At 35.5% G+C, this 112,324-nt stretch overlaps 11 protein-coding genes, 2 non-coding genes and 1 pseudogene across 29 annotated transcripts; 7 read left to right on the plus strand and 7 right to left on the minus strand.

Annotated features, from left to right (window-relative positions):
* Positions 1-11,993: 11,993 nt before the first annotated feature.
* On the minus strand, positions 11,994-12,144 carry LOC125191470. The gene has a single exon (XR_007171152.1). It is a non-coding gene; the product is annotated as a U4 spliceosomal RNA (small nuclear RNA).
* Positions 12,145-12,404: 260 nt separating this feature from the next.
* On the minus strand, positions 12,405-13,768 carry LOC125186160 (stemmadenine O-acetyltransferase-like). Its single transcript, XM_048082497.1, has one exon. The coding sequence runs from the start codon at positions 13,755-13,757 to the stop codon at positions 12,519-12,521; it is 1,239 nt and encodes a 412-aa protein (XP_047938454.1). The 5' UTR covers positions 13,758-13,768; the 3' UTR covers positions 12,405-12,518.
* A 2,633-nt stretch (positions 13,769-16,401) lies between these two features.
* LOC125187203 lies at positions 16,402-21,958 on the plus strand. Its single transcript, XM_048083748.1, has 8 exons — positions 16,402-17,282; positions 18,361-18,528; positions 18,808-18,906; positions 19,056-19,157; positions 19,253-19,369; positions 20,503-20,640; positions 20,778-21,125; positions 21,505-21,958. Exons 1-8 carry the CDS (start codon positions 16,644-16,646, stop codon positions 21,763-21,765), a joined length of 1,872 nt encoding a protein of 623 aa, XP_047939705.1. The 5' UTR covers positions 16,402-16,643; the 3' UTR covers positions 21,766-21,958.
* Positions 21,959-22,698: 740 nt separating this feature from the next.
* Positions 22,699-26,926, plus strand: LOC125188993 (pentatricopeptide repeat-containing protein At3g06920-like). Of its 8 annotated transcripts, XM_048086150.1 has the most exons (4): positions 22,702-22,768; positions 22,802-22,902; positions 23,079-26,143; positions 26,288-26,926. In XM_048086150.1, the coding sequence occupies exons 2-3, from the start codon at positions 22,878-22,880 to the stop codon at positions 25,781-25,783; spliced, it is 2,730 nt and encodes a 909-aa protein (XP_047942107.1). In that variant the 5' UTR covers positions 22,702-22,768; positions 22,802-22,877; the 3' UTR covers positions 25,784-26,143; positions 26,288-26,926. The 8 variants fall into 8 exon arrangements, with proteins under 8 accessions (XP_047942106.1, XP_047942107.1, XP_047942102.1 ...); XM_048086149.1 differs by having other exon boundaries at positions 22,699-22,902; XM_048086145.1 differs by lacking the exons at positions 22,702-22,768; positions 22,802-22,902 and having other exon boundaries at positions 23,051-26,143; positions 26,288-26,389; positions 26,539-26,926.
* Positions 26,927-29,423: 2,497 nt separating this feature from the next.
* LOC125187585 lies at positions 29,424-30,421 on the minus strand. The gene has a single exon (XM_048084211.1). The coding sequence runs from the start codon at positions 30,333-30,335 to the stop codon at positions 29,583-29,585; it is 753 nt and encodes a 250-aa protein (XP_047940168.1). The 5' UTR covers positions 30,336-30,421; the 3' UTR covers positions 29,424-29,582.
* A 9,844-nt stretch (positions 30,422-40,265) lies between these two features.
* LOC125187925 (transcription factor GTE10-like) lies at positions 40,266-48,516 on the minus strand. 5 transcript variants are annotated; one of them, XM_048084593.1, is made up of 11 exons: positions 48,424-48,516; positions 46,508-47,926; positions 46,371-46,419; positions 46,124-46,282; positions 42,417-42,475; positions 42,132-42,192; positions 41,981-42,046; positions 41,787-41,902; positions 41,244-41,304; positions 41,007-41,137; positions 40,266-40,920 (listed from the first exon to the last, which is right to left on the minus strand). In XM_048084593.1, exons 2-11 carry the CDS (start codon positions 47,849-47,851, stop codon positions 40,645-40,647), a joined length of 2,322 nt encoding a protein of 773 aa, XP_047940550.1. In that variant the 5' UTR covers positions 47,852-47,926; positions 48,424-48,516; the 3' UTR covers positions 40,266-40,644. The 5 variants fall into 5 exon arrangements, with proteins under 5 accessions (XP_047940550.1, XP_047940552.1, XP_047940551.1 ...); XM_048084595.1 differs by lacking the exon at positions 48,424-48,516 and adding an exon at positions 48,286-48,302; XM_048084594.1 differs by lacking the exon at positions 48,424-48,516 and adding an exon at positions 48,219-48,286.
* Positions 48,517-51,426: 2,910 nt separating this feature from the next.
* LOC125188249 (serine protease SPPA, chloroplastic-like) lies at positions 51,427-64,322 on the minus strand. Of its 3 annotated transcripts, XM_048085016.1 has the most exons (13): positions 63,799-64,322; positions 63,476-63,659; positions 61,788-61,925; positions 61,073-61,243; positions 60,900-61,003; positions 59,986-60,053; positions 59,359-59,525; positions 56,631-56,700; positions 55,428-55,582; positions 54,019-54,124; positions 53,026-53,113; positions 52,757-52,900; positions 51,427-51,868 (listed from the first exon to the last, which is right to left on the minus strand). In XM_048085016.1, exons 1-13 carry the CDS (start codon positions 64,189-64,191, stop codon positions 51,641-51,643), a joined length of 2,016 nt encoding a protein of 671 aa, XP_047940973.1. In that variant the 5' UTR covers positions 64,192-64,322; the 3' UTR covers positions 51,427-51,640. The 3 variants fall into 3 exon arrangements, with proteins under 3 accessions (XP_047940973.1, XP_047940972.1, XP_047940974.1); XM_048085015.1 differs by having other exon boundaries at positions 60,900-61,243; XM_048085017.1 differs by lacking the exon at positions 51,427-51,868 and having other exon boundaries at positions 52,767-52,900; positions 53,021-53,113.
* Positions 64,323-67,259: 2,937 nt separating this feature from the next.
* LOC125190526 (probable aspartyl aminopeptidase) lies at positions 67,260-71,949 on the plus strand. Its single transcript, XM_048087846.1, has 11 exons — positions 67,260-67,402; positions 67,903-68,038; positions 68,283-68,361; positions 68,454-68,650; positions 68,738-68,807; positions 69,830-69,946; positions 70,092-70,247; positions 70,538-70,711; positions 71,097-71,171; positions 71,256-71,396; positions 71,543-71,949. The coding sequence occupies exons 1-11, from the start codon at positions 67,333-67,335 to the stop codon at positions 71,762-71,764; spliced, it is 1,437 nt and encodes a 478-aa protein (XP_047943803.1). The 5' UTR covers positions 67,260-67,332; the 3' UTR covers positions 71,765-71,949.
* A 432-nt stretch (positions 71,950-72,381) lies between these two features.
* LOC125191481 lies at positions 72,382-72,492 on the plus strand (annotated as a pseudogene).
* A 487-nt stretch (positions 72,493-72,979) lies between these two features.
* LOC125191480 lies at positions 72,980-73,096 on the plus strand. Its single transcript, XR_007171159.1, has one exon. It is a non-coding gene; the product is annotated as a U5 spliceosomal RNA (small nuclear RNA).
* A 242-nt stretch (positions 73,097-73,338) lies between these two features.
* LOC125186074 (adenylate kinase 4-like) lies at positions 73,339-78,642 on the minus strand. 3 transcript variants are annotated; one of them, XM_048082390.1, is made up of 6 exons: positions 78,374-78,636; positions 77,007-77,152; positions 76,808-76,927; positions 76,559-76,726; positions 76,221-76,310; positions 73,339-73,612 (listed from the first exon to the last, which is right to left on the minus strand). In XM_048082390.1, the coding sequence occupies exons 1-6, from the start codon at positions 78,480-78,482 to the stop codon at positions 73,514-73,516; spliced, it is 732 nt and encodes a 243-aa protein (XP_047938347.1). In that variant the 5' UTR covers positions 78,483-78,636; the 3' UTR covers positions 73,339-73,513. The 3 variants fall into 3 exon arrangements, with proteins under 3 accessions (XP_047938347.1, XP_047938346.1, XP_047938348.1); XM_048082389.1 differs by lacking the exon at positions 73,339-73,612 and adding an exon at positions 74,594-75,114 and having other exon boundaries at positions 78,374-78,642; XM_048082391.1 differs by lacking the exon at positions 73,339-73,612 and adding an exon at positions 75,130-75,597 and having other exon boundaries at positions 78,374-78,639.
* Positions 78,643-82,084: 3,442 nt separating this feature from the next.
* On the minus strand, positions 82,085-82,669 carry LOC125189309. Its single transcript, XM_048086598.1, has one exon. It carries the CDS (start codon positions 82,667-82,669, stop codon positions 82,085-82,087), a length of 585 nt encoding a protein of 194 aa, XP_047942555.1.
* A 5,257-nt stretch (positions 82,670-87,926) lies between these two features.
* On the plus strand, positions 87,927-99,959 carry LOC125188062. Of its 2 annotated transcripts, XM_048084802.1 has the most exons (28): positions 87,927-88,080; positions 88,201-88,375; positions 88,491-88,603; positions 88,763-88,879; positions 89,237-89,383; positions 89,471-89,830; positions 89,923-90,071; positions 90,260-90,381; positions 90,483-90,574; positions 90,918-91,158; positions 91,294-91,351; positions 92,381-92,541; positions 92,626-92,696; positions 92,796-92,969; positions 93,086-93,157; positions 93,638-93,739; positions 93,820-93,909; positions 96,630-96,705; positions 96,840-96,942; positions 97,032-97,101; positions 97,223-97,402; positions 97,941-98,063; positions 98,171-98,254; positions 98,358-98,542; positions 98,655-98,793; positions 98,871-98,930; positions 99,282-99,386; positions 99,478-99,959. In XM_048084802.1, exons 1-28 carry the CDS (start codon positions 87,973-87,975, stop codon positions 99,589-99,591), a joined length of 3,591 nt encoding a protein of 1,196 aa, XP_047940759.1. In that variant the 5' UTR covers positions 87,927-87,972; the 3' UTR covers positions 99,592-99,959. The 2 variants fall into 2 exon arrangements, with proteins under 2 accessions (XP_047940759.1, XP_047940760.1); XM_048084803.1 differs by lacking the exon at positions 92,796-92,969.
* A 3,887-nt stretch (positions 99,960-103,846) lies between these two features.
* Positions 103,847-104,465, plus strand: LOC125191113 (protein indeterminate-domain 14-like). Its single transcript, XM_048088577.1, has one exon. The coding sequence runs from the start codon at positions 103,874-103,876 to the stop codon at positions 104,267-104,269; it is 396 nt and encodes a 131-aa protein (XP_047944534.1). The 5' UTR covers positions 103,847-103,873; the 3' UTR covers positions 104,270-104,465.
* Positions 104,466-112,324: the final 7,859 nt, after the last annotated feature.

Below are 112,324 nucleotides of genomic sequence, written 5' to 3' on the forward strand. Positions count from 1 at the left end.
AAATTAAGAAGGAAATAAATTGAAATATTAAAGTATATGATTAGAATCTGATTAAATGAAAATTAAGTGTTATAGGTTGGAAATGGAGATATTAGAAGAAATATATTAAGAAGTGTAAAACTTGTATATCAGGTTTCCGGTTATTGTTTCAACGACGAAAATGGACAAATTAATTAAAATAATTAATGAGAGGTATTGTAGCAATTTAATTCAGTATTATAAGTATACTTTGAATAAGATTGAGAAAGAAATCAGGATTTATACGATGTTCGTGTAGAAAATTCGATAGAAGGGCATTTTGGTCTTTCCACATGAATGGAAATAGGATTTGATATAAATGTTTGAATTGGATTTAATCCCATGTTTTTCAATGATCTGTTCTGAATTGTTGGGCTGTGTAGAACAGTGAAAATTCTGGTTTAACAATTTTTAAAACACCTTTTTATGAGTCTAGTATTGCCCTGAATATTTTGGAGAAATTTGGAATTTATTTAATACATCAATTAATTGTTATAAAAATACATCTACAAGTTGTCATAATTTTCATAATGGAACCAGATTTTATGTGTTTCATCTGAATTATTCAGAGTAATTAAGCTAGAGGTAATTTTGATGAAGCAATTTCTAAATTGACTATAAGGTGTCTAGATGTTGTATGTAATTTATAAAGAATTTAAAAGTATTTTTAGTATTTATGATAATTAATTTGAAAATGTTGCCAGAAACTGTTCGGTTTTGATAGTTCGGGGAAGAATGTTGATATCTCTCAAATAAGCAGGAATTTTCGAGTGGATCTTGTTGCTTTGTAAACTAGGCTTCCAAGGGTATTTGAAAGTACTAGGTTACGCCTCTAAAGCCTTTTAAATTAATATATAACGTTAACGAGAAAACAGTCCAATGTAGTTGTTATATTAGAAGTTAATTGGTGAATCTTGGAATCACTTTCATCTAGGATGTTAGATGAGGATAAAGGGAAGAGTTAGCTTATAGAAGTATTATTTCTCGATAAATTAATTTGTGTTATAATGCTATAAGGTATCTACACCGATATGTTAGCAAAGGAAAGGAAAAAGGGTCGGCAAAAGAAGAAATATCGAATAGAAAGGTTTGGAAATAAACATCATCCAAGTAGCATGCTCAACTCTTAAGTTGCCTAATTCTCTTACTTGTTTTTATGTGATTATTATGTGACCTATTGTCTAAGTAAATTATGATTAATTAGGTGATAAAAGATTTATGAAATAAAATATAAGATTGTGATGAATTGTTGCATGAGTTGGTAATGAAATATGAAAAAATGAAGAATATGATTGTGACTATAGATAAACGTGGAAATGAGCATTAAGGTAAATATGATAAATGATATATGTTGATGAGATTACATGGGATGATGTCTGATCTATCTATCTATCCTTGATGAGGTCTGATTTGTCTGTCTGTGTTGATGTGTTATGTTGTATATAAGTATTGACACGAAAATAAGTATGTTTGACTGTGTTTACGCCCGTGCTTGAATGTATTCTGTTGGTACAATTTGCATGCCATAGGACAGCAGCGCTGCATTATCTGTGATCACTCGTCTTCTGGATAACCGAAGCGAGGATCGTCTCTGTCTCTGAAATCTGATCTCTGTCTCTGAAATCTGATCTCTGTCTCTGATTTATCTGGCATCTGTGATCTCTGATCTCTGTCTCTGTCTACCCCTAAATGGGTGGTCTGTGCGGAGTCCTCTCGAGGACAAATTCCGCTCTGCATCTGATTCTGTTTCTGATCTGGTCCGTGTACCCTAGTCTGTCACTAAGCACTTAATGGGGCTATATGTGTTTGATTATGTGAAAATTTTTGTGATCTATATACGTGTTTGTGTGTGAATAATAATAAGTGATATGCATTTTGCTTTGTACTATATGACTATATCCTATTGGTTTACAAAGTGATTTATGATTATAAATCTGGTAAATTCCATGAGATAGAGGATGATGACTGTTGATATGTTCTTAGATTTATGTTACTCATTGTTGGTTTCTTGGCATGTGATGGTTATAGGGGAGATGCTATCTAAATTATGTTAGAAATTAATAAAATGATAATAATATGATAGAGGTGGTAATAATTGGAAACTAAAACAATAATAAGAATTGTTAGAATTGTAAGTTGTACTCCCTCCGTCTCATTGAAGATGACCCACTTTCCTTTTTAGTTTGTCCCAACTAAGATGACCCATTACTTAAAATGAAAACACCTTTAACTCTACTTTATTCCCTCTCTCTTACTTTACTCTTTCCTCTCAACACACAAAATAAATTTGCATAAAATCTCGTGCCACCCAAGAAATGGGTCATCTTCCTTGGGACGGAGAGAGTATGATTTATTACTTGAAGAGAATTTTGGCTAAAGTGTTGAGTGTGCTACAGGTTAGTCGGCATTGGAGAGTACAAGTCGACCTTCTTCATGTCTGTCTCAACGCTGCATCCTTGGCGGGTCACTGAGCTCTATCAGTAATAGACGTTTCGAATTGTTAGTTGTGGCATGTTAGCACTAAATATTATGCTAAGTTACTTCCGCTGTAATTATAAATATTGATTAATGATTTAAATATTTGGTTTTGAATTCAGAAAATGAAAATTTTAAATTGTCATACTTTACGGTACCGGAATTGTGACATCACCTACTCGGCCGGCGGACGATCGAGTGGGGGGTGTTACATGGGGAATAAGAAGAGGGGAATAAGAAGAGGGGAATAGAAAGGGGATAATAATGACGAATATTCACTCAGAAATAAAGGTAAACAACTTCAAACTAACTCTTAATCACCAGAACTTGAATAGACATCTTACTTTTCAATAAATAATTATCAGAGTATAGGAGAACAGTCGATGTTATCTAGAACCTTAGTACGCAGCGAAAATGAACACGGTCACATGTATGGAGACATGCATCTCTGGGAGCCTCTACTTAAAATAAAAAGAAAATCATGACTCTGCTCAGCATTCTCCACCATCACTGCTCAACCTGCACATACAGAAATATATGCAGGGCTTAGTACAAAAATACTCAGTGAACACATTGCCAAAATATACACACATACGTTGAAAATATTGTCATGCCATCACATAATACCGTGAGACATTCGTCCACAAATTCCTTCGCTATGGATATTACAAGGCAGTGCATAAACACTCTACTACAAATTAAAAATGAAAAGATAATACCAATCCCTAAGGGATAAAATTAGCATCCAATTTCATAGAATTAGATTCAAATTAAAATAAGAGAAATTAAATACTTACAAAATTAGAAAACAAGTATAACATATTTATCGGGGATAAACTTTATTATCATATAGCCATAAATTTATCCTTATGGATAGTGATTTTCTCCGGATTTAGAATTTTCCACGTTAAATTATTGTGAAAGGATCGTTTTTTATTTCCTTTTAACATAGCATTAAAAAATTGTCTGTGACTATTTTACTTGTAATTATGTTTGACTATCATTAGTCACATGCTCTTGTTGCAACTATTGGTTAATTTATTTGGTTTTGACAGAGTCATATAGTATATGTTAACACATTGCCTGCATCTTAATTGCACCCTAGTTTCATGGCAGCTGCATACTTCACCTCAAATGAAGATTGAAATTGTATGCAAAGAATCGATTAAGCCTTCTATCCCTACACCCACTCATCTATCTCTTTCATTGAGAGAATCAGTGGCGGAACCAGGAAGTTTAATAAGTCGGGGTCGAAAATTTTAAAATTTACTCCCTCCGTCCCACTTAAAATAACACACTTTTCTTTTTAGTTTGTCTCAAATAAGATGACACATTTCTATTTTTGGATCTTTCTTTCTCCAAGTAATACACTCGACCATTTTTTCACTCCTCAATTAAATATTCAATTCTCTTTCTCTCTACATTAATACCTACGGTCACATTTTCTCTATCCAATTAAACACATTAAGCAACAACTCCTAAAATCTAGTACCGATTAAAAAATGTGTCATCTTAGTCGGGACGGAGGGAATACTAATAATAGTAAAATATTATATATAACAAACGTTACAATTTTAAAATGCATTAGATAATGATTTTTACAGACGAATATGTCATCTCTTGAAATTGTAGAAAATTATTTTCGCTATCAATTTCATATACTCAATTGACCAATAACAAATCTATTTTAATAAGTTTAACAAATACTTAGTAAATTTAAGAATGTTTGGAATTAAGCTAGTTTTCATTATTTGGATTTTGTGATGATTTGATTTTAATGATTAAGGGTGGAATTAAATTATGATGAAAGTATTTTATAAGAATAAATTAAACAAATTAGAGATACATTGTTAAACTAATAAATTAAACTTATTAGAGATTTTTCTGAATTGGACTACAGATAGGTTAGGGAGAACAAAATAAATTAAATACTCCTGCGATTTGCTCAACTAGAGGACTATAAAAATTGGGTAAATATAGATATTTATCTCTATTTTTTCTAATTTCTACCATTTGACACGTCAAATGTTTTACCGTGTTTAGAGATATATTGAATTAAAAAACAGATCTTGTCTACTTCACTGTTCATCTTTCTTCTCCACGCCGTCCCCTTTTCTTCTTTCCATAATTCCTCTATCTATTTGAATACACATTTACAACTATTTCTCTTCTTCTCTTCTCCTCTTCCGTTGCCCAAATCTTGTGTTCTCTTTCCTAATTAAATTTCCAATTTTAGAAAATCAAGCGGCAGGATTCGCTCGTTCTTGGGGCGGAGACCGGTCGGAGGTCGGGTACGGGCTATGTAATGGGGATTCAAGGTCTGGGGCCGGCCAAGCCCACGTTGGCGCGGGGGCTTGTCCCCATGTAGTTCCGCCGCTGGAGAGAATCCCTACAGTTTACAGCCCATTAATTATTTGCTACTCCCTCTGTCCCTGAATTTTTGTCACATTTTTCCATTTCTGTCTGTTTTACGAAATTTGTCACATTTCACTTTTTACCGGTTTTATAGTGGACCCTACATTACACATTTCAAGGTGATCTTCAATTCCTGCATTTTGCTTCAGCTTCTGTTTGATATCATCCAAACTGTTTCTCCTTCGTCATATTTTAACCATAGATTATACTAATACGGAGTATTAAATTAAACTGTGAAGTAGGAGTATCTTTCTAGCCTCTAGTACACAATATTTCTGATTTCCTTCATGTAAATGCTGTAACATTTGTTCGATATTTCCTTTTCAACGCCACATTTGTGCATTATGCACGTCTCCAGCACTCTGCTGGTATGATTTAAAATAAGCATATATATCAAGAGTGTAGATCATGTGCTGTAAACGTGGCGTCGATAAGGAAAATTGGATAAGATAAATGGGTCTCTGTTTTCGAAGTTTTTCCTTTCCAGGAAAAGAAGGCTCAGTTGATTTTAATTTAGCTCTCTGAAATTTATCTTCTTTGAAAAATAGGTGGTATAGAAAACTGATCATAATTCATATACTAGTCTTTCTGTTGAAGGCAACTTTAGACTCAAATTAATTCTTTTTCAATAAGTGTAAAAGTCAATCCAATTTTGTGTGAGATACATATAGCGACGGAAATCCCTCCGCAGTTGAAGAAACAAATCATCACTCTTAGCATGATCACCTTCTCGTCTTCTCCTGGTGATATCTGGAGTTTCTGAGCTCTTCCATGTTGGATTTTGTATGATTGTTGATAGTGAGGAGATCGTCGAGGCTCGTGTTCATTCCTCACTATCAGAAATCATACAGAATCCAAACATGGAAGAACTCAAGAAACTCTAGACATCACCAGGAGAAGCCGAGATCGTTGCAGTTGATGGATGAGTTATCTTGAATCCTCCCTGCCAAGGGGTAGAAATGAGTTAGGATATTGGAGAGAGATTATTTGAGATTCAGTGGCGGCTGAGATTTTGGAGCTCTAGTTGATGATGCTTGTAGAAGAAAATGAGGGGAACATAAATGGGAGGTTGAATTTGGTCTAGGAATGAGAGTTTTAGGTTACTGACATGGGTTGGAGTTGGAGATGAAGGCTTAATCATTTCGTTTGAGATTATCTCCACCTCTAAACCCATAATTCCTTTGCAGATTCTAGGATTTGATATTTTTGTATGATATGTAACCATGCATATTTATAGGTAAAAGTTGTGCCATTAGTGTGTTGACAGTTGTTAATTTGCTTATTATATGTGCCCAAATTAGTTTAAATCATACTACTCTATAGTCTATAATTATAAGTATCTTCTCATTCCTATTATTGCATCTGACATCTACATGCCTCGCCCTTGTATGAATTGGTAATTCGGAAGAAAATTAGTTAATTAAGAAAAAGCAGCTAGCAATCAATTTGTTTCATTTATAAACAAATCCTATTCTCTCATAATGGTGAGTGTCAATTTTTGTTCCCCCATATACAATCCCATTCCCATGGCATTTAAAATAAGCGTATACTCTCATACAAAAAGAATTGAAACCCAATCCTATGGTTCCTTCACATTCCGGTCCGACAGTTCCGCTAAGGGGGAGAGCCTAACACACTTCCTACCAAAAGCCCACCTTCCAAGGCCTCACACATGTGTCTGAGAGGTGTTGCAACTACACGACAGTAGTAGGATTTGATCCTTGGCCATTTATACAATACTCTATAGTGTGTGTTGGGTGTGACATAATACACTCTCTTCGTCTCAAAAAAATATGCACTTCGCGTTCGGCACGAGTTTTTGCGGAGTTACATACCGAAAAAAAAAAAAAAAAAAAGAAGAAAAAAAACGATTTCTTTGCAACTTAGACAACATATTAGGTTAGCGGGTATAAAACTTGGCACGCTCTTGACTAAGCATCGAGTCGAAATTAGCCGGGAGTGCTTCTGCAGGAGTGCATCCCAACAAAATTGGTAAAGTAAGAGAGAAATAGAGAGAAAAAGTAATTAAAGTATTGTTAGTAGAAAATGAGTCTCACCTTAATAAAGATAAAAGAGTTTTCAAAATTAGAAATAGCATATTCTTGTGGGACGGATGGATAATATTTTTTGCATTGTTTACGTCTCACAAATATTTGCGCACCGTTGCACGTTATGATTTACTACTAGAAAATATTGGGCACGTATATAATAAAAGTCTGTGTTGGTGTGCCATATTTATATATAAATAAGTAGAGTAAGATCATTACTTATATAAGTAAATTATAGTACTATGAAGTATTAAGATCATGTGCTGTTAACGTGCCGTCGAATTTCATTTTTGACCAAATTTAACTTAGTCTTTTCTTTTCTTTTTTTCTTTATTTAGTTTTGCCTTAATTCCTCCTATCTAAGTAAATTATAGTAGTAATATTTTTTGCATTGTTTACGTCTCACGTATACTTCCTATATTTGTGCACCGCTGCACGTTATAATTTAGAATATATTGGGAAGGGGGAGTATTACATTGCTAACTCAATGCTTAATTGTTAACTATAATTCAATAATAATCATTAGATATTTAAATTAAAGGTCTAGATCATCTATCACAAAATGTCAATACGATCAACAAAAACCGTCAATAAGGCTATAGGATTAATTCCAATAAAAATCAATAGGGGTATTAATGTCAAGTTAGTTATAACTAACTTTTAAAAAAAATCCCAAAACTTTAAATTCATATAACATATATCAAATTAAAGATAATGTTATAAGGATTCCAACGATATACTACATGCATATGTTCCGACGTCAAAATTTGAAAAAAAAATCTAGAATTTTCATATTTTTCGTACACAGGTTAATGTCAATGCAGCTAAGATCGATCATTACTTATATAGGTAAATTATAGTAGTAATGTGAAGTATTAAGATCATGTGCTGTTAACGTGCCGTTGAATTCTATTTTTGACCAAATTTAACTTAGTCTTTTTCTCTTCTTTTCTTTTAATTTAGTTTTGTTATATAGTAGTACTATGAAGTATTAAGATCATGTGCTGTTAACGTGCCGTTGAATTCTATTTTTGACCAAATTTAACTTAGTCTTTTCTTTTCTTTTTTTTCAATTTAGTTCGTCTTAATTCCTCTGATCTAAGGTAGCTATATTTCATTAAAAGCTTGTTCGATTTGAAAGATTATATTTCATAATTGAATATGTATTATAATATTAGTTTTGTGAGATTAAATCTCACAACTTAATTCTAGATAAATAATCATATGATAAATATGTAATCAAATGATAACTAGCTTAATGTGATAACTTTGATAACTAATCAACACATTTTATTAACGAAATCAATATAATAATATTAGTACGTCAACACAAATTTAGATTGCCATTTATATTATAATGTAAAAAGACAAAGTATATCAATCTAAATCTATGTTGACTCATGTCATTGTGTCGACATTTTTAATATAATATGTTGATTAGTTATCAAATTATCACATTAAGTTAGTTATCATCCTAACACGATTCTCATATGATAATTAGTCATAAGTCATAACCAAACCTTTTTCTAACTAAAATTTATTATTTTTAATTATTTTTATTATTCTAATTTTATTAACATTACTAACTTATTAACTTATTAACAGATAAGGCTGACAATTTTTACATGACGATAATTTACACAAACATGAAACTCCCATAAAATTAATGGAATGAGATCCTGATAAAAATCTGAGAATTTCAGGTTAAATTAGAGTTTGGCCTGGATTATGTCAAGGTTAAGTTAGAGATTGGACTCATTGAATTACGTCAATATTGGGTTTACGGTTGACCTTTATCAACCAAATATACCGGCCATTATAGTACTACTATTATATGCTATTGCTATGCATGTCTCACTAACTTGTAGAATGATTCAAACTATAATACTTCCTCCATTTCTTTATAATTGTGGCAAAAAATTTCGACACGAAGTTTAAGAAGAGATATTGAGTGTGTTAAATAAATAGATAAAAAAGTAAAAGAGGGAAAAAATAGAGAGAATAAATTAACAGAGAGTAAAGTAAGAAAGAGAAAAATGTTGCTATATATGGAAATGACTCAACTATGAGAGAACTTTTAAAAATAGGAAAATAACTCAACTATAAGGAAACGGGCGGAGGGAATAAGAGTGTGTGCAATGTATGGCATATTTATATATCGTAATAAGGAATATAATAAGTGTGTGCTAGGTATTGCATATTAATTTATATATAGTGGAGTAGTAAATTATGATGTTGTAAATGTGGCACTGAAAAAGAAAATTCGATGAAATATCAAAATATTTACACGAAAAATGGGTCGCTGTATTCGCAGTTCTCTCTTTCCAGGAAAAGAAGGATCATTTGATTTAAATTTTGTTCTGAATTTATCTTCTTTGTGAAATAGGTGCAAGTCATTCTCTCATAACCATGTGCTGCAACAAAAATTTTAATATTCGGATATGTGAAAGTATTTTTAAAATATAAAAACTACAAATATGCATGTGGTAAATTATATATAGACTAAATTTGAAATTCTCTCATAATCATGTGTGCTGGCATGCTGCATCAAAATTTTTAATATTCGGATACCAGGAATTTTATTGTGAAATACATATATATAGGAGGTGTAGAAAATTGACCTAATATCCTGTGTTTGATTGGCATTTAGACTCAAGTTTTTTCCCAAAAAGTGTGGAGATCATTCCACAATATTACATTTACTTTCAGGACATTCAGAATGAAGGGGTAACATTTCAACCACAATCCCAATTTTCAATTATCAAGTTAATATTTTTCATTTTAATCTCAACACTTGCAAATTGCAATGCAGCCAACCTTATTTTAGTCCAATGTTCAGCTAATTTGTAATACTTGCTCTGTCCCACTATAAGTTCCCACTATAAGTGAGGCGTTTTTTTTCGACCGTTGTTTTGCGAAGATGATAATAAATAGTTAAAGTGGAAAGAAAGTAAAATAAGAGAAAGAATAATATAAAAGAGAGTCTTATACATTATCTTTTTTCTTACTTACTTTACTTTCTCCTCTTTCGAACTACTATTTATTATCATTTCGCAAAATAATAAGATCACGTGCTGTAAACGTGGCCTTTCGATGAAATATCGCAAATATACAAGAAGAAAATGGGTCTTTGATTTCCAAGTTTTTCTTTCCCCGAGAAGAAGGCTCAGTTGACTTTAATTTAGCTCTCAAATTTATCTTCTTTATGAAGGAGGTATAGAAAATTGATCATATAGCCTTTATTGTAGAAGGGAATTTTAGACTCAAATATATTTCAAAGTGTGTAAAAATAAATCCATGATAGTGTTATACCGAGTATTTAAATTTCATTATCAGTTTTAAATTAAAATATTATTTGTGGACAAGTTAAAATTCCTTAACCTCCATCTGCCGAATATTCGTTTTTATAAATTTCATGAATCTCGTTTTTCGAATTTCACTACTTTAAACACATAATTAATCACATTAAAATTTTAAATTATTAATTTCTCACTTTTCAGACCATCTCCTGCACGTATTTTGCGTACAGTAATTCACTATAACTGTTACACAAATCAAAGAATATTGCATATCCACATACTTTTATATTTATTCAATAACGTCTTAAACCAAAACATATAAAAGTTTAGATAAACAATTTCAAATCTCTTTGTTTTGAGAACCTAATAATCGGAAATTATAATTTGTCGTTAGAGACTGGCCTATATTTCTCTTCACAAAAAAAATTGAAAACACTATATATGCAAATACTTACATGTCACCACTTTCACAATATCCAGTAACTATTCATACAAAGGAAGCCTACTTACAATAAAAATAACTAATCACAAAATGTTATTTTTTGTTGATTACCTTCTCCACTCAAGCTTCCTTGAACTCCACGATGAAGGATTGCTACAGCCAAGCAATTATGGCCATTTACACACCCAAAAACCATCATAATAAGCTCACCATTTGCGAACAAAATTTCTCCTCCAACATATCAAAGAAGATGAAATGTCCTTATTGTTGGTTTGTTTGAAAATTCTTGTCACAGTCACAATATATGCAACTATTATGATTTTGGGTGCAAAGCTTTGGATAGACAGAAACTTATATTAATGTGATAAGAAATTTGCGGAACACAGTATGGTATTTGCACCTATGAAACATATACTTATAGTCATGAACTTAAATAGGATATATCAATTCTATTTATGTAACGGTACAAAATGAATATAATTAAATGCAAGTTAGTTTCTAAAATTAAATGTTAATTTTTTTATAGAAATGAAACATTTTCCTTTTTAGTTTGTACCTTTGAAAATGAAACATTTTCTAAAATGGAAACATATCTATCTCTACTTTTTCACTTCGCTTACTTAACTCTCTCTTCATTAACTCACAAAACAAACACTATATAAAAACTCGTGCCGATTCCCAAATGTTGCATATTTAATGGGACGGAGAGAGTATGTAATTTAATATTTTAATTAGTAGAGAATCATTACAATATTCATTGAGAATTCATAAAAAAAAAATAGTATTACTTGATTTTATGGTGATTCCAATTCATTGATATCAAATTGATATAAAATGTCCAATAAAAATGAGCAATACTTGATTTTATGGTGATTTCAATTGCATTGATATCAAATTGACAAGAAACGTCAACTAAATACTAAATATTTAAAATTCCATTCAAAACTCTTAAATATTTTATATTTAGTCCAAAACTCATCTTTTATATATAGTTATAGAATATCAAATTGATTTGAAACGTCCAATAAAAATGGGCATTACTTGATTTCATGGTGATTTCAATTATATTGTTATCAAATTGGTAAGAAACGTCCACTAAACACTAAATATTTAATCAAAACTCTTAAATATTTTACATTTAGCCAAAAGTCGCATTTTATATAGTTATAGATAGACAGATTGGGCCTTTATTAGATTTGGCATTTGAACGATACCAAGGTAAATCAGGACTAGAGAGAAGATACAGCATCTATGCAACACATAAATCTAATTAAAAACATTTACTGAGAATTGTAGGGCCTAACCCAAAAGGAAGCCCTTCCAAAATGTCTCAACTGCCCAAGTCAAGCCTAGGCAGAAGAGGGGGTTTGGAAATAGTTTTCAACCAGCAATAGACGCGCCTCGGTTAAAACCTCACTAGCTGCGTCATTGCCCCAAGCGCAAAGATAGTTTTCAATTAAACCCACCCTCACTTTTTATATGCATGCTTCATTCTCTAGATGTTCGAGCCTTCGATGTGGTACAAATTTACTATTGCTTTGCACACATTAGTCACATTCTCCAGACTTTGTTGAGCAACAGGCTGTAGGTTGGTGTAGTGCTGCTGGTCGACTACAAGATTAGACTCTGACATACACATTTACAGAGGCATTTTAACCTGTTCTTGATCAACTGTGATTAATCTCAATACATACAACTTACTTAATGCATATAACAAAATACTACTCCGTTGAATAAACAATCTCAATACATACCACTTCTTCTCACTTTGTCACACACACTGACACACTCATTAATACTACTACAATATATAGACTCACTTCAGTGGATCACTAGTTGTTGGCTTTGTTCAAACATTTTCAAATCTTCTTCGACAATATTAACCCATGCTTCAATTCCTTCACCACATGGTGTGCTCATCAAAATCACTAAATTCTTGAACGGCATCGTGGTCGTGCAAACCCAAACCGGCTTCCCCCACCCGAAATCAACCTCGTACACCGGAAACCTACACCAGCTGCTAAAATTGCTGAACTCCACCCCACCCTTGATGAACATATCAACTGTCCTACTCAGCACATTCAAATACTCTCCATTCTCAATCTGTCCAATAAAATCCCCATCCATTCTCGTTATGGCACCCCTCAATTTCCCCACCAGCTCGGCCTCACTCGCCTCCGCTCTCGACAATGCAATCGCAGGTCTCCAGCAGTTTCCAAACATGTGCTGCGAAAACGGCGGACTCTTTCTCTGCCTCAGGTTCACTGCATGAACTGCAGCAAACGACGTCGTTCTGGTTCCGTCTTTCGCTTTTATAAAGCGTCGCCAGATGTAGGAAGAGACAGCTTCGACTCTAGTCGGAATATTCTTCACTTGCGATCCGCTGTCAATCTTAAGCTTCGCCAGCTCTTCCTTGCCGAAAACCAATCTCTTCGTCACGATTTTCTCCTGCGTAATGCCGACTCTCTGGGTGGATTCCAGCGCGGAGAGGTCTCTTGGTGGGAAAACGGAAGAGAAATTGAACGACGGCTGGAAATCTGGAGTTTCGCCGCGGGTTGCAGCGGCCCATGCATTGGCGAACGCAACGAGGGACGTTCCGTCGGCAATTTTGTGTGAGATGCATATAGCGACGGAAATCTCTCCGCAGTCGAAGAAACAAATCTTCACTCTTAGCATCACCTTCTCGTCTTCTCCTTGTGATGTCTGGAGTTTCTTGAGCTCTTCCATGTTTGGATTTTGTATGATTTCTGATAGTGAGGTGTGAACACGAGCCTCGACGAACTCGGCGCCTTGATCGTTGCAGTTGATGGATGAGTTATCGTGAATCCTCCCTGCCAAGGGGTAGAAATCAGTAAGGGTATTGGAGAGAGATTGTTTGAGCAGCGTCGAGATTTGGTGGCGGCTGAGATTTTGGAGATGGTTGTAGAAGAAAATGAGGGGAACATAAATGGGAGGTGAGATTTGGTCTAGGAGTGAGAGTTTGAGGATTCTGAGATGAGTTGGAGTTGGAGATGAAGGCTTAATCATTTCATCTGAGATTATCTCCACCCTTGACGCCATATTTTCTCTTTTTTTTGCAGATTCTATAGCATTCACAACAAATCTATAGGTATTTATGGGCAAAAGTTGCGCGATTAGTGTGTTTGACTGTTTGCCCATAATTGCTATTGGACTTTTTTTTGGATCTTTTTCTAATTATTTAGGTTCTTTAGGACGCATCTATAATGATTGCAGTTAGGAATACAAAGTGAAATTATATGAAAATATCTTGTACAGAAATATAAGTAAAACACAATGTTAAGTTTGATGGAAAACATTTCCAACCAATTGGCGTATACTCCCTTCAATCAAACATACATACTGTTTGTTTGATGAGTCCAGTTTTGTGATACCAATTAATTCGAGTTCATTAATGGGGCCGGAAGGAATACTAATTTAAACCTCCTTAATTGCAGTCACCGAAGGATCACAATCTAGGTGGGGTTGGGCCTGGCACTGCCAGCCTCTGCCGTATGTCGGTATGAATTCAACAATTGACACTTTAAAAATAAAACTTGATCACCATACTCATTCGGCTGTCAAATGTTATCCAAATTTAATTCAACATGGATTTAAGAAATGTAAAGATAAAAGAGTTAGAAAAAGTTAGTGATATGTGGACACTACTTTTATATTAATTTTATAATAGAATGTGAGTATAATGAATAATGGGTTAATGGCAAGTGAGATCCACTACTAAAAAAAATGGACAAAAAGCAAAGTGGAGAATATTTTGCGGATGAATTAAAATGGCAAAAGTGGACAACATTTGATGGAGGGAGTATAGATCATAAAAATTCATTAATCTACTTTTGACGACCTTCTTCTTTTTGTTGTGCGATTTCCAGGACCTCGCTTGGTTATGATAAAAACATATCTTAGGGAAACTGCAATTTCATTATTGGAATAGATATTAGTAAATCACCTTCCACGAGATTCACACGCCCGTTTGCACTAAAACAGTCACGCTAATAAATACGCACGTGGAGAAGTATCTTCGGCATTACTGATCCTTTCACACTATATATGTAGTTTTGAAACTATACCTTATAACTTTTCCATCTAATTAATGAGTCATTTTCTAATACTATGGCTGAAAGCGATTACCACCAACCATTTAACAAGAGTATCTGGGCTAGTTGGTATTGTCCCACCAACTTTTATACCTAAAACTAGGTTAATGTGTGAACATTATTTGGTCTACTAAATTTTACATTTGGGCTCGCTCGTTTTCAAATAAATACGATTAGCATTTCCCACACGAACATAAATCTTTGGGCTTATCCATGCTCAAATATTGCATTTACATGGATAATTAGGTATGTACACAAGTGATTCCACACATAATGTATTTTCTGGTGGGTGTAGCATTTTCTGCAAACTTCTAATGAATTTTTTACCGGTGTCTTTTTTCTCTTTTAAATGCCATTTTCATTTAGTTCAAAATTTTGGTTGAGGGTATTTTGGAGTGGTATGTGCATATTGCCTTCATCTCTCTTTAAACGATTAGACAATATCCAGCTATAAGTATTTTATTTAAAAATTAAATACTACTCTCTCCATCCCACACGAAGATTCCGATTGTCTTTTTAGTTCATTCCACGTTATGAGTTTAAGTTCATTTTTCTCATAAATGGTACTAATAACTCTCATATTCCACTAATCTCATTTCATTCACATTTTATTATGAAATTAATATATAAAAATGCGACTCACGTTTCACTATTTTTTTTCACCAACTTTTCTTTACATTTTTTAAAACTTGTGTTAGGGGCTCTTAATGTGGATGGAGGGAGTATTATAAAACTAATACTCCCTATAATTATGATGACAATATTATTTACTACGGGTTTTGTTCGATTTGAATGATTATATCTCATGGTTAAATTTGTATCATGTCTGGTTTATAAAATTGAATTTTATAATTTAATTCTAGATGGATAATCATATGATAATGAGTCATAGTCATCCCTTCCAACTAAAATAATCTCACAACTTATTCTTATATGGATAATTATATGATAAATTTACAATAAAAAAAGACTAATATTATATTTTTATAGTATCTGTGATTAACCTATTACTCCATATAAACTTATTCTTTGATGGGAAGTGCATGTACTCCATTTTTATATATTAATTTAATAATAAATTACTCCATTTTTATATAATAATTTTATAATGAATTACTAGTAAATAGTGGATCTCCTTACTAAAAAGTAAAAAAACAAATAAAGTTATAAATTAAAATGGCTTGATGTTATCACGCATCGACTCTTTTTTCTGAAACAATCATATGATTATTTATTCTCTCATATTTTTATATGCTTGGGCTTCAAAGTGAGTTTGGCCCAATAAGAAACATTTAAATACACTTCTAATGACGTTGAGGGGAAACATCGAAATTATATATTCTTCTTCATGTTGTCTAATTTGAGAAGACAATAATTTATCTTAGTATTTGATTTAAAAATCTAAAATACCCTTGGACTCGTTTCAACAAATCACAAATCTCATAATCCAGTTGTTTAATGATGCCTAGCTGGTCCAATCCGTTATTCGAAAATCAAATTTAAATAATTAAATCGCAGTCGAAGTTGTATGAAATTAATTTCTTGGTATTTTATTATTACTCCATTTCAGAGACTTCAATTTCTGGTTGGGCCTCATCGGCTACTATTCAATTTCAAATATTTTCTCCATTTTCGATCTGTCCGCCAATCCTTCTTCTTCCTCCTCCTCTCTCTCTTCTGTCTCTCTCATCATATAACCAATTTCACAGCATAGAGTCTTTTGAGCTATGTAGCAATGTTCAGCTCCACACCTAATTCAAAAATTCAATTTCACGTGATTGTTCACGCTAAAGCTACTCGATATACCTAACAAACTACCAATCAATTCACAAACATGGCGACCTCGGCGTTCAAATCAACCACCAAGAGAGCCACCTCGGGCTATTCCGATCACCGCCGCTCCCGCAGCCTCAGCCGCTTCTCCCGCTCCATTGCGCCGGAGATTGACTACATCAAAATCGCGCCCAGGGGGAAATTCGTCAACACCGCCAGGGGCACGACGGCGCCGTTCCCGGAGATCAGCTTGGACGATCTGGCGCTCGAGCTATTCTCTTCTTCGTCTAAGAATGAGAGCGACGGAGGAGCCGTGGAGCGGGAGGGGCGCTCGGCCTCGCGCCGTGGGGTTGGGGAGATTGGGCGGTGGGCGAGCGATACGGCGTCGTCCAGGAGAAGGGGGCGGTCTGTGTCGAGGGGCCGAGGTGACGCTGCTTCTATTAGCTCCGCCGCCTCGGGGCCTAAAAATGCTGTCTCGCGGCGGCGGAGGTCTGTATCTGTGGCGAGGAATGCTACTCCGACTACGGATAAGGACGCTGTCGCGGCTGATTTGGGGACGCGACGGCGGAGGTCGTTATCGGTAGCGAGGAGTAGTGCGAATGCTGTTCCAATTCGGGACAAGGATGCCGTCGCGGCTGAAGCGGGGACGCGGCGGCGGAGGTCGATGTCAGTGGCGAGGTATCAGATTAGCGACTCTGAGGTGTGACTGATTTCTTCTTTAATAGTATACGTTTTTATATTCAATGTTTCTGGTCCTGTCATATTTGAATCTTAAATGATTAATATGACGAGAGGGAAATTTATCCAACGGTTTGTTAGATGGAGTAGTATCTAGTTCATTTGAGATTTTAGGCATGTAGTGGCAAAAGGTTTGATTTATTTTCGAGATGTTTATGCATCTTGCACACCTAGCGCTTTGTATTGGAGGATAGTACTATGTGGACATGGATATAAGTTTTCATTTGTAGAACTAACATGTCTAGTTTGTGTTCTGAGCTATCCAAGGGTTGTCCAGCATTGTTTGTAGTATAAGTATGATTACCAAAGCCCAGCTTTAGTTCAGATTGCTTAGTTCACTTGAGCTGAATCCAATATCTGCATATTCGTAAGCATTGAAGCAAGTTTGAGTTTTTCAATGCACTGCTTCGCTTGTTCTTTCTTATTTGGTTGCACACTTACACACTAACTTTGGGTGAAGAAATTCATACATTCCAAAAAAAATCTAGATTTTATGCTACCTGACAATAAAGAAACATGAATCCTGCATTTCCATTTATATCATGGTTTCATAAAATTGTTGAATTTTCATACTGAGCAAAGTTATTACATAAGTATTTGAGTGCTATATACTCCTTCAATGAGATAAACAGTTAATGATGTTCAGCTCAACAGTGCAAACCTTATGATCATGACTCTGTAATGAGTTCATTAACACTGATGTTGAACTATCTGATGTATATCAGTGCCTATGTTCATTTCTTACTGTTTATGTGTTCCTTATAATTCTACATAGCTGGTTCAGGCCTAAAGCACTTTGCATCCAAGTTGACTTCTCAGTTGCTCTGCTTGTGTATGTGTTCATCTTTTATTTACAAGCCAAAAAGTGATTGATAGTTTGGATGTGAGGGCTTGTACAAGATTGATGAACCTAATAATATAGAAAATAATTGTACTAGTATTCATGGATGGGCCTGTATAGTTTCTATGGAGTAGGGGCGGCATGTGCGATTTTTTGTTTCCAAAGGCAAAGCTAACTGCTGCATACATTTGATTTACAGAGTGACATAGATTGTTCTCGGAATACAAGCAATCGTGCTACTACTATAGCTCCTACTAGTGGGAATACGCATTTACCCCTGGCATCAAAAACTGCAGCTTCAAGCTACCGCCTGCCAGGAAGAGCTAGAAGCCAGATAGACCTCTCCATGATACACGATGATTACTCTGTAAGATCTGTGTATCTTTCCCATAGAAATATAGCATGCTCGATGCTGTTCTTCATGTAGTATTTTAATGGCAGTGTGCATGTTTTTTGCAAATTTCAAAGCTTAATGTTCACCAGAATACATATTTGTGGTGAACATTAAGCCTCCTTGTGAGTGTGTTCATTAATTAGGCTATATTCTCGAAATTTTCAATTTCTTTTTTTCTATATGTAATATGAAAAAGTATTTGGCTTTGATATAACAATACTCTGTGATGACTTGTACATATGGACTTCTCAGAGTCAGTCTTCTGCCTTAACTGATGATGAATCTAAGGATACTCGTTTTGGAAGAAATGGATCTGAGAAGATAATCCGAGCAGTTCATGCTCAGAAGAAGGTTCATTTACACTTCCCTTTTGCTTTTTGTTCTTTCACTCTCTTTGCCTCTCTATAATCTAAGCTCTTGTGTAATGTAATATCTTATGTATTACTGAGAAGGTAGTCTGTAGAAAATCCTTATCTGTGTATTCACTCTTCTGTGCAAAGGCTGACCATCCATCTGAGGAAGTTGTAAATGGTGGATTATATGCAGCAATGAGGAAGGAACTAAGACACGCTGTTGAAGAAATACGAACTGAACTAAACCAGGTTGATTGAAAGAAATTAATTTGCTCAAACTTTATTATTTCTAGTATTAATGCTTAGTGTTGTTTTATCTATTGAACTATTTGTTCTCTGCGCAGGCGATGGGAAAAAATCAGATAGCTTTGGCCAGTAATGACTGCTCGCTATCAGAAAATGCTAAGACTCCTCATGATTCCTTCAGAATCAGAGAGAAATATGCTAAAAAATTGGAGCAGGTTCTCTTCTGCTCTAGTTGGTTTTTGTTAGATAACTGGTTTCTATTGCTTCCTCACAAACTTATGGCTAAGGCATAAGCTGTCTCTGGTTACCATCAATTTTAGTCTAGTGCGTTGACTTGTGCATTAGTAATATACTTTTGCATTTATAGAAACAAAAGATCAAATTGGCAGTTGATTATGACTTGCTTGTTATAACACAGACAACAAGCACAGCTGGTGGTTGTTGACCTGACATGAAAATAAAGATTATTTTTAGGCTTATTGTGTTTGTGTCAACACGAAAAAATTCATTTCTTGTCTTATTTTTAAGTTGTTTTAATCAGTTAAATAAGAAAAAGATTAAGAGCTAAGATAGTAACCTATTAGTTATTCATAAAAATATCATGTCTTGTTGGCATGAAAAACAATACGATTTCATGAATTTCCTGTTATTCTGTTTCTTTTAGTGAAGTTGAATGTAGGCACCATTACTTAAAAGTCTGGTTGGTTCTTTAGTATATTAATGAGATATGACATCTAGTTTCAGAAGACCAACTTAGTCTATGTACTCCATTCACCTCTTTAGCATGGCACATAACTCTTTAGTCTATTATGGTAGAGTCTCAGCGTTGACTCATTGCAGCACAGACATTTGGATCATAGATATGATAAGTGACATAACATAAAACAATACCATATTGCTTTACAATATTATACAGCAAAACCAAAAGAAAAATTGCATAGTAATTTGCAAAATAGTTTAACTTCCCTTATAAAGAGAGTTCAGCTGCCCATTATGTAAAATAGTTGAACCTTCCTTTCAAAGCAAGTTCAGCTGCACTTAACACAGGGAATTGTCTTTTCTATTTACTCCTGTTCCAATTATATAGGCAAAATAAGTGGTCATCATTAAAAAGGGATATATCATAAGAAAACAACTATTAACTAGTATATATAGTGAGCAGTTTCCTAATTTGACTCTACTAAATGAGCATATAGTGTTCCAATGGACCAATGGACATCAGGACATGTATTGAGGTATAGTAAATTAGTCAAGGATGTCTTTTTGATAGAGTATCAACTACAGGTTTGAGACCTGTGGACATTTTCAGTCAGTCTTGTGATATTGAATCTTCTTTTATATACTGTAGTTGGAAAAGCAGAAAAAGAATCTTCTTACTGAAATGTTGCTTGAGGAGCAATGCGATCGAGAGGTCTCTGAAACTTATGAAGAACTTTCAAATTCAAGAGCTTCAGGTGTGACAGAGAAGCCACCACAAGCCAGAAAGGTGTTTGTTGAATATGGTTACTATAATTGTTCGTGTCTAAACAGTTAGTTTTAGCAAAAAATTTCACATCGAGCTAAAAGCAATGCAATGCGGTATATTCTCATATTGCTGACGCATTTTTTTCTGATTTTTTAAAGAGAAGCAGTGATAGAAGTATAATGTCAGATAGACTGACTGAGGATGCAGAAAGGTACTTCGAGGACTTTATCTCCAATATCGAAGATACGGATTTATCTTCCTTTGATGGGGAAAGAAGTGATGGAAGTTCAACTTTAAGAGGTTTGTTGAAGGGAAGAAGAGACTTTACGATAGGAGAGGCTGAAACTTGTAGGACGCCAGCAGGATCTACTTCTTGCCCTGCTGAAATGGATGGTGTTATTTTCCCCTGGTTGCAGTGGGAGACTAGCCATAATGGCTCGCCATGTGGGAAGACTGAGCTACAAACTCCTACAACTCCACAAGCTCTACATAGGGACTCCGAAAAGGTTAACTTCTATGTCTCACTTCCATTAGATTTGACTGATTCTTTGCATCCTGTGTCCTAAGAATTTTCATCTAACATTTCAACTTGAATTTGAATAAGATCATAAACCTCTGCGCAATAAGCCAACCCAATTAGAGGCGTGCTGTATTTTAAATTTTTCACTATAATGTTCTCAGATATCTAGCATTGCCAGTTGAATATTTGCATTTTACGATACACTGTCCTGAAAATTTAAGACATGTCTATCTTGTTACTAAGTATAATGGACATGTCCAAGCTCTGATTGATTTGGAGTATCTTTTCCCTTAATTTGGTATCTCACCATGGTAACATTTCTGGTTACTGTTGTGGATTCTGATGAAAAGTCGGTGTTGAATCAGGAGTCGAGCCAATTGCATGATGCAAGTAGCTATTCCATGAGCAGTCATAGTAGTTGGAGCCCAGGCCTTTGCCACAGTTCTTCAATAGATAAAAGAGAAAAGGTATGTCAAACAAAAGCTGGCAATGATGGTGTGTCCAAATTTGACATGGATGAGTACCTTAATCTCCAAAATAAAGAGGAAATGTTGTTTGAAATGTATAGAGAACGGAACAGAATTGGTTTGGGCGGTTTATTGCTGTGTACTGGGGGGTTTCATTAACTCCCCATGTGATGTTGGATTCATTCAAAATTCAGATAGTTGTGATATGATGATATGTAGAGGTGATGCTTTTTACAGATGACAAGATAAACTTTGAAGTTGATAATTTTGCTCCTTCAGTTGGGAAGTCAAATTGGCTTTGAAATATGATGCAATTATGATGAAATTTTAATCCATTGTAGTATTTCTTTCACACAATTTACATTGATTTGTTTTTCATTTTCATCTGGCACGAACCAAATTACCGTGACACAACTTTGTGCAGCTGGAAATAAACAAGCGATGAAATAGTGAAACAAATGATGCCATAAACGGATGCGGACTGTTTGATAAGTTGTGAATAACTATAATTCGAGCACTTTGCCACGAGAATTATTATTGGAAATAAAGAGTTTTGATACTGAGAACAAGCTGTGTTTAAATAATTGAAAGCTGCAAGTTTCACTATGTTATGGTTCGATATTACCAGAACTCTCTCATCTTCTCCATTCAAAGGACAAGACCTTTTCACAAAATCTAAATTAGAAATACTTTCATTATTTAATTAATAAATTATCAATTTTGCTAATCAATACCAGTGGCAAGGCAATGTAATACAAATATCTAATAAGGGGTGAACAAGTATAATTTGAATGCCTAATAGGCTAATATTCTCTTATCAAACATTTGAAAAGGAAAAGCTTTTTCTAAGAAACAATCTTTTCCCAAATATTTTCTGGATTGATATTTTTTGAGACGTTGTATCAAACAAGAACAAACAATCTTTCAATTTTTGATATTGTTTGCCTAAATTTTTACACAAATTTAAAGTTCGGATATACAGTTTTATCCGACATTGATACAGAAAATAAACACAAATTTTTTTAAAACTACAAAGTAATTTAAAACTAGTAAGTATATTTTTTTTCTCTCTTAACTAGGTTTTTCATTTAATAAAACTTCTTTTCTCTCTCTCTGAAACTCACGCCGCCCCTTCCTCCTCCGGCGCCGCTCACTTCTCCAGGCTCCCTCACTGACTCTTGCTCCAGCCGACCAGCCCCCTATTTGAAATATCTGATTTCTCAAAACATCTCTGAAGGATTCTTCCATTTGCTGATGCCAAGCATTTGAGAATGAGGGCAATTTTCATTAATCCAGGTACGTTGCGATTTTTACATTTGAAGTATCCCTAGTTCCGGATTGAATGTTTGTGAGGTGGTTCTGAAGTTTACTTTGTTACAGGAATTTTCCCTTTCCTGCTAATTCAGTAGTAGCATATTTGTTGTTTTCATGTTTATGTTCATTAATGCTTCTGCTCCCTTCTGTTGCTGCAGTGCTGAAACTGCGGCTTGAGCAGAAACCGTTATACTTGTATAACACTTTTAAAAGGCTATCATCTTTGAATGATGGGACTAGTGGTGTGGATGTTAATGAAGGAGCCAGCAATGAGGGGAAGTGGAGAACTCCTCATAGTAATGGAGGAGATGCTCATATGAGGAAACATGAACTTCTTAGGAAAGGGATTGAGAATGTGTGTCATATATTGGAAAGTGGTCCGTGGGGACCTTCATTGGAGAAAGCTCTCTCTTTGTGTGATGATAAACCTGAGCCAGACCTGGTTATTGGAGTGTTGAGGAGGCTGAAGGATATCAATCTAGCAATTCACTACTTTAGATGGGTGGAGAAGGCGACAAACCAAGTGAATCTGCCAGAAACATACCATTCGCTTCTGATATTGATGGCAAGGTGTAGGAAATTTGATAGGATTGGGCATGTTTTGGAGGAAATGAGTCTTGCTGGATTTGGACTTTCTTTCGAGACTAGCATGGAGTTAGTTTCTAGTTGTGTGAAGTTGCAAAGGTTGAGGGAGGCATATGATCTTATGCAAACAATGAGAAACTTCAAATTCCGCCCAGCATTTTCAGCTTACACCACTCTTATAGGGGCACTGGCTGTGGTGCGTAAGCCTGAGCACCCTAATCTCATGCGTTCCCTATTTCATCAGATGCAAGAGTTAGGCTATGAAGTAAGTGTGCATCTGTTTACGACTTTAATTCGTGTATTCGCCCGGGATGGCCAGGTTGATGCTGCTCTCTCCTTGTTAGATGAGATGAAGAGCAACTCATTTCAAGCCGACATTGTTCTCTATAATGTGTGTATCGACTGCTTTGGTAAGGCTGGTAAAGTTGATATGGCTTGGAAATTCTTTCATGAGATAAAATCCCATGGTCTCATTCCTGATGATGTGTCATTTACCAGCATGATAGGAGTTCTTTGTAAAGCTAATAGGATGAATGAAGCTGTTGAGCTGTTCGAGCAGATGGAGCTGAATAGGTCTGTTCCATGTGCATATGCTTATAACACCATGATCATGGGCTATGGGTCTGCTGGAAAGTTTGATGAAGTGTATAAGTTGCTTGAGAGGCAAAGAATGAAGGGGTCTATTCCAAGTGTGATTGCATACAATAGTCTTCTTACATGCCTTGGTAGGAGAGGAAAAGTAGACGAGGCCTTAAAAGTTTATAGTGATATGAGAACAGATGCCATGCCCAACCTCTCTACATATAATATTCTTGTTGACATGCTTTGTCGGGCAGGAAAACTCGATGCAGCTTTAGCAATACAACATGACATGAAGGCATCTGGCATGGCTCCTGATATAATGACCGTCAACATAATGATAGACAGATTGTGCAAGGCTAATAAACTGGATGAGGCTTGTTCTGTCTTTCACAGCATGGATCGTAAAGTTTGTAGCCCAAACAAATATACATTTTGTTCCCTGATAGATGGCTTGGGCAGGCATGGCAGAGTAGATGATGCATATAAGTTATATGAAGAGATGTTGGATTCTAACGAGGTGCCAGATGCGATTATATATACATCCCTAATCAAGAACTTTTTCAAGTCTGGCAGAAAGGAGGATGGTCATAAGATTTACAAGGAAATGGTCCGAAAAGGCACCTCACCAGACCTCACACTCCTTAACACTTACATGGATAGTGTTTTCAAAGCTGGTGAAACAGAAAAGGGCAGAGCCTTGTTTGAGGATATCAAAGTGCAGTTTACCCCTGATGCACGAAGCTACTCGATTCTAATAAATGGTCTCATAAAGGCTGGTTTTGCACGTGAGACTTACGAGATCTTCTATGCAATGAAGGAACAGGGTTGTGCTCTTGACACCCTTGCTTATAACACTGTTATTGATGGATTTTGTAAATCAGGTAAAGTTAATAAAGCTTACCAGTTATTGGAGGAAATGAAGGCCAAAGGTCATCAACCGACTGTAGTGACATATGGTTCTGTTATTGATGGGCTTGCTAAGATTGACCGGCTTGATGAATCTTATATGCTTTTTGAAGAAGCAAAATCAATTGGAGTAGAACTGAATGTAGTTGTGTATAGTAGTCTTGTAGATGGGTTTGGAAAGGTGGGCAGAATAGATGAAGCATATCTCATCATAGAGGAAATGATGCAGAATAATTTGACGCCTAACATTCAAACATGGAATTGCTTGCTTGATGCACTTGTTAAGGCAGAAGAGATTGATGAAGCCCTTGTCTGCTGGAATTCTATTAAAGACTTGAAATGCATACCTAACATTGTAACATACAGCATTCTTATAAATGGTCTGTGTAAGGTTCGGAAGTTCAATAAAGCCTTTGTGTTTTGGCAAGAGATGCAGAAACAAGGGTTGAAACCTAATGCAATCACCTATGTCACCATGATATCTGGGCTTTCCAAGGCTGGGAATATATTGGAGGCCGTTAAACTGTATGAAAGATTCAAAGAAAACGGAGGTATACCTGATTCGGCCTGCTATAATGCAGTGATAGAAGGCTTGAGCTTAGCGAATAAGGCAACAGAGGCATATCAACTATTTGAGGAAACAAGGTTAAAGGGTTGTAAAATACACACCAAAACCTGTGTGGTTCTTTTGGATGCGCTTCATAAGGCTGAATGTCTCGAGCAAGCTGCTATAGTGGGCGCTGTATTAAGGGAAACAGCTAAATCACAACATGCTTCTAGATCGTTGTGATGTTGGATTTTCTGGTGCCAGAAGTTGTGTATCTTTTGGTGTGTAGTTGGCTCTTCTATTTACAAGCATAGAAAAAAATTTCAAAGCTTAATGTTCACCAGAATACATATTTGTGGTGAACATTAAGCCTCCTTGTGAGTGTGTTTATTAATTAGGCTATATTCTCGAAATTTTCAATTTTTTTTCTATATACGTAATATGAAAAGGTATTTGGTTTTGATAACAATACTCTGTGATGACTTGTACATATGGACTTCTCAGAGCCAATCTTCTGCCTTAACTGATGATGAATCAAAGGATACTAGTTTTGGGAGAAATGGATCTGAGAAGATAATCCGAGCAGTTCATGCTCAGAAGAAGGTTAATTTACACTTCCCTTTTGCTTTTTGTTCTTTCACTCTCTTTGCCTCTCTATAATCTCAGCTCTTGTGTAATATCTTATGTATTACTGAGAAAGTAGTCTGTAGAAATTCCTTATCTGTGCATTCATTCTTCTGTGCAAAGGCTGACCATCCATCTGACGAAGTTGTAAATGGTGGATTATATGCAGCAATGAGGAAAGAACTAAGACACGCTGTTGAAGAAATACGAACTGAACTAAACCAGGTTGATTGAAAGAAATTAGTCTGTTCAACCATTTGTTTCCGCTCTTTTATCAACTCCTTTGCAGTTGGAGGGACTTATATAGTTATATTGGTTGTTAAGCTCCTTATAGTTCCTTCCAACCATTCCCTGATACATTCTTGAAACGATAGGGTCAGGTGTTCCTTTCTGCATAAACGTGTCGAAATTTGCACGCACCACATAATATTCTTCTGGTTGTACTTGATTTTTTTCCATCAAGTGTTTCTGGGTCCTAGAGGAAATTCGTTGTGAAACTCAAGGCGATCGATGTAAATAGACAGCTGTGGAAGCACAAGAAAGCATGGATAAGGATAATGATATTTCTCCTAGATATTAGTCCTTCCAACAGTTGTATCATGTATGTAACTAATGCAGCTTTTACTTTCTTCACATGTGGTGTCCTAAACTAGAGACAAAATGGGTCAGCTGAGAAGGCATTTTGCTATAATGCAGATTGCGTGCTCAAATTGCCTCCCAACAAATTGGATACTGTGTAATACTGATTACATTTTTATTACACTTTACTACAGTTATATCTCTAGGCTTGACAGAATTACTTATACCAGTAAGTACTACCTGATTTTTTTGGTGACGTAGTCCATGCACTAATTCAAATTCCCCTTAGTTTAAATCCTTATGTTAGGTTGAGGAGTTTGCACAAGATTTGCTATATGAAGGAGTAGTATATAATTACTACTGATTTATCATCAAATTAACAAGCTATATTGTTTGAGATAAAATCATCACATACAGACAGACTGTAGTGGTGTCGTGTTATCACGACAAAGCTATAAATCAACTCGTTCATAGATTTCCTTTTCTTAGAGAAAGTGAACCTCAATTAAGAAGTAGTCCTTTTTCAAATGAAACACATGTAGTAATAAACAGTTCATCTTTACATTGCGATGATGAATTCAAAGAAACAACAGTATTTCACCATCAATATTTAGTGCGTCTAACATTACTGTGGTAATCACCCTTTTGCTGCATTCAATTCAATATAACTCCAACTTCCTTTAAATAACTTATTCAATTTAGTTGATAAGATAAGCCCAGTATTAAAATTCAAACTGAGCAAAGTAATCCAAAATACCCCAGCTATTAATTTCTCTGAATTTTTTCGGAGAAATTTAATCCAAAGTTTACTCCTTTTGCCAATTTATTTATTTGGTGCTAAACAATACCGTTACAAAATGCACCCTATTTAATATTAATTGTACACCAATTAAAATGAATAAAGAGAAAATCATGTAGGTGAACCAAAAAAATTCGCAGATATATTCAGAAACCGAAAGGTGTAAATACCCTAACGTTGGTGATAAAAAAATGTTTGTGGAAGCAACCAATTGGATACTGAAGCATCACATAAACAACAGGATCCTACTTCAAAGTTTTTTCTTTCTCACATGATAGGAGACTTCCAAAAAGAAACAAAATAAATTAAATAAAAGATATAGAAAATTAGGGAGTGTGGGGTGTGAGACAATCAAAAGAAAAAGGAACCATGTATGTTATCAAAGATAAGCCACCTGTCCCTGATACATGTACCTTCTATTCTCCCATTAAATAAATATTATCTCTAGATTTTCACTATCTTTGTTAAATATTATTCCTTCTATTCCATTATAATTGCAAAAAAAATTCAGCAGAGATTAATAAAGGATATTTATTATAATAAACGAAGAAATTATAAATCAAGAGAAAAAAAATAAAATAATACTACAAACTAAAGTATAAAAGCAAGTATGCTGTGTATTAAATGTGTATTAAATATTAGTAGTATTACTCTTTCTGTCTTAGGATTGAAGTAGGAGTATTTCTTTTGGCTATAAAAATGAACGAATAAATATTTAATGAGTTAAGTGGAATAATAGTAAAGTAAGTAAATAGTGAGAGAAATAAATAAATGAAAGAATAAAATAAAAAAAGATTAAATATGTTTGATTTTGCAAAAAAATGAAGAATAAAATAAAAAAAGATTAAATATGTTTGATTCTGCAAAAAGATGACTACACCGTACTATGTAGGCCCAAATAGGAATATGAGACTAATATGGGAGAAATGAAATATAATACATAATTGATAAAGTAAGATAAAAAAGAATTAGTTAAAATTATTATTAATAGAAAATAAAACTCGTCTAGTTAAAATTAAAAAAAGTTACTACTAAATAAATAGAGTGAACTATCTGTATGGATACAAAAAGGAAAGTCACTATTTTTTAAAATGAGATGAGTACTATATGGAGTATATGAAAATGACTCAAATAATGAGATATTTATAAAATTAAAAAATGATTTAATTATTACTTCCTCCATTCCATATTAGTAGAGTCATTTTGACGTTTAGCACATTCCGTAGAAATGGAGTCTTTCCTTTTTAAATAAATGTCAATACATTTCTTCTCTCTTCATATCTCTACCTTTCTTTTCATTTACCAAATCCACCTAGCACAATATTTCTTAAATTATTCTTTTCATTTACCAAATCCACCTAGCACAATATTTCTTAAATTATGTATCCAAAAGAAATATTTTTACTCTTAAATTATGTATCCAAAAGAAATATTTTTACTGCTAAGGAACGAACAGAGTATGAAACAAAGAGATGACAGAGACACAATTAATATATAGAAAGATACACTATTAACACAAAATACATCCATATAGTACTATATTTTCATTTATACTCATTTTTAAACGTCCACCGACAGACATGCTATAAATATCTTCCCAATACTCGGTTACACAGACAAAAATAAACACAAACACAAATACAGAAGCATATAATTAAGCGGACAGTAGTCATATTACATATACAATCAATTCGTATATATATGTAATAAACATGAACCTTGGAATTTTGGCTCTAGCTAGTTGTTCTAGTACGAAAACTTGATGTGTATTCTCATTATAGAACTTTTTAACCAGAATCTTAGACGATAATAAAGCTGATCTTGTGTTGAATACAAATAATCAAAGACAAATCACTACTCTGGTAGTTAAACATTAGGCGATAATAAAAAACCACGATTTCATGTGATATGGAGTAGTAATTGAGAAGACAAAGAAAGGGTTGAAAACTAGTGAAACAAAAAAGAAAAGAAGTATTTACAATTTACAAGAAAGAAGAGAACTCTTAGAGATTAAGAAGATGCTAATCCGGGTTAATGAAGCTAATTACCGATCCATAGCGAGAGCGCCGCCGCGGTATCGAGCCTCCATGCAAACCCTCCACACTCCATTCTCCACACGTCGCACGGCACCGTTTTGGACGCCTTCTCGTTCCCGCACGTGACCACCCTCACCTTGCACGTGAACCCCGCGCACCGCGCCGGCAGCACCACCCCCTCCTCCACCACCACCCACGCCGCCACCTCCCCCTCCGCCTCCCCCGCCGCCATCCGCCTGTAGGCCGGGTTCGTCCACCTCACCCGCCTCAGCCCGTCCGTCACGAAACCCGGACACGCGTCAGCCTCCAGCCGCCTCACCCTCTCCCCGTCCCCGTACGGATACAAATCCGCCATCCACGTGTCCGTCACGCATTCGACCTTCACCCACGACGCTGCCACCACCCTCCGCTCCACCTCCCGCCCCCCGTTCTCGAAGCTCAGCCACTGCGGATACCTCGGCTTCGATACCACCGGCGCCTCCGGCAGCAGCGGCAGCGTCTTGATCTCCTTCTTCTCCGGCGAACACCTCCTCTTCTTCCGACCACAGCTCACAGCCGGATTCCTCCTCTTCCGGCGGCCGGTCTTCACAGAAGCCGCTCCGCTGCTCTCCGGCGAGGCAGAGCCGGAAACAGATCCGTTGGTGGAAGCCGGTTTCGGAGCGATCGGACGAAACCTCCGCATTATCCTATCCACCTTATTGATATCGTACGCACCCCCGGCGTACCGCGCTATACAGCACCCTCCCGTTTGATCCATATTTTTTTTCTTTTTATAAAAATATATTGATTTTGTATTTTTGTTTGTGAAAAAAGTGAAGAGAACGGTTTTAGTTACGAAGAAAGGTGGCTGGACGGGGAGAGGGATTTATAGGGGGAGTGGTACGTTGCGAGGGAGGGGGATACGTGGCGCCAAGGACCCACGTGAGAGTAGGCGAGAGTAGCCAATAGGAGGAGAGGGGTGTGGGGCCCGGAGAGGCAGCCAATGGGAAGCGGGGTTGTGGCAATTAGGGGGCGCCAAAAGAGGGCACCTAGGGTTCCACGCTGATGGAACTTCCAGAAAGGGGCACGTGGAGGCTAACGGCGCTATTCGGCGGACGTGGTCTTTTAGCTTTGACACATCTGTGGAGGAGGTGACCCAAATTTTGTAACTCCAATCACATACTACCAGAAATGCTAATTGGTTGCCTCAATTCACTCAATTTTTCCTTTTTTCATATGTACTTCTTGATTTGATAAATATTGGCCATTTTTTGGTGTATACATATACTTCAATTTTTCTATTTTTTATGATTGATAATTTGATGTTACACAATTTCCGGTACAATAGACATATGCAAGACTATCATATTCCCATGGAGGTCGTGAATCGGGTATCCAACCCGTAAATAGCACCCACACCTTCGATACTAAATCCAATTTTTTTTAGGATTACTAGTAAATTATACTGGGGACTCAACTATTTTTCAAAATTTTCTAGACTTCAATAGCTAACAATAATTTTCTAAGAATTTGTGTAAATTTTAAAATAGAAAAAAGTTTCAAAAAATAATAATTAAAAGAGCTTAAGCACACAATAGCTTCTTATTAGTTCGTCTCCAAATGCAAGTATTCGAATCCAACTAATCAGGTACCCAAAATGAGCCAATATAATATCAATACAAATAGTTGGACTTGTGGGGTTAGGACATTAATGATTTATTTCTCTTAAAATATTTTGATAATCCAGGAACTACAGTTAGAGCATAATAATTAACCAGACCGGGATGGAAAATGATAATGTCATAAGGTGTAAACTTCCACTGTTATTATTTTTTTTTTTTGTGAGATGTCAAAGTATAAAATTTTCACGCGAAAGGTTATACTCCTTCCGTCCCACAAAAGATGTAACACTTGTGGGACGGCATGGGACTTTAGGAGGTTTTGTTTTGTGTGTTAAATGGAAAGCGAAAACATAATTTTTTATATTCCTGTGAAAGTGAACTTTTTCCAAAAAAGAAAATATGACATCTTTTGTGGGACAAATTAAAAATGAAAGTGTGACATCTTTTATGGGACGGAGGGGGTACTATTTTAGAGTGATAATAAAGTGAAATGGGAAAAAAAGGATAATTTTCCTTTTAATTGGGTAAATGAATTTAAATTTAAATGTTGTGCGTGCCACGGAGGACTCAAATTTGAAACATTTGGCCTCAAACATTAACTTCTTTACCGCTCGGCCAACTTACTCACAAAAAATTTGTACTATTTCTCAATTTTTGTGTGTCATTCTTGCGCAAAGACCATGCTAATTCTGAAATAAAATTAGGTATAACATTAAAAGCATATAATATGGGGGTGTGGGTCTACTATTTAGTTTAAAATAAAATTTAAAAATTAAATAAGAATTTAGTAAAAGAATAAGCTCTAGACATACAAAAATTTTAAATTACCCAAACCCAACAATCTTAAATCTAAATAAAAACACTCTAAATAATAAATCAGGTATACTAAATCAACTTATCTGATAGTACTTGATATCCATTTTGCCACCCTTATTCCCCCACCCACTCTAATCTAGCTAGAATGCACATCATGACCCGATCCTTTGTTTTTCAGTTACTTATAAAGAATCCAATGTTGATTTATGAACATTAGTTATATGCTTGTATATAAGTTGCTGCAATTAAAGTTAGATGTGGAGTACTAGTATTAATTAACTATATGCATAAGTGGCCGCATAAGTGATAAGCCCACACCTTTGTGCCTGCCCTTTGGCTCGTTGGCACTGGTCCTAACTCCTAGGCCTAAAGGGTCACTTCTATCATGAATTGTTTTTCAGATAAAACCTATGAATTTCTATCATTAAGGCCATACAACTTTTATATTCTGGTGCAAAAAATCGAACCATGAATTGTTAATTTATTTTCTTAGTAAATATGTGTACAAACTTTGGCATATGCATTGTGGTGCATCATGGCCTAGAACGGACGTTTTCCAATATTTCACATGGGAAAACGTTATTGGTTTGTATCAAGTGATAGACGCTTTTAGCAAAAATTTCTAAAAAATATTCTAGGCCACTAAAGGAGTGCAATGTTGTTCCAATCGAGTTAGAGATGCTTAGAAACCCACATAATTGGAATAAGGAAACCCATGGTGTGGGACTTTGGAAAATGACACCAAATCATTTTAAATCACGAATAAGAATTTTTACCCTTTTTCCACTTCATAAATTTCGATATGACTATTGTAAGCTAGGTTTCATATTAGCACAAGAAGATTGGACAATGTAGACATATAAAAATTTCTCCAAGTGGATTCCTATTGCTAGCTAAATCTGCATTTACACGAAGCAAGACCAAAAGATATATACTTTTAGTCTATGATTTGATAACAAATTAATGACGGAATCTATCTCGACTTTAGCAATTTCTATCACAATCTTTAAAATTTATCAATTCTACCATAATTTGTACCAGTAGTTGTATCAATTTTATCCTATGTATGTATATCAATTCTATCGTGCAAATTATTTAGTTATCATCTCGCATATAATGTCACAACTCAATCGTTGGTGTAAAATTTCAATGCTAAAAATATTGAGATAGAATTGATACAATTACGAAAAAATTGAAAATAAATTGAATTTTTTTTAAATTTAGAATAGAATTATAAAAATATTTAAAGTCATGATTGATTAGATCATTTAATTTCGTTTTTGTAAGCAACCCATAAAACTTTTGGGCGTTCATACTCATAAAGTCATAAATCATAATGCTAACCAAAAAACGGCTACTCGTTTTTTTATACAAAATATAATTTGTCAGTCAATTTCTAAATTCTTTGTTATGCTCCTAATGTAAACCAATGTGTAAGTAGGATTGTGTTCCATGTACCCTACCTCCTTTGACACGCACAATTTTATTTCTTTTTCTTTTGAAACTTATCCCATTAAATGTCATTTTTCTAGTGGATTTGATGTCAAATGTCGTCTTCTTGTAATCAAATGCTTCTACCACATTATTTGTATTTATTCAATTTAAATAAAAATAAATTTAAAATGGCTAAGTATTAAATTGGTATAGTCTAACTTACAAAATTAGTAGTCCTATTAAAATTGACGATCATCGCTGCGGCTCATCTATTGATGTATTTGCTGGTGTTCAAAATGTAATAGGCCAACAACGTTGCGTACATGTCTCTCTTTTTCACATTTAAAAAAGAGAATAAAAAAAGAGCGAGAGAGAGGAAGATACAAGAAGGAAACGACGTTGATCAAACATGTGTCATTCAACTTCTGAAGTGACCCAAGTCCCAATATGTTCGATCCACTTTAGTTTCATTTTCTCATGAGATATGATTTGTAGATACTCCAATGTGAGAATTTTTCTCGCGAGACATGATTAGGTGAAATGCAATAATACAGTAGTTGTGAATTTCGTTATAGTAGTACTACTATTCCCTCCATCCTCTAATTCAAAGGAGAATTTTGATTCAGCATATTAAAAGAAATATAGTAGAAAGTTGATTAAAGGTCCTGAATCCTATTTTTATATTATTAGTTTTATAATAAAATAAAATATAAGTTAGATTAAGTTAGTGGAACATGGTATCTATTACCAAAAAAATAATTAAAAAATATATAATTTATTGGTGGACAAACGAAAAAGACAAAATGAAAAATTTATCGGTACACAAAGGGAGTATATTTAAAATACTAATCAATTTCATTTTAAAATACAAAATATAAAACTTTTTATAGATAATTAAATTGACAATTCATCTTATATAACAAATTTTTTTATTTGCAGGTGACTCGTAGATTGTAGATTGAATGATGATAGCAACCACTTCATCCACGGGAAGATGGCGTAGACAAAAAGTAGCCCTACCACGTGCACAACTCCTTCTTTTGTTTATCTTGTAGGGCAGGTTAAATACTAAGGAGCAACTCTACAAATTTGGGCTCCCGTGTTTGGAAGATAATATGTGTGCCTTATGCAAGGATCGAAGCCAGAGACGGTCCATCATAGCATGTTTGTATGCAAGTTTTCCAGTTCTCTACCATGCAGTTGGAATCTCACCTACTGCAAGACCAGGGATTTGTTCACTTGTTGATTATTGTGGATGGGCACACTTTCTCAATAGTTTGACAAGAATATACCGAGTTTTCTCTTCTAAGTGATCTGATGGTGTATCAAGTGCCTCGGAAATAAAGTCATTTTCAAAATGATGGAACCTAGATTGAATGTAAAGAATGAGCTAATTCTATGGAGACTGGGGTCGTGGATTAAGGCTGGTTCTCAAAATTTCCTTATTTACCAAGACAAATGAGCAAAAATTTAGACTAGGGTTGAGATGGAATTGCAAAACAAAGCCTAGAGTCGAAGACCATTGATGAGTTTTTTAGTTGGTCCTTTGTCTCTATTTCTTGCTACCACATCATTCTTGGAGGTCGTGTGCCGTTGGAGGTCCTGCTCTGTTAGCCTTGTAGTGTTTGTTGTGTAGTTTGGTTTTTGTTTTTTTTTTGTCTGATTTGGCTTATAAGTTGCTTCGATTCTACTATTTGAATTTGGAGTTTGGTGTGCTTTTGACCGTTGCTCATCGAGATGGTTAGAACCTTTTTATGTATTATATGACCACAAATCAAAACAATAAAAGAAAATATTTCCTCTATTCTCCATTATGTGTTCAAGTTTCCATTTTGGTATGTTTCTTATTAATAGTTTCACTTCATTTTTACTACTTTAGGTAGTGATCTCATATTCTACCAACTAATATTACTCACATTTTATTATAATACTTCCGTCCCAACTCATGTGATTGTGTTGTTTTCAGCACGTGTTTTGGGATAATGATAATAATCAATTAAAGTGGAGAGAAAATAAAATAAAAGAAAGAATAATGAAAAGGAAAATAATATTAAATAGTTAAAATGGTGAGAAAATAAAGTAAGAGAGATAACAATGTAGATGAGCTCACGTTCTTAAAATCGGGAATTAATTAATACTAGTACATTTCTTTTTGTATTTTACATAGTTACCCCATGGTACCTTAACGGTGATTAAGGAAGGGTTATGGTACTTCTAAATTTCAAATTTAAAAGTAAAAATGTTTGATCTTCCCTAAACATAATCAAAACTGATTCTATTTCTTTTACTTTTATTGTGTTTTTTATTTGATTTGCTTCCTAAATTTGCCTATAAATTATCAATTAATTGTTAGAAAAAAGAAAAAAAGAAAAAGGATAACAACTAATAAATTCAGAATTCAAGTTTTGGGTCTACGTAAAACTTAAGTAATTGAGTTTAGATTCGGGATAAAATACATTATCTCCCTTGGGGTGTCATCTCATGTTCATACACTACGTCATAATCGTCAACATAAACAAATGTGTTAAATTGTTAGGGAGCATTGATTGATATTTTCACTAAAACATTAAATATAATATATATACCAAATTTAGTAGAGAAACTAGATTGACTTCATCAGCTTTATGTAGAAGATTTCAAGTTGATTGGTATGGGCCGCTTTAAAGCAAACTTAAATTAATTAAGTAGCAAAAATATCTGATAAAATTTTACAAAAATTAAGTTGAAGTCATTCGTCATCTAATATCCATCGTCCACATGTCCTTCTCAATATGAGATCACGAGACTTGGGTCATCTACTAATTGTAGATTATTAAACTTATTAAACAATAGATTAAGTCGCTATAATATAGATATCATCTGTCGCCATTATACCTACTAATACTAATACATCGAATCTAGATACCATCAATTGAAACCAGGGGCGTAAACATAATTGTTTTTGGTATTTGAGGCTCTACTTTTTTTTTTACAAAAATCAACCATTTATTCCTAGATTTAGGTATGTACTAGCTAGTATATAATCTGTATTAAGAAACAAACACTCCATATGTGTAGATTTTATATACAAACTCCTTAAAATAAAACAACCGACTTATTTTCCACGAAATATATACATGGCTAATTAGCACCATATTGTCACCATTCACAATATATATTACTATTTCTTTTTTTTGGGTCACGTTCTCTATGAATTTACCTATCACTTGGATTTTAAATAAATTGTTTTATTGATTGGTATGTAGAGAAAATATCTTTATAGTTTCTTCTACGTGGATTTAGTTTAGGTTTTCTGACCCTTGTCGTTTCGTTTGTATTACTTGAATTAATCAAACTCAATTATTATAATCAACTATTGATTACGCTTATCTCTGTGGCAGACACAGATTATGCCCTTAAAACTCCTATAATAGAATAGTGCTCCACATAGTAATAAGCAACATTAAAAATATTGATAAATACGATTCTATCTTGATTAGTGTGACTTTTGCTTTCTAAATATAGATAAGCAAAATCTAACTCATTATAAAAAGATCCAGTTGAATTCGAACACATCACTGAATAATCACATTCTTTAATATCGGCATGGATTTAATATTAAAAGAGAGCCAATAAAATAATCTTCTTTTTTGTCTCAATGCTTGTAATAATGAGTGTTTAGCTAAAGATAGAAAACGGCATCTGGGTTCGTGCCACGTGTCCATCTTGGCAGTTGAAAGCTTGGACTATTTTAGGTTAGCTGTTCCAATGAGTCGAAATTTCCAAAGTCCTTAAAAACAGCCACAATAATTGCTGCTTTTTAGGGAGATTTAGAACTACCAACTTTGAATTATTTTATTGGCTGTCTTATCCCTAGTTTTTAGCCAAGTGCTACATTGGTTTCTCCCTTATTTCTCCCTTATTTCTCCCTAACTCAACATTTCATTTTTACATCATTATTTTTTATATTATTTAATTTTCCCTACAAATGTATTTAATAAATAGACTAATAATGAACAATTCATCGTTGTATTAATCATTGGAAAATATAATACAACGAGAAAAAAAAAACTACAAATAAAAAACGCAAATAAACAAAGATTTAAAAAAAAAAATCTAAGACGGAGGGGCCGGAGGGGCGTCGGGATCGAGCCCCAGCGTACTCTGCAGGTGTTGGATGCATTTCCAGAGGGCCGCCTTTTCTTCAGGGGTCCCGCCGCCGGTGAAGTACAGCGTGTACATCTGGGTCAGATTGGCGACATTGCTCGAATAAGTGGCTTTTTCTAAGTCGATGACGGATTCCGACGCGACTTCCGACGTTGCGCCCTTCCCCTTCCGCCTCCCCTTCGCCTTCTTCGCTCCCTCCGGGCGCTCGTGCGGACCATCCCCACTCAAGTCGATGTGGGCCGCGCTCCCCTCGCTCTCCGAAACGCTAAGTCGCGAGCGCACCGATTTCCCGTGCAGCGCGTCGTGCATTCCCGTCCGGAATTTGGGGAGATCCTTCAGCTTATCGTAGATGTTCCAATACTTGAAGCCCTTCGTCGACAAGTACTGGCTACTATACATCCGGATGGCCTCATCTCGGACCATGTGCTCGTTCTGGCCACTCGTCATGTGAGTCATCAAGTTAGAATAAATACCGTTGAAGTGCCCGCAGTCCCTCATGAGGCGCTCCCAATGCCGACGGATCGCCTCGCCGCCATGGTCCTTCATTGAGGCGGTCTTGTGGCTCTGTGCCCGCGGCAATCCGCTCCCGAATATGATCTCGGTCACGGTAGTTGCTGCGCTCCGCGTCTGTGACGTGTCCGCCCAGCCGATCGGCTATCGGCTCGGACTCTTGCGAGTGTAAGTAGTCCTTACCCGCTTCGGCCTCTCATCGGAACCCGTATCGGTCGCGGCCGACGACGCCGGCGCCTTCCCCCTCCCGGCTCCTAGAAGGCGGCTCGGTGGGCGTTTCTTCCACCTCGAAGTCCTCCGCGCTCGGTGTCGCGGCCTGAGATTCTTGGTCGCCTGGGGTTGATCCGGGGTGTCGAGGCTGGGGCCGATACACATCGTCGGCTGGAAAGGGCATTCTGCCGGCGAGTTGAAGTACGGAGAAAGTCTCCGCGCCGGAGGAGTCTGCAAAGGAGACGGACCCCCGTATGGAAGTTGGCCGGGAGGAGAACCCATCGCCAACAACGACTGCATCCACTGCTCGTTTGCTTCATCCGTGTTGGGAATTTGTGAACTCGACTCTTTCCCCTTACCCTTATCCTTACCCGATCGGGAACTTTTCTTCCAAAAGCTCATAATTTTGATGAAAATTGAAGATTGGGAGAAGAGATTGAAAATGGAGAGAATGAAGATTGTGGGTGATGAATGGAGGAAGTGGAGGAAATATTTATAGGGGTGGAATGTAAAATAGCCGTTGGGTTCAAAAAAAAAAAAAAAAAATTTTAATTATCGCCGATTATCGCCGAGCGTCGCCACAGTGGCCGGCGATCGCTCGGCGATAATCCGGCGTTAGAACGCCACTCGGCGAAGCAACGGCAACATTATCGCCGAATTATCGCCGACTTCGCCACAATGGCCGGCGATAATTCGGCGATAACCGGCGATTTATCGCCGAGAATTCGCCATTTCCAAAGTCCTTAAAAACAGCCACAATAATTGCTGCTTTTTAGGGAGATTTAGAACTACCAACTTTGAATTATTTTATTGGCTGTCTTATACCTATAATTAGATTTCTTTGAATTTTATAATCCTGAATTAGTAACCTTAACCCTAGTTGATGATTCATGATATGCTTTCCATTGATTACTCTTATGTGCTTCGCTTTAGGCTTACACTTACTTAAAAGGTTAGGAGAAAAATATCATCCCATATTAGCAAGTGCCAAGTGGCTTCGTAACAACTTAAATAAATTTAAATTGGATGTCTTGATAAAATACTTTGCTTGCCTTGAAATTCAACAAACTTAGGATAAATTTAAATTGGATGTCTTTTGTATTAAAGTGGTACTAGTGTTTATTAACGGAACATAGGATATAGCCAAAAAAGATAAAATGGTGGAAATTTCCTAAATTTGACTGGAAATTAACGATAAAAGCATAAATTAAAATGTAAAAAGAGAATCTAATGTGAAAGTGTCGATATTTATAATGTTTCACTAGCTAGCTATAAATGTATGAAGTATTTATGAATTTCAGATGTTTTAAAATAAAAAAATGATGGTGTCAATACATTAACTTTAATTCATTCCCAAATTTCACTATCATGTCTCATTATTAGGATCTTTTTTCAATGAAATGAAAGTATATTAGCAATTATGAAGGGTCTTGAGATATTCCAAAGTTTCAATACATATTAGAAAACGATTATTAATGCCACAAAATTGTATCAACAAATGCCATAAAATTGTATCACATCAAATTAATTTTATTCGACGACATTAGATCAGAAGTAGATACGCAAAATATACTACACCCCGACCCCATGAAAAATAAATTCAATATATTATGCTTGTCCCAGCCACCGTTATTGTGCGAGCTAGCAGCATCTCACGCATCAAAAAATGCGAATTCAATTCACAGCTACGTGGCAAAATATACTCATGCCCCATTACTTGTGATACTTATTCTAATGTGTGAAGAATGAGAAGTAGTTTTGTGCATTTGAACTTAGTAAAGAAGATTGCAAGAATAAGATCTTGTTAGATTAATTTCTTTGAAACCCTAAGGAAATGTATGCCTTATTCTTGGGCCAATCATTTTGGGATTAATAATTTCCTATATTTTCTTTTTGCACTGTGTATTAGTACAACTCAAAAGTTTATATGCTTGCCTTGCCCATACTTACTTTTTAATAGTACACAGCAATAGAAAAGATAATAAGGCCAAGAAAAAAAGAAACTGGAAAATGGTATTTACATACATTCTTGCTCAAATCGGATGCGTGACATGCCACTAAACTAGCCCCTAAAACTCTATGGGTCCGGCAAAAACATCCACCCACCATTTTAGAAGAAAGTGAAAAAAAAAAAAAAAAAAAAAAAGACAAAAGACAATGCCTTGCATTCGACATCAGAAACATAGAAAAAATGTGGATATCAAATCTTGTACCCATGCAACCCAATCCACATTCCGGTTCTTTTCATCAGAGACCATAAATGTTTTCATTAAACAATGAAGTTTCGTACCTTTAAAGTCCTCGCATCAACATATCGGGATAAATTCCATATTACTTGTAAATAGTCCATCAATCAATCTCTCCTTCCTCTGTATCATATGGTTCGTGCTCGATGCTTTGAGGTTGAGCTTCATCTTCCTCCTCCTCATCATTCTTCATGTACAGCCCAAGTTTCTCTAGTGGATTACTATTTGCTGGGAATTTGAAACTACCAAGACCATTTTGAGAATTTTCTGGGCTTGCTTCGTCAATAAAGCTCTGTAAATGCTCATCTGGACCAGCTCTAAACATCTCAAGGTCTTCCATGAACTGGCTATTTTCATTAATATCGACCGTCTTCTCCATCTGTCAGGAAAGCAAAGCTAAATTATATTGAAGTGGGCAATAGGGCGACTAATGTCAGTATATTCTTAGCCATTACAAGGGGAGACCTGCTGCAGAGCTTGACGTGCAGCTTCTCTCTCAAGTTCTCTTTGCCTTCTGGCTTCTGCTGCAGCTTCTGCTTCAGCCTTTCTTCTAGCCTCTTCGGCAGCTTTGGCCTCAGCTTGGAGTCTTGCTTTCTCTGATCAAAATATGAGTCCATACCACAACCATGGGAGACTTTTTAGACAAATCTAAGAAACATCTTGACAGTATAATAATTTGGAACAATTTCATTCAACTAAAACCTTCTCTTCTTCGTCTTTCAAGCTCCTCCTTCTCCAGCTTCAGTCTTTCGGAATCTGTTCCCTGCATTTTCAGACATCACGAATGATTCCGGGATATGAATTTCAAATTGTGTTTTCCTAATGACAAAATGCAAACTGAAACAGAACTAATCAGTATTGATTTTCAACTAAAGATTTAAGTCGTGTTTTCCTAATGACAAACACACAAATCAAAGATTTTTCATTTCAAGATTTCCTAAGATCCACATCAACAAGCCAAAGGTACAATATACAATAACACAATAGTTCTTCAAATATTATTTTCATTTCTAACACAGACGAAAGTTTCAAGTTTATAACAAACATGAGTATGTGACGACGTGTAAACCCAAGAACATGAATTCAGATAACTATTATTTAGATATATAATTAATAATGAATTATCCTAAAATTATCCTAAATTCCATGCATTAATGGAAATTGATTAATATTGGAGCACGCATTGCAAGGATAAATAACAATCAAGAAAGATAGAATTTGACTAGCCATGTCAAAGGTGCATACTTTCTCGGTTGTATTCTCTTGAGCTTTAATTATAATATCAGCAAACCGGCTCCTCAATATAGCTGCACGGTATAGCTTGTCAGGGGAGACTTGCCTATCTGGTGGAGCACTCTCCCCTAAAATGTTACAGCTTGTTGGTGAGATTACGCTGCACATTTAATAGCTCGCACTCTTCATTAGTTATCACTGCTTACCCTCTTGAGGACAATTAGGTTCAATGGATGACATTGGATATTGATCAGCATTCCCATCCAAGATATCTGCATACATTTAAGAATATATTCTAACATCAGAATTCAAAGTGCATTTACAGAAAATTCATCTTGCACTTCTAACAATTCTGACCTCCATCATTTTGATCGCGCAAGTCCTTTTCCCTGAGATCTTCTTGATCATTTGTAGCTTTCTGAAAGTTAACGAAGAAGGTAAGATACACATAGAATCGCATACTACTTAGAATCACATACAGTGGATCAAAATCCAAATAGTGCTGAATCAAAGCCACAGAGAAACTTAATTAAAAATAAAAAAATAATATATATACATATATATATAAAGAGAGATAGTATATACATATATATATTAAGAGAGATAGTATAGAGAAGAACTACAAAATGGGCATATACTCACTCCTGCAGTAACTGAGATATTGGTACCATCAGCTTCACAGGCTGAAGAATTTTCCGAATCTGCAAAATGGAAAGGATAAAATTTATAACTTATAAAGCTAGTTCCACCTACTGATTATGATAAAAAAAAATTATAAATATATATACAGATACTAGAAGCTAAAAAAACTATAGGCTGTGGATTAAATCAAACAAGACTAGCAAAAGCATGAGTACAGATGATGTAGATGTAGATGTAAATGCAGATGCAGGAAAGTAATGAGTAATACTGTTTTTATGATACGATCCCACATCAGTTTCACACGAAAGTGTGGAATAGCATATAAGAGGGGAGTCAACCCTTTACCTTTGACCATGGTTTTGGGTTAAGTTATAAGGCTTCCTATCTTATATGATTATCAATTTGGTGCGGAGAACGTGGATCCGGTTGTCCTACAGAAGGGGCTACCCGTAGGTGTGACCAAAGGGGTGCCCCCGAAAAATGTTGGCTCGGAGGAAAAGGGCAGCAAAGGGGATGGTGGGCCCATCGCTTTGGGTTTGCCACTCGGCGTGTGCCATCCCTGGACGTCCGGTTTAAAAGAGGGATGGATTGATACGATCCCACATCGGTTTCACAGGATATAAGATAGGGCTTCCTATCTTATATGCTCATCATCTTATGACCAGAAATTATCCAGCATATAATAGCACAATGCAAGAATCTAGAGCTAGAGAGAAAAAATATCAAATAGGAGTACTATCTGCTGGCGTAAAGCAGTAAAGTACATACAAATTAACCTTCTCTATGTTTATATTTCAGCATAAGCTTGCAGATGACGTATTGGGTTAATTGTATATATCTCTAATTATTTAAATGGACTTTGCAAGTAGATAGATCTTATTATTCCTAGGTTTAGGTTGTAACCTCATCGTAGTCCTTCTACACACGTGAGTCATTGTACTTGTATAATACATAGGCATCTTTTCTCCAATATATGTCTTTATTTTATTTTGTTTTATACTCACTCCGTTCCTTCATAGTTGAGTCATTTTTCCATTTCGGGAAGTTCCCTCATAGTTGAGTCATTTCTATATATAGAAAAAAATTTCTCTTTCTTATCTTACTCTCTCTTACTTTATTCTCTCTACTTTTTTCAGTCTCTTACTTTTTTTATCTATTTATTTAACACACTCAACAACCCTTACTTAAACTCAGTGCCAAAAAGTTTCGCCTCAACTAAGAGGGAACGGAGGGAGTAATGATTAATTCAGGTGCTATAGCAAATAGTACAAAGCCCTCTAGTAGTCTAGTTGCATGATTGCTAAGCATGTGCCTAAGATAGCAGTTTAGAGCACCTATAAGTCATGTTTTCCACCCAAAAGACAACAAAGAAAACCAATACAGAAGACAGGTCAGAGAGAAGCAAACAGGGAAAGGTAACTGTAAAACAATCTGCTCAAAGTAAAATGGTGGCAGCAATTATTAAACAACAAAAGACATGTAATAGAATGACAATTAAGCTTAATGGGCAGCTAAAGGGGCCCTTCTGCTGCACATGTATGCTTGAGTAAAATATGTTTTCCTTTGGAGAGTTAGGTGTCTGTGGCGGAAAATCCAGCACACCATCTATTCGTCAACAAGACAGATAAGAAAAACCACCATGGCCAACTAAAGAGTCTTGTCGGAACTTCCCCGGAATGAGGGGAAAAGGTTATGGTCAACATAAATACAAAATTTCAATACAGATTGCATGTGCTCCTGTGAAGCAGAAAAAAAGGTATACTTGTTGAACGCAAAAATGAAATGACAAAAACGCAGAAGCATTGCCAAGGATGAATATGATTAACAAGATGCAAAAGAGAATCCAACTGAAATAAGTTGACAACTCTCAGTGAAGACTGCAGAATGAAGAAAAAACTAAAAACTTCTGATTAGTACTAGAACATCCTTGACAGGTATCTACATTTCTGAATAGTACCCTCTCCATTAGCATAAACAAATGTAATCCATAATTTAGCATGGTTCTTCCTATTGTTCACTGTTCACCGACAAAATGTGCTAGCAGTCTTGGCTGTGTCAATGGAATTTACAAACTACAGCACTTTTCCGAATCTATCCTGATGAGAAAGCACCACACTGGACCACGTAATCAGTGATCAACCTATCTACAGTTAAAACACTTCATCTCAGAACAGCTCTTACTATCCAGCCATTAAATTCTCAAAAAGGTGAAATTCCTGACATTAAACACTTCCTGACATTAAATCAGGTTTTGCAAGCGGAAGTTCATATGATAACAGAATTTGGTGTCTCGCATAAAGACGAGTATCCAACTACACAAGACATACAATGAGACATATCAAAGCACAACAAAGAATTGTACAACAGCCACCATTGAAACTAAAACTGCATAACATACAATGCTGGTGTTCTCAGGTCCAAACTGACACCAAGCATGTAACAATTTTGGAATATAACATATTGTGCACGTAATTCACAAAACTATTTAACTATGATAGTATAGAAACTAGTATTAATCATTTTCCTAAGATCCACATCAACAAGCTCAAGGTACAATATACAATAGTTCTTTAAATACTCATTTTCATTTCTAAAACAGATAAAAAACACAGTTATGCAAATGTATACACCATGAAGCCAATGTAGAATGGGAGCTCAGCCCTATCAATGATTTAAAAGAACAACTATTTCACCTTTTCACACAAACAACAGTGCATTTTATATTGCTGGTACTCGTACAACCTAGCAATAAACCTTTTACTGCATTCACTTCCAAAGAACTCCATCTTTCTTTAAAGAATATATACCATTTCACACAAAGTCAAACAACAATACATCTGTGATCTTGCACATTGGGTAATCAACCTTTTACTGCAATCACTTCCAAATAAATCCACCAAATTCCTTTCCTTTCCTTTCTGCATCTTGAAGATACAATGTCTTACTATTATGCATCCAGTTTCAAACTTAAGGCCTCAAATCATAATACTCCCTCCGTTCCATAGTAACGGAGGCGTTTCTTTTCGGCACGGAGATTAAAAAAAATTATGTTAGGTGAGTTAAGTAAAGGGAGAATAAAGTGGAAAATGGAAAAGGTAGAGAGATGGAGAGAGAAAAAAGTAAGAGAGAGTAAAGTAGGTGTGGAAAAATGTGTTGACTTTTACTAAAAAGGTAAATGACTCTATTACTATGGAACGTACCAAAATGGCAAAATGACTCTATTACTATGGACGGAGGGAGTAGCAAATACTAAGAACTAATTGTGATAACTTCAAGTTGTTCACATCAGGGAATAATTTTAGTGAACCTTATAGGTAATTAAAATTAATCCACAGTTCTGCACGATTCCAATTTCAATCCAATTAAAATCTTGAAATTAGACACAACTTAACAAGGAAGTTCATGTTTCCACATCAATAAAGATCCAAGAGAGAACAAGTTTACCCACATGGGGCCATCAGATAAGTTCTGAACTCTAAGAATATGGTGTAGATCTGAAACCAAAAGCCTAGGTTATGGAAAGATATTAGCATCAAGCGTGGTTTTAGGGTTCACAAAAGAGCCATGCATTGAACTTCTACATGATGATCAGGATAAGAAGGCAAGAAACACAAAAACAGTGCATAAAATATAGTAGATGAAGAGCAGGATAAGGACGCAAGAAACACAAAAACAGTGCATAAAAAACAGTACATAATAACACAGACCAGTAGATGAGGAGCCTGATTCGCTACTGGAACTTCTTGAGCCACTGCAGTTACTATTCCTTTCAGCAACATCCTTATCAATCCGAATTGGAGGTGAACTGGACATAGGAGGTGGATCATTTCCACCAATATCCACATCCTCGTCAGCTCGTGCATGGTCTGATGATTTTTCAGGGGTAAGACAAAGTCAAACATGACAATGCTGCGATTAATGTCTAGGTGCAACTTCATCTGGAAAATAAAATACCTTCGCAAGGCAGGTAAGATGAATCTCTAAACCCAGATTCCCTTTGCATCTGTTAAAATTATTCATAAATAAGTACCCATTGAGAATAATTATCACAATCTGAGAATAACGCAGATACACAAGCACTTGCAGGTTACCTCAGTATCATGGTTCTCTGATGTTGATTGACGTTTCTTCTTCTCCAATAGATAATCATCTAAAAGTTTACGTAAAGTAAACAGTGTATCATCAGTAAGCGCGTCAATGTCGATTTCAATCTCATCCTCAGTTACTTCACTACCGTGCAAAGTGCTCTCTTTCAAAAAATTAATTATGTTGTCTGGCAGCTCAGCCATTAGTTCCTCCAACTCGGTCCCCAGTTTTTGTTTTTCAACATCACTCATTGCAGGCTTATCTCTTTCATGCCTGGCTCTCGGTTCCTTAGAAGCAATTTTCTGCTTCTTAGCACGAGGCATATAAGCACTTTCAGGTTCTATAATGACACTCGACTTGGAAGCCGTGGAATCATCAGCTGTAGGTGGAAGTTTCTTCTCAATTGATTTCCATCTCACTTCAAAGTATTTATTCATAATCTCAGCCATGATATGAACATCATGTTTGGGTGGGTTGAATGTCATTGCATTTTTGAAGGTGAGTCTCACATCTGCAGCAAACTCCATGGGAGTGGAATACTGATTCGACAGTAATTTACTTTTTACTGTCCCTAAATCCATTGGATGCTTGATGATATCAAAATATTCTGGGACTTTATGAGCTACAACGTCAACTGGCTTGTTGAAAATCCAGGCATGAGGTTGCACCATCAAACGATTTAACAGAGTCTCACATTGTTTCATCAATATAACAAAACTAGTATTTTGTGGAAGACCATGCTTCACCGACTCTGTTTTCCTAGCTGCCAAAGGTCCACCTTTAGTGCGAGGTCCATTTCTTCCAGAATGACCTTTTTTCTTTCCTGGTGTCACGGCCTCATCATTCATGGTGGACATGGGCAAGCTTTCTGCCGTAGCAAGTCTCTTTGCTCCAGTTTGATGGTTATGGACACCAGTAGTGTGTGGATGCACCACTCTATCCAAGCTAAAAGAAGCTATCTTCCTGTTAAACTTACGTACTTGTTCAAGCTCACTCTTCAGCTTAATTTCTAAATCCCTTCTCTCTGAAGAAGACATCTTCAAAAGTGACAGTGTTCGAATTGGCACAACTGACCTACCAAAATCATCAACATTGAAGCCAATGCACTTCCCACTCGGAACACAAGCATCCTGCAGAGAATTTAACCCCGCATCAGGGCGGCCCGCATTCCCAAAACCTTCTGATTCAGCAACTGTCTCAACCGCATGTCGATAGTCGGGCACAAAACCACTGGAATAACCCGTAGATACTTTTCGAGTTTTCCCCATCATATCCCCTAACCCCACCTTCTTCGAAAACTTCTTCGACTCCTTGTGCCCTGTGTAATCTATCGGGATGGCTGGTGCCATAAATTTAAAGCTGAACGAGTACACATATCAAATCTTCCTCATCTGAGATTTCAACTGTATGAAACACCTGAATCCCTACCACGTATAACAATTTGTTGTTCAAAAAGCATTCTTTGCGAATATTTCCACCTCCACACAACTTCAATTCACAATCTCATTTCCTCTGAAAACAGCTCAAATTCGATCGAAATAAAAAAGATGCCATAAACAAAAGCTGAAATCTCAGGAAACCCCAATCTAGAACGGTTATGCAACACCAAACCCAAATCCCACTGAAAGAAATTTCACATCTTTGAAATAATTGGACAATTCGAGGGCAAAGCCAAAAAAAGAAACAAAACCTAATCTACGTAGAAAGAAAACATACGATTGCAATCATTTGGATCCAGAAAAGAAATTAGAAAAGCATAGTGAGAGGGTAAGAACCGGGTTACCCGAGCCCTTCAGCAAGAACCCTAAAAGCCAGAAAAAAAAAAAAAAAAAAAAAAAAGGCTGAGATTTTTTGTTTGAAAAATTCCATAATCCTAGAAAAGGATATAAATGCACATACGTAAAAGAGAGAGAGTACTTACTAGTTTGAGAATCGCAGAGGCGCTCGGGCTGCGAGGAATCACGGCATTTTAAAGACGAGAGCTGCAACGAATTTTGACCGCCGATTTCGTGCCGTTTAATCTAATGGCCTAAAATATGAATCGAGTTCAGTAATTAGGGGCACGACTCGGCAGCAATTGAGTCACTGTGCGACGTCGTGTCAATTACTTACACGTGTCGATCTCAGACTGCTAAAAACGTACGTTGACTTCTATCGTGAATTTCAGGCTTGGGCTTTTATGGGTTTTAATTTGGGCTTCTTACAGTAAGTACTTTTTTGCTAATATATTATATTAGGAGATTATATTATGTTTACGAAAAATAAATTTTTTTTTGATTGCCTACTAAAATTAATTATATATGTTTTTTTATAGTGAGGTGCATTTCAATTTCATTAATAATACTTGAATCTCTTCTCTCAAAAATCTCTCATAATTTACCAATTTTATTAAAACTCTTATTATCAACTAATAAAATTATTTTCATGGACAAAGGTAAGCAGTAGAACTCCGTATATACTACTCCCTCCATTTCACTATAGTTGAGTCATTTTTCTATTTCGGAAAGTTTTTTCATAGTTGAATCATTTTCATATATGGTAACTTTTTCTCTTTCTTACTTTGTTCTCTCTTACTTTGTTCTCTCTTACTTTATTCTCTCTACTTTATTCACTTTATACTTTATTCTCTTTACCTTTTCCTCTCTCTTATTTCTTTTATCTATTTATTTAACACACTCAACATCCTTTCCTAGACTTCGTGCCCAAAAATTCTGCCTCAACTATAGTGAAACGGAGGGAGTAATACGATTCTACTCTGAAAGTCATAAGAGCATCCACAGTAGGGGCGGCGCGCCGGAATCGCCTTAGCCGCGGCGAACTATAGTGGAGGAAGCTTCCGGCGCGGCGTAGACATCTGGGATGGGGCGGAAGGCCCTCCGCCACTTACTCGCCGAGGACGCGCCGAGAGTCGGCTAGCCACGGCGGTGCCCGCGGCGGTCTATTGTGCGGTAGGTGAGCCGCAGCGGCGCCGATTTTGAATTTTGATTTTTTTCTTTTTTTTTCATTTTCGAAAGAAAGAGAGAAAGGGGAGAAGAATGAGGAAAAAGATTAAAAGTAGGGTTTTGAATAGGTCGATTTTGGGCTTTTTTAAATGAGGAAGAATATAGGTTAATTTTGGGCTTTTTAAAATGGTTTTTGATTACTTTGGGAAAATGAGTCCAATCAAAATGATTTGGTTTTTGGCCATTAATTTTAATTCTTTTTTAATAATTTTTTTTTTCTAATTTTTTTTTACCAATAATTTTAATATTCATTGTAAAAATAAGCAAAAAATAAAATAAAGTGAAATGTGGCCAAATAAAGCGTCCACTATTGCCAGCCCTAGGAAGAAGACGATGATTGCCTGGAGGAAGAAGCTGGCGGGAAAAGTGAACGGAAGAAGGAAGAGTTACTAGACTGAGGAGCATCCGATTGGAGGGCAAAATGGGAATCACAAGAACGGTCTAGAAGCTCTATCCACTATAAATAAGACCATGCGATCAACATGATATAACTTTTAACTTTTTTCTTTTTCATTTTCAGCTCTGAGCTTAGTTTTTCACTTTTCTACACACACTTGAGGGGAATCATTTTGGGGAGTTCACTTTTGGATCTAGCTGTGGTGTAACACCGTCTCTACGGAGGCGAAGATACAATCCTTTACTGCTTTTCGCTTTACATTCTGTATTTCTCCAAGTCTTCGCTGTTCGAAGCTTGGTTGTGCTAGTTATTGTTCCGTTGGATACTTCGTATTTTGCTATGGATATTTCTATTTTGGTTTCAGTTATGATATTGTCTTTTTATTCGTTTGCTTTGGTGGATATTGTTGTTTGATTTGAGTTTGGGTTTTAAATTGCTTGGAGATTGTGGTTGATCGGTTGAATCTAGTTGAATCTGTGAAGATCGGAGATGGAAATGGTGTTTGATTGTTGTGGATGGCTTGGATCCGGAGTGGATGAAGCATCCGACGTATAGATCTGTTCGCATTTGCATGGTTATTATGTTTTAAATTCTATTTACTTGTTTGCCTCGTCTAGTAGTCATGGATCTGTGTTAGTTTTAGTTGTTCTTTGTGCCCATCGGTTTAATTTCGTCAGCCCTGTTTCGATCTTCGTCTGCTCTGTTTTCCACCGGTTGTTTCGTGATAAAAATTAGAGAAGACGAAGTCGCTGTTAGTTAGTCCTTAGATTAGTTAATTTGCAGCTCTTTCAGTCGTACTATGCCGTTTTGGGAAATGGACCCCACGTTTCTCTTTCCCCGTGTCTAGGTTAGCTTAGGAAGCTGTTTACCCAGTCAAGTAGTCATTTCAATCACTCTTAGTCATTATGCATATCCCTGCCTAGATCTAGCTGTTAGAGTAGAATATTTCATTTGCCCAGTCTAGGAATTAAAGCTCAACCCCAAAAATTGCGTGCCAGCAGCCAAAAATAGCTTCTAGGTCTTTGAACATGTTTTCTTACACATCCGTCTCTGTGGATTCGATCCCTTTTTCCCTGTACTAATCTTTTTAGCTATAGCGGGTTGAGGGTTTTGAAGGGCGAAGGAAGTGATTGTGTGCCCAACGACAGGTTACCCAAGGATTCTCTGAGTTCCTAGACCCGGTGTCTGATGGATTCTTTGGATCGAGGGATTTTATTTCAAACATATCTCGCTTACTCTTCGACCACTCTTCACTTGTCCAATCACACTTACAGTTAATGTTCATTCACAGTGGATTCCAATTTAATTACACCCTGATATTTATGTGCTACACACGCCTACACTTAGCAATATTAAGCATAAAAATTCTAAACCCTGTTATGAGATAGTCTCTATTGAGTAAATCACATATAATTAAATTCTTACAAATACATAATTAACAATCGAAGTAAAATACACGAAACTGAAAGTGAAAACAAAAAGGAAGTTAAACATAAAAAAACTAATATTGTAAAACACCAAAGCATGAGAGAGGGGATCCCAAACGATGGAAAACCATAATCTCGTATACAGAGCAATTTACAATTGGTTGAAACAAGGTAGAGTATCCTTAGGAACACATAAACCACCACATTCTGCTCTACTAGAAATCGCATATAACACAATTAAGGATAGGCTTGCCTATACATCTTTGAATAACGAGTACGCATGTTTCTTGATGATGAATAATTATGAAGATACTAGAGAGAACTCAAGTAATCTTTTATCACGGTGAAAATGGTGTTGGCATAAGAACCTCCAAGCTGTTCCATCATGATCCCATCCATGCGGGCTTGAATTCCACTGGATGAAGCCATGACCTCAAGCAACTCTCGGATTGCTTTGTCAGCTTCGGCAATGGAGCCTCCTAATCCACCCAAGAGTTCAGGCAGAGACGTTGAAGGTCTTGACAGCTCCACAAGCGTGACCTAAGATTTATCATGTGTCAGAATTGCCACAACTCAAGGGGAAAAGGGAATAACTATTGTAATTAAAAATTGTCCATGGACATAGGAAAAAGCTACATAGTAAATACAGTAATAAACTCAACAACACCAAAAGTTTAGTAATTTAAAGAAAGTTTGGATCATGTGAAGGATGTAGATCTGCGATGCACAAATTTGAAGTGAAAAATTAAGCATTTCAGAGTCTTCAACCTCAAATATCAATTAATGTACTTTACCGACTCACCCCTGAAAGCATCTCTACTCTTAATGAAATCATAATTGGAGAACGAATGGACACCAATCCACTCGCTGAGATTTAAATTAAAAAAAAAAAAAAAGACCATGACAGCAGGTTTTCTCATAGCCATGCACTCTTTTGTCCATGGGGCCAAGTTTTGGTATTTGTGCAGATGTTTCAGTCATGGTGCAATGGCTACACTTGGTAATCCATGTGCAGATATGCTCTAGGACATGAATAGTTAGAAAATTAAATCTTGAAGAAAATTAGTATGGACAAGAGGTCTCGGTAAATACAAACAAACTCAAACCAGGAAGTGCTTCCATGGAGACACAATGAAGATGAATTATCAATTTTACATATGAGAGCAACTATGTCCACACTCCACACTGAATGAGGTCATACCATATTTTTATACCAACTTTTACTTTTTTCGATCATATGCATCCTAGAAATCATTGTTCGATTATATTTCCAAAAACAATTCTCACAGTATCTTCTGGAATCATGTAAAGAAGATTACTATACAGTAGACACTTGGGACATGCTTAAATCAAAACTTTACTGGTTTGATATTGAGTTCTAATAGTCTGCATCATGAAAATCAATATGCAAATGATAATCAAAGTAACCTCTTCATCCATTGGTAAATTAGCCTTTTGTTTTGCTATTGCCACAGCTCGAGATAGTCCACCAACTGCGTCAACAAGACCTCGTGAAGCCGCGTCATTTCCTGTCCAAACTCTTCCTTGAGCAACCTCCTCCATCTTGTCTATCTAAAACAAGATAATTTGAATATCAAGGAACTAGGTACTAGAATATTCTTTAGCCTATGATTATGTTTCTGTTCAGAAAATATTGGCATCAGATAGTTATGTGTATGTGGTAATGAATACCATACAGTCATTGATCTTGAAGAGGCTGCCTTGTCCCGGAAACCTCTATATGCATTCTGTGCTGACTTTGCAAAGAGTTCAGCTTCATCATCCCTGAAAATAACAAATGCTAATGTTCATGAGTATCCTGTCTAAATAAAAACTCATCACTAGCATGAACTATTTGAAACATAAACAGATCACGTTCATAAACTACAGTAACACAAGGACCATCTTAGGTCATGTTCTCCTTGTTTATGCTACATGTTTTATGTTTGAATTCAGCAGACTTTCAGTCCATGCAGTAGAGGCAGTGATATTAAGTAAAGCCGTGTATGAGGAAGAATTGCAATAAATTAAAGAGATCTGGCAAATAAACTTTGGAAAAAGGTTCTCCGTGTCTAATTTGAACAAATGGTCAGCTACAAGACTACTTTTGAGGTTATATATATTTAAACATGCACAAAGTTCAATAAGAAACAAAAAATAAGTCGGTAAGTAGCAAAAAAATCTCTAAATGTTTCTTTCTATTTCACAAATTGCTGTATTTATGTTTCTTTAAGTTACAAAGTGAAGAGTTTATTTGAATAGATGTTTCCTTGTATATATAGTCTACTTATTGCAAATTAAGGTCAGTTAAAGGTTGATATTGGTGTTGGGAAGAAAGAGAAAGAGAAATGGTAATGGAAATGTAAGAGATTGAAAAAGAGGATAAGTTGTCTCAGTATAAAATTTCTTCTTGTTAGAGACTTTCAGTTAATAGGAGACACAAAATGGGCATACATAAGTTTAATACCCCCTCCATCCCCTAAAAATAGGAACTTCAGAAACGGCACGGGTTTTAATGCAAAATTGGTAACGTAAGAGAGAGATAGAAGAAAAGTGTGTTAGTGGAAAATGAGTCCCACCTCATTAGAGAGAAAATTACTTAAATAGAAAGTTTCAATTTTTAGGGAACAGGCCAAAAAGGAAAGAGTTTCTATTTTTAGGGGACGGAGGGAGTACAAAATCCAATATACCTGAATGGTCTCTGTTCAGCTGCAGTAAGCTCTGCATATCTTCCCCTAGATATGATCTCCTTGTTGAAACCAATTTTTTCATAGAGACCCCCCAAATTAAACTTTCCTAGGAGAAAAGTAATGAAGTTAGAATTTTTTTGAATCACTTACTACTGAAGCAAATGAAACCCCTATACAAAGGATTAAATATACAGATGTGCGCATGTGCAGACACACTAAAAAGGCCAATAAAGAAAAAAAGAGGAAAATATACTGAGAATGATACTGGTGGAAAACAAATACACTGTAAATGAGAACTATGCAGTTGTGTGAGACTGTTGAGCTGAAGGACTTTCTCCAACAGTCCGACGAATGAAAAAATCATGAGAATATGCAATTGACAATTTGGATCTACATCGCTGCTGGATAGCATTGTTGAGAAAAGTAAAAGTTTATTTTCCTGGCACAAACAAGGAATTCACGTGAAATTTGTACCAGTTTTTGGATCTGAGATTATCATAATTCCCTTTTTTTTTTCTTCTTCCTAATTCTCGAATTTCTCTTCGCATCATACATTTGATCTCTGCTAGTAACATGTCTCTTTAGCTTGAAAGGAATGGAAGGATATATTCAGATTCAAGGCACACTAACAATATTTGTGATGTGGTGCCCCTCCCTTGGAAACTAAAATTCTCTGAAAATTATATCATATACTCCCTCTGTTCCGCGGTAGTAGAGGCGTTTCTTTTCGGCACGGGATTTAAGAAAAATTGTACTAAGTGGGTTAAATAAAGGAAGAATAAAGTAAAAAGTGAAAAAGGTAGAGAGATGAAGAAAGAATATATTAAGAGAGAGTAAAGTAAGAGATAAGAAATGTGTTGACTTTTGCTATAAAAGGAAATGACCCAACTACTATGGAACGTACCGAAATGGCAAAATGACTCAACTACCGCGGAACGGAGGGAGTATGTTGTAGATCCTAATATGTGTGTTTGAATGGTTGAGTGTACGAACAAACCATTTGCACATGATGATATCAAACGGTACTAGTTAAACTGAATTGAGGACCTTGTCTATTAGCAACAATTCTTATTTCTGGCAAGAAGTTAATCAAAAGTAATACTTCCTCCGTTTCTTCATAGTTGAGTCATTTTTCCATTTCGAGAAGTTTCTTCATAGTTGAGTCATTTTTATATATGGTAACTTTTTTCTCTTTCTTACTTTACTCTCTCTTACTTTATTCTCTCTACTTTATTCACTTTATACTTTATTCTCTCTACTTTATTCACTTTATACTTTATTCTCTCTACCTTTTCCTCTCTCTTACTTTTTTATCTATTTATTTAACACATCCAATATTCATTTCTAAAACTCTGTGCCAAAAAGTTTCGCCTCAACTATGGCGAAACGGAGGGGAGTACAAGGCTAACCTGTCACAACTCCAATTGAACCAGTTAAAGTAAGATTTTCTGCAACTATAGTCTGCGCAGCCATGGCCATATAATATCCTCCACTAGCAGCAACATCAGCCATTGATGCAATTACAGGCTTTGATGCAGCCAAAAGTTTGATTTCTCTCCACATTCTGTTGATACACAAGAAACATAATCAATGAAATGACTAAATTAATGCTTCTCTCGCGCTTCCTTTGTTTTGTAATATGTGTTCAGAGATTCTGTTTAGGTACTTCAAACATGGAAAGGTCTTTGTCAGACATAGTATAAGAAACCAATAAAAGATCCAACATATGGGTATTATGTGTGTCAGTGTGACTTTGTACATTGGCCTTGGTAAATAGTAGTACAATAAATGAAGTGAAGTTGACCAAGCCAAAGAGAATAATGGACAAAGTGCAAGATTAACCTAGTTTTACTTTCATCACAACTCGTTTTCTCATGAACAAGAAGGCCATCTCGAATTTTTAAATGTTACAATCCCACACATTATTGTTCTGTGGCTTCTGCCTAAGTTTCACTAATGTAGTGCTTGTATCAATGTTTTAACACTGAATTCATTTCTTCTTGCAACATCAATAACTTTTCTACAAGGAAAGGATGACCAACCTATGGCTATTGCACAAGAAACGTGAGATTTCTAATTAGATGTTACCTCTTTAAGGAAGTCTAGTCAATATAGCAAATGTAAAATTTATAGCATTTCATCGGCTTTTTATACATAGTTTGTTAAATGTGCATATAGACAATTAGTCCAGAATATGTCAAGCATGATAAAGAATTGGTTACAGAGAAAGTCTTACATTTTCCCAGAATAATTTCTCTTGTAATGATAAAGCTGTATTTATGCAGTTTCTGCTACACTCTTTTCATGCAGATGCTAGAAAATCTTCTTTGGTTGTTTCCTTGGCACAGGATATATTCCCTAGTTATATATTACTAATGTTTTCAGGGTGACCTCAGCTCATATATTTCAGCACAACAATAGAACGGTAATAATTAGCAAATAAAATCTACTAGACAAAATGCGAGGACAAAATTTCTGCATATACCCTTAAGTTAGAGGAGGAATTATATTGAACATTATATTGAACATTTTCAGCCTATGTTAACAAGGAGTGGTAGTAAATAACTGTGAGAGGCGAATTAAATAAAAGACAACTAATAAGTAACACTTACAAATCAGATGCAAGGGCATCTCCTCCAGGACTGTCAATGCGAATGACGACTGCCTTGTACTTTTTGGAATCTGAAAAAATCTTAAGAAGATAAATCAGATGAACAGAGAGTATGTCATCAGATACTATCTATAGACAAATTATTCTGCAATAACATAAAGCCATCGATATTTTCTACCAACAAGTTCTCTCCATCCATATAGTTCATCTGATCAAGCTTGAATTCCAGAGATTGAACTCATGATGGTTTCTCATTCATAGCACTTAGATGTGGTAGAGGTAAGAAAATGTCCAGTTCCATCTTCTTTGTTAAAGGCAGCAAGTTCTGATATGCCCGCGTAAACCAACAGGAAATCCTTATAGAGCCATTTCCTTGTTTTGTATTTTAAATCGACAAGACAAACACAGTATTGATTCGTATCATAATAGTTCAAATGCTGGATCTGCAGAATCTCCTGACTAACATGAGCAATCATAATTCAAGATGATATTACCTTGAAGCTCTCAAAGAATTCTCTCACCACCAGGCACTAACTCTTTACAGAAAGAGGGATTAACTTGAAAGTACCACCTGGAAACTTGATGAACCACAGTATAGTAATTTACCTCCAAAATAGTTTTCCAATACAAACAATGTATGCTTGTATTCTTGCCTTCCTTAGGTTTTGAAAATTAATGATACAGCTTGAACAGGTCTCTACCATTAATTCTGCAAGCTTTGACAATCTTTTTTCTGGACACCAAGTTCATCTCTTTTATTTACTTTATCCCTGGTCGTTTTTTAACAGTTTACCCTGTTAATGTGATTATTGGTGGCTATACATTTTAATTCAAGAATGTTGTTGGTGTAGCAAAATTAAGGATATTTCTATATCCTGGTAATTTTAAATCATAATGCCGTGGAAGACGTGTTTTTCTCTCTTTGGTTTACAATTATTGAATAGTAATAGGTTTTTGTTCATGAATAATTTCAGTGCTGAAGGACGTGCCCTAGTCAAGATTACTGGAGGGTGCTCAAAAGACCTACTAGGCCACCATCCGCAACAGCCTAACTCGAACCGTCAAGAGGCTGGCAGAAGCATCTAATTTCTCACTGCCTCAGCTTTACTCCTGGTGATGGTGAACCAATAGCACATTTCCAGTTTGTAATTTTAAACTAATAGAGGGGTGGGAATATGGATATCGGGTATTGGGTTTACCCGTACCCGACCCGATATCCGCCGGGTATTGGATACCCAATATCCAACATTATGGGATTGAGTGTGGGATTGGATATTGAAATATAAGATAAATCGGGTATTGGATAACCCGAATAGGTATCGGATATTACCCGAATATCCAATTTATTATTTAAAGCAATTTTTAACCATTTTGGGCTTCAAGAGCTAGGCTAATTTATATACTAATTAAAAATTACTAGGTTAACTTTCTCTAAACTTATATAAATAAGTCAATCTCTCTTACTCTAGGTCACTGCTTCTCCAAACTCTCAAGTTTTACGTATTTCATATCCAACTCATATGGTTTTTATATTTTAATTAATTATTTTGACTTTTGAATTATATTATTGGTTGTTTCTACTGTTTAATTTAATGCGTAACTTTTATTATTTTACTTACATATTGCATAACCAATCTCTATAAATATAGTCATATACTTTAAAATAAGTGACCCATTTTTTTTTATAGTTTTATACTACAAAATAAATGCAACATTAAAGATATTAATCAATTTAAATATTTCTATATTTATATTAATATATAAAATTTGAATTTTTTATTAGTTATTAATACATGTAAAGAGTCGGGTATTTGGGTACCCGATACGTCGGTTATGGATACCCGGGGCGGGTATTGGAGTACCCGAAAATATATCGGGTTGGGTTTTGGATAGACATTTAGATGATTTTCGGGTTTGGGTACCCGGTTTTTTGGGATCGGGTATCCACGGATATCCGTATTCCCACCCCTAGAGTTTATTATTCAGTTATTTATTTTGGGCCAGGCCCTACTTGTGCTTGGGCTTCTGTTAGGGTTAGGGATTCCTTAGATATTTAAAAAGAGTCAAACGTAGGTTTGAGAATTCATTCAGAAAAGTACTGTTGAGTTCAGCTTCTCGCTGTGGTCTCATGTGAGGATTTCCATAATTTTATATATCATTCCATTCGTTGTTTGTCTTCCACTCCACCTTGACTCTATCATGAACTGTAGGGTAACTAGATAGACAAAGTGTGTGCACACACATAAGAATTGGAAATTTTACTGGAAACTCAATGGAAAACACTGAAAACCTCAGCCCTAATGCTATTCAAACGATGGAATCCAAACCATACTAATCTTTAGTAAAGCATCGAAAGACTACCTAACTCCTACCCCAGGCAAGGGTTCAAAACCTAATAAGTAATAACCTGTAAGACTTAATAGTAGAGTAAATAATTAAGAATAATAATCTTAACAATATGTGGAACTGGAACCAGTTTTCAGTATTTCGAAAATAACAGAACCGTGTATCAGATAGTTTGGCCATTTACGCATACTAATGTACTAAAGGAAAGAAAGCTTATGTCTATATATCCTACAAATTTAGTTACTGTACTTGAAAATATAGATTATGTAGACTACACTACAGTGCTCAAGCAGCAAATAAAGTAGGTGTCAGTTTTCTGTTCTCACCAACTGCTTGCTTTCTACAAGATAGAAGATAATAACACTTATTCCGCACATGCATACCTCTTACGGTGCGAATCTTTTCAATGAATTGCTCAGCAACAATCCCTGAGTTGGACGTACTGAATGCACCACGAACACGGCTAATGCTTCCAGAGGCCCTGATTACGACAATCTGATTTCTATAGCCAGTCAATCCTAAAGTCCATTTCTTGACACGGGAGTATTTCCTACAAGTGCTGGGAAAGTTATGTATTGTACCCACAAAATGGCATCCGAGTGAATACAAAAGAAGTTACGTCTCATAAAAATTAAAAATTAATATGCTGTTTCCGCCATACATGGTAGGTTCAGGAACTCATTCTGCTAAACCATACAGGTCTGTTTGAGTTACAAATACTATCCTTGAAACTTATTGAAATATGTAAACAGGTTTAACACTGAGATTTTAGCTGGACGTAAATTTTCTGATGAATAACTTTGGTCAACTTTAGTAGCTATACTGAAAGCTCCTAACTGCAGTTGTCAAGACCGTGATTCAAGGTCATTCTCGGCTGATGATAACCATGTATACATATAACAGGGTGAAATGGAAACTCAATGACCAACCTCCAAAATTTCTAATGGAATCCAGGAAAGTGTACACAAGTATTGGATCAGGTGAAAAAGTAAGTGCAACAAAAGAAGTACCTATAGTCAACTGTAGGAAGTTTTTTATCACTAGGAATTTCCAGACGCTGTTTTAGAAGTGATTCGACCTGAAATGTGAGAAATTACTATAAGATGTGAATGATCATTTTGACATATTGAGATTTGTGTGAATGATAGAAAGAGAGATACACTCGAAAATGACAGACCCACATTTCATGTTTTAACGAATGCAGGTTTATGCTTCAATTGTTTGAAAGCATAAAGTATTTTGTTTGTAAGCATGCATATTGTGATTAGGTTTAAGAGTCTTTTAATTGAGTCTACATATATTGTTCCCTGGAAAAGGTTTTAGAGGGGCTGTCCAGAGCATTAGTTCGAGTCCAGCAAGTAGCTGTGATGGTCCTCTGCAAAGAAAAAACCCTCTTCGGAGGTGGCGATACAAAAAAAAAACATGATATAGACAGTAAAGTAATGTAAGCCGGGCACTAAGTCACTAAATCCACGTTTACAGTTGACTATATCAAGAATTACAGAATTTCATGCCTCAGGATTAAGAAGAACTATTTTGAGTTCGTGCTTGTTAAGCTGCTAGGTTATATAATTGCAATGGTATTTTGAACTTGGTTTCTCTTATTAAATGTTTCCTATTTCTTGTAAATCTAATATACATCCATAGGTCAATTTTAAAAAGGTTGAAAAGTTGTAGCAATATAAGGTTGTGTATTCCTGACTCCTGAGACTACAACTCTACCTGGTTTTGTAATTCTGCTCAAATTCCATTTTGAGGTTTCACACGTATGTTACATGTTTCTATAAGTCTTGAACAAAAAGGATATGAACATGGATCCATAATCATATGAGAGGGAGACGAGTAGTATGAGTGGCTGCCCTAACAACAGAATATCATATACAACCAATGTTCCAATCTGTAAGAGGAACATAACTCATCGTACCTCATCATCGTATTTTATATCAGTTATCCAGCCATCTTCCTTCAGTCTATTAATTTCATATACTCCTTCATTGATAAAGCTCACAATGTCTTCTTTTTTCTTTCCTGCACAAAGAATCACCACATCAGATGATAAAAACCTCGAGTTTAACCAGGGGACACATTCAAAATTACCTTTAGCGAGAGAAATTTTTTCTACCCAATTTCCATAAATATTGTCGAGCAAAGCCGTTAACATCTCACGGTTTTCATCAGATATGTTTTTACGTGTAAGTTGATCTCCAGCACTCTTATATTTACCAATCCGTTGAACTTGAGGCTCGATCCCAATTTTCTCCAGGACACCTACAAAACATTTTTTATGCCACTCCACTGCTGTTAAAACGAGACCATTATATATTTATAACTGAACTCTTAAGATTTAGTTTAAGGCTTTTACAAACTGAATGATGCATAAAGTACCATTCGCAATTTCAGATATGAAATAACTCCCTCTTAGATTCTTGCAAGGATCTAAAACTAGATGAGAATGAAAACTAATTCAATTCCCCCTGTGGTGACTCAAACCCTAACCAACTGTTGGACCAACTAAGCTTAAGGATACCAAAAGTTAAATAAGATATTTAAGATACTGTTGTCGAATAATTTCGTATGTAGATTTTCCTTAATTATCTATTGTTATTTTAGGAATAGATAACCGTATTTATATATCAAATGGGTTTTATCTGGAAAATATATAATTCTAGGACCAAAGATCTGGTCAAAGCTGAGAAGTGTGTGCCAGTGTGACCTCTTTGGCTAAAATATTGAGAGACTATGTATTATCAGGCCCTTTGTTTAAATAAGGAGTTTTGAGGGATTATACTCTCTTGAATTTTAAATAACTGACCTCCAAGGAATGATGCCTGAACAGTCAGCCCATACAACTGAAAGTAAGCACTTGGTGGGGCATAAAGCTCTTCACAAACACTGCCTATGTAGTACTCCTTCTCTCCACATACTGGAACATAGCCCACAACAAACTTGCCTGCATATTGCATGGAAGATTTTATCGTTGAACTTATTGTGCAAGAAAATAGGCCATCGGGAGTATTAGTTAATTCAATCTTCATCCTATAGCCTCAATTTACAATCTGTTATTCAATAACTCATGCCTGATGAACATCATTATCTTAATTTGTGCTCCATGAACAGAACTATCCATATTGAAACTTTTTACAAGCTCTGAACAAGTTTTATCAGGATCCTCTTTTCTAGGGGCAGATTTATCAAGGATCGTTGTAAAGAAGTTTTCAGCATTTCTGGTAAAGATGTTGGACAAAGTACATGGCATCAAATTAAGAAGCACTCAAAGAATACAATACATCATAAGAAACTTTGGTCCTTAACCACAGTCATATATGATAGACTGGAAATGATACTTTTGTATAAATTTTTAAAAAAAACGTCAGAATTCAGAACAGTACATAGAAAAGAAAAACTAGCATGTCTTCTAGAAAAGGAACTGAAGTAAAAGAATTAAGTGATATCTCTGAGAAATAGTGTTGTATTCTCAATGTACATGAAGAGGATATCGGAGAATAATTACTCATTAATAAGTTTAACAATATTTATAAAAAAAATAGGATTAAACAATTCAAGTATCTAAACAAAAGAAAATCTTACTTACTAGTACTTGGATAAAGTCCGAACACAGGTATAACCAACTATAAGACCAACTCCTGTATCAACAATTAGATTTCTTTAAATAAAAATCAGGCTAAAAATTGTTTAGAAGATTAGCCTAAGATATTGTGGAAATATGCAAGGTTGGGCTTTGGAGGTATTAGATGTGTACCACACACATCATGGTATAATGATCACTCCATGATTTCTATGACCAGTTGGCAGTTGTTACTTTTTTAAACTGTGGATCATGTTTAATTCATTTACTTAAAATGGACTTAACCAAGTCAAAACAGCCAATATATCAAGAATCTTATTCCAGATGAATACTAATCAGTTCAAGGTCCAATCTCTGCATCCTCAATTATATCGTTGATCACGCATACCATTAAATGCCAGTTTTGTGGTAGTGCACAAAATTGATTTGAGAATTGGTATCTACTAGTACTACTCTTCGATGTCAAACTAGCTCAGAATTGAGAAACAGCTGAAAGTCTGGCTCTGTTTAGCTTCAAGAAATTTGTTTATTGGTCTTTCATGTCAGCCAAAAAATTCCCAAATTTTTATTCAGGGTCCAATAGGCTCAAAAAGAAATAAACTTCATGCATGCCAAAAAATATATGGCAGCAAGCTGAGCACTAGGTCAACCAATCTACAATTTTTCCAGCCTTTTGTAAAAAGAGCTTCTAGCCTTCTAGATACCATATACAGTGTCAAGTCTCCAAATGAAATGCATCTACAAACTGATGAAGAGTTTTGTGAAACTCTCAAGCATATACTGCTATTAACTAGGTACATCCATATCCATATCCTATAAAAGATCACGGATTCAAATATATTCCCATCTCATGAGAAGCTCAAGACAACATCATTCAAACAAAACTTAAGTCGCCAAACGTTTAACCACAATACCTGATTTCTTGAAGTCCACAACATGCCGGTAAATTTCTTCAACCTTCCCCCACCCACAACTCAACGGTTCAATGTGGAGATAAATACCCGAAATACGAGGATCATAAGCTGCTTTTATAAAATTCTCACAAATTTGAGGTAGAGATAATCCTGAGGAGAAACGGCTTTTCAATTGATCAGATATCTGAGAAGAAAAGAGAGGAATTTTCAATTTTGTGACATTATTATAGTAATCAGATGAATAAGAAACTAAGTAGGGTGATCAGACCAGCCTTCAGCAACAAACGTGATAGCTCAATAACAGTAAATAAATAAAAGCAGACCTCGCCACGTATCTTCATCGTGAGCACACTGCCTTTCTTGACACGCTGCCATGGCCAAGCGATCAACATTCTGGACTTGACGACCAAATCTTTCCAAACATCATTCTCCTTATACACAAACTCACCACTAGGGTACTCATCATCAACGTGGGCACTAGAATCAGAGCTTGCATCACCCATCAACTCAGCTTCCTCTCTCCCCACATCGGATAATTTCCCGTCGCTCTCCGTCTCCAACGACCTGGTCGAGAGGCGCTGAAAACTGCGGTTCCTGTGGTAGAACAGCGGCGGCTTCTTCTCTAAGTGAAGTGTTGAAGGAAGCATAGAGAAAGACGGTTGGCATTTCATCGAACATGTGGTTTGCAGGTGGATTGTAGGAAGCACTTTCGCCATTTTCGCGGAGTTGAGAGGCTGGGATGGTAATGGTTCAATGAATACTGCATAGGAAAAGCCGAAATGGTGTCAAACTCAATGGATTTGAATCACATGGTGTAGGATTGAGTTTCGTAGCAGTTGTTAAGACCTTGATAATTTCAGATATCACAATTATCAAATCCCATTTTTCAATTTATACATTTCCATACTTTTAATCGTTTTGAATGCTAGGTACAATAAAATATACTATCTCCCTCCCTTCCTCAAAATTTGTCTCACTTTGACCCGAGTTTTAAAAAATGTAATGGAAAGTGAGTTGTAGGTTCTATTTTTATATATTAATTTAATAATAAAATGTGAGTAGGAAAGAGTTAGTGGAATATGAGGTACACTACTAAAAATAGTAAAAATGAAAAGTTACAAATTTTAGGGAACGGATGAAAATGGAAAAATGAGACAAATTTTTAAGTAGTATTTAATTGCTTTTTTATTTTCCAAATCTTTCATGAATTAAAAAATTTATCAAATACTCCGTATAAATATTAATATTAAAAGATGAGACTCATTTTTGTATGTCTATTAATATTGTCAAAGATTATTAGTTACTAGTCTTAATCCACATGCGATGCACGACGGAATATTTTTTTGTCATACAATTTTAAATTGTTAATCGATTAATTAAAATAAGAAATAATATAATTATATACGATTTAAAATAGAAAAATATACTACTATGTAATAAAAATTCAATAAATATATACTCCTCAATTCATTTTACACCTAAAGACATTAACTTAAACATATTTAAAATTGAATTGAGACGAACACAATTATTTGGACAATGATAAAGAGACTACATAAAGTGTTGACATTTTTGAAAAATATGTTTAAAACAATCCTTCATATTTCTCTACTAAAAATAATAAATTGTGTAAAGATGAAGATAAATACTATGTATGTTTGAGTTAAGGATGTTACAATTCTTCTCTCTCTAAGAACTGTAAGAAATATTGAGATAAAATTCTGGAACCATATACACGCGGTACTCTAACTTTTGTAATCAAAGGAAAAAAAACAACAATAAATGAAATGAGAATTACAATGAAAATTAGTCAAGAAAAACCATCTTTCCGCAAGACATATTACATCACGGTTAGTGCTCTCGGATTGACATATTTTCCCCAGAGATGAAAACGACTTCCTCCTAACGTATATAACATCTCAAACCTGCTAGGCACCTATAAACTTGACGGGGCTCCAAAATCGAGCAAAACAATGTTCCTAAAATGTGCAATAAAATGTTGAGAGCTTGAGAGAGAATGAAGAATGTTTTGTTAGTGTGTATATTGTATTTCATCAACAATTCTATGCCTTTTATAGGTACAAAATTAGTAAATGAGAGATCATGGAATTAAAACATCATAATTTTAAAATCAAGACAATATAGGTTACAAAATTTGTTAAATGCTCATTATTCTATTTAAATATTTGTAACCACCAATGAGTCATTGTAGTGCTTTAAGAATTAGTCAAATGCTCATTAAAATATCTAAATAAATATTCATGAGTTACTTAAAATATTCAAATTGGTCCATAACTTATAAATATTTCAGAATAAGGACAAAACATATAAATATTTCAAAAAAAAGGCCAAAACTCGCCTTTTATATATGTATAGATTCCATCCAAGGTTCATAAAATGTTACTGCTATTTTAATAATTCAAAAATATTAATCCTATTTACAAAATCCATCTATAAAAAATTGCTAATTTCATTTATATTTATAGAGTCTACCCTTAGGAGTACATAACACGTCATACTTTCCACACACTAAAATAAAGTGCATAACGCGATGCAAAGGTGAATGATAGAAGTGCAAGGTGTTTAAGCGCTCGACAAATGCGCAAGAGTGATGAAGTGTTGTCACAAATATCAAAGTTCAAGTTGGAACAGTGATCCGAAAAGCTTTATATATAGATTCATAAAGAAAACATTTTTTTTATTTGTGCGTTTCAGGAGTTGCAGTTGAAAAGTCATTTATCTGATGCGCCAAGTCATCTAAAACCAATCTTAAGTTTTCTCAATTGCACAAGGTCCTGGCACATATGGCGCATGTTCATGAGACATGTCACGTATGCCCTCTCATAGCTATTTGTGCTCGCACACTTGTCATTATCAAAGTCTCTCAAACACACAAAGTGTTCGAATAGGTAGAAAATTATTCAACGATGAAAGAAGGAAAGAAATTAGATAAATGTTTTTTATTCTCAGTTCTGAAACAATAGTTTAAATATATATTTTTAACTTAAGAGTATATATATTAAAAATTTTTGGATTAATTATACTTAAAATCAGAGTCTTGTTAGGTTATGGCCTATCCAACAACTTTTAAAGTTCTGAATGACAAATTATTAAATTTTAAAGATTTGTAATTATGTCACGATAACCTTTACATTCATATAGACTTGATACACACATAATTTGGGTGATAATGAATGGATGTAGACTGAATGCATATTAATATACAAAGTTCATTTAACTCTAGTTAAGTTGCTGACTCTTTTTAACTCATCAATATAGATGGCGTTTGGTTGTCATGACTAATAATTATGAGATTATCCATTTAGAATTAAGTTGTGAGATTATTTTAATTGAAGGGGATGCTATGACTAATTATCATGAGATTATCCATATAGGATTAAATTGAGGGTGTCAATCTTATGAACCAAACATGATACATATTTAATCATGAGATTTAGTCTTGTCAACCAAACACCCCTATAGTGTATTAAAAATGTCAATACAGTGACATCAAAATGTCAACACATAATATCAACACATTATATTGAAGTTGAACAAAATAATATGTTGACATTTTAATATCTTCGTGTTCACATTTTTAACACACTGCATTGATGAGTTAGCAAGTTAGCAACTTAAGACAACCCTCACTTAGTATAATACTTATTTTATTTCAATTTTGATTTATATAGTGCTTTAATTTCTTTATCTAATCTTTTGTGTAAGTGGCTTTTGTTCATAAAATAATCCAAATATATTTGGCATCCTATTAACGTATCGAGCACACTGCTTGCTTGACAAAACGCCGAAATCAGCATTTTTTATAGAGCTGCAAAGCGAAGAGAAACTCGAGCTCAATGGAAAACCCAGTAGCGATCGATCTTGTGGATTTTTTGAATGCCTCACCAACAGCTTTCCATGCAGTAGGTAATAATTTCTTAAATCACTTCTGCTATTCATTTTCCCGTCTCCTAGTTTTGTGATTAAACTTGATTTGCTTTAGTTTCCAATCAATCGAGACTTTGCGTGTTTTCTGAATCTGATGAAATAAGACCATGTTTCTGCTCTCATCAAGATGGGTGAAACGGAGAGGCTAGATTCTGTTGGCAATGGGTATATTTTGTTTCCTAACTATGTGATGAATCTGAGGATTTATCCATTGAGCGGTAGGGTTTTTAACTAGTAGAAAATCAAGGCTAATTTTTCATATTCTGAATTACTTTCTTCTCGTGTTGGTGTTATCTATTGATATTACGGAAGAGGCAAAAACTTGTCTGCATCCGCATCCGCCCTTATTAACTACAAGCAGGGTTCTCTTATTCCAATTAGGATTTATCACAATAGGATTTAATTGGGGTGGCTGCAAAGTTCACTGGAGTGTGCCTTTTCAAAAAACTATTGTTAATGGTTATGGTTTATGTGGCTAGACGAAGCGAAGAAGCGACTGAGAAGCGCAGGATATACCCAATTGTCGGAGAGGGATGACTGGAAACTAGAAGCTGGCAAGAAATATTACTTCACCAGGAATCACTCTACCATCGTTGCATTTGCTGTTGGTAAAAAGTAGGTTTTTGTAATTTGAAGCTTCTTCCTGGTTTCCCTGTACCATTTAATTTCAGTGGACTCCTGCTTATGACTACACATTATGTAAATAAGTAAATTAATAAATAAAAGGAGTTGTAAAAGAAATAAAATTTGCTGTGCTATTAGGTTACTGATGCATTTATATGGGATAAGCTAGTAACTCTGTATAGAATTTTTTATTTGAATAGAGTACCTAATTGATTATTGTTTAATTTTTTTGTAGGTATGTAGCTGGGAACGGCATTTTCATAATTGGTGCTCATACAGATAGCCCGTGTCTAAAACTTAAACCAATTACTAAGGTAATGATTGTAGTTCAGTGCTTGCATTTGATGCCTTATATGGTTAGGAAATACTACATGAGTTCAGCAGGAATCTAATTGGCTTGCTTCAGGTTACAAAAGGTGGGTATCTGGAAGTTGGTGTGCAACCTTATGGAGGTGGGCTGTGGCACACATGGTTCGACCGTGACTTGACTATTGCAGGAAGAGTAATAATTAGAGAGAAGAAAGATGGTTCCTACTCGCACAGGCTTATCAGGATTGAGGAGCCCATTATGCGTATTCCAACTCTGGCAATACACTTAGACAGGTGCTTCTGTTGGGTATCTTGCATCACTTATTAGATCTCTATTACTGTTTCATTGATTTTGTATCTTCTGTTAATTTGTTATGCCAGGGAAGTGAATGAGGGCTTCAAGGTTAACAAACAGACTCACCTTGCTCCTGTGTTGGCTACTTCAGTTAAGGTAATTTGTAAATTATTTACTACAGTACTATTTATTTTGCTATGTGTATGTTGCCAATTATGATTCTATCGATTACTCCTAATAGATAGTCTTTGACTTATCTCTCTCGTCATCACATATTATTTGGGATAGTGGGGCATGAACGTCATACATTGAAATGGTTCCTCTGAAAACATACAACTTTTGGAATGTTTCAGTAGATGTAGAAATTAGTATTCAGATATAAACTCTTTTCTTTATAAGCAAGTAAAGGAATCATTTGGCGTTTCTATCATCTGTTAGAAATTTAGAATCGAGATGTAATTGTTATCAGGTAAGTAAGTAGAGAGTAGGTCAGTCATAAAGTAGGCACATGTTCTTGTGTTTTTCCTGCAGATTTTTTACAAAGAGTAGATATCTGCTGTAGTGTTTATCAAAGTTAGCTTTCTAGGAGCAATCTCTGAGACTTCTCAGTTAGTATATCACGAGGATTTAATGAAACCGGCTGATGTGTAGAACATTCTTCTTTCAAACTTGAGCTACACTGGGCGATTTAACTTCATAGCTTGTATGATAAAATAAGATATTGAGAACTGTGTGGTATCAGAAGTAAAGTGAACTAGATGATCATCACGTTTCTTTTGGTATTGAGAAATATAATCTTAATAAATTACACTTTGCGTTCTGACGGCTTACATGATATGCCCTCAGCCAACCATGAAAAAGGATTTATCGACTATACATGGAAAGAATCTCTTTGATGTTACCCTTGATGAAATTGTAAATTTTAAAAAAGAGTATACTTGGTAGTTTTGACGGTTAAAATGAGCTAATTACAGAACATAGAGAGATGAGCTGCTCGTGCTCATATTGGATAGCTACCAAATTAGATTATAAGAGGACCTGCGTATGTATCTCTGCTCCTTAGGTGCTTGGGCGAGGTGTCTTGGAGGATGCATCTAAGGCATAATGGATTTACATGAATTAAATCTCCTTTTCTGTCTCTATCTATTGTTCTTTTATTCAATTTATGTTTTGTGCAGGCTGAGCTTGATAAACTAACTACCGGGAATGGTTCCACTGGAACTGGATTGGGTGATGGGAAGAAGATCGATGGAAACACAAAGACAAACGAAAAGCACCATCCCCTTCTATTGCAGGTAAGGAGCTCCTCTTTCTTTCTCTTCCCTTTTGGAGCTCCTCATCCATATATTTTACTTTTGAGTAAGCATTTCCTCGGTCAGATAATCTGAGATAGCAAATAATATCGTGATTATTGATATTATTCTTGCCCTCTTATTGCAGCTAATTTCTGCCCAGCTAGGGTGTGAGCCGGATGACATATGTGATTTTGAACTGCAAGCATGCGATACTCAAAAAAGCATTGTTGCTGGTGCATTGAAGGAATTTATTTTCTCTGGAAGACTGGATAACCTGTGCATGTCATTTTGCTCTTTAAAGGTTTGTAGTAGTAATTACTATCACTTTACAAGAGCTTCAAAACCTTATTAAAGAAGACAAAGCTTTTAAAGCTTTTGTTTCAATAATGCTAGAAACAGTCAAATACTATGGATTCATACTACTATGTAGCTTAGAACTTGTAAAGATAAGAATATCTACAGGTTCTAAAACCTTTTGCTTTCAATTCGTTTTTCTCTAGTTCTGGCTTTCATGCATACCTGGAACAACTATCAATTTCAACAAACAAAGAGCTGTTATTTACATTTATCTGGTGGTGATATTCAATACAGGCGCTGATAGATTCAACTTCCTCAGAAAGTAGTCTCCAGGAGGAGACTGGCGTAAGAATGGTTGCCTTGTTTGATCACGAGGAGGTTGGGTCTGATTCTGCACAAGGAGCGGGATCCCCTGTGACGTTGGATACTTTATCACGCATCACCAGTTCCTTCAGCTCAGATACAAAGGTAGAAACATGTCCCCAGCGCATCCTGTTCTCTTATGGGTTTAACATAACTGCATTTTAATGATATTCCCTCTTATTTGGATATTAAGTATTTTGAGTTCATTGTTGGAATGTTTATAACAGAGCATGGATTCCTGAAGCCTATTTGATAATTCAACGGTGCAACTAATCGAACAGAAACTTTTAAGAATCAATATATCAACCCTTAGCGATTTCTATGCAACTAGTACCACTATTGGTTGAAATTGTGATGTATAATCCTTAAATGGATCCTCACTTTCAGGTTTCCAGAAAGTTATATGGCTATTTTGTACCTGTCTTGCCATTTTTGTTTTTTGTTACCTTATTATTTTCTAATTGCTACCCATTATATGTTTATCACACAGTTGCTACCAAAAGCAATCCAAAACAGCTATCTCGTATCAGCTGATATGGCTCACGCCTTGCACCCAAATTATATGGTACGACATTTCCTCTTTGCACTATACGTCGAAGATGCAAATTATTTTTATCAATTAATAACACGTGTATATATCCTTTACCAGGATAAACATGAAGAAAACCATCAGCCAAAGCTGCACGGTGGACTTGTCATTAAGCACAACGCAAACCAAAGATATGCAACAAATGCTGTAACAGCCTTCTTATTCAGGGAAATAGCAGCCAAGCACAACCTCCCCGTGCAGGTTCGATACTCTCACTATCTTATGATATTTCTACACCCTTATATCATAAAGACCGTGGTGGTTGAGCATGCCCTCAGGCCTTAATCCTTATATGAATTTTCCTCTTCATCCATCTAATGACTTGTTTTGCCAAATTTATTGTCCAGGATTTTGTGATCCGCAGTGACATGCTGTGCGGCTCAACAATTGGTCCAATTTTGGCGAGTGGAGTGGGTATTCGAACAGTTGATGTTGGAACCCCACAACTTTCCATGCATAGCATCAGAGAAATGTGTGCAGTGGACGACGTCAAGCACTCTTACGAGCACTTTGTGGCCTTCTTTCAGGAGTTCTCACATCTTGATGCTAAACTGGCCGTCGATGTCTAGGTTTTTTTAAGGTTTGCTGCTAGATTGGTTTCCCAAAACGTTCGACATTTTTTATTTTTCAGTAATAACAGACGGAAGGTGTTTCACACTTTCACTCCATAGATATCAGAACTACTAATTTGTTCTACAAACTTATACTCGTGCATGGGGTTTTGAATGAAGTCAACAACTGAGCAACTCTCCCACTCCACTCTTACCAATACTAGGTTTTTTTTTACCTGAATTGACGAAATGACTAAATTCTGAAGTTCAATAAGATTTAGCTTAGCTATCAAGCAGATTAAATGTCATGAAACTGCTAGCTTCCAATATGTTACAAGAATGTGTGAACTGTGAAAGTGTATACGAAATTTTCTGAAGTAATTTAAATATGATTAGTATTAATTTTAAAATTAGCAAAATGCAACAAATGATGAATCCATACACATAGAACAAAACGAAGTAAAACTGATATAGTATATTAAACGTTAGGAAAGAACTGAAAATTGCATCAAGGATTATCGCAAGCCAATCTTTCAAAGTAAAAGTTGTTATCAGAACCTCATTTTATTAAATAAAAAGGAGTAAAACTACGAAAATGTATAAAAAAGAAAAAGAAATCAAAGTCTGAATCATGGAGCCGCGCGTTGAGCACATAGCGAACTATTCTTTCGCCTTTTACTAAAGAATACCGTGTGCTCGTCGCTATTAAGCGGCATACGCCATTTTTTGCTATTAAGCGGCATACACCATTTTTTGGAGGGTTGCCAATACGGCAACCCAACTAATTTAGTTCAATTTTCATTACTTTTTGCTAGTTGGTATCCATTGTAATCTACAGGATAATACTTCCAATTAGTTAAAAACTAATACTACTACTTATCAAAATTTAAATGTCGGTAATAATTTTACAAGTAATTTAATGGAAACTGCTAGTTTTCCATATGTTAGTGTGTGTATACGATATTTGAGTTTTGAAATGATTTTTAATAGAGGTTTGTAAACGCTAGGGTAGAATTAAAAATTGCATCCAAAGGAGAGAGATAACAAAATTTTCAGAATAAATTTTTTTACTGGGAGTTGTGATTAGAAAATAGTAGTACTACTAAAAGAAAGACATAAAAGCGGACTTGGAATTACATGGATTGAGAAGTCAGTCCCACATCGGCGAGAGAAGGCTTATATAGCGTCTGATTTGATATAAAATCACAGCCAAAATCTAAAGTTAAAATCATGCTCCGTGTGTTGAGTACATAGCGAACTATTCTTTCGCCTTTTACTAAAGAATACCGTGTGCTCGTCACTATCAAGCGGCATACACCATTTTTTGGAGGGTTGTCTTATCGACAACCCAAGCAATTGTAGTTCAAATTTCTTTTCTGGATTTTTTATCAATTCTAAAATTGTTGTTCCAAGGAGGTTACACTTTTCGTATTGAGTTTTCCATTTGAAACCATTCATTCATGAATAGTAGTACTGCGTAAGGTAAAATAAAAAATGGGATAATTTTAAATAGTTCACATGTTAACATACTTATGATATAAATTTCTGTAGTTTTAGAATAGCAAATACATTTCAGTTACAAATAAATGGTCTACCTTCAAAAACCTGATATCATATGTTATTGCAAAAGATCGAGACAGTTAAATTGTGTCAACTCAGCAAAAAGGAAATAATCCTAGAGCCTCCCAATAGGATGTCAAAAAATGTTTCAGGATAACAATGTGTTTTACAGTTTATTAGTTGACAAACAAAATCCCTCCCTTTTAATCAGGAGAGTGCCTTCTTGACCTCTACCGTCACCTCTTGAGGAGTTTTCTCCGCATGGAGGTTTGCAACCACGCCCAATTTGCTATAGTAATCAATGACCTGAAAAATTATGACGTAGCAAACACACTGCTCAGTTAATAATGTAAAATAGAACAGGTTAGAAGAAAAGCATCATAGGAATAGGTCTAACAAATATCATAATATCAAGGGTATTTGGCACAGAACTACTTCGAGAGTTCGAGTTCGAATTAGGATGAAATGGTGTAGCTTCCATTCTGTGCAAGGAAAGGCATCAACTATCAAGATATACCTTACATTAACTAATCAAGAAAATCAGGGTTATAGTGGAATTGCCAGCATAACTCAGGTCCACTAGGGACTTCAGAGAAATATTGTGTGGAGAAAGGTTGTTAGTTGTTACCATGCCAATTGAAACTTTTCCAGCAACTACTGAATTATAGTTCAGCTTGATGAACTTAGCAAGCCCAAGCAGGGAGTCTCCAGAGGGTTCTAAAGATACTAGCAAAATGGACACATCCCTCACATTCAAATAAAGTTCATTCTTTATTTCTGGTGCCTAAATCTAAGGGTAATGTTTAGAGTTCATTAACGACGATGGCAAAAGTTGTTTATTGATTATGGAGAACAGATGTGGGGTGGATGAATTTTTGTAGAAATTTGTGTAGAATGAGAATCCATTAGGCGTTCTGTTGGAAAAAATGAAAAGCAATGTAACATGAGGCATGTCCCTGAAGATATCTTTGTGGCTGTTTGTTTGTCCAACCATCTGTATTACATCAAGAAAGTTTTACAATATATTCTAAATAACATAACGGGTATCCTAGATCTCAACAAACAATATCCTTTTCCTAAAATAAGTTTGTCAAAATTTAAGTATCACAATAATCCACACATTCTTTGCAATTAAAAGTGAGATGCTTCTGATATAACTGGGATTACTATAAAATGAGTGTACTGAAGGATCGTAAAGAATGTTAGTAGGCATCTTGGTAGAGATGATATGACCAATTTTTTCCAACAGAACGCCTAATGGATTCTCATTCTACACAAATTTTTGTAGAAATTTGTGTAGAATGAGAATCCATTAGGCGTTCTGTTGGAAAAAATGAAAAGCAATGTAACATGAGGCATGTCCCTGAAGATATCTTTGTGGCTGTTTGTTTGTCCAACCATCTGTATTACATCAAGAAAGTTTTACAATATATTCTAAATAACATAACGGGTATCCTAGATCTCAACAAACAATATCCTTTTCCTAAAATAAGTTTGTCAAAATTTAAGTATCACAATAATCCACACATTCTTTGCAATTAAAAGTGAGATGCTTCTGATATAACTGGGATTACTATAAAATGAGTGTACTGAAGGATCGTAAAGAATGTTAGTAGGCATCTTGGTAGAGATGATATGACCAATTTTTTCCAACAGAACGCCTAATGGATTCTCATTCTACACAAATTTTTGTAGAAATTTGTGTAGAATGAGAATCCATTAGGCGTTCTGTTGGAAAAAATGAAAAGCAATGTAACATGAGGCATGTCCCTGAAGATATCTTTGTGGCTGTTTGTTTGTCCAACCATCTGTATTACATCAAGAAAGTTTTACAATATATTCTAAATAACATAACGGGTATCCTAGATCTCAACAAACAATATCCTTTTCCTAAAATAAGTTTGTCAAAATTTAAGTATCACAATAATCCACACATTCTTTGCAATTAAAAGTGAGATGCTTCTGATATAACTGGGATTACTATAAAATGAGTGTACTGAAGGATCGTAAAGAATGTTAGTAGGCATCTTGGTAGAGATGATATGACCAATTATAAGAGGTCCATCTACCCAACTTTCCCATTAGATATTTTTAAGTGGCATCTCTCAGAAGCAACGAGAATGAGTTGAGGAGTAATCGAACCAACATTACAACAGTATCAGTGCATAGAGAAGTTGGAGATCAAACAGAATCATGGAAGAGTACCAAAATCTGCTGATGCTGGACTTCTGATGCAGTGCCGCTCTACTCAAAATTACAACGCTTTATGCATATGATGAAGCCAGATAAAACTATAGAGCAAAAGAACATGAGAATGTTCAAAACCTAACCAGTGAGCCCAGTTTTAAGATTTTAATCTTCTTATAAGGCCATCTCCAACAAACTAGTCTAAATTTTTAATCTTAATTATATACTCCATAAAGCTTATTTTAACTAGTGAACAGAAAGAATTAAAACTACTTATTTTAATATATAATATTTTAAGTTAAAGAACCATATGGCATTCCAATATTTTATTTTGTTGAGTTATTCTGAGTACAGAATAGTCAACAATTCTGTATGTGCAGTGAAGGCACCATCGGTGTTTGATTCTGTGGTGCTATATAATTCCTAGTATCACTCATTAGGGAAACTAACTAGGTATTAAAGAGATTTCAGGTTTAATAAAAATTTTGGAAACTTATCTTTTTTTTTATTTCTAGCCTGTAGATAAAAACACATGGTGTTTGTAGGAAAGATATTTGAGACAAAAACACCAAAAATGTGATCCCAGTAGCAACGAAAAGTTTAGCATACAAGAGAAGAAATAACAGCTAAAATAGCATGCCCAGAAATACGAGTCTAAAGAAGTCTTTGTGGGGAGGGGTTGGGGAGGGAGAAGAATAGTGGAAGAGCAAAAAATAAAAAACCATACTGGTTTAGTTTGCTTGTGGAAAGCTTCAAGCCTTGACTTTAGAACAGCTGCAGTATCGTCCTTACGTTGAATCAATGGCTCTCCAGTTACCTTCAAAACAATTACATTAAATCAGAGTCTAAGCCTCAAAGATTATTAATGATGAAGCAGCCAAACATGTTTATCCCAAAGAGAAAGAAAAAAGTCATTAGCATTAAAATTAAATGACTACTCGAATAGCAATTTAAACTCAAAGATCAAACGTGACAACATGAATTTAGCAAAACAGAATTAAAAGGATGAAAATGACTCTCTCATTTGCAATGATGACCAAGGAAAAGTGGAAAACACTATATTACATCATCTACACCAGGAACTTTGGGAGGTGCAAATTTGGTGTGGTAGGAACGGCCACTGGAAGGGTGGATCCAGCGACCAGTAATTCTCTCCTCCAAGATAGCATCATCAATTGCAAAGTTCAAAACCTTGTCAACCTTAACTCCACGTTTGGCAAGCATCTCATCGAGCTGAATATGAGAAAGACCCAGTTCAGATGATAAATGTTATAGCTTACCAATTCAATAATATTTTAATCAGACAGTGTCAACCTTTTTTGCTTGGACAACTGTCCTTGGGAATCCATCAAGAATAAAACCTTTCTGACAGGAAGGCTTCTTTAGTGCATCATCTATTATCCCAATAACCAAATCATCAGTAACAAGTTCTCCCTGAAAAATCATGAGTAAATAAAATCATGGTGAGTTTTTCTGTCATCTGAAGTTAAAGCAGATAGAGTGTTGCATGTACCTTTTCCATGGCCTCTTTCGCCTTGATTCCAAGGGGAGTCTTTGCAGTGACAGCAGCTCTCAACATATCCCCAGTAGCCAGATGGCATAAACAATACTCATCCTTCACAATTGGTGATTGAGTACCTTTTCCAGAACCTGGTGGACCTGCAGTTTGAAGTTACCACGGAACTACGTTATTGCTTAAAGACTTGAAGTATCTTTGGAGAAAGCATGTTTCAGAAAAACAGTTCCCTGGGAGACTGTTTCCTGAAGATTGCATACCAGAGACAATAGGACTAATTTAATTTAAGAACATCAGGATTTTACTGTATGCCATCTCACAAGCTGAGGAATTCTAGCGGAGATACACTAGTATACCAAGATGCTCTTGCTGGTATTAGTTATCAAACTGTGATTAAAGAATATGATAGTCCTCTTTTTGAAAATATGACATATCCTATTGCAAACTTGAATACGATAATCCTCTTTTTGAAAATATGGCATATCTTATTGCAAACTTGAATATGATATCCTCCTTTTGAAAATATGACATCACAAACTTGAATTTTATGAACATAAGGATAATGATTCCTATACGTTGAGACTTGAGACAATTTTACGAAATGATTTTGTCAATCATCATTTGTGTCATTCGTTTAGTGCCACCAAGTAATCTTGCAAGGCCATTACAGCTTCCTGTCCCATAAGTCCAAAAAGTTCAGGACTGTGCATTTGATATAAACTTCCAACTATTTTGGGTAATAGTATGCACTTCAATTGTTCAGTACACGCTTTTAGCTGAAAAAAAGTCAAGGTTGACATTTGGTTTTAGGAAACCAAGCCTCAAATATAAAACCAAACAACTCTCTGACACTATAGGAAACCGCTCGAAGAAGCTGCATTTTGGCTGTTCATGAAATGAGGCAATGCCACGTTTTACTTTGAAACAAGTAGACTTGAATTTTGAAAATTAGCACCAAGCCTCAAAACACAATGCCAACTGAAACTTGAGAAACAATGACGTCACAAAAACAGGATCGGCAAGATAAACACACTAAGCTGTATAGATGCAGTTTATAGAAACAAATCTTAAGGAATTGAGCATCAGTTTGTCAATAGAATCCAAATTAAAAGAATCGTCATTCATCACTCCGGTCAACATTCAATACACAAGTTACTTCCAAGCCTCAAATCCAATTTCCTTTTTCGAAATTGGCAAATTGTGAGCCGAGGCACTCGTCTATGTCAAATCTAAGCCACATAGAATCTTAACAACATTTCAGAAACAAAAATTCCATTAAATAAAGATAAAAAGAAGAAAAATAAAGCAATAAAAAAGGGTATGGCAATGAAAAAGCACGTATGTTCGGGAGAGAGAGAGATTACCAACTAAAATGAGACGTTTGTCAGGCTTGGTTTGGCATTTTAGACGGCGGAGGAGCTCCGTCATGAGATCCACCGATGGCATGTCCTCGAGATTCGCCGGAGCAGACATTGTTGCTTACTTTCTCTCTCTTGTGTGGGAGAGCGGATGAGGATTGAGGACTGGGTGCCAAATGCCAATGCCTGCCTTCACAAATCACAAATTCTTTGCTTTGTTTTGGGGAGTCGGGAATTTGGGATTTTCAACACCGCATTCGAGCTGAGGCAGTCGCATGCTGAGGTTTTTTTTTCAAAATGACAGTTTTGACCCTCCCAAATCCCAATCGACGTAAAATTTGTAATGTTTAATTTTGAATATAATAATGATATTACTGGTAATGCATGGTTTTGATTTTTAAAATTTTAGATTTGATTTTAAATCCGTTTATTTCCAATATTAATCTTTTATTTTAAAAATAAGTATTGGGAGTAGTATATTGTTCCACCACTGTAATGAAAACACTTTGTTAAAAACAAATATTAGGAGTAGTATATTATTCCACCACTATAATAATAAAAAAAAAAGCTTTGTTAATTACTTAGTAATTGTTGCTCCCTCCGTTAATTGAGAAGTATCAGTTGATTAGAATTTTTTTATAATAAGATGATTTTTTGGTAAATAATTAGTGTTTATAAAGTTGGATTTTAAAATGGAAACTAGAGTTATGTTCTAAAAATGAAATGTGAGTAGCAACGGAGTATGTTTTATACAAACACTGCTTTCAAATTATTATAACGCGAGCTAATTTCAAATTGTTATATTGGCCATAAAGTTATTAGTACGTTCTAGATTATGAGATTTTAAAAAATCCCATATTCACACACATAAGTCTTTCATGAATATACTCAATTTTGTCCATAAAAAAATATTTTTAGTTTGAGAATATACCAGAGGATTTACGATTGAGTAAGAAGAATCGTCACATGAAAAAGTCACAAGGTCTTAGAGAATCAATTAATGGTAATTAATTCTAAATCATAAACTTAATGATTTAGAATTTTAAACTTTACTTGCATAAATTACTTTCGTTCTTTGCATACAATCTATGAATTCAATTATGCAAATTTATTATTTTTGCAAATTTTCTGTTGCAAACCTCATTAGTTGCTACCTAGTTTAGGGTGTCTCCGGTGGCGTCCCTCTGATAAGGCTCGTTTCATGCATTGGTTTAGGGTTAAAATTCTGTGCATTTGGGGCGCTAATGTGCATTATTGAGTTCAGGTGTGTAGTAAACCTGCCGGACCCAGGAGTTGTTGTTACCTGACCTGGCAGATGCAAAAGAGATGGAATTGAAGTGAAAATCAGACGTCGTCGTTCGGACCTGGGAGAATCAAAAGTTGGCGACAGGAGCAGAATAGAGCGAGAGCAGATTATTTTGAAGAGTCTTACTCAAGGGCAAGAGCGTCAAATCACCAGGGGACCCTAGGGATCAGAGCCTCGCATATATAAGAAGTTCAACCTTGAAGAACAAGACAGACCGTGAACAGCCACTTCTACACTCTCCTAGCTCTAGTTCCATACTTCAAAATTTTCATTTCGTGTTGCTGCGCACTTGGACATGGAGGATTCTGGCCACCGTGGTTCTCATCGTCATCGTTGTTATTTTGCTGTATAACACCGCCTTGTGAAGGCGAAGAAACAATTTTATTGCTTTCGTTTAGTACTTTGTGGTTTTTAAGTTTCGCAACTCTAGTTTCTCTCTTTGATCTAATGGATTCAGACTTATTTCTAGTTATTATGGAAGTTTATGTTTGCCTTTGGTTGGATATCTCTGAGTTTATGATCATCATCTCTTGCTTTTAGCTTTCGTTCTTTGTTTGTTGTTGGATGTTTGGAGCTGAGATCTATTGGTTTGTTGTTGGAGGTTGGGGATTTGCATATGGAGATGTTTGAATTTGTTGAATCGTGGTGTTTTGGAGTTGAAGTTTCGCATATTTGGTGCTTGATGTTTACGTTGTGCATGATTATGGCTATTTACTTTCTGTTTCTGCATCCTTTAGGTCCAGTAGCGTAGATCTGTTAGTTTAGGCTTTAATTTCTCGTTTTAAGTCTAGATCTAAAGTTTGCTCTGTTTTCATGGTGATTAAAACTCTGTTTTCTCTGCTATTCTCGTTTGATTCCCGAAGAAGATGAAGTTGTTGGTAGTTAGAACCAAATATGCTTTATGTCAATACTTTTCAGCATGTACTTTGCTTTTTCTGCATGTTCCCTAGACCTGTTAGTACGATCCACTTTGTCTCTTTTACTTTTCTGCATGCTTTTCCAGACCCTGGTAGTTTAAGGAAACTTGTCTTGCTTTTTGCTTTATGTTTGTCTGTCCAAATTAGGAAAGCCGTTCTAGTTAAGTTTACTCCAGCTGTTTTAGAACTTAAAAATATCTCAGTTTCTCTAAGTCATGTATGCTCCGTACGCTCTCAGTTCTTAGACCCAGTAGGTAGAGTAAAGTTCTTATGTTCTATTAGACCCAGTAGGTAGAGTAAAGTTCTTCTGATCTATTAGACCCAATAGGTAGAGTAAAGTTTTGCTTATCTCTCAGACCAAGTAGTTTTAAGTTCTCGACCCACAAAATTGCGTGGTAGCAGCCAACCCCTTTTTTCCCAAAACATCCTCAAATGCAGTTTCGTAGCACCTTCGTCCTCGTGGGATCGATCCTTTACTTCCCTGTGCTAAGTTGTAGTATAGTGGGTTGAGGTTTTTGAAGGAACAGAGTGCACCCAACGACCCCTTTCTCGATAAGTTTCATGATCTTCTAGCCTCCGAAGTCTAGTCGAATCCTCTGGACTGTTAGATCGAGTGACACATATCACACAGCACTGCACTCTAATGTTCCTGTCACCCTCCCACTAGGACCTCCACTAGCCCTTCCCACAAAAACTGTCTGCCACGTCAGCACTAGCTCTTCCCACTGCACTAGGACTTCCCACTAGGACTTCCACTAGCCATTCCCACAATTATTCAATTTACGGACTAAAAATTTACGGAATTAATAAGTCGAAATGGAATACGGGAAAATTCGAAAACTTCATTAAAAAAATTACATTAAAAAAATTACATAATTTAAAAAAAAACATAGTTTAAAAATAAAATTACATAATACCCTCGGCTCTCACTCCTCCTCCTCGTCCTCGTCCCCGTCGCCCGTGCCTCTGCCGCCTCCGATATCCCCGCCCCCGATCTCGACGCCATAATCATCAATGGGTGGCATCCTTAAATCGCGCCGACATTGGTCGACCACCTCCTTGCACAGCCTTTTCAACACTGGATCCTGCGCGTTATACCACTTCATAGTGCTCTGCACCAGGGTCTTCGTTTGCTGCGCGCGGGTGAGGCAGTCGTTCTCTGGGCCTCCTGGGGACTCCGATTTGACCTCGTAGGACCCGCTGCCGCTGCCGCTTCCCCTCGCCATCCGCTGCGCAGCCTGTTGCCCCATCGGGCGACGACGACGGCGAGAGTCTGTTCGTGGTAGCGGGGCCACTTCCTCGGCTTCGGGGAGCTCGTGCGAACCAAGCACTGCTGCTGTACTCACCGGAAGAGTTGATCTTCGTCCGCTTCCAGCCCGATTCGACACCAATCGCAAACTTTTGCGAATCCTTGACCACGAGAAAGGCCTCCCACCTGGTCAAACTGTTTGATGTTCAACTCTCGGTTGGGGTACTGAACCAAGGTTTGTCTCTTCACATCATCCTAGACATGCCGCTGGTTACCATGCGCATGTTGTTTTGGTAGAGGGCGGCAAAACGACTGAGCTTAGGCCTCAACCGAAGCCACTGTTTCCGGCATTGCTCGGGTGTGCGAGGCTTCGCCCCAGACGGTTTGACGTTGCGGTAGGTGGCACTAATGCGATGCCACATTCGGTCAACATACTGGTTCGCCCCGACATAGGGATCCTCTACAACACCGATCCATGCCTTCGCAAGCGCGGCATTTTCCCACACGGACCAGATCGTCCTCCTCTCAGTCTCATCCTCGCCCTCCTCCTCCTCTGCCCCCGTGTGCGAGGAAGAGCTCGGGACTTTGCCCTTGCCCTTGCCCCTACCCCCGCCCCTGACCTTGCCCTTGCCTTTGCTCCTGCCCCTTGCAGCAGGCTCCGCCTCATCGGGAGTCTCACGGATCGGCGATAGCCCCAGATCCTCAAAAGAGAAAGTCTCGATGTCGGCGTACTGAGTCTCCGGAACAGTACTAGGGGAATCATCGGCCAACAAATCTATATATGGCCGATAGACAGATTCCCTAGGCGTCCTCGGGCTCCGCCTCTCCATCGACCTACCCACCGACATATTTGGCGGCGTACCGCCCATCCCCACCGCCCCGGGCATCATCCCTCCCACCCCCGCCATATTTGGCGGCATACCGCCCATCCCCGCTGCCCCTGGCATCGTCCCACCCATCCCCGACATATTTGCCGGCATACCCGCTGCCCCCGGCATCATCTGACCCATTCGACTCATCCAAGTGTACATATTGTAGAACATTTGGGGAGTCATCGCCGGCATACCGCCCATCCCCGCCATCTGGGGATTCATCCCCGCAAAATTTCCCTCCGATCCGATGGGAATCGAGGGTGTGTTTCCTCCACTCGTGGTGGGGGAGTTTCTATTGTACTCCATTGTAGTAGAAATGAAATTTGTAGATTTAGAGAGAAACTTGTCAACACAAGTGGTGTGAATGAAATGAAGTTGGGGGAGCCCTATTTATAGAGTTTATTAAAATAAAATAAAATAATAATTAAAAATCTCGGACGTCCGACCTTCGCCACTGTGGCGGACGTCCGGTCGGACGTGCGCGCGAGGGGCGAGCCCATGGGAGGGGCACTCGGGACGGGCGTGGGCGGACGTCCTGCTCACTACAGCGGATGTTCGGTCGGACGTCGGCGAGGGGCGACCGGGGCGTCCGCCGGTAGAGACACCCTTAGTTTAACGAGGACACAAAAGCCACTGGATCCTTATGTCTAACAATTTCACAATATATAGAATGTTGCTAATAATGAGTTGTGGCTTGGTTTATAAGATGCATTCACAATTGTCATTTGTAGTTCAGCTAATGAGTGCCAAGGCAGAGAGTATCACATGCAAGAGTGGTGATATGATCGACTCATTGAATTGAAAAAATAGTAGTTTTCCGATGGGGACTTATTACCAAATACAGAGTAACTATTATATCACATAAAATTTTGTGTGACATGAGATTTCTCGCTGAAAAAATTGATTGTTCTCTAAATAATTGTTTATTTTTTGGCATTATGATAATGAATTATAAAATTGTAAATATTGTGGTTGTTCGCACGTTAAAGTATAACATGTACGTTATTTAAAACACACGAGAACAAACAAATGTTAGTGACACACAACTTTGCTTTGATCCCCCGATATAATATATTGTATGCAGTGGCGAATGCAATAATTTTGCACTGGGGGTTGCAAACCACATAACATAAGAAAAATGAGTAATAAAAAGAAATTAAATAAGGAAAATGGAAATAACAAAATATTGAACTTGCAAGATTCGAACTCAGGTAAACAGGAGCTCAATATTTTTAACCAGTTACACAGTCACTTGAACTACTACTACAATTCAAAATTTCCCATGTAATATATGTATATTATATGAAAGTTGGTGGGGGTCTCAGTGGCCCCCGATCATAACTTGCAGGTCCGCCTCTGATTGTATTTCATAAAAAATTATAAAAACCAAATGATTTATCACCATATGATATTTGGTTTATCACCATATGATGGATTGATGCAATATAATGCAAATGTACTCTCCAACGTGGAAGCATGTGAATAATTGATAAGGCTAATTTCATGCGTCGGTTATATGTGAAAAATGTTATAATTTGCTGGGTCTAACACGTTTCCTAAGCCAGGTGTGTGAAGAAAAATCGCTAGATCGAGGAAATGCTGAAGGAGATGGTCTAGCAAAGGAAAGGAATGAAGTGAGCAGAATTTAAAAGAAAAGAAGGCGTGACAGAGGGAGTCAATAGCTGAGGGCAACAAAGTCTTATCTATACCTCGCTGGGCCCCACTCCAACGCCTATATATAGAAGAGCATGCAACGCACATCATATCACTTTTTCACTCTCTTCTTAGCTCACACACATTACACACACTTGGGAATGGGAGATCTGGGGTAGTCGGGTACAAAGGGTTACTTTTCTTTAGAAGTTTCGCAGTTGCAACACCGTCCGAGTGTGGACGAAGATACAATCTCATTTAATTTCAGTTGTTTTACTCTTTTTGCTGTCGAACTTCACTTTTGGGAGTCGACGTGGTTGTTGATGTTACTCGTTACCTTTTCGCTTTGGTTGATTTGCGTTTAGTTGTTAAATTTCAAGTTGATTTACGTAGATCTCTCTGCTGGAAGTTTATTTTTACAAGTATTATGTCGATCTCTGTTTTATTTTGATATTGTGGTGTTTGATATGGAAATTTGGTGATAGATCTGTGGTTTATTGACTGTTTGGAGGTTATTGTTCGAATCTGAAGTGATGAAGTGTTTCTGTTGGTTGGAGTTCGTGTTGGACGCTTGGATCCGGAGTGGATTTAGCGTCTGAGGTTGGATTCGAAGTGAGAAAAGGAAGTTGTTAGATGGATTTGAGTTTTCTTCTTGTTTTCTGTTTTGCTTCGTCTAGCGTCTGCAGATCTGTTCAGTTCTTCGTTGATTATGCATTAATTTGACTAGAATTAGTTTGCTCTGTTTTGATTTCGTTCATGTTGATTTTCTCATGAGTTTTACGCAATTTGGTTGTAGAAGATGATGTCGCTGTTAGTTAGTACGAGAGTTAGTTATTCTGCCAGCTTTTCGTCCGTACTCTGCTTTTTCAGTCATGGTCCCCACAGTCAGTTTGTTTCCTAGGTCTAGGTAATTGGAGTAGTTTTCATAGATCTAGTGCTTGAGCAGTTATTTTCTCACAACTTTCTCTTGTATTTCGCCTAGGTCTAGCTGTTAGCTTAGGAGTTTTTAAGATTCCCAAGTCAAGTTTAATTTGTTTTCCTCAACCCAAAAAATGCGTGGCAGCAGCCAACACCAAAAACACATCCAAATCCTTGAACATGAGTATTACGCATCCTTCTCTGTACATATCCATTTAGGTGGTTTGAACAATAATACTCATTGTAGCGGGATATTTTAAGATCCTATAATCTCATCATTGTTGTGTATGAAGGAAACATTCCTCAAATGTGAATTCTAGGTCCACTTAATTCTAAATACTGATTGGATTTCTTTATTCAATAGATGAAATAAATTAATTAATTGTGAAAAGTGGGTGTGTTTACCTAGGGCTTGATTGGTAGGGGTTAAAAAGTAAGAAAAGGGCAAAAAATGCATTGTATTTCTTCCTTCTCCCATGTTTGGTAGCTCCAAAAATTATCGGAAGACCCGGTATAAAATTATCGGGTTTCACGTGAAGTCAGATGAGTTTAGGACTTCTGCGGAAAACACTATCAGAGGTTTTTGGTGGTATAAGGTTTTCTCACTTTCTCTGAAAACTTGAAAACAACGATTTCTTCCTAATTTGCCCCTCACACTTCTTAAACAACAAGCACACTACGACATCTCCACCTACGTCTCCTTCTTCATCTTGTTCAGACCCGCTGATATCTCCGCCCTGGCCGACTTCATCATCGCCGGCCCCTATTCCTCCGGCTGCTTCACCTATGCCGATGTGTCATTCACGCTGCTCAATTTCTCCCTGATCGCTACATCTCTCGTCCATGAATTTTCCCAGCGGAGAGTAGTACAACTTGTCCAAACGACAGCGGCGCGTGGCTTAGGGACAAGGCTGTGGTAGCGGCGAAGAGGTGCTGGGGCTTGACTTTGAGGGATGTTGGGAGAGAGATTTTGGGGATAGAGAAATGGGTTTGGGTTTGCTGAACCGTGACCAAGGGTGTATGGTTATTTCAGGCCCAAAGTCAGGGATATCATTGTCATTTTCATTATTTATTTACGTGTGTGAAAAAAATCAAATTTCATCTACCAAACATACGGTGATATGGTTTCTTAATTTTGCCAAATTCTATCAAACAACATAATATATGGAAAATATTATCCCCGAATATGTGAAAAGCTTGCTATATGTAAACTCATGAAAAATTTATCTGTGAGCCAATCACGCTCCTATGATATTTCATTGAAGCTTAATTTTCAAATGCGAGCAATGCTATATAGACCACACAATTTTCATTATATTCTATGTTGTTTGAGCGGAATGTAACGATAAAATTCATCTGTTCTCATTGTATGAGAAATAATGATGTATTTTAAATTTTAAATTAGAGAACAACAACAAATAAATATGTTTTGACAATCAAGATTTTTACATGTGAATCATCCGTACCTAAAGACCAAAAGGACATTTCATAAATAAAAACACTATTTTAATCAACCTACCATATTCAAAGTATCAAAAATAAATATTGAATGTAATAAAAAGTTGGGCCTAATAAGAATAACTACATATTTTAGTACCATGAAAATTCTACATATAAAATTAAATTTATGTTATAAACAAATGATGCAATCACTCCATCTATTTATACGCAAATCGCTTCAAACACTGAAATATTAATTTTTTAATTATTATATCCACTTGTCATGTACTCCGTGAAAGAAAGTCAGTGTAACTATTTTTAACCTCTTATATTAATGGCTAATTTTTATTTTAATTATTTAAATAATGACTATTTTATCTGCTATGTATTGCAACAATAGAATTAGCAATTAACATGACATTCTTCTTAAAAACAATTAACATGACATTCTTCTTAAAAACAATTAACATGACACTCTTACTATATGGCTACACTATTTTATTGCTAAGAAGATGGTCACTATTTATATTACCTTCTAAAAAAAGTTCATTTTTTATATTTCATATAGCGATTAAATTAATAGTTATATACATATCGTACATATGGACTAAGAGACGAATGCCTGAATACTAAAATACTACCCCCGTTCCCCAAAATTTGCTATACTTTGACCCGACACGGGTTTTAAGAAATGTAATGGAAAGTGAGTTGAAAAAATTGGTGGGATGTGGATCCTATTTTTAAAGTATTAGTTTTATAATAAAATGTGAGCAGGAATGAGTTAGTGGAATATGGGGTCGGGATCCACTACCTAAAATGATAAAAGTGAAGTGTATTAAATTTTCAAGGACGGACCGAAATAGTAAACTGTATCAAATTTTCAGGGACAATAAATGTCCTTAAAAAATAAAATGAAATAAAATAGTACGACATATAATGTGATTTGACCATTTTACTTCATGGACTAATAACTAAATTGGTGTCTGGTACCTCCCGAGTTGACAAAAAAATAGACCTCCCGAGTTGACAAAAAAACCCGACCCGATCCCATTTGCCCGTGAGAGGAGTTATTATATAATACCCCCGAGAAATCCTTTTATTTAAAATGAAACCCCTAAACCCTTATATTTTTCAGTTTTGGCCATCTAGTTTTCCTTTAAATGACAGATCAGAGAGTGATGTCCATATAAATAAATATTCCCTCTCTCTAAAAAGATAAACGAATTCCAGAAAGAGAAGCGGAAGCTGAAATGGTGTCGACGAGGCGAAGTGGATCTCTGCCGTCGAATAATAGTAAGAGATCATCTTCGCCGTCCGATGATAATCACAATAAACCTTCTTCCCCCAAGCGTCCAAAGGCACTCTCACTCTTTCCCTCTCTCTCTAAACGCACCGAGATGCACCGCTCTTGCTTTGTTCCTTTCTGGATTGCACCAATCGGTTCTGAGTGCTTTTGTTTTCTCTCCTTTTGAGTGTAGGGCGCGAGTAATAGCAATAATCCGAAGGCGTCGGAGTCCTCGCCGGCGGAGAACCCAAAGGAAATAAGCTCGGCTGATCCGCCGGAGCTCCCCGCCAACACCGCCGCCGATGCCGCCGACACAGCTCCTGATGCCGCCGCCTCAGTTTCTGTTGCTACACCTGTGGTTCCCGAAGGTTGCTTCTCAGTTGTTTCTGTTTGGAATTTGTTGAAATGTTGTCAAATTAGCTTCTCTCTGAAATGTGCATGCCTGAAAAATGGTTGGAATTCGGTGAAAATTTTGAAATTTAGGTGCTGCAGCTACTGCATTGGAGAAGCCGAGGAGTTCGTTGCTATCGCGGAAGCAACATCAAAGTTATGAAACGACCTCACCTTGGTGTAAACTTCTTACGGAATCTCCGCAGGTGATTCTAGTCTGCTGTTTGTGGTGCAAAGCTGTGTTCTTGTTTTGTATTTATTGAATTCTTATCTTGTTTGTATTTTTAGTTGACTTGACCGCTCAACTTCTTGAAGTTTCGAATTTAGTGTTGTGCTAAGTGAATGCTAATGTTATATATTTGCAGAATCCTACTGTTTCTGTGTATACAACCAACTTCTTGGTAGGCTCAAGCAAACAAGCTAATCTTTTGATTCGGGATCAGACTATCAGTGCGATTTTATGCTCCATACGTCTTGACCAGGTATTGTTATATTTGACCTCACATTTCTGCGATTTTTATATAGTAGGAGTTGGGACAAGTCATGCATACTCGCGTGTAGAGGTTTCAATTTTTTTTTATGCTTTTCAGTTATGAATGGTGGATAATAGTAATCTGGAGTAGTAATGGTGAATACGAGAGTATATAATATGCTGGTTAAGTCAAGTACATGCAGCCGTTCTTATCAAGTCTGCAACCTTTCATCAATACACGATGAATAAGTTGTAGACATATGCCACTTAATGTTTTGCTTGACGTACTCTACATCTTGTAAACTCTTGTGATCTGAAATGCTAATTTTGTGTTAATGGACATTGTTTGCTTACTGGGAATGATCAGCGTGATGATAAACCTGTTGCGGTGCTTGAAAGTCGTGGAAGCAAAGGATGTGTGCTAGTGAATGGAAAAACAATCAAGAAAAACACAAGTTGTGATCTCAGTTCAGGGGATGAAGTGGTGTTTGGCTTTCTGGGAAGTCATGCTTATGTATCCTTTTATTTATTTGCCATTGCTATGCTCCTTCTTTCATATGTCCAGTCTTCCTTGTGGGATTCCTTAATTTCATCCATGTAGATTTTCCAACAGCTACCGTATGATAGTGTAATCAAGACCCTTCCTCCAGATGTTCAGACTAATATAGGAAAGTTCATTCCTGTGGAAAGACGAGGAGATGCATCAGCTGTAGCAGGTGCTTCAATTTTGGCGTCACTCTCTATGTGCCCTGATTTATCACGTGTCAAGCCCACTTCGCAGGCCAGTGGTAAAAATTTACGAGGAAGTGATCTACCACCTTCCTCGCCCATTCTTAATGAGGATGATCTTGATGGCCAAGAAGTTAATTCAGCTACCGATTTAGGAAATGAGGTAGCTGCTGCTGATGGGGCCGTAAACAAGAATCTCCCTCTTGATGGCAATGTAGAATCTGGACTGGAGGCGAGTCACATAGTTTTGGTGGAATAACAGAATTTAAATTTGATCTTATGGTTTATTTTCAAATAACTCAGGAGTGGATATTGTTTAAACAGGAAGACAGAGACTGGGTTAGGGATCCAGCACCAGCATCTCAATCAGTAATGTGTTCACGGAGTTCAGCATTTAGAGATGACTTAATTGCTGCAATTTTGGATGGGCGAAACCTAGATGTTTCATTTGATAATTTTCCATACTATTTGAGGTAGATCAGTCCATTGCATATACTACATACATTAGCAAATATCTTATTTATAAAACAAGACAAATTAAGCAAGCATTGTTCTTTTACATGCTTTTTGCAATTGATGTGGCAATTGATTATCACATATATAAAGCACCCACCTTTGTCAAGGATTCTTAATACTTTTTCACTTTTCATGTAACTTGCAGTGAGAGCACAAAAAGTGTGCTTATTGCAGCTTCTTATATACAACTAAAACACAAGGATCAAGTTAAATTAACATCTGAGCTTCCTACTCTGAATCCAAGAATCTTGCTTTCTGGTCCAGCAGGTATCTCGTTTGGCCATATCTATCCAAATTCATGTTATCAGGTTTGGCTCTGATCTTTTTAGCATCTGAACTCTTAAAATGTGGTTACAATTATTTTCCAGGGTCTGATATTTATCAGGAGATGTTGGCAAAGGCACTGGCTCATTACTTTGGGGCTAAATTGCTCATATTTGACAGCCATTCATTCTTGAAAGTAAGATTAGAGACATTATTGTATCCTTAATTATTTGTGCATTTGATGATGTCGTTGTATAGTTATATTTGGAATCAGGACAAAAGCAGTTATCTTCTTTTACTCAATTATGTTCTTGTGGGCTATTAGGTTTACTTGATTAAGTACTAATGAAACTCTTTTATTAATGTTATTCCATGCTTTTATTTTAAATTTTAAAGAAAAATATGAAGCAACACCAGTGTCAATCGAGGATAGTGATGGTCTGTGCGAATGTTTGATACTTTAAACCATCTGTCTTTGTTGTACAATAAATCAACATTGATTACTTCATTGCAATTTATTGGTTATCCTCGTGCCTTAGGGTTCTTCAAAGGATGTTGAGCTTCCCAAAGTGGGAAATAATGCAGAGAAAGTGAGTAATACCAGCAAACAAGTTCCTGTATCCTCAGAGCTTGTTAAGGACAATGAACTTTCACCTGTTGAAGCAGATACCAAAAATTTGCTGAGTACTCCTCAGCCTTGCTTGGAGTCGCCTACAGAAATGGAAACTGATAATGTTCCATCTTCAGCAAACACGACAAAGAATGTTTCTATCAAATTTGGTAAGTACGACCTTTTGGCGAATGTTTAGTCTGCTTAGCCAGAATGTGTGTTAACAGCCACACAAAGGGCGGCATATATAACACAATGTTTGTAAATTTAAGTTCTAACATGTACCTGATTTTTGAAAATCTTAGGTGATCGGGTTAAGTTTATTGGCCCAGCTTCTGCTGGTTTATATTCTAGTTCTGCCAGGTATTTTTTGTCATTCATTTGCAATTATTCTTGCAGAATATAGCTCGAATTTTACTAAAAAACTCTTTTATGAAGGATAACCTTGCTGAAATTTCAAGTGTACTCAAAGCACATTGGCTTGGACCTTGTTGTGATTTTGCATTTATATATAATCGCAGACTCATGAGATCTCAACATTGTTTACCTTCAATTTGGCATAAAACATATCAATAGAGTTTTCTCTTCTTATGACCCTTTTCCAACCAATTGATGGTAACCAGTTATACTTGTGATTGCGTTTCTCGTAGTTAATGCTTGACTAAGTCACTAACTTATGGTCTTTTTTTTGTACAAAAGTTACCAATATTACTACTGATCGCGCGTCACAGTTTTTCTAGTTTCCAATAGATGAGTTTCCATGTTGCTTCTCATTCGACTATTTCCTCAAGTTTATCTTATTCAGTTTATTCATGAAATCTTAGCTTTGATTTTCACCCCAACACTTGGAATATTTGTATTCTATTTTCATTTCACGACTTCCTACAAGTGCTGTTCTAGTTCTGACTCTTTGTATGTGGTAATAATTACTATTACTGATTAAAGAAATGGGTGAAGCATTAGAAGCCAAATTTCCTTTTCTGGAGGCCATTGGTCTAGGGTGTCAAATATGAACTGATTGATTACAGAGTTTCAATGCTATTAAATCACAACATCATAGCTGGCTTCAGATTAGGTACTTGAATTTTTTGTTGGATTGCAGTCACTGTTAAAGGCCTTTTAAGTGATGGTATATTTTTACCAAGATGAAGGGTTCATTGTTTCCAGACATCACCATGTTATTAAACAAATACTATATATTTTGCAATATATACTATTTCTATATCTCTGAAGAGACACCTTATTTGGTCTCTTTTGTATTTTTGTATTTTTGTATTTGACCCATATTGCATATGCATACTAGTCTAATATATTGATATACAAAGGCGCATATGTGCTTTTATTGGTGGCTCTTGTTCTGTTACAAGACATTGTGAGCTTACATTCTTTTAGCATGGTTTTTAGAGGTCCTACTCCTGGAATGCGGGGCAAGGTTCTCTTGCCATTTGAAGATAATCCCCTGTCAAAAATTGGTGTGAGATTCGACAAGCTTATGCAAGATGGAGTTGATTTTGGAGGTCTATGTGACAAGGGTCAGGGATTCTTCTGCAATGGTGATTTCACCTTCAATGCTTTCCTCTTATCTGTGTTGTGTGAGTTAGTTGATCTCGTATCTCAGACATTTGTCTCTTTTACAGCCAATGAGCTTCGGTTGGATACCTCTGGTGTGGAGGATTTGGACAAATTACTCATAGACACTATGTTTGAGGTGGGGTTGCATGTTTTAAAATAGTTGAGCTAAAAATGATGCTTTTGTATGCCTCATGTTTTTCTAATACTAATCTTTGTTTTCTCTCTTTATTTGTAGACGGTGTTTGTAGTAAGCAGATATTCGCCCTTTATTTTATTTATGAAAGATGCTGAGAAGTCAATGGCAGGAAATTCGGAATCGTATAGTACATATAAGAATAAGCTGGAAAAGCTTCCTAATAATATTGTAATAATTGGCTCACAGACTCAGACAGATAATCGTAAAGAAAAGGTACTCAGTATTGACCATATCCATTATACTTGCAAACCATCTCTGAAGGCATTCACACCTTATAATTTCTTGTTATGTATCCGAATTATTTCAGTAATTAGTTGCTCCCTTTGCAGTCTCACCCTGGTGGTTTGCTTTTCACAAAATTTGGCAGCAACCAGACTGCTTTGCTTGACTTGGCTTTTCCTGTAAGAATCTGTTGATACAGTTCCGTTAGTTATATTAGTTGGTTGGTTGTGTGTTGAACAATTTATGATTTGCAGTGAACAGTCTTGAACATGTATTATCTGCAAAATGTGCTAGCCCCTTGTATTTGGCATATTTTAAGAGTGTTACCAAGTTGCAATTCGTCTATAGTAGCATGTGGATTATCCTTTTCATATTGAAGTATGGAAGATACGATGGTTGAATGATTAGCATGGAGAACCCCAAAAGATGCTATCCAATCACTTTATTAAGAATTAATCCTAGAGAATTTGGATGATTAAGAATTAATCCAATCAATTTGGATGCTAGTATTTCTGATGGACTTTTGTGTTTGAAAGGCCGATGTTTTCTGAATGATTAAGTAATCTCGTTTTAAGAATTTGGTTTCATAGAGCACAAGCTCATAAACCATGGTTCGTAAGTGTTTTATTTGCTAATATAATGATATATGGACTCTTCAGGATAGTTTTGGGAGGTTGCATGATCGAACAAAGGATGTTACCAAGGCCACTAAGCTTCTATCTAAACTTTTTCCTAATAAAGTTACAATTCACCTGCCCCAGGTCTGTTCTTGGTTTCCTTAACAGCCACAGACCTGATTTGTGCCATTCGTATTGTGTGATAATGCTTATGAATGCTGCAGGATGAAGCACTTCTGGTTAGCTGGAAGCAGCAATTGGAACGGGATGCTGAAACCCTAAAATTGATCGCAAATCTGAATAACTTACGAACTGTGAGGAATTCTTTTGATCACAATAGAACTATATTCCTGCTCTCTATTTTTGTTTCTTACCTGTACATGCTTATTTTGCCTAATAAAGAGCATCGACCAACATGCTAAGTCTATAACGAAATCAATGCTATGAATGTCTTATGGCATCTTTACGACTTTGACCAAAAAACTGCCACAAAGTTATGGCGCTCGGCATGGCGGTCGATGAATAAATAAATAAAATATTATGAAAATATATATACTCCCTCCGTCCCATAAAAATATGGAAATTTGGAACGGCACAGGTTTTAATGCACAATTGGTAAAATAAGAGATAGAAATAAAAAGTAATTGGAGCATTGTTAGTGGATAATGAGGCCCACCTCATTAGAAAATGGTAAAAGCATAATATTTCAATCTTAGAATAACAATTAAAACATAATGTCATGAACCATGACATAACATGTCTAATATTTGAAGTCTTAGCTAAATAATTAAAATGTAAAATCATCATACATCAATACATATCAAGTCTAAACTCACATCCCCATAAATCCTTATCAACCTCAACATAGTTATCCTTGTCCGCGCCATTATCATCAACATCCAACGAAACAAATCCTTCTTCCTCTTCACCTTTGGATACATTAATATTCCCAACATGTTCTCGCTCAAATTCTTCGTCTTTGGATTCTTCATCTACAAGCCTTCTCTCTTCAACCACCACTTCCAATTTGCCTTTCCCTTTTTTGTAGATGTGGGTTTAGTACTTCTCTCTCTTAAAACCTCTATCACAACTTGACGTAGGAGTCTCTTTTCTTTTCTTGGACCTAGTCTAAAGGCTCTCCAACCCCTGAAGTCTTGTAGACAATATTCCAATCAAGCGAATCTTCATTAATAAACAAATAATTGCCAACAACATTAGCATCATCCAACTCTCCAACTAACCACTTGTTACACTCATCAATGTCTTTGAGCGAAATTTGATCAATTGTATCTCTATGGTTGTACCTCTCATGCAATTTTTGGTAATATCTCATAAATCAAATCATGCATCTTCTTGCTTGAGCCCATTTCTCTTTTTTGTGAATGAATCTACCGCATTAATATAATTATAGGTTTGTTAATTATAATTAGGGGTATTTGCTAGAAAATTCCTAAACTTTCTTCAAATTCTGGTTTTGCATACCATCTTTATAATCTTTCTATAATTATTGAACTATTGATTTATTTAGATTTTGCAACCAATAAATTTTTTTGGCTCTAATATGGGTTAATAGTAAATCAGAATTAAACAAATGAAATTATTTGATCTAGTATAATATGATATTGTTTTGTTGCTGGAAACGTGACATTGTTTTGGTTGACATCCGATAGTGCCAAGTAAGTAAGTCATCTAGCTATGCTAGTGTCGAAATTTGATTGGTAGCAAAATTAGAATAAATCAATAGTTTGGTTGCAAAATCATAACAAATCAATACTAGTTTGGTATTTATAGGGGGATTTTGACGCTGGTATGCCAAACCGAATTTGGTAAAAGTGTAGGAATGTACATGCAAATTACCCATTATAATAGTAGTATTATTTTATAATTGAAAATCTAAATATATTTTGAAAAGAAACTGAACCAATAGACAGACATAAAACATGAGGCTAAACAGACGGCGCGAACTAGGGCGGCCGGGGTGGATAGATAGGGAAGTAGTAGTGTTTGCGTTTAAATGTGGAGGAAACCTGAAAACATATTAAAACCCTATTTCAAGTGTGAAATCAGGTCGGATTTTAGTAAATGAGTCTGATTTTGGGCGAATGACCCGTGTTTAGGGCTAATGGGCAAATAGAAGGCTAAGCCAGTAAAAAATGCTGCCATAAATGTCATGGTGCCGCCATCAAATCTGCCACCGCAGCTTTTAATTATCATTGAAGAGATGGACCTTCCTTACGTGGACATATTTATGTCAATTATTAATATTTATGGACATTTAGATATAGTGCTATAAAATCAACTTTGTATTAAGCCAATTTATGTTATCTCGGAAACTTGCCTCTTTGAACTCAATGTCTAATCTAAGCAAACAGTGACATACCTAACGTTCAAACTCAAATTTCTCTTTCTAAACTTTAGTATATCATATTACAAGATGCGTTGCTGCATCACCCCCCTCCCAACAAAAAATATAAAAAAAAGTAGCACCTAATGATGGTAACCAAATTATCAAGCAAGGAAATTCTCAAACAAAAGGCAAACTGTTTGTTTTACCCCAAACAGTCCCCTTAATTTAAATGTAGAATAACACAGACAAAGATATCATTCTAAAAAAAGACATAATTGTGCCGTTATCGATATTGAGAAAACTCATTATAGGGTAGTAAAGAGCGCAAATGCAAGGATAAAGCGCTCTATTGATGAAAAGAGAAAATACGTTATGATTTTCCTACTAGTAAAGTATTCCCTAGTAATAGGAAAACAAGATTTTTGCCTATTCCTTCCTTATACTACTAAGAAAGCACTTTACTCATTAGCCAGTTGCCTTCCTCCATCCTCAAAATCAAAGTACTATATAGACATAGTACCTCATAAAATGGAAAATTGCAGTAAAAGAATGAAAATAAAAAAATGACTGGAACCCCATACATTGAGAAGAGATGAAGGTCGGCCTTGAACTGTCTAGTATTAATATCCTATGAATTCAGGCTGCTAGTGCTTTATTAAAAATATGGCTAATGTTCTTAACATGCAGGTCCTCAATCGTAGTGGCCTGGAGTGTAATGAGCTTGAATCCTTGAACATTAAAGACCAAACACTCACAATTGAGAGTAAGATTATCTTTTACTTCCCCTTATCAACATGTTAAATTTTTACTAATTTTTCAGTTGACATGCTATGGCTCTATATCAAATGAACAAAAACTTGTTGACAATAATTGAAGAGTTTCTGAAATATATTGAAGGTGCCGAAAAGGTGATTGGTTGGGCTTTAAGTCACCATATGATGACGAATCCTGAAGCTGAAACAGATTTCAAAGATGCCAGGGTTACTTTGGCTATAGAGAGGTAATAGCAAGTTGTCACGTAAAAGTGTGATGGGTGCCTCAATGCGCATAAACATGGAACTAAACTGTTTATGAAACCTTTTGTATCAGCATCCAGTATGGGATCAGAATTCTACATGCAATCCAGAATGATTCCAAGAGTTCAAAGAAATCCCTGAAGGTCCTACTAAGCTGATGGATATTAGATTATAGATTTAGTAAAACTATCTTTTTGGGTTGATTTTTATGATTGCTCGATTACATCTTTGTTGATTACAATGTCATGTTTTTCCAATTCCCAGGATGTTGTGACTGAGAATGAATTTGAGAAGAGACTTCTAGCTGATGTAATCCCTCCCAGCGATATTGGTGTGACGTTTGATGATATTGGAGCACTAGAAAATGTCAAAGATACATTGAAAGAGTTAGTGATGCTTCCTTTACAGCGGCCTGAACTTTTTTGCAAGGGCCAACTGACAAAGGTAACATCTCTATTGATTTGGGTTACAAAATTAGTTATCAGTTTCTAGTTTGATTTTGCCACTTCTGACTATAATTTTGTGTCATTTTTTTTTCTCTCAAAAACTTTTTGTTATTGAACTGGGTTCACTTCAACTTGTAGATTCATGTTATATTTATACTGATTTTCACATATGCCTCATCATTGATTCTTTCCCCCAACTAGTGCTCTTTGTTAAATCATGAGGCCATAGTTTTAATATTTCTGAATTATCTGTGAATGGCAATATGATCTATTTCTACTGTATTCTTGATATGTAACAACAGACTTATGTACAAGGCAGTCTAACATTTTCTCATTAACTTATGTTTGTTACAAGCATGTAATCTGCATTCTGTTTGGAATTCTCTCCAATCTCCATGTTTTAAAACTGCTGATCTTCTCAAATACAGTCTCTCTCCCCTGTCAGACTACTTCATGGATTACTGATAGATGCATTACCAGGCTTTTATTTGCATAATTATTTGATATCACAGTAACTTCAAAATTTTCTCTTGCAGCCCTGCAAGGGTATACTTTTATTCGGTCCCCCTGGAACAGGAAAGACAATGCTTGCAAAGGCTGTTGCAACTGAAGCTGGCGCAAACTTCATTAACATATCAATGTCCAGCATAACATCTAAGGTGTTTAAAATGACTACATGTGTATAACTTTATAGGATGGTACTAGATACACACATAACATTCATATAACTTGTTTAACGTCTACTGCTTATTTTCTGCTCTTTCAGTGGTTCGGTGAGGGCGAGAAGTATGTCAAGGCTGTCTTTTCGCTGGCTAGTAAAATTGCTCCTAGTGTTATATTTGTTGATGAAGTATGGCACGCCACCTTATGTTTCATCATTCTCATCACATTCAGTACCAGTTCTTTGATTTAGTTTTCTTGTGGCCTTCTCTATCCCCCTTCTCCTTGTCAAGGTTGACAGCATGCTGGGAAGAAGAGAAAATCCTGGAGAGCATGAGGCCATGCGCAAAATGAAAAATGAATTCATGGTGAACTGGGATGGGTTGCGAACAAAAGATACAGAACGTGTTTTGGTACTTGCTGCCACAAACAGGCCCTTTGACCTTGATGAGGCTGTGATTAGGCGACTGCCCCGCAGGTAAAGCAAGTTCAGTTATCTTCTGAACACCTAGTATTGGACACAAATAGTCTAATGACATTGTGACTCTAATCTATGATTGATGTTTTAATCTCCTACCACTTCTTTGTAGATTGATGGTGAACTTGCCAGATGCTGCCAACAGAGCAAAGATACTAAGAGTGATACTAGCTAAAGAAGACTTGTCTCCAGATGTGGATCTCGCTTCTGTTGCAAGTATGACCGATGGTTATTCAGGAAGTGATCTTAAGGTCGGTTAGACTGAGTCTTTTTTTGTGAAGAATTATTCATAGGACTGGGTCACCATAATATCTGTTTTTCCTTTCAGAATTTGTGTGTAACGGCTGCACATCGCCCAATTAGAGAGATTTTGGAAAAGGAGAAAAAGGTACTATGTTTCTACAATTAATGCTAACAGTTATGATATAGTACTAATCCTGAGGGAATGTGCAATGTTATTGGCGCATAAGGGTTTAGCATAACCAAGGGTTACTTCAAGGGTTACTTTCATGATACTACAAGTTATTTGCGGGAATAAGTACGCCTTTTTTTAATCATATTTTGGATACATTCTGTTTCCATAGTTGTCTATGCTAGCCATTCCTGATTTTGGTGTAACTTGACATGATCGAAAATTTCTTGATATATGTTGTCATGATTGTTTGACAATATGTTGGATATTTAACCATTCCCATTTCTGGAAATTCTACTGTTGACTTATAATGGGCGTCAATAACAGGATCAAGAAGCTGCTCTTGCTGAAGGTAGGCCTCCACCAGCATTGAGTGGGAGCACTGATATTCGTTCGCTAAATTCAGAAGACTTCAAATTCGCTCATGAGCGGGTGAGTGAAGAATTATTAAAACCTTACTACTCTCAGTCTTGCTGGCTTTGTGAACTAAACTTTTAACATTTAATAATTTTGGCAAAAATAGGTTTGTGCAAGTGTCTCATCAGAGTCAATAAACATGACCGAGCTTCTTCAGTGGAACGAGCTATACGGTGAAGGGGGGTCCAGAAGGAAAAAACCCCTGAGCTACTTCATGTGATGGCAGACATTTGAAACGCGCTGCTCTCTTCTCCGACTGTTCGTTCTCTCAACCGAGCTCTTTTTTATGTTGAATGTGGTGTGGAATCAAGCCACACCAATTGTATAATGGGAGTATAGATTTTGAAGTTTTACAATAGTTTTTGTTGAGATGGTGAAAGGTTAGAATAGCCTCGTAATAAGTTAAAATGAATGGCTTGTTTAGTCTCCCCCATCTCGGCTGGAAACGACGACGATGTTGTTATCCCTCATTACTTTTATAGGGTTTGAGAAGAATTAGTCGATCCTGTGCGTATAGTTGTTTCCATTCTTCATTGTGTTGCTATAACGAACAATAATAAATTATAGTTGGTTTTGTTTTCCTTGTTAGTATTATCGACCATTGATATAATGTTTCTTAGGTATCACCATTCCATTCCACGTGATAATAGCCATTTCATCTATTTAGCTAAGGAATGTCTATTCCATTCCATTTTTCTCTTTTCTTTTTATTTTAGATTTTAATTATAAAACATAGTAATATTATATTATATTTAAATTTAAAATCACTCAATTTTATAATTTAAAAAATTTATAATTAAACTAAAACTTCTAGAATTTTTAATTATTACTAAAAATCCACGCTACACACATTGCACACACACTGCACACACCACACACACTACACAAATTTACACACACTACTTAATTTCATTTCGTTTGTATTCCTTACATTAACCAAGCATAATAATGGAATGGAATCCTCATCCCATTCACATTCTCACTCTATTCCTTCCTTATTCCATTCCATCATACTAAGAAGCCACTGGAGATGAGAATGGAATGAAGGTGAGAATGAAATTGTTATTCCTTGATTGATTCCATTCCTACATTTGATAACTACAAATAATATAGAAATTGAATGTAATGAAATATGAATAATTAATATGTTGATTCTACCGAAAAAAAATTTATTTCAAAAATATTTTTGCCAAATACTCCATTTTTCTTGTGTACATGTGGTGTTGTGTATATACGTGTGGCGGTGTGTGTGTATATGTGGTGTTGTGTGTGTGCTGTGTGCATATGTGGTGGTAGTGTGTGCGCGTGCATGTGTGTGCATATGTGTGTGTGTGTTTTTTTAATTATTAAAAATTTTAAAATTTTAACTTTATTATAAAATTGCGATGATATTAAATTTAAATATAATATAAAATAATACTTATATAATTTTGTTAAAATTTATATAAGGAAAATGAAATGGAATGAAATGACTATTTCATTTGGAATGGTGATTTCTAAGAAATAAATTTTACCAAACAAATGAATGGAATGAGGGTAGGATTGTCATTCCGTTCCATCATATCAAGTAGGGCCTTATGTTTTTTTTCTGCGTGTTAGATTCTCTGAAGGGATGCATAAAAATTTCTATCTTTTCTACTCCCTCTGTTTCATTAAAAATGAAATGTATCTAAATATGAAAATAACACTCTTTTTAGTTTTTCCTTTCTCTTCATTAACTCACGAAACCTATATCGTCTCCAAAATTTCTATTTTTATGAATGGGAGGGGAATAGAACCTTGAGTCGGAGTTGGGCACCCCAGGTTGGGCCCAATATCGCGGCCCATAAGCTAAACCGAAATAAACAGTTATTCTTATTGCGACTTTGCAAGTCTGGACAAAAACATCATCACTATCTATCTCAATCAATTAATCTTTTTTTCTCTTTAACCAAAAATGCACAAGTCATCCTAAATCCCTAGAGGGAAAAGGGGCAAAGGTAAAGCTCTTTTTTTCACCTTTTGGACTTCTTTTTCATAAATAAACCAGTTTAAAAAGTGGAAAATTAACTGGCTGGCACGTGCTGCCAAGATTTTGTGGGCAGACAATCTTGAATTGTATATGAGAAAAAGAAAATAGAGGAAAAAATTGCATAATGATGGGCCTAAAGGAAGCTCTCACGTGCCAAGATGGGCTTTATGTGAAAGGTTAAGACAAGAGGGCCGACACGCTTAGGCCCACCACTACTCATTAAAGCTAAGGCCCCAATTCCAAAACACGCACAGCACGTGGATTTCTAATTATTACATGCAAATCTTCATTTCAATTATTAAATCTTAGGAACCATGTGATTTCCAAATAATTACTTACTTTCCCAAAGTTAGCTTCAAATTTTCTTTTACCATGTATGTATGGATAAATATAATTAAAAAGGAATTTATTTTCTCTTCACTCTCTTTGTTTGATTAATATTTGTTGTTTGGCAATTATAAAATTCCTTAAAATAAAAGGGGATTCGAACATAAATGGCCTCTACAATTTTGATTGAATAGTACTTGTTGAGTTTTCGTTATCATAAATTAACATGTTTAATAGCTGCTTCAGAGTCTGCAATAGTTATAAGAAAATGTGAAAATTTTGAATTCTAGAATTTATAAAATAAGAGAGATGACTCTAAACGTGTATATATATTGAAAATGACAAATTATAACAGCGTTTGTAAAAAGATTGTTGCTTATAAGATTTTGTGGAAAATAAGCTGGTCAGGAAATTAATTTTTAAATGTAAATTATAATCATATAGTGGACCTTTCCAATATATGCTTATTAATATCTTCTTGGTAAACTTGATACCAAGTCAAATCCCAATAAGAACGGTTAATTAGCCTTTTTAATTAGGTTGTGGAACGACTAACGAGTATAGATTTTTCTATCTTAGTGTTGAAGATCAAATAATAAAAGGAAACATAAACTATAAGCTGATAGCTTGCACATATGATATATATTGGTTATCAGTTTTGAGACAATGCTTAATTATAATCTATGCCTCAACTAATTTTGAGTTTTCTGGAAAGAAACCTTCATAAATTTATTGTATTTTATGTAGTAATTGTTTTTGATTTATGGATCTATTTTATTTGTTTTTTTAATTTTTCAAAGTATAAAACCGATATGGTTTTACTAAAATAAGAAATAGAGTTTTACTAAAATAAGAAATAAAGTTTTACTAAAATAAGAAATAAAGTTTTAGATTACGGGCGGACGCTATATAAAATGTGTGTGTGTGTGTGGGTGGGGGGGGGGGGGGAGGTGTGACGCATTATCTTCTTCCATTTTGCCGATGCCATTTTTCTTCTATTCACTCATTTGATTTGAACTGCAATAGTAGAAATCAATCTAACTTCAGCAATAAATAACATTATACATAGATGATACGAGTACGAGTTTCAATGCAAAAGTTAATAAAGTAAAAAAAAGTTAATGTATTATTAGTGAATAATGAGATCTATTTCATTAGAGTGAAAAATATTTACTATAAATAAAAATCTAATTTTTTAGACAATCTAAAAAGAAAAATAAAATTATTTTTTATTGACAGATTAGTATTTTATAAAGTTAGAGATAAGAGATGATTCATTTAAATAATTTCATGAAAGTCAAAACGCATAACCATATCAATTGACAACACATGACATATCAATTCGTTAGTTCATATAAATCAGCGAATTAATATGTTTTGTATAATGGCATCTAATATTATTAAACAACTGATATAATAAAAAAAAAATCATGATGAAAGAATTGACAATTCTCATGTTTCTAGCCACAACACAAGCAAGAGATAAATCACTATGCTTAAAAACAACCAACAATGGGATATATATGAGATTACTGTAGCAACCGTGATCCCATTTACTCTTTCATAATTATCACTGAAACGACTAGCCATCATACATCCATTATAATATTACCATCAGGATCTTAATGAATACAAAATTTCGTATATGTCAACACATAATCAAAGATGCCCTCACTTTAGCAGTGCAAATCATGAGCCCAAACCAATATTAAAAATACCACACTTTTCCTACACCCCAAAAGTGAATATACACGTGATCAATACTTATCAAACCCCCAAAAGAAAAAAGATCCTCTATAATGAAACAAAACCACCTCAGTCCAATATAATCAAATGAAATCCTAATTTATATATACATCTCATAATTAAACTCATCCAAAGCACTAATTAACACACACTCACTAATTGACTATTCCAAATACACATACAAATTCATGGGATCATGCAAAAAAAGTTAAAAAATAGAAAAGAAAAAATCATGGTACTACTCATGATGATACATTGTTGGTCCCCAGTCCTTTTTGCATGGGGAAAGAAAGTGGGGCATCTTGTATTGGCAAGTCCCTTTTTGTACACAAATTTCTTATATATTACAACCCTCATTTCCCCATTTTCTTTCTAACCCTAATTACTAGTAATATCTCTCTCACTCATCTCCAACAAAATGGATCAAGAAATGCAACTACTCTCCTACTCCACCGCCCCACACCAATACGGGGCGGGGCGGGAGCAGTTCGAGAGCCCCTCGCTGGACCTGCAGCTGTCCATAAGCGTGGGGCCCTCGGCGGGGGAGTACCGGAGCAGAGTGGAGGCGCTCAAGTGGGAGGCGGCGGAGCAGATTCGGCTGGCCGCGATGGAGAAGGCGTATGCGGAGCACATGATGGAGCTGACGAGGAGGGAGATGGAGGCGGCGCAGTCGGAGTTTTTGAGGGCAAGGAGCCTCTGGGAGAGGGCGATGGAGGAGGTCCACCGGGCCGAGAACATGAGAGAGAAAGCTGCTTCTTGCATGGAGATCACTTGTCTCTCCTGCACCCACAAGTTTAGGCCTTGCCTTGATTAATCTAATCTTTTTTCAATTTTAATAAAAAAAATTTGGTGTTTTGTTTATGGACATATGTCTATCTGTCTTGATTTCTGCGTGCTATTTTATATGTAGTGTATGATCAAGATACTTGGAGTATTATATAGGGAATTGGTGTAATCATATATTGGGGGTGATAATGATGAATTGATGAAGTTGGATTTGGAGATTTTAATTGAGATGCCTTTTTTTTTCTTCTTCTCTGCAATGATTAAGATGGTTTGTTTTTACAATTAGTAGTGTGATGATTTGATTCAAGGTGGGTGTTACAAATTTCAGCAGGTACTGCTACTTACAGAAGCATCATCTGTCTTTCTTGAAATTCTTAAAAGGTAAGGGCTTTTCTTTTCTTCTTTTAGCCTTTTTGCTTGATTTTATGTAGGATTACTCCAATTTCATATTTTTTTTTAATTCTATGTATATTTCATTTAGTACTATGATTTAGGCAGTCATTAATCTTGTTGATGAAAAAACCTAGCTAGCTTAATTACTATGGATTCTGGATTTCTGCTGCGGTTAAGCTGCTTCAAATTCCAGATATTCGGAATTTGCATAATCAATTTCCACATTTTCTATACACGATTTCATTAAATAATAGTAGTATAATTAACATAATTACATATATACCATATAGACTTGGCAGAGTGTTAAATTAAGTATATCAGCAAAGAACTTTGCCAATATCACTAAGATTTAATGGTTGAAAATTCAAAGTAATTGTGTGGTTCTAGAATTTTAGGGCCTCATCCGAGAAGAAGAAGAAGAAAGAAGGATAAGTTGACTGCAGTCAATTTGAATGTAATTACTATAATTATCATTTAGTTAATAAATTCATGAAGAATCTTACCTGTTTTATGTCACACCGAGTGGAGTTATCATTTTAAGGCCAAATAACAGTAGTACTATGATAAACGGATAAAGTTAATCACTGAAGAGACGATGAAGTCAGCAATTTAATTAACAAATTTAGAAATTCAACTCATTATTATTGATTCTTTAAAATTAAAAAGTACAAAAGTTAATCCTTGAAAACTTTGCGAATGATGGGATCATGCCCTAAAGGATAATATACTCAAATTTATTCATGCTAGTACTTACTTTTATCGCTTCGAAAATGATAAAGAATCTGATTATACTCATTTCTCCTTATAACTTGAGCATGTGGAGCTTGCAGATATAGCTTATTTTTAAATCTTATATTTATGTACAAGTGGTTTGTTTAACAATATACTTAGTTCAAATTAACTTTTATCTTATTGTCCGCCTCATTATAGTTAAGTATAAAGCCATTTGATTTAGGGATGAAAATAAGGATATCGGGTATTGGTTTACGTACCTGACCTGACATCCCCGGGTATTAGTTAGATACTTGATATATATTCAATTTAATGGGATTGGGTATGACTTATGAGATCGGGTTATGAAATTTAAGATAAGTCAATTATCGGGTAATCCGATCATGTATCGGGTATTAACCGAACACACGATTTATTGTTTAGAGTATTTTTTAATTAGGTTTAGCCATTTAGGGATCCTGGGATTGAGCTAAGTTATTACGTAATTAAATTTAATTAGGTTAACTTTCTCGATCAAACTTCTATATATAAACCAATTCTCAGTCTCCACTCTCATTCCTTCCCTTTCTTTCTTCAGGTCTATGTGTCGATTGCGTTGCTGCCAATACATACTTTCATTTGTCGCCTCTCGATTAGTCACTGACCTCCCTTAATTAGCAATACAATAGACATTTCCAAGTTCATAAAAAGACATAATTAACGTACAAAATAAAAAGAATTTGATATGTTCTCAATGATTTATTAGTTATGAATATACGTAAAGAGTCGGGTATTTGAGTACTCGATTCGTCGGGTTCGAAAACATATGGTGTTAGATACTGAGTGTTTACTTGAGACGATTTTTGTGTTTGGGGTATCCATGAGTACCGAAAGTCCTACCCCTATATAATTTTGGTTGATTTCATTTAGGCTGGGAATTGAATGCTCATTTTTCATAATTAACCGTATACATAATTGAATATATATATTTTTTTTATCATCACTATCAGAATTTCTTTGACCTTACTTTTCCTTCTAATGAGATATACTATGAATTAAGCAAATGTGTGTTCAGATTACAAAAAAACGTAAAGTTCCGCTCTATATCTTAGTCAACAATGAATTAATTTATACTACTATTTTGATCTATTAAGGGGCATTTACTCCCATAATATAACGATAGTATTTGTACTCTTAGTACTAAATTTCTCCAATTCCTCCTTTTGAATGGAACATGAATTAAACAAAATTAGTTCAAATGGTAGATATTATCAAGCTAATTAAGATATCCAAAGTTTCATTGATCATGGTAAACAATGAATTAACCTCTATCTAGGTGAATCATCAAAAAGTAAACGTTCACTTAAACTAATCCTAAAATTTACCTTAATTAAGATATGATGACCTTATGTACGTTCTTGTAAACTGAATGAACTAGTTTTGGTTCCAAATCAATTAGTATTAAAAAGTTAACCTCTTTTTACCAAAAAAAAGGTTAAGTTGATCAAATGAAGTTTTAATTTCCAAAAAAAAAGGTTAAGATAATCGCAACATATAGAAGCGGTAACTATTCTCATCATAATTATTCTTATTTTAATATTTCACTCCTACTATATACGTTTTTATTTTAATATTTCACCATTATTATTAACATCGTTACTTTTATAAATTAAACTCATACTTACAAATCAAATGTGGTTTGAAAGTATGGAAATAATTAAACAAATTAGAGAATATAATAACGTAGTATCCAAATTAATGTGGTCTTAAAATTAATGATAACAACATGGGTTATGGTTATGGTCATGGTCATAATTTGTTAGATTATAAGAAAAAGGCAAATGAATCAAAACAAAAAGTAAATACCAATTCAATTAACAAAAAGACAACGTAGAGCTGTACACAATTGCTATGCATTCAGCTTTTTGTAACTTTTATATCACCCAAAAACCAAACACCCACTATTCATGTCTGTGATCCTGCACTGAATGAGAAGACGACATCTTTGGATATGATGATAAATTTTACTAAAACCATCAACTATATATCTGTCTCATTTTCTTTCCATCTCTCTCTATATACTAACATATCCTATATTCCTACCTAGCCAGTAGTTACAAACTAATTAATGAGTACTTTCAATTTTCATCGGCCTCTGTTGATTGTGTAAATAATTACCAATAATTATAATTTTTTAATGGTTGTTATTTCTTCAAGAATTTTGAAACATGTGTGATCTTAATTTTGAAATGTAATGTAAATAATTACAGAGAGAACAATTGAATTTATGCTATCAAGAGTTCTACTTACTTAAGAACTACTCCTATGATCAATTCTATTGGAATTTTATTCGAAACATTCTATTCGAAACCAACACAAAAATCTCAATTCCATTGGAAATTTTGGCCTATGATCTTTCAAAACCAACAGTATTTTATATTCTATTTTTGGGTAATTGACTTACAGCTACAGTGCTTCTGCGGATTGCAGCTGGGGAGTATGGCATTGGCAACAGAATAAAGCTAACATAAAAATTATCAAATTTTATTCACCATATCTATTGGGGCAGGTACTTCACTGGGTAATAACTCAAACCAGAATTTGACCTTTGTCACGTTTTTGTTTTTATTTTTGTTTTTGTCACAGTATGCGTACTAAAACTTTTGCCAATAATATAATTAGTACAAATTCGAACTCAACTTGCCTAGAATGATGAAGTTGGTGAATGAATTAATTTGAGCAACGTATATTACAAAATTTGAAAAAGATAAATACTTTTATACAAGGGGAATATACTTGTAGCTAGGATAATCGAATATAATATCACATCTATATAATTCGAGTTAAAGGGCACTGAGAATCAAGAATCGTCCAATTAAGAACATTCAATCTTCAAAATCAGACGTATCGACAATGTTCTAAAGAGTATATAGTTACCGCATTAACCATTAATTTAACTATATTCAAAAGAGTATATGCTGTTGCCTCTGGGATTTAAACCCAATATCTACATTGAAATTCGATAAGAAGATGCGTTAATTTTGTGATCCAATGGCTGAAATGGTTCCTAACTAATATGAGAAGGTTTAGTGATAATTGTAAGTATCGGTGAGAAGTGAAACTCATTTTCAACCATTTAATCACAAAGATCTATTATGTTCGTTCATACTATTTCCTCCGAGATCAGTTCAGGGGAGCTCGATGACATTTGTCAACCAACAAATTCACAAAATACCCAATTAACTTAGACCTTCTTTGCACGATCTAGTAAGTATCCAACTTGAATCAAATAATTACAAATAGTACATATTTTTTTGATGCTAATTTGTTTCTGCATTACTAAGCAATACTACTATGCACACACACTCAAGACAAAAGGTCACACCCTTCCAATGAAAACAGGTGCCTTGGGAATTCAACTTGTGACAAAGATTTCAGATGATTACATAATTGGATGTATTCCTAATAGTATTATTTTTACTGCCTCTGAATCTCTGATCATGGAATAGTGTACATGACCTTATACACAGTAAATTTCCCCAAACAATTTTAAATAAATAAAAAAAAGAAAAGAGGCAGTAATAAGAGTATAGAGAGAGGGTGATTCATAAATTTGAGCCATTTTAGAAAATGTGCAGAAAGCATGGTGGCAGAGATTACTTTTGAAGGTGTGTATGAAAGTTTCATCTTTTTGTGGGACTCAAACACTGACAATTTGGAAATGGCTTTGCACTGGAAAATAATATGTATTGCAATAGGTTGCTTTTATCATTGCCCATAAATAAAAGTCCAAACAATAAAGTGCTTCATTATTCACTCCAAATCTTCAATTATTATTACTACTCTTGTCTGGTTCTTGCCGGCCGGCTTCATGTGAGATGTTGCTACCACCTCCCTCAAGTCCCCATCGGGCCAACGTTTGATAAAACGTGTATAACTCTCATCTCTTGTCGAATTTAATCGAGCCAAGGCGATAGGGTTGATTTTAGGCACCTAACAAATCGACCCCTTGAGAGTTGAGACAGGCATAATCAAGGCTCCTCTCGCCAAAACCCAATCCCGTTTGTTTGATATAGGAAATAAAGGTTTTTAATGAATTTGATTCCAAAGATTATGATTTCTAGGATTTTATAATTCATATGGAAATGATTGTTAGAAATATAAATGTAATTATTATGTTTGGAAGGAGAGATGAATGACATGCTCCATACCTCATGTGAGCACCATTTTTATTTGACATATATTTTGTGTTGTTCGTTTCGATTTATGTAATATAAAAAAAAATGTAATTGAAAGTTTTAATTTTCCAAAATTATAAAAAAAAAAAATCAAAGCTCGATTTGCTCGTTTTATTGATTCGTTTAAAACGGAGCCAAATTATATAAGTAATATTTATTTAGAAGCATCAACTAAAATTTTAATGTTTAGGCAACTTTTAACATTATAATTGATTTTTTCGTGTAAATATTTAGTTATATAGTAATAATAATAAAAAATTCTGCACTTAGAGTTCTTTACAGAAAGAGGTAAATTTTGAAGGTATAATTCTTATTTAACTTTTTAAAAAGATATGTACAATTTTTATTAAAAAAGTAATGAATTTCAATAGAAAAAGATAAATTGAAAAATGTATATGAAAATAACTATTACTAGGAGTACTATAATTACCTTTTATGTGGAGAAGATTTAAAGATCTAGATACCTCTTTTAAATTGAAGAATTATAATACATTCTCTAATCAATTTCTCTTTGAAAAAAAAAATATGATAGTTATTTCTCTTTATCTCTATTTACCTTCTCTTTTAAAGATGATGCTCTTATAGCATTTCCAAGGAAAAGAGGTAAAAGGACAGGGAAAACATACAACATAGCGGTTGCATAGAAAGAGAGGAGAAACTAGAGATGTTGAGAAGAAAAAAAGAATCCGATTTGAAAATTAATGAAAAGAATACCTAGGCTTAGAAGGGGAAAATGAATCGTTAAAATCTACGTATATTTCCTTATTAGGAAACAAATTACTTTCCTTATTTTTATTATTTAATGAAATATACGAATTTAATATTTCAAAATTAGATCACATTCCGTATTTTCTCCAAACACAGAATTTGACAATGAGAAATTAGGTTACTTTCTCATAGCACAATCCATGTCAAACGAAAAGGACACCAATACAACTTATACCAATTTGATAGAGTTCTACCTTCTTGTTTTAAAATATTAGTAAGTACTAGTAACAAAAACAAACAAAGACACATGAAAACTTGAATGGGCAGCCTTAACATGTTATGAACCTTCCTTAAGTAGTGAGCCTGTGTTCATTAGTCATATATCATAGGCTATTGCATATGTAACTCTGGCTTGTAGCTTTGACCGATGAAAAAAATATAGGCTAATCTACCACATATTTTGATGGAACTAGTGAATATTTTTAATAAAATTGGTGGATCTAAGACTTCAGCATGTTCTTCCCTTGCATTAATGGCTACAAAGCAAGTTTTTTTTTTTACCTCTGCCTATGTATGTTTTTGCAAGCCTAGAAAAAACTCGTGTGATGCAAATATCAAACACTGGTTCATGAGCATACGTACGTGACAAACGCGTGCGTTATACAATCGGTCGCCAATGCACTATATATCGTGTTACATCTTACATTCCACACGATAAGTGAAGTGTTAAAGAAAGAGAAACCAACTGAATATAGAAAATATAGATCTATGCCTAATTGCACATGCCAATGCTTTGGTCACCATCTTATTGCTTCACTACAAAAAAAACGCTGTTTACCGAGCACCACTAGCGAGCACATCAAAGAGTGCTCGGAAAATAGCGAGCACTTCAAACTATGCTCGGCAACATTCCAAGCACAAATGAAGGTGCTCGGCAATATCACGAACGGGGGAGTTAACTTGCGAGCAATACCGAGCGCGGTCAACGTGATCGGTTTAGTAATTTAAGTCCGGGAAGCGTTGTGCTCGGTAAATGCCGACCACTGCTTTGGTGCTCGGCATTTCAGAAAAAAATATTAGTATTGCTTTTACATAATTCCGAGCACGTCTAAGGTGCTCGGAATATCCCAAGCACTTGGATAGTGCTCGGAATGTTTAAAATAATTCTATTTTATGTTCAAAATAGATTTTAATATTTTTGATGAATGATCGAAAAATTTTCACACATGAAAATTTTTCTATAATATTTTTTTATACAATTAAAAAATATTGGCATGTTTGAAATTTTTATTGTTGTTGAATAATTATTATTTGTACTATAATTTTATGTAATTGCCGAGCATTTTCTTTGTGCTCGGTAAATGCCGACCACTGCTTTGGTGCTCGGCATTTCAGAAAAAAATAAATTCGCACATTGTTCAGCTATAATAAATTCTGAACTGTTTTTAGCGAGCGCCTTTGTAATGTGCTCGGAAAATTCCGAGCACATCGTACTAGTGCTCGGAATTATTCAGATCTTTTACACCTACCATTCCTTTATTCTTCTCATTCTATCCACCTACGAATTTTTCATCTTCTTCGAATTTTCCTCTTCTTCACTCACATTTCAATAATTTTTTCAACAATTTCTTTAAATCGGAGTGTTCCCATGGCTTGTAGTCACCCCATCTTCTAAATTATATAAAGGTATCACTATAATCATTAGTTATTCTCTCTTAATTTATTAGATATATTAAAGGAAATGTTATGCTTGTGCTCATTTTAATTTATATTATCTTTTTGTGGTAGAAGTGTTATTTTGCTCGTGGTTGCCATATTTCGCCATCTTCTAAATTATCTAAAGGTATAATTATAATTATTATTTATTTTTTCTATATTATTAATTGAAAATGTGATGATTGTGTTCTTTTTAATTTATATTATTTGGTGTATTAGGGTAGTGAAATGGATATAATTCCAGGAAGAGAGTGGATGTATAAGAGAAAATTTGCTACTGGAGAGTACAATCTTGATTTCATTAATGGAGTAGATAA

Source organism: Salvia hispanica, chromosome 5 (assembly GCF_023119035.1).
Source record: "Salvia hispanica cultivar TCC Black 2014 chromosome 5, UniMelb_Shisp_WGS_1.0, whole genome shotgun sequence".
Lineage (NCBI taxonomy): Eukaryota > Viridiplantae > Streptophyta > Magnoliopsida > Lamiales > Lamiaceae > Salvia > Salvia hispanica.

Bases quoted from the DNA above. Each gene is read 5' to 3' on its own strand.
- LOC125186160 (XM_048082497.1), bottom strand. From the start codon at position 13,757: ATGGCGTCAAGGGTGGAGATAATCTCAGATGAAATGATTAAGCCTTCA.
- LOC125187203 (XM_048083748.1), top strand. From the start codon at position 16,644: ATGGCGACCTCGGCGTTCAAATCAACCACCAAGAGAGCCACCTCGGGC. The intron at 17,283-18,360 runs GTGTGACTGATT...TTTGATTTACAG, and splicing joins ATCAGATTAGCGACTCTGAG to AGTGACATAGATTGTTCTCG. The intron at 18,529-18,807 runs GTAAGATCTGTG...TGGACTTCTCAG, and splicing joins TGATACACGATGATTACTCT to AGTCAGTCTTCTGCCTTAAC.
- LOC125188993 (XM_048086145.1), top strand. From the start codon at position 23,051: ATGCTTCTGCTCCCTTCTGTTGCTGCAGTGCTGAAACTGCGGCTTGAG.
- LOC125187585 (XM_048084211.1), bottom strand. From the start codon at position 30,335: ATGGATCAAACGGGAGGGTGCTGTATAGCGCGGTACGCCGGGGGTGCG.
- LOC125187925 (XM_048084593.1), bottom strand. From the start codon at position 47,851: ATGGCACCAGCCATCCCGATAGATTACACAGGGCACAAGGAGTCGAAG. The intron at 46,420-46,507 runs GTAACCTGCAAG...TAATTTTAACAG, and splicing joins CAGAGAACCATGATACTGAG to ATGCAAAGGGAATCTGGGTT. The intron at 40,921-41,006 runs GTCTCCCCTTGT...CTTTCCTGACAG, and splicing joins CACGTCAAGCTCTGCAGCAG to ATGGAGAAGACGGTCGATAT.
- LOC125188249 (XM_048085015.1), bottom strand. From the start codon at position 64,191: ATGGCGAAAGTGCTTCCTACAATCCACCTGCAAACCACATGTTCGATG. The intron at 54,125-55,427 runs GTTAGCCTTGTA...CTTTTCTCCTAG, and splicing joins TTCAATTGGAGTTGTGACAG to GAAAGTTTAATTTGGGGGGT. The intron at 52,901-53,025 runs GTATGGTATTCA...ATCTTGTTTTAG, and splicing joins CCTCTTCAAGATCAATGACT to ATAGACAAGATGGAGGAGGT.
- LOC125190526 (XM_048087846.1), top strand. From the start codon at position 67,333: ATGGAAAACCCAGTAGCGATCGATCTTGTGGATTTTTTGAATGCCTCA. The intron at 68,362-68,453 runs GTAATGATTGTA...GGCTTGCTTCAG, and splicing joins AACTTAAACCAATTACTAAG to GTTACAAAAGGTGGGTATCT. The intron at 70,712-71,096 runs GTAGAAACATGT...TTTATCACACAG, and splicing joins CCTTCAGCTCAGATACAAAG to TTGCTACCAAAAGCAATCCA.
- LOC125186074 (XM_048082389.1), bottom strand. From the start codon at position 78,482: ATGTCTGCTCCGGCGAATCTCGAGGACATGCCATCGGTGGATCTCATG. The intron at 76,928-77,006 runs GTACATGCAACA...ATGATTTTTCAG, and splicing joins CGAAAGAGGCCATGGAAAAG to GGAGAACTTGTTACTGATGA. The intron at 76,727-76,807 runs GTTGACACTGTC...TCTCATATTCAG, and splicing joins CAGTTGTCCAAGCAAAAAAG to CTCGATGAGATGCTTGCCAA.
- LOC125189309 (XM_048086598.1), bottom strand. From the start codon at position 82,669: ATGGAGAGGCGGAGCCCGAGGACGCCTAGGGAATCTGTCTATCGGCCA.
- LOC125188062 (XM_048084802.1), top strand. From the start codon at position 87,973: ATGGTGTCGACGAGGCGAAGTGGATCTCTGCCGTCGAATAATAGTAAG. The intron at 90,382-90,482 runs GTATCTCGTTTG...ATTATTTTCCAG, and splicing joins CTTGCTTTCTGGTCCAGCAG to GGTCTGATATTTATCAGGAG. The intron at 96,706-96,839 runs GTAAGATTATCT...AATATATTGAAG, and splicing joins CCAAACACTCACAATTGAGA to GTGCCGAAAAGGTGATTGGT.
- LOC125191113 (XM_048088577.1), top strand. From the start codon at position 103,874: ATGGATCAAGAAATGCAACTACTCTCCTACTCCACCGCCCCACACCAA.